Source organism: Natrix helvetica (assembly GCF_964273705.1).
Source record: "Natrix helvetica genome assembly, chromosome: 2".
NCBI lineage: Eukaryota > Metazoa > Chordata > Lepidosauria > Squamata > Natricidae > Natrix > Natrix helvetica.
In genome coordinates, this window is record NC_138552.1 from 106135700 (window position 1) to 106254842 (window position 119143).

General features: G+C 40.7%; 3 protein-coding genes across 4 annotated transcripts; 2 read left to right on the forward strand and 1 right to left on the reverse strand.

Moving 5' to 3' along the window:
* Positions 1–405: 405 nt before the first annotated feature.
* Positions 406–28874, forward strand: NCBP1 (nuclear cap binding protein subunit 1). Its single transcript, XM_081941685.1, has 23 exons — positions 406–678; positions 6045–6118; positions 7773–7873; positions 8600–8756; positions 9716–9823; positions 11005–11126; positions 12994–13063; positions 13318–13533; positions 15208–15305; positions 15988–16051; positions 17246–17356; positions 17477–17541; positions 18411–18473; positions 18750–18824; positions 21373–21476; positions 22146–22268; positions 22797–22899; positions 25008–25101; positions 25352–25455; positions 25834–25948; positions 26474–26596; positions 27361–27474; positions 28451–28874. Exons 1-23 carry the CDS (start codon positions 645–647, stop codon positions 28562–28564), a joined length of 2352 nt encoding a protein of 783 aa, XP_081797811.1. The 5' UTR covers positions 406–644; the 3' UTR covers positions 28565–28874.
* A 4220-nt stretch (positions 28875–33094) lies between these two features.
* On the forward strand, positions 33095–66789 carry LOC309386381 (nuclear cap-binding protein subunit 1-like). The gene is made up of 23 exons (XM_081941684.1): positions 33095–33376; positions 36674–36759; positions 37790–37890; positions 38875–39031; positions 40421–40528; positions 43849–43970; positions 44651–44720; positions 44999–45214; positions 46264–46361; positions 46576–46639; positions 46886–46996; positions 47119–47183; positions 49365–49427; positions 51851–51925; positions 53506–53609; positions 54464–54583; positions 56377–56479; positions 57971–58064; positions 58935–59038; positions 59421–59535; positions 60759–60881; positions 61681–61794; positions 64951–66789. Exons 1-23 carry the CDS (start codon positions 33343–33345, stop codon positions 65062–65064), a joined length of 2361 nt encoding a protein of 786 aa, XP_081797810.1. The 5' UTR covers positions 33095–33342; the 3' UTR covers positions 65065–66789.
* Positions 66790–66927: 138 nt separating this feature from the next.
* Positions 66928–77206, reverse strand: XPA (XPA, DNA damage recognition and repair factor). 2 transcript variants are annotated; one of them, XM_081941696.1, is made up of 7 exons: positions 77123–77206; positions 75877–76043; positions 71585–71704; positions 70888–70993; positions 70108–70273; positions 68828–68945; positions 66928–67298 (listed from the first exon to the last, which is right to left on the reverse strand). In XM_081941696.1, exons 2-7 carry the CDS (start codon positions 76013–76015, stop codon positions 67150–67152), a joined length of 798 nt encoding a protein of 265 aa, XP_081797822.1. In that variant the 5' UTR covers positions 76016–76043; positions 77123–77206; the 3' UTR covers positions 66928–67149. The 2 variants fall into 2 exon arrangements, with proteins under 2 accessions (XP_081797822.1, XP_081797823.1); XM_081941697.1 differs by lacking the exon at positions 77123–77206 and adding an exon at positions 76463–77105.
* Positions 77207–119143: the final 41937 nt, after the last annotated feature.

Here is a 119143-nt window from a genome sequence, read left to right on the forward strand (position 1 = left end):
TACATTATCAGGGGAGTTTTGTTTCTTTTCCCCTAAAAAAGCACAACAGCAAACATTCACTGCATATTACGGAAGTGTGTGTGTGTGTGTGTGTGTGGTTTTTTGTTTCCCCCAAAGGTGCTTTTTCAAGAGGCAACTGGACTTTCTTGATTTTCCTTGAAGACGTTCTCATCCAAGGTGAGAAGCGAAATGTCTTCAAAGCTAAACAAAGAAAGTCCAGTTGCCCCTTGAAAAAGCACCTTTGGGACAACCATGACTTGAATGACAGACAAATGTCCATAGACATTTGTGTGTTTGCGTTTCTCAGGAAGTCTCTCAAGTGGTAGACCGTCCCTTAGCCTTGACCTGACCCGGAACAGTTTCTTTCGTATTTCGTCTCACTCTAGAACTCCTCGCTGGTTCCTCCCCCCCCACGCCACCGGAAGACCCTGCCGGCTGGCCGGAAGCAACCAAGGGCGGAGAGAAGCGGAGCTTCGCGCTCAGTGGCTCGCTCGCTCGCTGTCTTCCTCGTGGGGGCGTTTGCGCGGCGACGGCGACTTCCGGCGAACGCTCCCGAGTGTCGGTTGCTGCTCTCATCCTTTCCGCCCCCGGCCCCCTCGAGAGCGTCCTAAGGTCGTCCGCCGAGCCGTAGGGAGGGTCGAGCCATGTCACGCAGGCGGCACAGGGACGAGAATGACGGTGAGCGGCAGGGAAGGGAAGCGGAGGGCGAAATCCCTGCGAGGCCAATGCCTCGCCGTTGCTGCTCCGGAACACCTGGGCGCTCTCCGGAGGCGCTTCTGGGAAGGAAGCGCGGTAAACCATGGTGGCATCCCCTCGTCTCCCTCCAGGCCGTTTGAAAGACTCAGAAAGCAGCCGAAGTTGCGGTTGGGCCACTTGATCTTCTGTGCTTGGATCGGCCAAGTCGAATTGGGGGGACGGGGGACGGGGACACCCGCTCTGCTCGCTGTGTCTGAGCTCTGAAGTGGAGATGTCCCAGCGCTCTTCAGTCGGGAGTTTTCAGTGTGTGCAAGATTTTGCCATGGGCAAAAATCACCTGTTCTGTTTAGGCTCCTTATGTGGTTACGTTTCCAGGCGGTCCTCGACTAAACTACCAGAATTCCGAAATTGCTAAACGAGACATGTGTTAAGTGAGTTTTGCCCTCATTTCATGACCTTTCTTGCCTGGTGTGCCTGCAGTTGTTAAGTTAGTAACGCGGTTGTTAAGTGAATTTGGCTTCCCCGTTGACTTTGCCTGGCAGTAAGTTGCAAAAAGGGGACCTATCACATGACTTTGGGACACTGCAGCCGTCACAAATATGAGCCAGTTCCCAAGCATCTAGATTTTGATCCTGTGACCATGGGGATTCTGCAAAGGTTGTAAGTGTGAAAAACGGTCATAAGTCAGTTTTTTCAGTGCTGTTGTAACTTCAAACAGTCACTAAAAGAACGGTTGTAAATTGAAGATTATCTGTCCTGAAGAGAAGGAGATTATTTTCACCCAGGGTTCTGTTTTTATGCCGTTTAAAAAAATAGACAGATTAGGCCTTTGACAATATTTGTATTCAGACTAATTCCGTAACATCAGAGACAGAGATGAATGCCAGAATAAAACCAGGGGGCAGCGTCCTGGGTGGATATGGAAGTCTTTTCTCTGAATGGCTTAGAGGCCTTCTTTATTTCTGCGATCTGAAACTTCTACCTTGCAACATTCCAGTTTCAGTTTTCTGTAATGTTTATATGTGCAAATAGATGTCAGTGTTCCAGAGTAGAGAATCCATTGCAGGTTTCCATTTGAGATTAGGAACAAAAACAATTATGGTTAGTCACATAGTCAGAAAGATGCTTAGATTGGATTTGCCATTTTTGTCCTCTTACTGAGTCTTCCCGTTTGTTTTATTATATTAAAGGTATCATCGCAGGACATAAGCTATTCCATGTAAAACTGCTTTTTGTAATTGACTGATGGTGATTTTGTCAATATTGATGGTTTTCAACTGGTGCTCCTGATATTTTAAAATTGCATCCAATGTTCCTATTGTTACTACCCGGACTTTTTTGTCTTATCAACAATTGTTACATCTGGGTTGTTGTATAGCAGTTATGATGGTTGGTCGCACAGTCAGCCAGATGTTTAGATTGGTTGTTATTATTGCAGACTTTTGAGCCTGGGATTAGTAATGTGATATTCTTGAAAAAATTGAACTGGAGAGAAAAATTGCTTAAGAGAAATAAAATTTTATTGCACAATTTTCTAATCAACTATATATAACTTTCTCTCCCAAATGATATGCCCCTTTGGTGGATGTACACAATTATATATTGTTCTAACAATAAGTATGTTAGTATCACAGGTCTAACTGTCCACATCTTAGACAGTCTTTCTAGGCTTGGGAATCAAAGAAAGGAATAACCTTTAGCATTTCATGGCATTCAGAGGCCATATTTCATACAGTGGGTTCTTCCCGGCACTTGGATCATGATTACACTTGATTTTCTGTCATTAGTTATGAAGAGCAGAACATACACTTCCATTTCTGAGCACATTTTAGGATTATATCTAAACTGAGTACAGCCATAATTTGTTGTTTGCCCTTTTTGCAATTGTGTGTTGGTGCTTTGTGCTACCTGTCTTCAATTGTTAGCATTCCCTTCTCCCACACACGCACATACAACCTGATATGGAAATGAATTGAAGGACTTTTTTGTTTGTTCAGTTCCCTCTGGGTAGCTCTGGTGGGTGGCATAGCTGATTTTTCAAAACAAATGAGCTGAGCGAAAGAGTTTGATTTCCCATTCCATTTTATGGTTGAGATCCAGGGAGGCCGTTGTGTACTTGCAAATAATTGCAAAAAAGGTTGGCAAAATCACAAGTTTGGTCAAGTCTTCTCCCACTTAACCAGCCATATAAAAGCAGCAGCTTCTATAAACAGAGCCGACTTTTATATAGATACCTTCAGGTCATCTCATGGATAAACTAATACTGTTCAACTTTATTTGGCCAAAAGTAAGGTACCTCCTTTTATAGGGAGGAAATGCATAATATACAGTATAACATGTAGCTAGATATTCATAGTATATAATGTGGGCATATTACTTATAAATAATGAGATAACCAAGAAACCTAGCTTCTGACCATAGAGCCAGACAGTAAATTATCCCAACTTTTTCAAACTATGGAGACGTTGTCAAAATGAAGAGAAAATATCTTTGTTGCTTTTTGAGAAATTTAAGCTATAGCCCTTGTGCCAACAAGCCTTTTCCTCTATTCATTCTGTTCAACCAAGAGACAGAACTATAAGAAGTTTATAAATCTGTGCATAAAAAATGTTGTTTCCCTTTTATAACAGTAGAGAGATTTGTCTATTGTGTGTGAATGCTTGCTCTGTTGCAAAGAGATGAGCATTCTGTTTGAGAGATTCTTGAGTCTATTGTAATGATTTTAACAATCAGTTTAACAAATATAAATCATATGCTCTTTGGAGGAATAGTGATAGCGTTGAATATGTGAGCTTTCCCAGTACCCAACCTACTGTAAAATTTCCTTCTGAAGAGGTATCTGAAAGTGCTTTGTTAGCCTTAGTAAAGACAAGATCATTTTCTGGACTGTGCTGCTCAAGAGTTCTGCAAATGTAGGACACTTATAATCAGCAATTCCTTATTTATTCAAAATTATATGTGGCTGTAAGAAAGTTATTGTGTTTCCCTTATTCTTTTTAAATAAAAAAATAATGTTTTATAACAACATATTAAATTATTAATATTAGAGCCAATTTAGTATTGTGGTTAGAAACTGGAAAACTATGAATTATACAGTACAGGTAATCTCCGAGTTATGGCAGCTCACTTAGCAGCCGTTCAAAGTTATGACCTAGAGCCCCTCCCAGGCACTTATGATCCAGTCCTGAAGTTATGAATATTGCAGCACTACGGCCGTCGTTCACACGAATGACAGCAGAGGCGCTGCAACATTCGTTCTACCTATTCCCCCCCCCCACCTGATCATCTAGCGAGCCATAGGTTTCTTTGCCTGCTTCTTGGCATTCCCAGAAAACAGGCTTAAATATCACGCTACTAATGTCACGTGATCTCACACCACAGTAATTTAGACCTCTGTTCTCTGCAAACTGAGGCCTGTACCAGTGCTGGCCGAAGAGCACTTGCAAGCTGACAAGACTTTGGGGCAGCGAAATCGCCTTGCTTCAAGCCTCCAATCGCCTTGCAAATGCCTTTCACACTGTTCTAGTCTCAGCGCGAAGAGCGTTTACAAGACAGTGGGATGCTTGAAGCAAGGCGATTTCACTGTCCCAAAATCTTGTTGCAAGCGCTCTTTGTGCCGAGACTGCAAGCAGGCAAGGAAACCGCGAGAGAGAGACTGAGAGAAGACAGATCTTCACAAGGTAAGTGACCTGGCACAGCAGGACAGTAGGGGGGAGCGATTGTGGGGACCCCAGGGGAGGGAGCATGAGGTATCTCAGTGGGTCGGGGGAGGCCTTGGGTGTTCTGAAGCAGGTGGCCTGTTCTGTCCCTAGGCCCCTATGGCCTTCTCCACCTGGAAATATCTCATGGGCACTTAACGACTAGGGCGTTTGATTAGCAAATGCATGGGCGAAGCAAAGTAATCGCGGTCAAGTTATGCGATTCACTCCTAGGAATCCTCGGATTACAAATGTAACTGGAAGGCTCATTAGCCATTATACCTAAGGAAGGACTTTTTGTAGTCCTGCCTTAGATATAAAATCATCTGGGTGAGCTTGGGAAGCACTGGCAAACCATTCTGGAAAAAAATATCTTGCGAAGAAAACTGCAGAGATTAGTCTAGGGCTAGGCAATCTTTGGGAATCATACACAATTGGATGGAAGAAAAAACAATTGGCACTGTTAGACTGTAAATGAAATGTGGATAGAATCCATGGGCGTCCACAGACGTTACACTGATACAGCGTGGAAGACTAAGGGATCTTGGCAGCTAATGTTTTCATTTCCAAATGACTAGATTGATTAAAATTGTACATGCCCTACTTAGCTACTGGACCTTGAAAAGTCATGTGAAGGTTTGCATATTTCCTGATGCTTTCTTGTAAACAGATGACTTTAAAATGTGTTATATAGGTTTAGATCTTCTATTTTCACCTTAGCTTGGTTGGGTTTGAGCTCCTTTTCTCCTAGCATTAAACCAAACGATGAGTAAGTGTGAATGGTTCCTTAGTTTGTATTTCCTTGCTTAATTCCCCCCCCCCCCTCCCCTGGCCACCCAATTTTCCCTCTCTGGAATCCCCGTTTTCTTTGGAGTGTGTTAGTTTATATGACTAGCACAACATGTGTAGCTTTTTACTTTGGATTTACATTTTAATTTTTTTTAGCTTGGCTTGGGATTCCTTTTGGGCTTTTGGGAATCCTTTCCTGTGAATTGCTCATTTGTAAAATGTGGCTTTTTGTTTTCCCACTCCAGGATTTCATTCCCCCTTCAAAAATACAGAATACATAGAATTAGAAGGGGACATCATGGTGGGCACCCTTCTGCCTTCTGCCATTGCATTTTACATAAAATAACAACAACAACAACAACAACAACAATAGTACTTATTTCTTACCTCTTCATTTGAAAGGATTCTAGTGCAGCATATAGGGCAGTTAAAAGAAATAAAGGAACAAGTGGTTCTTGTTTTCAGGTAGTGTAAAAAAAAGATAAAAAGATGGAAGAGGAGGAAAAAACATATTTCTGTTATTAATTAACAAATTATTGTAATTGTATTCCAAATAATAATTCAAAAGGACAAAAACTGGAACTGAACTGTGAATAAAAAAATCTTTTTTAGGTATAAGTATAAACTTTATTGTCATTGTACTTAAATGCAACGAAATTGGTTTTTCTAGGTAAACAATGGGATCATTTCAATGTACCATCATATAATATGTCATTATACTGGAATAAATTGTGGAAATATGTATCAGTACAGGCTGTTTGAATCTTACTACTGTACTATAATTGAGACAGCATCTCACACCTTATTGGCACCTCATTTTTGCTCCTGAAACAGTGTTTCTATTTTGTCTCACTGAAATAGAACAACCATACAAGAAAAGGAAAGTATCTATTGCAGAACGATTGGAATCTCTAATATGCAAAGTGGGAGAAAATGTATGTATTTCATATTTTTGTGGTTTCTTTGTGTAAGCATAATGCAAATATTGAAGTTTTGGATGGATGGATTATGTTCTGTTTCAGCAGCCAATTCCACTCTACTTGATATTTCGGTTTTCTAATTAATAGTAAGAAAACATTATAGTGATACCTCAGTACTCAGCATTAATTGGTTCCGGGAGGCACGATGAGTACTAAAATCAATGAGTACCAAACAGATTTTTCCCATGAGGAAAAACGTGAGTCACAAGGCAACCGACATCGACAAATTGTAGTTTGTCATTGAGTACCAAACAAAGAGTACTGGGACAAAATTTTCACATTAAAATGTATTGAGTACTAAATTTGATGAGTTTCAAAGCAATTGAGTACCAAGGTATCGCTGTATGTGCCTGCTAAGTTGATCAGATGTTCCTGGTGGACTGATTAGAGTTTTTCAATATTTTTATATTAGAAACTCTCAACCATATAGATATTTATTTCTCTGTAGCCTTGTTGGACTGCAGTCCTGGCAATGCTCACTATATCTGAATTTCTGTTAATAATACACTTTATCCATGTAAAATCTCAATAATTATACAGTTTTGCTTCAGTAGAGGAAAAAATAGTGACTTAAAATAGCCCATAAAAAGGAAAAGAAACAGAATATGATGAGCATTGCCAGAATTTACTAGTGAGAGTAAGAAAATGAAAATACTGTCTTACAGTTAGTTACGAAATTTCATTTCCATATTTTTGATACACAGAGGAATTGCTGCTGTTTTTGAAATATACATAATGTATAAGGTTACACTTGTATGAATATTAGGTATTAATTTCATGGCACTGCAGCTATTATTTATCATCACTGTTGTTAAACTCTGTGCTAATTGTATGAATATCTTTACATTCCCTTGGTAAAGGAACTTTATTTTAATGTACAGAATTTAACAAGTTACACTAGTATAATTTTTAACCATGAATAAGGGTAACTTGAGTTCATCAAAGATTGCTGATCAGCTTATCATACAAAAGGAATATTTATTTCTCATCATTCAGAGCCAGCACCTTTATGGGGCGGCCTTTAGAAATATTAAAGATGAAGCCATTTTCTATAAGAACAGAGGGGACCTAACTTTTTGGGTCTGACCAATCTCAGAACATCTATTTCCTCTTAACCATCAGCATTTGAACTAGGAAAGAAATGAACACATTTGCCTATATTAGGCATGAGCAAATTTGTATTTATTCACTGGTCAAATGACATATTTGCTAAGGGGCAATATACCAAGTTGAAGGGTTATGCTTCCTTTTCTTTAATTCACTCCTTGAAAGAAGCTTTTCCAACTGAGGCAATAGCCTCAAAAACTTAAGGTGTGATGGGATGATCCCCAGGGGTCATGCAGACCTACTTCATAGGTTCAGAGTTTTTCCAAGATTAAATTTAATGAGATTCTACTTCATTTTTTAAAAAAAGAAGCATCCCAAGAACTTGATACATTCCTTTTATTAAGAAAACCTTCATCTCTTTAAATGTGGGAGAAGGAGAATTCCAAAACCTTCTAGTGACATGGCAGAATCACTGCCTTACTCACTGCAGTCCACGGAGGGAAAAGAAATCTCTATATAATACGCTTGATAATGATTTTTTAAATATTTCATTCCCTTTCAGAGTCTTTTCTCTTTGGAAAGTAGAATAGAAGGCTTGGCTGGAGTTTTGGAGGCAGATCTACCAAACTACAAAAGCAAAATACTGAAACTCCTTTGCACAGTGTATGTATGCAAAAGATTTATGGATCTAGGTGACAATACACTACTTACAGTAAAGGTTTTTAAATAACTCTTTTTGAAAATTGTCATCTTTCTGAAGCATTTTTTGTATATATTGTATGCCTACATCTTTTATCCTGTTTAAAAAAACTTTGAAACTTGGAAGCAATATGGGATAATTAGGAAGGAGAGCAGAGAGAAGCAGCAACGTCAGGATGGTTCCCTATTGCTGATCATTCAGGCTCAGTAACAGCAATACAATTCTCTTAATTGGTTTCTGCAGCAATACGTTGAGATGCGATTTGCAGTGCCAGCTTACTCTGGAATTTTCATGAGAGTTTAAAGAAAGGATTACGTTTTTGTCTGATTTGTTGCTCATACATCTTCTCCTTTCAACTAATGACCTCTTTCCAAGGACATATTGCCTTCTCAGTCTGAAACTAAATTAAATTTGGGATTGGGGGACAACATCAACAAAATGGAGGACTATGCATAATTACACACAGTTGAGTTTGATTTCCCAGTTGGAATTGCAGTATTAACATTGGATGAAAACTGAATTGGCTCTAGCAGTACCTTTATTTTTAATGTGGTATACTGCTTCTTCTCAAAAGGTATGCATCCCAAATAGCTTGAATTAACTATAAATAGGAGTAATGAGATCACAGCTTTGATCAGAGTTTTTTTTTTTGATACTACTTTCTTTCTCTTTTATGAAAAAAACATCAGTGCACGTCTGTTGCCACAGAAGATGACTATTTACACAACTCTCGTTGGCTTGTTAAATGCCAGAAATTACAATTTTGGTGGAGAGTTTGTAGAAGCGATGATACGTCAACTGAAAGAATGTTTAAAAGCCAACCTGTACAATGAAGCTGTCTGTTTAGTAAGTTGTTTTCATACCTTCGAGCATGTGTGTCAAATTCAATCGCATCATGTGATGTATCGTTTGCCTTTGTGGAGCTGGGGTGGGCGTGTCCTACACATGATGCACCCGGCCCATGAGCCACTACTTTGACATCCCTGCGTTAGAGACTTTGCAGGTTATCTTCGACATACCCACAATCGAGACTTGAATTTCACTCATCACATTCTCAAGTGAATCATTTGCTGTGATGTTTGATTAAGACATTAAGAGAATCATCACATGGCTGAATCTGACTTTATGGTCATTGTTACCATAGCTATTAAGCAAATCACATGCTTATTATGCAAATTATGTGGTTAATTGAATCCAGATTTCCCAATTAATATTGCTTGTCGGAAACTGACTGGTAAGGTTACAACTCGCGATCACATGGACAAAAATGTGAGCTGGTTGTCAAGTGCCCCAATTTTACGTGACCATGTGGATGGTGTGACAGTCATCAGCGTGACGATAAGTGGCAAATCAATTTTTCCAAGGCCATGTAAACCATCATTAAACAATGATAACCTATACCTATATTTAGATTGGTTTTCAGTCAATTTGAAGAGCTCACCATTTTACCTTATGGGCTGTAAAGATAAAAAATGCAATTTTGTATGATCATATAATACTGTACCCCCATCCAAACCTTTTCACTGGCTTATCTCTTCTTTTTCATAGCTTTTTCATAGCAGATCTGTAATGTGTATGGTGCCAGTTTTTGTGACCTCCTGATCTAGACTTCTGGTATTTTGATAATAAATCAGGTTTAAGTGTCTATTTTGTTGGATATTGGTTCTGGGATTTCCGTTATCCCAGTAAGCAGATACAGTCTAAGCTTCTGCTGGGATCTTGCCTGCCCTTATGAGATCTCTTGCTGACCCATGCTTTGAAGGAACACATGATTGAGAAATATCTGAATGCTCTCTTTTCTGCAGGTGCGCTTTCTTTCTGATCTTGTGAATTGTCACGTAATAGCTGCACCCTCAATGGTAGCCATGTTCGAGAATTTCGTTAGTATGACGCAAGAGGAGGATGTTCCTCAGGTAAACAACAATACATTTGTTTCGTAGATAGAGAAACAAACTGCTGAAATTTGTTACTTGATTGTTTTGTTTTTTTTGTAATGTGTCCCAAATCTGTTTTTTTCCCCCTTCAAAAGGCAACTCAATTTCTTTTTCCTTGAAGGTATTGCGCTTCTCATCCAAGAAGCTTCTTCAGTCATAAATGAGTTGCTTTTTTTTGGGGGGGGGGAGGAGAAAGTACCTTTGGGGCAACCATGACCTGGATGACTGAGAATCTCCACAGACATTTTTTGTAATGTCCTTGTACATGTGGTAAAGCCTCTCCTCAACTTTTTATTGCCACAAAAGCCTCGACATTAAGCTGTAACATTTGGCCATGTGCCCTCTGGTGCTGTTGTCACAGTTGTCTGTGGCCTTCAGAGGGAACATAAGTACAACAAAATAAAAATGGTACGTGCCCATGATTTAGACAGGGAAACGGGGTCCTTAACATTGTATCCCATCTCAAATTGAAGTCTGAAGTTCAAAAGATTTGCAATGTGGCTCCTTAAACGTTTCTAAAATCTAGATTTGTAGAAAACGTTTTAATCATATCTATTGGGTTGATGCCTGACGGATGTTTGCCTGGACCTGGCTGATTTCATTTACCCCGGAGAGTAAGTGTACATCTTAAATTCAATGAGAAACAACATGTGAAATAGCTCCTTGAAAATGCTTATGTAAATACTAAAGCGTCAGCACAGTGTTTCTCAAACTTGGCGACTTTAAGTCCTGTGGACTTCAACTCCCAGAATCCCCCAGCCAGCATAGCTGGCTGGGGAATTCTGGGAGTTGAAGTCCACAGGACTTAAAGTCGCCAAGTTTGAGAAACACTGCGTCAGCATAACATAAGAAAAATGGGGGTGGGGGTGGGGTGTTTGTCCTATATTTTTTTCATTACTTTGTGTTGATTCAGTGTGTACTCCCCCGTACACCTTTGCGCAGGATGTTTTAAAATGATCAAAATCAACTATTCATATGCAGAGACTTGTAAACATATGAATCTGGGCCTTTGAAGCTTTGCTCTTGAACAGTCATCATAACATCAAGTTAGAGTTCTGCAGTCATAAATAGTGCTTCCTGTAAGTCTTGGCTTGATTTTCCTTTAATGCAAGAACCAGATGTGATTTCTGATGGTGTTTTGTCCATATTTTTACTAACAGGTGCGGTGTGACTGGTACGTGTATGCGTTTCTGTCATCCTTACCTTGGGTGGGGAAGGAGCTGTATGAGAAAAAGGATACTGAAATGGAGCAGATCTTGTCCACTGTTGAAACCTATCTGAAGTAAGAAAATGAGAGAAAATGTAACTTTGCATCATCATGCCTTAATACAGTGCTTCTCAATTATTTTCTGTCATGCCCCCCCTAGGAAGAAGAAAACATTTCGCGCCCACCGCGCGACTGTAAATAGTATCATTTGTCTATAAAATTGTTATAAGTACACCTCTGCATAACACAGTATCCTTATTAACGTATAAGAGAATAAAAAAAGAAAGAAATGTGGATCAATTTACAACAAAGAATAGCTTTATTAACTGTAGCAGAAAAGATTTAAAGGAGTACAGCTGGAACATATACATACATATATTTATATATAGAGTATCACAGAAGTGAGTACACCCCTTAACATTTTGTAAATATTTAAGTATACTTAAATATTTACAAAATGTTAAGAGGTGTACTCACTTCTGTGATAACACTGAAGAAATGACACTTGTATGTGCATGTATACACACACAAACACATACATATATATCCTGCACGCAGTGATTTCTAGAAACAACACCTGCTCGTCTCAGTGGGAAAGACCCACGCATCCCAGATGCGAAGACTGTCCAAGTGGTCCTTAAGATGACCACCGACTTAGGGAGGGAGGGAGCCGCAGAGGCGGGGCTCAAAGGGAAGGAGAGCGGGATAAAACACCGGAGCGCTCTAAGCTTTGGAAACTCTTGCCTTTTCTTACCACGGAGCCTTGGAAACTCTCCAGACAGAGACGCATCCGGTCGGAAGAAGGAGAAAGAGAAGGGGCGGCTGAGGGAAGAGAGACGCGGGCGGGCTCAGCGATCCTGACGGGCAATCCCTGCTGCCAGGGCGGAACAAAAGCGGGCAGAGGAGACGCACCGGAGCGCCCGCTCCGATCCTCACCTGGCTTCGAGCCCCCCTTTACGGAGCCTCGTGCCCCCCTGGGGGGCGCGCCCCACTATTTGAGAAGCACTGCCTTAATAGAACATGGATACAGAGCTTGTAAACTTCATAAATTTGCAGGGAATGCTATTTCTTGACTTTTAAATACAGAGGTAATAAATAACGTCAGGCTTTTCAGTGGAAACCAAGTTAGTATTGTTCCTTTTTCAAACAAAAGCACATTAAAAATGGTTCTGCATTCTTAGTATGGAGAAAGATGCTCAAGAAGAATAATGGTAAAATCTCCAAATTTGTGAAAAATGTGTGTTCTCTGCAGAAAACATAATTGTTTTCCCTTGACCCTGAAGGCAGAACTAAAACCAATGTGTGGGAATTCCTGGAAAGCAGGTGTTGCCGCTTAAAAAGGAATCTGAAGTGATTACAGGGCTGACATGAGAATTTTTGTAAATCTTGAGCTCTGTGATTATACAAACGTCTTTCTACGTGGTAACTAAACCCAACTCTCCCAAAAACCTACGTTAGTTAGGAACCAGGTAACTGAAAATGCATACAGATTGCCTTCAATATATTACTGATCATTTAGCGACTGTTCAGAGTTACGACAGGTCTCTCTGGGGGAATTTACAATCCAGTTCCAAAGTTTTGATCTCGACTCCACATGGTCATATGTTGGGCATCTGGCAACTTGTTTGCATTTATGGCCATTTGCAGTGACCCATACTCATAGGACCACAGTTTTGCTGAAAACTAGCATCTACTTTTAATGTCCACCACAAAAAAGATCATAATATCAAATCAGTCACACAACTGTTACAGCTTACGTGATGGGTAGACTGCATTGCTGGCATAGGTCAAAGAGTATCTATGCACACTTTTACAGCCAGATGCTTTTCCCAATGCCTCCTGTCAATTGAGCCATACTATCTCTCTCTTTCAGAGTCTTTCTGAGTTGAAATGCAAACCAATTATCAGTAGCCTTAAAATGATTATGTTCTTTTTATGGCAGACGGCGTCAGAAGACTCATGTGCCCATGCTACAAGTTTGGTCCGCTGATAAACCACATCCCCAAGAAGAGGTGAATATGTTTAGGGTTTTGAATTCCTGTACTCGCGTCCATCTGAAGAAATGTTAGGGCAAATGCATAATTCTAGTTTTGGCTACATGAAGTTGATGCTGTTCTAGTGAGAAAGTCTTTCTAATGACTTTCCCTGCATTCTCCTTCTCTTTATACTGAATTTCCCCTCCTGAAATGGTTCCTAAGAAAATTGGATCTGGTTTTGGGAACATCCTTGAATTCCGAATACGAAAATATCTGATGTTGTCTTCCAGTACTTAGATTGCCTTTGGGCTCAGATTCAGAAAATGAAGAAGGACCACTGGCAAGAGAGGCACATCCCAAGGCCATACCTGGCGTTCGACAGCGTGCTCTGTGAAGCACTGCAGCACAACCTGCCTCCTTTTACGCCCCCACCCCACACGGCAGATTCCGTTTACCCGATGCCAAGGGTCACCTTCCGAATGTTTGACTACACTGACGATCCTGAAGTAAGTTGTGGGGCAACATCCTTGTAATGCGTTGTCTGTTGGGAAGTGAAATGTTTTCGTCTTTGGTGGGTTCCACATCATATATCCCTTTGCCTTCTGAGGTTTTGGTTTGGGTTGTTATTTTGTCTCAAAATAGTTGAGAATTTGCTTCTCATTCTTTAGCAGGGTTGATATGATTCGGGGTTTGCTTTGTCTTTCTAATAGCTCCCTTTACGTATCACTGCTTCTTGAGGTTCTGTCCATTTGGTTTCTCAGAGCAGGAAAGGGCTACCTCTAAATGAAAATACTAAGTATCCTTGTGCTTATAGAAGTAGTTTCCAGCTCACTGGCTTTTCTATCAAATAATTTTATTGCATTTTTAAAAAGCATACACATGAAAAACAGCATACGCTAACAATAAAAAAAAAACAAAAGTAAAAGGAGAGTAGGGATAGAACTATGAAAAAGTATAAAGAAAAAAAAGACACAAATATATACAAAGAATTATTTTTTGACTTTTTCCAAGGATATAGAAACACTTTCGACTTTTAGTTTAAAATGATAATAAAAATGTCCATTTTCCCCCCAAAAGAAAAGAGAAAATAATTTTTAAATTTTAACAGATCAAATTTATATGTCAAATTTTGTTTTTTTCTGCATCTCCTGCAAAAAGTCCATAAATGGCTTCCATTACAGATGATTTTCTTCAATGATTTTTCACTCATGACGGCCACTAACTTAGCCATGGTCATCTTTATTGACCATTTCTCTATTGTGGGTATTGCAGGATCTTTCCAATGCTGAGCCTATAGAAGTTGTGCTGCTATTATCATATAGAACAGGAGTCTCCAAACTCAGCAACTTTAAGACTTGTGGACTTCAGCTCCCAGAATTCCCCAACCAGCCATACTGAAGTTGAAGTGCACAAGTCTTAAAGTTGCCAAATTTGGAGACCCTGATATAAAGCAATATAACACTATATGATTCTTCCACTTTTTATCTATGTATCCCAACAAAAAAGTTTCTGGTCTAAATTGTACCTTAATTTTCAAAATGTTTTGAATTATGTTACTAATTTCTCTTCAGTATTGTCTAGCCTTTTACTAGTCCACAAAAGATAATGAAGGGTTCCTATTTGAGTCTTACATTTCCAGCAGCCATTTGGGAATCATTTATACATTTTAGACAATTTCTCTGGGCATAAATACCACCTATAGATCATTTTATAGTAATTCTCCTTGAGATTAGAGCATAAGGTAAATTTCATCCCTTTATCCACATATTTTCCAATTGATAAATTGGTATGTTATATTGAAAATTGTTCACCCAGTTTATATAGTTTTTAACAAGTTCATCTTCTGTTTCCAATTTTAACATTTTAGCAATAGAACGTTTAGGGATAGGATCATTTGTACCCGGTTCTATTTCAGACAGTTTTATCATGTTCGAAATTGTATTGTTCATTGGTTTCTGACCACTTCCTATTCCCTCCTTTCTCTTCTCCTCTCCCCTCTCTTAAGCATACAGAATTAAACTTTCCGTATGCTGAAAAGTACATTATAAAGGTTACATCCCCACAAACTAAACTGTTGGGAAAATGTTATAATGCCAATATGTGATCATGCATCGTGCTTTTTTGGGATGAAGATGGATTTTCAGGCCAATAAATTAACCTCTGTTGTTGTTTTTTGTCAGGGACCAGTCATGCCTGGGAGCCACTCTGTTGAAAGATTTGTGATCGAAGAAAACCTCCACTGCATCATCAGATCATTTTGGAAAGAGAGAAAGACATGGTAGGGCTCTTTGCTTCCATGTATATTTAATTCAGCCTCCTCATTGGATGCCCTCCTTGGGTGAATCATTGTCAACATTTTCAATCAGATTGGATACGGTGGCAAAAATGTTATAATTCAAAATATTTTGCAATACCCTAAAAGTATTTTCATATAAATCAGCTACAGTTTTGTCAAAGCAGAATTGTTGGTAGGACGTCTGCATTCATAACTGACTGTGTTGCACTGTTGTCAGGAAGGGAGGGAGAGATAGAAATTTAATTGGTCTAATTGAACTGCCATGGGCCATCACATATAAAATTTGAGTATTTGGGGGAGGAGAACAGCCTAGAAAAGTGATATTGATCTGTTTTCCCAGATTGAGAAGTGTTCCTTAAAATTGTATGTTAATGCTTTAAAATGCAGATTTACATCATGCTTGTTAACTGTGAATAGTGATTTTGAAGGAGCTCCTTCCCTGGTTATTAATGGCATCTGGAGCTGTCATTATCTGTTTCTGTATCAGTCTATCCAAAGAGGGACTGACACTGCAAGGTGACAGAATCTTTGGCAACTATTTCTAAGTCTTGCTTCCTGCAGGAAAAAAGGAAGGAATGGATCCCAGCACATAGCCCCCAAAATTACGTTTTTGCTTCCTGCTTGCCTTTTTTATTCTAAATTATGCACCTATCTTTTTCTGTAGTGCTGCTCAATTAACAAGCTATCCAGGAAACAACAAGATCCCTCTGAATTACCACATTGTTGAGGTAAACGTTATATTTATCAGATCTTCCTGTCTGCAAATAGTTCCTCATCTCAGAATGGAGCTTGAAATCACCTATCTTGAGTTCAAACCATTTCTGTTTCATCTAGAAAGCCCATTGTGGGAATGGAATGGGGCATTTTAACATTGGAATTTTCTGAGAATGAAATGGTATAATTTTCTACTAGGAGCGGGAGGAAAAATGATCACTAGATTATATAATTTTCTTTTAAAATAGAAAATGGAGGAAGAGACGGTAAAGGAGACAATGATTAGCTGGGGAAGAAATTTTGGCCCAGATAGAGTTAGAAAAGTGGGATAAATTGTGGGAAAGAAATTATAAATTTACGAAGGCAGCAGCTTACAAAGAAAATCTCTATAAAATGTTTTATAGATGGCATTTGCCTCCAGCGAGATTGGCCAAAATGTACCCAAATTTATCCCCTAATTGTTGGAGATGCAATCACAAGCCTGGAACATTTTATCACATGTGGTGGACGTGCCCCATCACAAGGAAGTACTTGTGCAAAATTCGAAAGTGGTTAGAAGAAATTACTGAGCAAAAAATAGAACTCAAACCAGAAACATTCTTATTAGGACTACTGGATCAAAAAATGGACAAACGATCTCAATATATAATCATACATATACTCACTGCAGCCAGGATTGCCCTCGCACAAAATTGAAAAAAAATTAATACACCCTCAGATGAAACTACAATCAGGAAAATACTTGAATGTACAGAAATGGACAAAATGACAATAGAACTAAAAGAAAGAGAAGAATCGGACTTCTATAATGTATGGAATAAAATATACAAGTGGCTAGAAATCAGCAGCCAAAACAGGAAATAGAGAATACAAATAGATGGAGATACAAATAATGAATATTACTATAAGTGTTTATATTATGCTTGTTACATCATAGGACAAGGTTATAGTAATAGGAAGGCAATGCAGAAGGGAGAATTATAAAAGCTAGGCAGGAAAGCCGATATTGAAAACTGTAAAATTACTCTATATCGTTATGTATGTTCCGTGTTTTGTTTTGTTTTATTGTGGTTTTTTTCCCTTGTTGTGTCTTTTTTACTGTTTTTAAAGATTAAAACACTCAATAAAATTTAATTTAAAAAAAAAGAAATGGTATAATTTTATTGTTAAAAATGTGCTTCATCATATTGATTTCATATTTTCCTCAGGTAATTTTTGCTGAGTTGTTTCAGCTTCCTATTCCGCCTCACACAGAAATCATGTACACAACACTTTTTATTGAACTCTGTAAACTTCAACCTGGATCTTTACCTCAAGTTGTATCCTTTCCTCCAAAAGTCTCTTGTAACAGTTAATACCTTATGATAATGGTTTGTTTTCAACCATGTTGCAATTAAACATTATAACAAACAATTTAAACCTTAACTGAAAAATGACAGCTTGCACAAGCCACAGAAATGCTGTATATGCGCTTAGATACAATGAACACTATCTGCGTAGATCGGTAAGTAAGGACATTTTCATCTACATTTTCTGAGGACTTAGTGACTTGGGTTTCTTTAGCACAACAAATTCTATGATCGCTGTAAAATGCCCCTGCTTTTACAGGCTTTCATATTTTAGGTCATTCCTCTCATTGAATTAGTATTGCAATAATTTACGTCCTTCCGAAACCTCCTTACAGTAGATGGCCCAAAGATCTTTTTAAAAGTCAACTGGACTTTGTTTTTCCTTGAAGACGTTTCACATCTCATCCAAGAATCTTCTCCAGTTTTGACTTATATGGCATCCATAATTAATCAGTTAGACTTCACTGCAAAGTTAGATTGCTGATAAAAATTGGACAGTCATATTAAAATCTAGAAGAGGACTACCCAATTATTATTGGATGTAAGGCTAATTATTTGAAAATGATTCAAAAAAGGTATTTTAGAACAGCGGCCCTCAACCTTTTGGGCACCAGGGATGGTTCTGGGGGGAGAGATTTTTCTATGGACAGGGGGCGTGGTTTCCTCTGCTGCCTGCATCCCGCAGATGGAGCTTCGCTTGTTTACGCGGCCCAGTTTCTGACATGCCGAGGCCCAGTGCTGGTCCACGAATTAGGGGTTGAGGACCCTTGCTTTAGAATATGCTGGAACTGCAGCACTATCAAGGCATTTGCAAAGCATGCAGATGCCTCTGAGATAACCCTTTAAAAGACTGTGACTATAAACGATTGGAAATTTTCTATTCTTTGGTTTTTAAGAATTTGCATCTACTCAGACTTGTCCACCAATTATTTTATATATTTTAATATAATGTCAATAATAGCATTGCAAAATAAAAAGGTTTTGATATAATAAATTTACAATTTTTTTTCTCCCTCCCATCAAGGTTCATTAATTGGTTTTCCCATCATCTTAGTAATTTTGAGTTCCGTTGGAGCTGGGAAGATTGGTAAGTGTTTGATTCCATATATTTGTATATGCATGAACATGACTGTAAATATATGTTTGTGTACACTTTCATTTCTGACAGCTATTTGGGTTATGTGTGTTAGGACTATGCTGTGCTTCAGATTCAAACCCAAAATATGTGTTCAGGTATTCTACAGTGCTTATGTAGCAGCAGTTTGTAAGTCTTTAAAGCACTTATACCATACTTATATCAGTTGCTGATTTCCTCCCTTGTGATAGTGAGTGTTTTCTGAATACCATCTTTTTTTATATGTAGGTCAGATTCTGTTTCTGAGGATCTTGACAGACCCAGGCCTAAGTTTGTAAGAGAAGTACTGGAAAAATGCATGAGGTGAGTGACAGATAGCAGCATTTGTATACATATGTATCCCCCATGCTCTAAGTGGGGTCATGCAAGTACTGAAAAGGAGTAAAATAGGATAAGCCAAAGAAATTAAAGACATGGAGGAATAAAGAGAAGGGGAAAGGTTCCTGAACGCATTTACACCAACACTTAGTATGCCCCACTCACTCACACTCACATGTCAGTGTGATTTATGGAGGGTTGGAAGTCTCTTCACCCGGCTTTATAACTGTCCCAAACGAAGCCAGCCATGAGCAAACCCAGATTAATTCCCCAGGCAATGGCCAATTAGTCCATAAGACAAACAGCAAGCTGCTCAAACAGTGAAATCAATAAATGAACAGAACTCACATCTCCAGTAGAGCTGATACAGTGGTGGGTTTCGGATCCCGTTGCAACCGGTACAGACGTCCTTCACATGAATGCACGCTCGCACACACGCGCAGCATGCGCATGCGTCTTACTGTCCAGCGACGCCTCCGCGATGCTCCAGCTTCTTAGTGGAGTGTTGCACAGGCGCTGTATGCGCCGTGCACAGGCACAGAAGCGCCGAAGGGTTTAAAGACGAGGGCGGGCGGGCCCTCTGGACCACCCTACCGGAACGATACCTGGGGCGTACCTCCTGCAACCCACCACTGAGCTGATGGCACGGCATCAAACTGGGCTCTAGAAAAAGCCATCCATAATTGCTTAGTGTTCAATTGTATAAGTATCTCACATTAGAGAGCTTGCATCCGTCTGACAATTAGCAATAGACTTCTGGGGAACAGTGATACCATTTTAGAAATCAGTGTCACATATTCCCTCTTTTACTGTTTGGCGTTTTCCACCATTAATTGACCTAAATATTCAGGGGAGCGGCCAGTACTGCAAAGTTGTGCTAGGCAGGTGCAGTGCCAGTGTAATTGGTAGTTGTTCGACAGCAGCAAAGGCATCCGGCATCTAGGATCAAACATGATTTGAAGACCTGAGATTAGAATCCTGTTCTGTCTAGTCCCATTTGGTAGCACATTCTTTAATTCGGCTCCACAGTAAATTAGTCCTAACCAAAAATGCAATACCTGATTTCCAATAATCACCTCCAAATCTCACCTAGGAAAAAAAAATTTTTTCTTCTCTAGTTAAAATCTGCAGTCCAAAACCAGAATCCTGCGGTCAAAACTATGGAACTTACTTGAGATTTATACAGAAGGAGCATACTGATCCTTTGGCCATTTCTTTCCTATTTTATAGTTTACTGAGAACATGCTTGTTTAGAGTTAATTTCTAGGCACCATCATTGCTTCAAAGTTTGGAAAACATAATTCATTTGAGGACTAACTAAATTAGCAAGAAAATAAAATTAAAATTGCAGAAGACTAAATGCTCTTCAGATTATTAAATAATTTCCGGCATTTTAGAGGTTTGGATAGAGCAGCGATGGCGAGCCTTTTTTGGCTCGCGTGCCACAAGTGGGGCGGTTGTGTGCGGGCGTGCCGCACCCATAATGCAATGCACAACCCCCCCAGGGCGCATGCGTGCACAATGCATGACCCCCCCATTTTTACATGCTTTTTTCGCCCTCCCCAGGCTCCAGAGGTTTTATAGGAGCCTGGGGAGGGCGAAAAGAGCCTCCCCCGCCCCCCCAAAGGTCCTCCGGAGGCTTCAGGGACCATCCGGAGGCTTCCCTGAAGCCTTCGGAACGCTTAAAACCACTCTCCGAGCAAACCGGAAGTGACTTTTGGTTTGCTCAGAGGGTCATTTTAAGCGCTCCGAAGGCTTCAGGGAGGCCTCTGGATGGTCCCTGAAGCCTCCAGAGGGCCTCCGGGGGGGAGCGGGGGAGGCTCTTTTCGCCCTCCCCAGGCTCCTATAAAGCCTCTGGAGCCTGGGAAGAACAAAAAATGGCTTTTAAAAAGGTGAACCCAGCAGGCCAGCACGCGCATGGGCGCTGGCTAGCTGACGGCAGCGCCTCGCGTGCCCTGACAAATGGCTCCGCGTGCCACCTGTGGCACGTGTGCCATAGGTTCGCCATCACTGGGATAGAGGGTTGCATTTCCAGTTAATCAAGTTAATAGCAAGGCAATAGCAGAAAGATTTTTTCCCCTAACTTTTTCTAGCACCCTTGTTTGAGCACCCACGTTTGCAAAATATATTTTGCTCTTAAATCCAAATATATTACCCCTTTAACTGCTAGAAATTCTCTTCCACTTCGGAGAGTTGTTGTCTTTCCCTTTCTAAGCAGAGAGATTGGCAACAAGCTTTCTTCAAACAAACAAAGGGAAAGAAAGTAGCATTAAAATCTTCAAGGAAACTTATAATTTCCCTGTTTCTGACAAATTATACTTCAGGCCCAGTCCTAGTTCTGTGAGGAACTTTTTCTGTGCATTCAGGATCAGGGTGTAGATATTAGCTTTGGGGTGCTTTACCAATGCATGTATCTAAACCAGGTTATGAATGATTGCTTGGGTTATCTCTGTAGTATAACCATAATCATGTGACATAATTGCAGCAAGAACATCATCTTATCAATCTTCTGCAAAATCTTTTTTTTTTCCAGGCTTTCCTACCATCAGCGAATAATAGATATCGTTCCTGCTAGTTTTTCAGTTCTTACTCCTGCAAATCCAGCGTGTATTTATAAATACGGAGACGAAAGTAACAGTATGTAATAGATGATATTTATATAATTTACACTTTACCAAAAAAAAACCTTGCACTGTGACAAGAAACATTTGTTACTGTTGGAGGCAAATAGTATTTTGTCTTATTAAAACAGCTGGGGGATGGGGGAAGGCAATAGGTAACTCCATTTAAAGGAAGTTGCTGTAGCCATGGGCAGGTATGAGATAGCATCATCCAAGGACCATTCAAAGGGCAGTGGTCATGATAACATATGGGGACATTGCATGTGGCTTCTGTTCTGAAAAACATTAAATCCTCTACTATTTTTTTTAATAAGAGCCGAGATGGCGCAGTGGTTAGAATGCAGTACTGCAGGCTACATCTGCTGACAGCCAGCAATTCAGCAGTTCGATTCTGACTCTGGCTCAAGGTTGACTCAGCCTTCCATCCTTCTGAGGTCTGTAAAATGAGAACCCAGATGGTTGGGTACTGACTCTAAACCGCTTAGAAAGGGCTGGAAAGCATTGTGAAGTGGCATATAAGTCTAGGTGCTATTGCTATTCAATCTTACTTATGGTCCTAGTGATTTCTCTGACATGGTTGATTTCCAAGCTAAGTTAACGTGCTTTTACAATGTAAAAGCTCACTTGTAAAAAAATGCCCAATTTTCAAAGATGGTAACTTTGCTTCTTCTATCTTTGGGTGTAGAATCTCTTCCTGGATATAACGTTACACTCTGTTTAAGCATTGCCATTAAAAATAAAGCAAGTAATGATGAAATCTTCACCATTTTGAAGGATGTGCCCAATCTTAATCAGGAAGAAGACGATGGTAAGCCTTCTGATATTTACTGTGTACCATTGCTAATTTCCATTTATGGAAACATTGCAAAACCTCAGGAAAGTTACTTAGGTTTTAGTTAAGTCTAGGATATGGCTCCTGTTCTTATTTTCACACAGCAATTTGTACTAGCTCAGTAGAATTGTATTTACCTGGGACGGTTGTTATCCAGCACCACTCCACACATATAAATAAGCAAATGTGCCTTTGCATTATGTTTTTTAAAAACAGAATGACACAATAGAATCGGCAAGGGAAAATGGAGAAGCTGCAATTCAAATAGGAGGAAGAAAATTGCCATATTTAAGAGTTTCAGTTCAGTTTTATCATCTGTCTTAGTATATGTCTGAAATTCATTCATTGATATATACGATTTTATTTGTCTTAATAAAGCCTATTGTGACATTTCCTCACCAGTTGTTTTTTTTTTAAAAAGAAAATATTCAGTCCTTCTCAGCCTTTGGTGAATGCCCACATTGCTTATAGATATTCAGATGTATTTGTAACTTTGTTTTCCAGATGAAGGCTTCTCATTCAATCCTTTAAAAATAGAGGTCTTTGTCCAGACCCTATTGCACTTAGCCTCAAAGTCATTCAGTCACTCTTTCAGTGCTCTGGGAAAGTAAGTATTTATCATTAAGTGCATTAAATTGTCAGTGTGCCCATGTTGTTGCCATTTTATTTTTATTTGTCTTGTAACTTTATAAAGAAAAGAATAGAAGCAAGAGTGTTCTGTCCTGTTCTTTATTTTTTATTCTTTTAAAAATTAGCTATCTTATCTACTTTTTTTGATCCTATTGTTTCAAATGGATTGTTCCCTGAATAGTCTCTGATCTCTGGGACCTTTAGTTCTACCCAGCCAGATGAGTCTTGCATTCCGCAGCTTTTCCCAATACTACAGCATAGTCAAAAAGTTCATCAGTTCTTTCTCACCTCCTTGTGATCTGTGGCAGAACGCTGTCCCTGTATATATTTAAGCCCAAGATACAGGCTAATAAGAATGTCCAAAGAAGGTCTGCAGGAGGAGTGAAGTGAAAAAAGCTTGCTTGTCCAGAAAAACCCACTTTTTGCATTAGATTGTAGAGTGGTGGGTAGAGCTTGGGCACAAGCAAAATTAAAAACAACCTCTCTGAAGAAAACTGATGACTGGGTCCCATTATACAACAAGAGAATGTCAGCTCCATGATGTAAACCAAGCCAAGAAATTAACTCAATCAGAAGATGAAACTACTTTTCTTAAGGTTGGCAATAATAACAGAATCTTTGAAGTCTGGCTATGCTTTATGCCCTCTGCCTCTTATGGTCCTGTGACTGAGGGAGATGTCTGTCTGAAACATTTTTGCATACTGTAGTCAACTGAGAGGAGAATTTTGAGGGAGAGCTGCAGCCAAGGCAATAGTCAGAGAAGAAAAATCTCAGCTCAGTTCAAGGAATGGAATTTGAGAAAGCATCTCAGACCCTCCCCGGTTCTCTTTAGAAAATGGCAGGAAAAATGGCAGGGAGGTAAGATTCTATTAGTGTAACTTTATTACAAAAGTAGTATTAGCATTCATTTCCTTGGCGTTCAAGTCTCATCTGCTTTAAAGGGTTGGCACATGCCTTCTGCTATGACTTGGATTCAAACCATATTTTTCTCAGATTGCTTTGGCAACAATTTTCTCTTACCTCTGCCTCACCTACCGGGGTATGTGTGTGTTCAATCTTGGCATTGATTTTGGGGAAGGGATGGTTGTATAATTCACTTGCTGAGTATTCAAAGGGTAGTGAAATGTGTAGCTGGCCAAGGTAGCAGGAAGAACTGTGGTGTTACAGAGCTCTTTGTCAACTTGGCAATACTGCTAGTCTCTGAAACTAGAGATCCAGAGTTCAGAATGATCTTGGGAGACTAGACCAGTCCACTTCTCTTCCCAATCAGCTTTGCCATTATACTCTCAGTTGAATCACAGGGGTCCATAAGAATTGATCTGTAAGAATGAGTGACATGTTCTATTCTCATGATGGCGAACCTATAGCATGTGTGCCATAGGTAGTACATGGAGCCATATTTGCCGGCACGTGAGCCGTCAGCTCCAGTGCGCATGTACGCGCCGGCCAGCTGATTTTCAGCCTTCTGGGGGCGGGGGGGGGGGCGTTTTCACTTTAGGAAAGCCTCCAGAGCCTGGGGAGGGTGAAAAACAGGCCCAATGGGACAACTGGACGTTCAACCAGCTGGTTTTTGGCCTTCCAGAGGGCCGGGGGAGGCCGTTTTCGCCCCCCCCCCCAAGCTTCAGGAAAGCCTCCAGAGCCTGGGGAGGGTGAAAATGTCCTCCCCTGAGGACTTCCGGAAGCCGGAAACTGATCATTTCCAAACTTCCAGTCGGCCCATTGGGCCTGTTTTTCGCCCTCCCCAGGATTCAGGAAAGCCTCCAGAGTCCTGGGGGTGGTGAAAAACAGGCCCAATAGGTTGAACTTCCGGTTGGCCCATTGGGCCTGTTTTCCACCCTCCCCAGCCTCCGGAGGCTTTCCTGAAGCCTGGGGAGGGTGAAAACGGCCTCCCCTGTGGAGGGGTAGGGGGTCGTGTGCGCATGCGTGGGGGGGGAGCCCACATGCACAGGTGGGCGGGGTGCATTGCATTGTGGGTGTGGTGGTTGTGCGCGCGCACACAATTTTGGCATACCTTTACAAAAAAGGTTTGCCATCACTGTTCTATTCCTTAATATCCTTAGATTATGTCCTTTCTGTTTTTAAAAGATTTCGAGAAGCCCTCAGAACTCTGGCAGAAAGTGATGAAGGGAAGCTCCACGTCCTTAGAGTGATGTATGAAGTATGGAAGAATCATCCCCAGGTAAGAATGAACATTTATATCCATCCTTCCTTCCTTCCTTCCTTCCTTGCTTCCTTCCTTCCTTCCTTCCTTCCTTCCTTCCTTAATATACATAATTATGATCTGCACAGCTCAGGCACTGGATGTTATAGAAGGGCTGTGCTTTGAGGGATCCTGTGGGATTTCAGTCTGTGAGCTTTGTGTTGAAAATTATGCTCAGATGGCAACACACACTCCTGATGAACTGAGCAAAGTTTCTGCATTTGCATAGATGATTGCTGTACTGGTGGATAAGATGATTCGAACACAGATTGTGGATTGTGCTGCAGTGGCAAACTGGATTTTTTCTCCAGAGCTATCTCATGATTTTACAAGGTAAATACATGTAAGCCAAACATTAAAAAAAAAAATCTTCAGGTTAGGCTTCAAATACTTTTCATAGACGTGTGAGTGATCTTGCTAAGGGAAATTTTGCTTATGTTAAAAATCTTTCCCAAAAGTAAGCAACATTTTGTATACCAGATTGAAAATTTGCATGCTTTTTTTAAACAATCCTACACAATTCTGATACTGAAATTTCTCCTCAGAGGGAAAAGACAGAGAAAGTTACATCATTCTCCTTGTGTTTTCATCCATTTCACTCATTGTTTGAGAAGAGCTTAGCTATACAAGTGTGTATCATACCTTTTTACTGAAAACAATCAAAGGGTTTTCTCCGAACATGAGAGTTGTCTTTGCTTCTTTTATTACTAGATTTTATATTTGGGAGATCTTACACTCTACCATTCGTAAGATGAACAAGCATGTGATGATGATCCAAAAGGAGCTAGAAGAAGCCAAAGAAAGCTTAGCCAAGCAACAAAAAAGAGTAGGTCACTTTTTCCCCAATGCCTGTATGAAGAAATAAGATATTTCATCAGCTATAAAAACTTTAAGATTTGTTTTGCTTTGCTGAGATGGGCAGCAGGATGGGAAGACGGAGATGGCCATCCTGTTGTGCCTGTGGCTCAGGCATTCTTGCCTTTGGATACTTTTAATTGCTGGTTAGCTTTAACTTTTTTGAATCCCTGTGATGGCAAGTTGCTTGATAAAATGTGCTCAACTCCCCTATATCATTGAACATGAATGATAGATCATCACTTTCTACCTCATAGACTTGCAATATTTTAAAACAATAATCAACACAATCTAAAACAGTAGCAGAGACTTCAAACCAATCTAGAACAAATGTGACTGGATTTGCCAGTTCAGTGTTCAGCAGAAAACCGTGTTGCGTGCTTCCAAGCTATTTTTTGACAATATCTGCAACAGTGCCTTTTATTTTTGTTTTGTTTTCCATGGTTATTTATAAAAACATCTTAAAATCATTTCAATTTCAACGCTTTCCCTCCAGCGTGATGATTCTCGAAGGAATGAGAGGGAAAATCGGCCCATTGAAGAACAGATTGAACGCTTGCAAGAAAAAGTTGAATCAGCTCAAAGTGAACAAAAAAACCTTTTCCTTGTAATATTCCAGGTAAAAGCAAACATATTGATGGACCAGTGGAAAAGGCAGACTTGGATTTATTTAGCGTATAGCATCGGCACATCAAAGCCAAAAGTCTACAGTGTTAAGACTGAGTAGTAGTTTGGCTGCCTAAGATTGCTAGTTTTGTCAGTTCACACTTACGGGCTTTCAAGGGTGCACCACAGGGAGCAAACTATCTCTGTAAACAGAGTAGGCAACAGTGTTCTGCAGGAGTGTCAGTGTTATCCCGGTCTTTTTGTCTGTTGGTCTTTGCTTCGCATTTGGACCAAGCCGGCACCAGTTGGTTTCTTGCTTCCTCCGCTACTCCTACCATAGTAGTACCTATTTATCTACTTGCATTTGTATGCTTTCAAATGGCTAGGTTGGCAGGAGCTGAGGCAAGAGACAGGAGCTCACACTGTCATGCAGTGACAGGGCTTAAAATACTGGAATGCGAAGAGTCAGCCTTCTCCAGCTGACAAATACAATGTTTTTAAGCCACTGAGTCCCACTCCTCTTGCAATCTTAGAATCTTAACGTAACTGCAAAAGTCTGAAACAAGTGTTTCAGCTTCATCAATTTCTAAATTAAAATTCTGTATATTTGACAAATTCTGGAAATAGCAACCGGTACCACGGTTACTAATATTGATGTTCTATACTAAACTGTATCCTACTTAATTCAGAGAGTCTGTTTTCCATAAGTCTTCTCAAAAAAAGTTATTTGGTCTACGAATCTAATGCCAACAATTTCACTGTTTTTATTCCTTCCAGCGTTTTATTATGATCCTAACAGAGCATCTAGTACGATGTGAAGCAGGAGGGATTGATGTAATTACACCTTGGTACAAGAACTGTATAGAGAGACTGCAGCAAATCTTCCTACAGGTAAGTCTGATAGATACCAGAATTCATATGGTTATTAAAAGTGAGATTATCCTGATATAGCCTATCTCAGTTTGCATATTCAAATAGAGAAGCCAATGAATACCTTCCTGAGATCTATCAAATATTTTCCAGAGGATAATTATGTATCCATCTGGGTTTGCATAATTTGCATGTGCTAATTAAGTCATAGCACTTCCGAGATTGATACTGGGTACTTAAGATTTTTCCTTTCCCAAAACCATAATGATCTAAGCAGCCATGATTTCTGCCATTAAATTTTGGGCACAAATGTGATCACTGTTGTCTCTAAAGCCTTTAATTATCAGGACTGCCTTTTATTAAATATGCCTCCCAATCTTTGGTCTTTCATTGAAGATTCTAAGTAAGCAATTAAATAATAAGAATAAAATTCAAATCCTCTTATCTAAAATTAGATACATTGTCAATAGAGAATGGTGCTGACATAGTTATGGAAAATCCTTTCAAAAAAAGCTTGCCTGAAATCAAATTTGAATCTTTCTGATTTATTTGTAAAGGTTGTAACTGGAGACGAACTGTTGGAATTAAAAGTTTATGAATCTTATGATTTCTCTTTATTTTATACAGTACTTTTATTGATGGCTTTAATTGTCAAGTGCTCTGGAAATTGCACACTAATAGTTATAAAGGAAATAATATTTTACAATGACCATTAAAGCTTTCGTATCTATGTAAAACAGGTAGCATGATGAAAACTTCCTGCTCCTAATTTCATAATTAAGATTGTCCACCGCCTAGCAGTTCAAATCCTGATGCTGTTTCCAATTTTGTTGGCTTGAGTTGCACATAATATATAGTATAGCTGTAGATATCATAGGTATCAAAGAGGAGAAAATATTAATAAGAGAATATATTTTTTAAAACATATAATATTTTTATTTAAGATGCTACATCATTTCCAAGCTTAACCAAAATGCTTCTTTTTGTGTGTCTGTAGCATCATCAGATCATCCAACAGTATATGGTAACCTTGGAGAATCTTCTATTTACAGCAGAATTGGATCATCACATACTGGCTGTATTTCAGCAGTTCTGTGCCCTCCAGGCCTGAGTAATTTTTTTTTTTTTTGGCATAGGACTTAATTTCGTCTTGTTAAGTTTAAGATGGAATCTTTGATAAGAAAGGAAAAAAATCTAATCTGAAAATACATTAACTGTGCTGTCCTAGATAAACTACACAGTGCTTGAATAGGATGACTTGGGGCAGTAGGGACCTTATGCTAGTTATGATTGCTGGGTGATTGGGATGGAATAATGCGTGGATTTCTAATTTTGAAATGGTTTGAATGGCGACTCTGGCATAGCATCTGCTTTGTTCCCTCTTATTGTTTGTATAAAAATAAAAAAATAGATAAACATAATTGGCTCTTCGCTTGATTTTTTACATATGAACGAATTCTATGATAATGTAAAACAAATGTCAATACATATGAATTCAGATTAACTTTTCCTAATATTCCATATTTTAAAAAAATGTTTAAATGATCAGGTTTATAAAGCAGCCTAGACTTACATTGACCAAAGGGGACTTCACTGATTCTGTCCTTTTTGAGGTCAAATATATCAAGCATTCCACCTGGAATTGAACATCTAATTTATAGTGCTCATTCTATATTTTAGTTGAATTAAGCAATTAAGGTTATTAAAAACTATCCAGGCAAACAGCTGAAGTGGAGAAGGGGTTTCCTAATACAAAGAGGTTGGTGGCTCCAGCTAAACCTATCTCTAGATCATCATTTTGTGAGAAAAGCAGTTGTGACCACGAGGAGCCTCACTCAAGTCTGAATACAGAGGGAATAAACTGGTCTGCCAAGTTTTGCTTTATCAGCTTAACCATTGTTTGTACCTTAGTGCTTACTTGGGAATTTTATAAGTTTAGTCATTAATGAAGGCTGGCTTTGTTAATATTTTTGTCAGCTTCTTAACTTGAGACTGCAATATCACCCAGAGCTCCTCCTTAAGGGTCTATTCTCAACATTGGAAAACATCTGTAGTTTGGATTAAATTGGCTGGGCCCTTGATGCTCTCTGTTCTTGCTTTTCTTTTTGCAAATGTTTCATTCCCAAGTTAGGTGATACGATATGAATGTTCCCTGCCGAAGAGCTGTACCTCTAAGGAGAATAGGGCAGAAAGACTTCCAGCATCAAAGTAGGTTAAGTTGTATAGTCCTCGGTCCTGGTTTCCAGAGCTTTGATGGCGCTGGCCTTCCATTGCTACTACTGAATGCCAGGTTCACTTGTAATAAAGTTACCTCATTCACGTTCTGATTGTATATGAAGGGCTGACCTAGTTTGCATGCCTGATACCTGATTGGGCACTGAAAGGGAGACTCCTGTCTCAGAAATGTGCCCTGGGTTTCAAGCGTGTCATCAATCATGATTCCAGGACAGCAGCAAGAGGAGGCTGGCATTATTTGTCTCTAGTGCTTCCAGGACCCCTGTCCCTGGAATCATGGGGGTGTGAAACCCTTTTTGTGAGGTTGGGCTGTTGGGATCAGTGAGAACTGCTGCTCACTTAACCTGCCTGCAGTATAGCAGTGTCCCTGTCTGGGCTCCTGAACTCTGGAGTTGAAGCTCTCCAGCCTTAATAGTTCTGGATAACTCTACCTCTGGGCCTAAGGCAGTGTTGGCGAACCTTTTCCGCACCGAGTGCCAAAATGGGAGCATGCAGAGCACTGGAAACCAGAAGAACTGTTCCCCGGAAAGCTGAGCATGCGCACCGGTCACCTGGTCTTTCAGTTTCTGGTGTGCATGTGCAAAGATCAGCTGGCCACAGTTTCTCAGTGCACGCATGCACACCAGAGATCTGCTTTTCTGGTTTCTGGCATTCCTACGCGCATGAAGACCAGCACACCGGAACCTAGAGGAGCAACAGGCGACGGCTGGTGTACCTAAAGAGATAGCTCTGCGTGCCATAGGTTCACTGCCTAGGGTCTGAGGTAGTACCATGGCCACCATGGCAGCCAATACCGAGTCCAACTCAATCACAGCCTAACCCATGGGAGATGGGGTCACACAGTAGATCTGTTTGCCTCAGGGCATTTGTGCCTGGATTTGAGGGATATTCATATCAGTCTTTTGCCATGGGCAAATTACTCCTTTTGGCCCTAAAGTTCTCTATAGCAGCCTATTAGAAGGGCCAATTAGATCAGCCCACCCAAAGTGCCTCATGGAACCAGTGCAGTTTCATGTAATTTAGCAGATGTTTTCATTGCTGCTTTCAAGGAGGAAGCAATAGGGATGCTGGACCAAACTGTTCTTGCAGGTTTCTGTGCAGGCAGATCTTGTAGAGCTCTAAATATGAACAGACAGAAGCTGTTTAGAGTGTTGCTTGGGGAAGACAAAGAATGAAGTCAATCAAGCATTGATAAGAGCTTTTGTTAGGATGCATTTTCGTTTGATAAAGAGGCAGTGTTGAAATTCAATTTTTTTTACTACAGGTTCTGTGGGGATGGCTTGGTTGGCAGGGGAAGGATACTGCAAAATCCCCATTCCCTCCCCACTCCTGGGGGAAAGATATTGCAAAATCTCCATTCCCTCCCCACTCTGGGGCCAGCCAAAGGTGGTATTTGCCGGTTCTCCAAAATCCTCAAAATTTCCACTACCGGTTCTCCAGAACCTGTCAGAACCTGCTGAATTTCACCTCTGTAAGGAGGGGAACATTTGCAAATGTTTCATCACCATGCCAGATAATATAATACAAATAATCCCTGCCAAAGACTTGTACCTCAAGAAGAATTGGGCAGAAAGACTTCTAGCACCATAATCAGTTAAACTATACCTCTTTATACCAGGACCTGGTTTCTGGAGATTTGATGGTTCTGGGATGATTAGCAAGGTAATGCCAAGTCAACATATAATAAAGCTCACCTCGTCCGCATTCTGATTATGTATACAAGCACTTTCATTAGATGTACATTGTTTTGATGAGGGTAGCAAAGCATACTTACTTTTCCACTCTTATTAAATCAGGAGATAGTCCCAATGGCCCTGTTTCACCTGATCAGATCCCTCCTGGGTAAAGACGTCCTGAGGAGCTGGTTCTTGTAGGGCAACTTTGAGGAATATTCTCAGTGTTTGTCAGTTAAATTTGCTTGGCTTCTCTCAGAGTTGAACTCTGGCTAGGCAGATATTTGCAAGTGACCCAAGACACATTTGAGTTCTGTCATCTGGGAGGAATTTCAGATGGTTGATCCCGAGGAAGTGGACGGAGTCCTTGTGGCTGTGGACTCTTGGCCACCTGCATTCTGGACCTGTCAACTTTAAAACAAGGTGCATATCCTTTTCAAGAAGCCATTCTTGGACCCAACAGTCATTCCTAGCATATCTTCAGAGCATTAGCCCTCCCAGTAGCATTCTCCATGGCATGCACATGGTTCGGACTGAAATCTTGGAGCTTACAGGTTTATGGCTCTATTGAAACAGCATTATATCCTATAATATATATGTGGATGACATGAAAATTGGAAGGTGTTTTTGTAACCTACAAGCAACTGCAGATACATATGAATGTATCTATGCAATGATATATATGATTGTGTATTATAGAGTTAAATATATTTTTCAATAAATGCTTGATAAAATATTCTTTTTAAACTGATTTTAATGTAGTATTTTACTTCTGGATACTGCAAAAAAAAAATCACAAAGATGACCTCTGCCTATCACTGAAATATCTAGCATCTCAATAATTCGCACATCGTTTATGTATTTTAAATTACAAAGAAGATATTTCAACGTTTATATTCTACGCTTCTTCCAAATCAGAATTCACTGTCCAATGTACATTGAAGCAAGGCTCATAACTATCAGAAGAGTCCTTGTGATTCCCCATGGGAAAAAAATAATGAAATAACCTTACAGGATTTAGTCATTTCCCCATAATAAGAATCTCCCCATAATAAGGAATCTCAGAGCGATGCACCGGGAATTGAGCCACTGGGTTTTGTTCTCGTTTGAATTACTTCAACCGCAATAATACTCGGGCAAACAATAGATACAAACTCAGAGTAAACCGCTCCAAACTTGATTGCAGAAAATACGATCAGCAAGAGTGGTCAATGCCTGGAATGCTCTACTTGACTCCGTTGTTACATCCTCAAACCCCCAAAACTTTAATCTTAAACTGTCTATGGTGGACCTGACCCCATTCCTAAGAGGTCCGTGCATAAGCCCAGCATCGTGCCTAACATCCCTGTCCTAATGTTCCCTTTTATTTGTACCCATTTCTTATGTATATACTTATACCTGCTTATACTTATATGTTTATATGTTATATTCATGCTTATATTTGTTTTCTCATGCTTGACAAACCAAATAAAATAATAAAATAAAATAATAGCTCATCCCCTCGTTCTTTCTTTTCAAAACATCAGGAACCTGCGTTATCGGAGGAGCTCTGCTTCCAGCACCACCCTTCCACCCACCCAAGAAGCACAATAACAAAGATGCACGAAGCCTCCTGCCTGATAGACCGTCACTGAGCCTTGACTTGCCCCGGAACAGCTCCATTCTCATCCTGTCCCACTCGCAGAGCTCCTCTATGGTCTTTCCCCTCCCACCCACCAGAGCCCACCGGAAGGACCAGCCGCCGGGCCGGAAGGTAACGAAGAGCCGAGAGGAGTAGACACGCGTCTTTTGCCGCTCGTTCGCTCGCCTGCCCGCCTCTCTGTGTGTCCCTCGGCAGCGTCTGAGCCGGCGGCTTCCGGCGAGCGCCTCTCCGAGCATCGGTGGCTGCTTGTCATCTGTGCGTAGCACCGGTTGCCCCTTTCCGCCCCGAGAGAGAGAGAGAGAGAGAGACCTTCGGTCGGTCCGCCGAGAGAATCGAGCCATGTCGCGCAGGCGGCACCGGGACGAGAATGACGGTGAGAGCGGGCGGGAAGCGGAGGGTGAGATCGTCGCCAGGCCGCCTTCACCACCTCCACCCTTGCGCCTCCTCGTTAGAGATGCCGGAGCTCTTTGGATGGGCGTTTTTTTTAAATCAGATCCCGATTTCTCTCCCGGGTGATGGGGAGAATCGACTGAAAACATTCGTTTCAGGTTGACTAGCCAGCACTAAATATATTTGCAGGGGGCATCTGTAGATTAAGCCTAATAGTGTAGCCACGGCGCCCCCACCCCTGTTCCAGGTCTTTTGTCTTCTGCTGAAAGTTGAGCTGTGCCTTGTAGTTACAGAGTTTGACAGGTTCCCAACCTGTAACAAGGTTTAAAATTGACATTTTTTTACATGATCTTGCGCACATGCAGGAATTTTGTACGGTTCTTCGCAATCAGTCCGGATCTGTTTAGAGAGTGGTTTGCAACCTTTTTTTGGCCATGCCCCACCTAAGCATCTCTAAAATCCTGGTGCCCTGTGACATATAATTCTTACTTTACTCAAAAAGTGAATTCTACTCACACAGATGAATCCTAAAAAGCCATTAACTTGGTTTAAACAAGGTTCAAATTGCCCCCATTAAAAATCAAATTGCCCCCCCTGTGGGGCGTGGGCCCCACGGTGGAAACCACTGATTTAGATGAATGGGAAGAAAGAACACATTTTTCTGAAAGACGCTTCGCCTTTGATAGATGATGTACATTGTTATATATTGTTCTAACAAAACACTTTTAGCATCGCAGGTGTAACTGTCCACAGTTTAATTTTGCCTATTTTAAAAACTCTGAACACAGTGACACTCTTTCTAGGTTTGAGAATTGAAGAAGGAAATAACTTTGAGCATGTGTCTATGTAAAACAGGCTCTGTTTTAGGCCCAGTACTCTTCAACATCTTCATCAATGATTTGGATGAGGGAATAAATGGGGAACTCATCAAATTTGCAGATGACACCCAGCTGGCAGGAATAGCCAACACTCCAGAAGATAGGCTTAAGATACAGAAGGATCTTGACAAACTTGAACATTGGGCACTATCTAATAAAATGAAATTCAATGGTGAAAAGAGTAAGGTTCTACATTTAGGCAACAAAAACGGAATGCACAGGTACAGTATAGATGGTGCCTTGCTCAGTAGTAGTAACTGTGAAAGGGATCTTGGAGTCCTAGTGGAAAACCATTTAAATATGAGCCAGCAGTGTGCAGCAGCTGCCAAAAAAGCCAACACAGTTCTAGGCTGCATCAACAGAGGGATAGAATCAAGATCACGTGAAGTGTTAATACCACTTTATAATGCCTTGGTAAGGCCACACTTGGAATACTGCATTCAGTTCTGGTCGCCATGATGTAAAAAAGATGTGGAGACTCTAGAAAGAGTGCAGAGAAGAGCAACAAAGATGATTAGGGGACTGGAGACTAAAACATATGAAGAACGGTTGCAGGAACTAGGTATGTCTAGCTTAAGAGAAAGAAGGACTAGGGGAGACATGATAGCAGTGTTCCAATATCTCATGGGTTGCCACAAAGAAGAGGGAGTCAAGCTATTCTCCAAGGCACCTGAGGACAGAACAAGAAGCAATGGGTGGAAACTAATCAAGGAGAGAAGCAACTTAGAACTGAGGAGAAACTTCCTGACAGTGAGAATAATTAATCAGTGGAACAGCTTGCCTCCAGAAGTTGTGAATGCCCCAACACTGGAAGTCTTTAAGAAGATGTTGGATAGCCATTTGTCTGGAACGGTATAGGGTTTCCTGCCTAGGCAGGGGGTTGGACTAGAAGACCTCCAAGGTCCCTTCCAACTCTACTATTGTATTGTATTGTATATGTATTTGGGCATTTGGAGTTTCATACAGTGGGCTCTCCCCAGCATTTGAACTGTGATTTCACATTTCCTTCTCTACAATTGGTTTTCTGGCATTGGTTGGGAAGAGGGGAAACTTCCACTTCTCAGGGACGTTGTAGCATTATATCTGAATTAAATTTTATTCTCAGGTAAATTTTATTGTCAGTGATCAACCTGTGGTTAGCAATCTGCCCCCTCCGCATACATACAACCTGATATAGAAACAAATTGCAGGACTGGAAAAAGAATGAAATTATTCCTGTAATGGTGAAGCTCAGCTTTTTGTTTTGTTCAGCTTTTTTGTTGATGTGCTGGCACAGCTGATTTTTTTTAAAAAACAACAACCAAAAGGAGCTGAGTAAAAGAGTTGGTTTATCATCCCCCATTTAATGGTTGAGATTCAGGTGGGCCTCCGTATACTTGCAGCATAAATGTATCCCCGACACCTTCCTCCTCTTTTTCCCCTGAGGGGAAACCCTGAGGGGAAACAACAACCCTGAGGGGTGAATTGGGCTGATAGAGAGTGACTGGCCCAAAGTCACTCAGCTGGCTTTCATGGCCAAGGCAGGAGATGAAGTCACTGTCTTTATTGCTCTTTGGAAGCTATGTTACATTATAGCCCTTGAGCAGACGAGTCTTTTCCCCTATTGATTCTATGTAACCAAGAAGAAAAAAATATAGAAATATTTATAAATCTTTATAAATCTGTATAGTTCTTTTCTTTTTATATTAGGAAAAGTGAAGCAGAGATATTGGTCTATTGATTATCTGTGAACTCTTGGTCAGTGAACACCAGACCAGTGTAAAGAGATGAACGTTCATACAGACATCTTTTTAATTTCTGCCACTGGATTCTGCCCAAGTAACAACATTAGATTATAAAACGGACATAAGATGTATTGGTTTTGTCTTTGGTATATTTCTTCGTAAAATTTTGATTCTGCTTCGGCCCAGTCCAGAAACTGAGCTCCCATTTCAGATATGTGGGAAGAGAAGCGAAGATCATGATCGGCATCTTTTTACTTTCTGCCACCGGATTCAGCCAAAATAATAATATGCCTTGTGCTTTTATTTTTTTAACCTTTCTAACCTCTTTAATTGAGGGGATTGTGGTTTAGTCTCTTAGGTCATCATAAAAAAAAGAAGACGAAGGGGGCCCTTGTCTTCAAAAGGATGAAAGGGAAGGATGGTTACAATCAACTTATTTTAGCCACGTTCGAAATAAACAGAATGTGAGGGGGAATTTTGTTATGAGTAAATAGATATTTTTTCTAAAATCAATATCATAAAATGTCAGTGCAGTATTTTATGGTATTTTCCCGGAATGAGTGGTGAAAATGTACATATAGATGTCACGTTTTTGATATTTAATATTACAATTCCACAATGTCTCCAACCATATTGGATTTTTATTTTGGCATCTGATGTTTTGTCTCTCTAAAATAGAACAACAGCACAAGAGAAGAAGAACATCTGAAACAGAAGAAGTTGCAGAGATGTTGGAAGACTTAATAAGCACATTGGGAGAAGAGGTAAAATGACTAGCAGCTTCATTTTGAGATCTTTCAGGTTTCCCTGTCTGAGAATAACATAAACACTCAAATACAAATGAGGTATCACAAATATATATATATATATATATATATATATATATATATATATATATATATATATATATATATATATATATATATATATATATATATATATATATATATATATATATATATATATATATATATATATATATATATATGGGATAAAGTTGCTGTGTACTGTGTCATTTTTGGTATTTTTTAAAAAGGAGTTTTCTCCTTTAGATACGATCGAGAGAGTACCTGCCTTAATAATTTCAAGAACCATAAACAAATACTACTTAGCAGTTATGTGGAATGTTTGCACCATCATCCTATAATGGGACCTTAACATTTTACATGGTCAATTATAAGTGGAACCTGCAATAAACTATTACACTATGTTTAAGTTTCTAATAATATTGTGCTAACCAACTTTCCATGCAGGGTTTCAGCATACCATTCCACTTACTTAATAGTAAGAAATGTTTTATGACTGCTGATCTGATCAAGTCATCCTCATTGATTTGATTGAAAACTCTCAAAAGATCAGGATTATGGATTTTTATTATTCAGTGGCCTTGTTTACTTGCAATCCTGTCACTGCTGACCCTATCTGAACCCCTGCTTAGTCTCCCTTTATCTAAGTAAAGACTAAATTATCATGAAGGTTTGTTTCATTGAGGAAATAAAACCAGTTTGCAGATGAGGCTGTTATTGAACAGTGTTGTAGGATGATCAAGAAAATACATTTATTTTTAATTTTCTTACATTTCCCTTTGTGTGTGTGTGTGTGTGTGTGTGTTTCAATAACGCAATTAGGTAAGGAGGGAAAGAGAATAGCAGTAGAGTATCCTTTCATTGATAGCTTTTGGAGCTACTGTAGCTGACATACTGAAAGGACATTTTAATGAGAAGTGTCTTTGTAACATATATATATATATATATAACAATAAGATAATGACTTTCTAATATCTTATCCCCTCAGAGTTCTTCTCCTTTGGAAAGTAACGTAGATAATGTGACTAAGGTGTTGGAGGCACATCTGCCAAACTTCAAAAGCAAAATACTGAGACTCCTTTGTACAGTGTATGTATGCAAAAGATTTATGGATCTAGGTGATGATGCATTAATTGTCAAGTGCAGGAAATCAAGAGTCCAGGCAGTTCAACAGAATATAAGTTTATTATATACTAAAGCTCCCCAAGAAAATCTGAAGTACTAATGGTCAAAGCCAATAGGTGGTAGATAAGAGTCAAAAGAATTCAAGATGGGCTGGAGATAGATCTCTTATGGGCGAGAAGGCCCTCGAGACTGATGACGCATTTGACCCCTCCCTCAGTCTCAGCCTGGTCATCTCCTACATTAGCTATAGTAAAAGCTTTTAAGTAATTACTTTGTAAAAGGTTTCTTTTCAAAGTTCTTTGTTGAATATATTGTATGGCTACATATTTTTCCCATTTAAAGAATGGGAAACCTGGAGACAATACGGGATGATTAGCAAGGTAATTAATTAGGAGAGTGGAGAGGAGGGCAGTGTCAAAATAGGTCTCTCTTGCTGCTTGTTCAGGCTTGGTAACTGCAGTTTAACCTGCTTTCTGTAGCTGTGTGTTGAGAGGCTTATTCGCAAGTGCCAGCTTCCTCTGGAATTTTCATAAGAGCTCAAAGAAAGAATTAGGTTTTTCCCCTAGCTGTTGCTCATCAGACCTTCTCCTTTCAACTTTTCAAAGCACATACTGACACCTGAATCTGAAGCAATGTAAACGCTATGATCGAAACATTGGAAGATACATTGTTACGTACACAGCAGAATGCTTCCCATAATGATAACATTTCTGTGTGATTTCCCACTGGGATTTGCAGTACCTAAAACAGTTAAATGAAGACTGAAATGACTCTCATGTTATCTTTTTTCCAATATATAGTAGACTTCTTGTCAAAGAAGACACTGCTTTTCAAAATTTAGGCATTCTAGGTCATTTGAAAATCACACATGGGGTAATGAGATGACGCATTTGATTTGAATTAATAAGTGATGCTGTTTTTTCTCTACTTTATGAAAAAAAAAATCAGTGCACGTGTGCTACCACAAAGGATGACCCTTTACACAACTCTTGTTGGCTTGCTGAATGCCGGGAACTACAATTTTGGTGGAGAGTTTGTAGAAGCCATGATACGTCAGCTGAAAGAATGTTTGAAAGTCAACCTGTACAATGAAGCTGTCTATTTAGTAAGTTGTTTTCATACTTTAGAGACTTCACTTGGTTTGATTTTCAGTGTAATTTGAAGAGCTCACATTTTGCCTCACAGATTGTGACGATTAAAAAATGTAATTCCGTGTGATCATTTCATACCGCCATCCAAGCCTTTTCACCGGCTTATTTCTTCTGACTTTGTCATAATTGCTCTGCAGTGTGAGTGGTGGGTCAGGTTTTGTGATCTAAATTTGATGGCAATCGCAATAGCATTTAGGTTTGTATACTGCCCCATATCAATTACAGCACCCTGAGTGATTTACAATGTAAGATTATTTGCATACTGCAATCTGGTTCCTCATTTTATCGACCTCAGAAGTCTGGAAGATGGTCAACCTTGAGCCCCATCAGGATCGAACTCCAGGCTGATGGCAGAGTGCTGCAGTCCAGTACTTTAACCGCTGCGCCATCATAGCTTCTAATAAACGAGGTTTTAAGCAGTTTATATCGGCCCTGGGATTCCTGTTACCCTCGTAAAAACTGCTGAAGCAGATGCATCCTAGGCTTCTGCAGGGTGTCAGTCCTGGAATCTATCTTTTTCATTGGAGCTTCAGGGCTGCCACATTTAGTGCCGGGGAAAATGGGAAGGGGGATCTCAAGGAGCCGGTGGAGGATTAGCCATAACAACATGCCCAACCCTCTGGAACGACCTTCCCCCCAATATTAGAACTACCGTTGATCTCCGCTCCTTCCGCAAGAAACTCAAGACCCACCTGTTCCGACTAGCCAGCCTGGCCCAATTGTAATCATAAGTAACATCTATTACTGACCTTCCTGGATGGCTTTTTAAATTTTAAATTTTGGGGTTTTAATTGGTTTTAGATTGTTTTTAACTATTAATTAGTTTGGGCTAATATACAGACTGTATGTTTACGTTGTTTGTCTGGGTTTTCGTGTTGTGCTTTGTTGCTTTTATATATGTGATGTCTGTACACCGCCCCGAGTCCCTGCGGGGAGAGGGGGCGGTTTATAAATTTAATAAACTCAAACTCAAATTCAAACATTCTTTTCTACGGGAGTCAAGGACACTCATCCTGCATCTGGATGGGAGTGACTGGGGTCCGTCTCCAGTTGGGACATTGAAATGATTGGACATGTGATGGACCTGTGGGTGCAGGGGATGGATCTTTGACTTTCTTTTGGGTGGAGAAAACCGGGAACTCTCAGATTCGGGTTTTCCCAGGTGTGCCAATATGACATCTGTAATAAAATGGAACTTTGAGGAATCGCTAGCCGTCTTTGGTTGGGGGAGTTACTTGGAACCCTGACACATGGATCTTGCCTGGCCTTATGAGATCTCTTGCTGATCCATGCTTTGAAGAAACACATGATTGAGAGATATCTGAATGCTCTCTTTTCTGTAGGTGCGCTTTCTTTCTGATCTTGTGAATTGTCACGTAATAGCTGCACCCTCAATGGTAGCCATGTTCGAGAATTTCGTTGGTGTGACGCAAGAGGAGGATGTTCCTCAGGTAAACAACAATACATTTGTTTCGTAGATAGAGAAACAAATTGCTGAAGTTTGTTACTTGATTGTTTTATTTTGAGTGTGTTGTATTTGTAAATGTGATTAGCCTCTCCTCAACTAGTATTCTAACAAAAGCCTAAACAGTTAGCTATAAGATTTGGCTAGATGCCCTCTGGTGCCCTTGTCACAGTCTCTTGTAGTTTTCAGATGGAACATAAGTACAGCAAAACAAGCTGGTATCTAAATAATGATTTAGATGGGTAAACGAGGCCCTTACCGTTATATCCTATCTCAAGTTGCAAGTCTACAGTCCAAAAGATCCAGTGTCGCTCCTTAAACATTTCTAAAACCTAAATTTGTAGAAAATATGCCAATTGTTGTTGATGATTTACAGACGTTTACCAGACCCTGGCTGATTTCATTTACACCAGAGAGTAAGTGTACATCTTAAATGCAATCAAAAGGAGCATGTGAAATAGCTCCTTGGAGAGAAAATGTAAATAATAGAGCATCAACACAACATAAGTAACATTTTCCTGTTATCATAGAGACAGCAGCCATACTGGGTACGCTCCGTCCATTAACCAATCGGACTGAATCTACACTTATGATGTCATCGGGCCCTTGTGGCTCCTCCCCAGTTTCAGACTCAGTCCAACCTGGACTGGCTGTGAGAATTGATCTCGCCTCCAAATTATATCTTTAATTGGTGAATTTTTCCAAAACATTTTTGTTGTTCCTTTAAATTGGTTCCTTAAATAATCCTTTATTCTACAAATTGGAGGGAAATTCGAAACTGATCTCTGGCTGCCTCTCTTCAGCCGTCTGATTGCCTGCGGCCATGAGTTCGCTCAAGAAACCTGCCTTGCAATCAGATTGGCCAGCTCACGAGCTACGGCTCCAGAGCTGTTTCCCCATGGCGCTCCTTGATTCTGGGCACTCGGAGGGACGCATGACTGGCCGTTTCGCATGCAGCGGTTCTAGGCGAGTCCTGTGGCCATTCTGCAGATTGCCTGGCCACACTTAGTATCGGTGGCCATTTTGCGGCTCAGAAAAGCCTGCGAAGATAGCTGTGGCCATTTTGAGGCTCGGAAAAGCCTCAGAGGAAAAAAAGTCGGCCATTTTGGACGCTTTAAAAAAGGCGCGAACTCTACAGCAGCCGTTTGGAGTGCCCAGCAATGCGGGATCACCCAGGTGGACCGGATCAGGAATGCCTGGCCAGCAAACGGGTGAGACCGTTGCCTATCTTATTGAGGTGTTGATTTATGTTTGGGGAAATGGCTGATCCAGCTATGGATACGAATGCAGGATTAGAGGAGGCAGGGCCAGCAGGGGCAAAGAGCAGCAGGAAGAGGCAAGCCAAAGAGGCCCCTTCCTCAGGAGTAAACCCCAAGGTCTCTAAAGCGACTACCAGGGAAGAAGAGCGCAGGCAGAAGGCCCTTGAGAAAGAATTTCAGAGGGCCCAAAAACAACATCATATTCTAACTGCTAGCCCTCCCTCTCTCCCTCCGAGGATCACCAAGTGGCATCCCCAGCTCCACCTGTCTTGCCTCCCATGGGCCCTGACACCCCACCCCACCCGGCCTATTCAGAAGGGGAATTGTCTTCTTCAGAGTCCTCGTCTTCGATGGAACCTGACAACAGAGGCAAATTCTTTGATGTCCCTCTCAATAGGGAGTGCATCTTTGAACAGGCTTCCCTCCTGGTTACACATGGCTCTGGACCCCCCACACACCCTAACCCTAACCCATGGTGGAAAAAGAGGTGATCCCTGTTCCCAAGATATTCCTGAACATCATCCAGAAGCAGTGGGAGTCTCCAGGCATGAGCCCACAGCCGACCAACTTGACAAACATCTTTACAACGTTGCACCAGACCTCACCAAGTTCTTAGAGACTCCCCCAGTGGAGGTACCGGTTGCAGCCCTGTCTTCACCTACTGTGGTCTCTGGAGCCTCTGAGGAGGTTCTCAAGCCTGAGGAGAAAAGGTCAGATCAAACCTTAGTCAAAAACTATCAGGCTGGGGCCTGGGCTGTTAGGACCTCTATGGCCACTTCCTTTTTTTCCAGGGCGGCCTAGGTTTGGGTTGAACAGCTTCAGGAGCTCATTGCTCCTACTGACACTAGATCACATAGGGATCTCAACAAGATCTCAACAATGACTATCTGGACTGTGGTCCCTAGAAGAGAGCCAAAACAACATAAATTGGCTAGAATTGAGGGAGTGCAGGGGGCACACTCTTGACATATGTCGTGCCCTCAAGATCTACATCGACCGCACCGTCTTGTTCCGCCACTCGGAAGCTCTCTTCATCTCCTTTCTCCAGGCCTCCTTGGGTACCAAGGCTTCATCGTCTAGTCTGGGGCGCTGGATTAGAGCCTGTATTAAACTGTCTTATGAACACTACAGCTCACTCTACACGCAGCGCTGCGACATCTATGGCTTGGTCCACTCAAGCCACCTTGGAAGGAGTCTGCTGGGCGGCCACCTGGGCGTCTCCCACAGTCTTCATATGTCATTACAAGTTGGACAGGTGCTACAACAAGTGCTTGTGCCCTAACGGACCTTTTTTACAATTTTCCACCCTAGTGGACAGCCCAGGCTTTGGTACCTCCCAGTCTGGCTACTGTCTCTACGATAACAGGAAAATGGGCGTTGGTTCTTACCTGATATGCTCATTTTCTGGTAGAGTAGAGACGGCAGCCAGCCCCGCCCTGGTATGGGTCACGCAAGGGAATTCCTTATGCGGAGGAGAGAGATACAGTGACTATAGTCTTTCACTTTTTGCTCGCAATTCTCGCTTGAGTCTACAGCAGTGTTTCTCAAACTTGGCGACTTTAAGTCCTGTGGACTTCAACTCCTAGAATTCCCTAGCCAGCTACACTGGTCTACAGTTTTCCTTCATCTGAAACTGGGGAGGAGCCACAAGGGCTCGATGACATCATAAGTGTAGACTCAGTCCGATTGGTTAATGGACGGAGCATATCCAGTTTGGCTGCTGTCTCTACTCTACCAGAAAATGAGCGTATCAGGTAAGGACCAACTCCCATTTTGGCTTTTTTGTCATATATTTTTTTCATTAGTTTGTGCAGATTTAGTAAGTACTCTCCTTTGTTTTGGAAGTATCAAAATCAACCATTCATGCACACAAATGAACCTGGCTGGGCCCTTGAAAGTTTGCACCTGAAGCATTGTAACGTAGAGTTAGAGTTGTGGAATCAAAACAGTCCTTCCTGTGAGACGCCATTGTTTGACCTGATTTAGCTTTTATGGCAAGAACCAAAACTATTTTCTGAATGCTATTGTCCATATTTTGACTTAATAGGTTCGATGTGACTGGTATGTGTATGCATTTCTGTCATCTTTACCTTGGGTGGGAAAGGAACTCTATGAGAAAAAGGATACTGAAATGGAGCACATCTTGTCTACTGTTGAAAACTATCTGAAGTAAGAAAATGAGAAAAAAAATGTTACTTTGCATCGTTAAATCTTAATAGAGCATGAACATAGAACATGCAGACATCATAAATTTGCAGAAAAGCATGGACTGTTAAATGTAGAGGTAATAAATAACTTCAGGCTTTTAGGCTTAAACCAAGTTAATTTTGTTCCTTTTTTCCATCATCACCACCTGACATTATAGCATTGAAAGACTTAACAACATTCTTAGTATGGACAGAGATGCTGCAGAAGAATAATGATAAAAGTCCCCAAATTTGGTTGAAAGGCACATGCTCATAATTGTTTTACACTGACTCTGAAGACAGGATTAGAATAAACGAGTGCAAATTCCTGGAAAGCAGTAGGCAAGCTTGGTGTTTAAAAAGGGATCTGAAATGATTACGGGGCAGATGAGAGAATGTTCTCAAGACTTGGGCTGGATGATTCTAGAAACTTTTTCTACATGGTAGCTGAGCCAATTGTTCCCACAAACTAAGGTAGTTAAGAATCAGGTGATTGAAAGGACATAACTTTACAGCCAAATGTTTACTTTCTCCCAAAGCCTCCTGCCAATTGAGATGTACTATCTGGTTTGACTAAAGTACTGTTTCTTTCAGAGTCTTTCTGAATTGAAATGCAAACCAATTATCAGTAGACTTAAAATGTTTATGTTCTTTTTATGGCAGACGGCGTCAGAAGACTCATGTGTCCATGCTTCAAGTTTGGTCTGTTGATAAACCACATCCCCAAGAAGAGGTGACTATGTTTAGGGTTTTGAATTCCTGTACTCGCGTCCATCTGAAGAAACATTAGGGCAAATACGCAATGCCAGTTTTGGCTGCATGAAGTTAACACTGTTCTAATGAAAAAGACTTCCCGGTGGCTTTTCGTGGCTTTTCTTTATTCGGAATTTCCCCTCCTGAAATGGTTCCTAAGAAAATTGGGTCGGGTGGTTTCCTATAGCACGGAAATCAGCCTGGGTTTGGAATCGTCCTTGAATTCCGAATACGAAAATATCTGATGTTGTCTTCCAGTACTTAGATTGCCTTTGGGCTCAGATTCAGAAAATGAAGAAGGACCACTGGCAAGAGAGGCACATCCCAAGGCCATACCTGGCGTTTGACAGCGTGCTCTGTGAAGCACTGCAGCACAACCTGCCTCCTTTTACGCCCCCACCCCACACGGCAGATTCCGTTTACCCGATGCCAAGGGTCACCTTCCGAATGTTTGACTACACTGACGATCCTGAAGTAAGTTGTGGGGCAACATCCTTGTAATGCGTTGTCTGTTGGGAAGTGAAATGTTTTCGTCTTTGGTAGGTTCCACATAATATGCCCCTTTGCCTTCTGATCTTTCGGCTTGGGTCGTTACTTGGCCTGAAAATTGTTGTGAATTTGCTTCACATTCTGTAGCAGGGTTAATATAGTTCAGGGTTTGCTTTGTCTGTCTAATAGCTCCATCTGCCCTGTGCACCACTGCTATTTTTTTTTCCAGAGCCAAAAAAGCTGCTTCTAAAAGAAAACATTTCTGGGGCAGCTGAACTTTGTTCTGAAATCTATGTTATAAACCAGCGATGGTGAACCTTTTTTGGCTCGCGGGCCATAAGTGGGGGGAGCGCAGGGGGGAGGTCGGGTGCAGGCGTGCCGTACTCATAATGCAATGCGCGACCCCCCCCCGTGCACATGCGCACACTACAGGTACAACCCCCCCATTTTTTGCATGCTTTTTTATGCCCTCCCCAGGCTCCAGAGGCTTTAGAGGAGCCTGGGGAGGGCGAAAACAGCCTCCTCCACCCCTCCGGAAGCCCTCCGGAGGCTTCAGGGACCTTCAGGACGCTTCCCTGAAGCCTCCGGAGCAGTCAAAATGAACCTCCGAGCAAACTGGAAGTCCATTCCGAACTTCCAGTTTGCCAGTAGGGCTGGTTTTTTGCACTCATGAAGCCTCTGGAGAGCTTCCGGGGGGGCGGGGGAGGCTCTTTTCCCCCTCCCCAGGCTCCTATAAAGTCTCTGGAGCCCGGGAAGGGTGAAAAATGGCTTTAAAAAAGGGTGAACTCAGCTGGCCAGCGCATGCATGTACGCTGGTCAGCTGACAGGGCAGTGCCTCGCGTGCCCTGACAAATGGCTCCGTGTGCCACCTGTGGCACACATACCATAGGTTCGCCATCACTTTTATAAACATTAAATACCTACAAACCACTCTATTAAAACTGTTGGGAAATGCTATGATGCCAGAGATGTAATTCCATTTTTGGGATGAAGATGGAGTTTTGGACTGTAATCTCTGTTGCTTGTTTTGTCAGGGTCCAATTATGCCCGGGAGCCACTCTGTTGAAAGATTTGTGATCGAAGAAAACCTCCACTGCATCATCAGTTCCTTTTGGAAAGAGAGAATGACATGGTAGGGATATATCAATTTCTATGTCAATCTATCCAAAGATTGCATGGTGATAGAGCCTTGGGCAGCTACTTCCAAGACTTGCTCTCAGCAGGGAAAGAGGCTTTTTGAAGGAACGGATCCTGGCACATATCACAAGAAATATGGGTGGGTGGGTGGGTTTGCACTTCCCGCATGCCCTTTTAATTCTAAATCACAGGCCTTTCTTTTTCTGCAGTGCTGTCCAGTTAACAAGCTATCCAGGAAACCACAAGATCCCTCTGAATTACCACATTGTTGAGGTAAGCGCTGCATTTATCGTGTCATCTTTCCTTTTTTAGTGCCAGGGATCTTCCTCTCTGCTAATACCGTAGTTCTTCATCTCAGAATGGAGCTAATGACCCATTTTGAATTTGAACCATTTTTGGTATACCTCTGTGGGACTGGGATCGGCCATTTTAACACTGGAATTTCCTGACAATGAAATATTTTGTGCTCCTCTGCTTTTGCAAATATTCTTCATCATATTGCTTTCATATTTTCCCCAGGTGATGTTTGCTGAGTTGTTTCAGCTTCCTGTTCCGCCTCACCTGGAAATCATGTACACAACGCTTTTTATTGAACTCTGTAAACTTCAGCCTGGATCCTTACCTCAAGTTGTATCTTTTCCTCCAAAAGTCTCTTGTAACAGTTAATACCTTTTGATAATGGTCTGTTTTCAACCATGTTGCAATTAAACACTATAACATAAACAATTTAAACCTTAACTAAAAAATGACAGCTTGCACAAGCTACGGAAATGCTGTACATGCGCTTAGATACAATGAATACCATCTGCATAGATCGGTGAGTAAAGACATTCTCATCTAAATTTTCAGAGGACTTAGTGACTTGAGAAGTTTCCACACAACAGAATCTATGATGGTTATAAATAGACTTGCTTTTACATGCCTTCATATTTTAGGTCACTCCTCTCATTTAATTAGTATAGGAATAAATGATTTCTTGTGTTAGACCTTTCTAGATCTTTCTTACATGGCATTCATAATCAACCAGTGAGTGCTGACTGCAGTGTTAGATTGTTAATTAAAAAAAATATGATTTTCATATTAAAATCTAAAAGAGAGCTGCTCAATTACAGGTAGTCCTCAATTTACGGCCACAACTGAGCCCAAAATTTCTGTTGTTAAGCGAGACATTTGTTAAGTGAGTTTCCCCCATTTTACTACATTTCTTGCCCCTGTTGTTAAGTGAATCACTGCAGTTGATAGGTTAGTAACCTGGCTGTTAAATGAATCTGGTTTCCCCATTGACTTTGCTTGTTAGAAGGTTGCAAAAGGGGATCACATGACCCCAGGTTGCTGCAACGGTCATAAATATGAACCATTTGGCAAAAATCTGAATTGTGATCGCATTATCATGGGGACGCTGCAAAGGTCATAACTGTGAAAAACGGTCATGTCCCTTTTTTTCACTGCCATTGTAACTTAAAACTGTCACTAAAAGAACTCTTGTAAGTCGAGAATTACCTGCATTGGATGCAAGGCTGTGAATTGTTCAAAAATGTTTCAAAAATGCTCCTTTAAAATCTGCTGAGTCTCAGTTCAGCAATCCTTTAATCAGCCACACCAGAGGTGACATTCAGCAGGTTCTAACCAATTCTGGAGAACCTGTAGTGGAAATTTTTGTGTAGTTTGGAGAACCGGTAAATGCCACCTCTGGCTGGCCCCGCCCCTATCTATTCTCTGCCTCCCGAGTCCCAGCTGATCGGGAGGGAAATGGGGATTTTGCAGTATCCTTCCCCTGCCATGCCCACCAAGCTACACCCACAGAACTGGTAGTAAAAAAATTTGAATCCCACCACTGAGCCACACCACTGTTAGGTCCCAGATTTTTTACAGCATCTAGGGCAGGGGTGGCGAACAAAATAAATGAGGCTCTTTGCCTCTTACCATTATTTAGTATACTGTGGCTCGGATCGCGCGCTAAACCCGGAAGTACGGTCGACGCTTGCCTGCACTCCACTAGCTCTGAGCTGGTCGTCGCGTCGACCGTACTTCCAGGTTTATCTCAACAGCGCCCTCTGCTGTTGAGATAAACCAAAAAAATAATGCTTCAAAGTCTAGCACAGTTGCTGCAGGATTCCGGTGAGGTTCTAATGATTGCTCAAATTAATAATAATGGTTGCATATTGAAGCTCTGGGTTCAGGAGCAGCAGAGTTTTAAATAGGAGAAAACATTTAATTGAATTTCCATGGTTAGTATATTTCCCAAAATTCTACGAGTGTTTTTCTCACAGCCTGTAATTGTAATAGATATCAAAGATAATCCAAACTCATATATATATTATAATACATATATTAGGTTAAAGGAAGATAATATTAGGACCAGGCTTTACCCATGTATAGGTTGTACTCGATTTACAATCACAATCTCGTCACTGAGCAAAGCAGTCATTAAGCGAGATATGTGACTGCTTTGTTTAATGACTGCAAGTGTGGCATTCCTGGTTGTGGTCATCAAGTAATCTTGTAGGTTGTTAGGTGGACAGAGATTCCACTTATTTATGGATTTAAAAGTTATACAGCAGCTCTAATGGGTTTATAAAAATTTATAACAAAAAACACCTGACTGAGCATGTTATATTATGTGTTTAATATATTATTGTTAAAATTATATGCTTTTGTGTGAGTGTTTGTCTGTTTTGGCAGGTCACTGCGTGGTGTGGCTCTCTGACTCTCACAGTTTAAAATTTTGGCTCTTTTTGTCGAACTTGTTCGCCACCCCTGATCTAGGGTGTGTCAAAGCTTTTGCAAAGTATGCAGTTACCTCTGGAAGTGTCTCTTCAAAAGATTGAATTACTACAGAATAATTGCACATTTTCTGTCCTCCAGTTTTAAAGAGTTTACAACTCCGCTATATCGTACTTTATGTTTCTGTCTATTTGTATATAACGTCAGTTGTAGCAGTGCAAAATAAAATGTTTTAGATATAAAAAAACTTACAGATTTTTTTTCCCCCATCCAGGTTCATTAATTGGTTTTCCCACCATCTTAGTAATTTTGAGTTCCGTTGGAGCTGGGAAGATTGGTAAGTATTTGATTCTCCGTGCAGGTAGTCTGTCTGCACTTATATTAGGACTATGCAGTGGAGTATTCTGCAGTGTTTATGTAATAGCACTCTGTAAGTCTCTAAAGCACTTGTGTTTGCTGTCCTGGATGGCTTAGCTTCTGATTTTAACCCTCGTGATAATCAGTGCTATATGCCATCACAATTCGCATTAAGGTCTCCTTAATTCCTGATTTTGTGTATGTGTCTTTTTCCTGCTTTATTTTGCTGTTGATAAGCACTTTCACTTTGTATAGATGTCAATGGGCATTTTCTGGGTACTGAGGTGATTGACATTTACGGTTGGATTTTCACTACAGGGATTTCGCATCGTATTAATTTTTAAAAGCTCTGATCTTATTCTTTTTTTAAAAAAATTCTGATGGAATCTTTCCTTTCCCTTCCATTTATTTGTGTTATGGGGGAAACACTATCGCAGGGTTCTCTGCGGTTATTCTGGTATGCTATATCTAATTCCCCCATCAGTGAGAAAAATTGTTTATGCTTCGCTGTGAAAGCTCAGTTACAGGCTGTCCTGGACTATACCAAAAAATGCAAACAGTGCATTAATTTAAAAACAAAGTCCTTTGGGAAGCCTTGGAGAAAAATGCTTTTCAACTTATAAGTTCAAATGGACATTTTTTTAAAAAATAAAATAGCAATGGTTTTAAAACAAGCCAGAGTTGATACTCAAGTGTAAGTAACAGGAGCTAAACCTGATTTGCAATTAAATCCAACCATATTGCTGGTGGATTTGAAGGAGAAGCAGTTTGGCTTGAAAAGGCTTTTTTTTTTAAAGACATGCATTTTCAAGGCTTAAAATGGACAGAACCAATGAGGAATGAATCAGACTTTCTCAATAAGATGGAGACTGGGGAATAGATTCATTTATATATAACGGGAAACGTGTTTTTTTTTTTTGAACAACAAAAGCTGTGGCAATATTTATAATAGAGACTTAAAATTTTGGTGAATGAGACTCAATTGTTGGGAAAGATCCTGGTTAAAATTAATTTTTGAAGGAAAAGTTTTATCATCAAGAATCAGTCAAGGACACTTGATCCTTATGGACCAGACACAACAACTGTGGTGGTAGATTAGAAGCCATTGCAAGTGATATACAATAATAGATGGTTAACAGGACTGTGAAGTTTAACCTTGCTGTTGGTTTGCCTACTAAGAGCTGAGGTGGCATAGTGGTTAGAATGCAGTAGTGCAAGTTACTTCTGCTGACTGCTGACTGCCTGCAATTTGGCAGTTCAAATCTCACCAGGCTCAAGGTTGACTCAGCCTTCCATCCTTCCGAGGTGGGTAAAATGAGGAGCCAGATTTTTGGGGGCAATAGGCTGACTCTGTAAACCGCTTAGAGAGGGCTGTAAAGCACTGTGAAGTGGTACATATAACTAAGTGCTATTGCTATTAAATATCTTGTTAAAATAAAATAAACATTTGTTGAATGGGGAAAAAAATCCCTGACTGATCTCAGGAAGCTATGAAGGTGTCATCCCCCCCCCCCACAAGCACTATTTGGTAAGACAGACCATATCTTGCTATCTAATACTGCCCCCCCAGCTTTCTCCCTGACTGAGCTGCCAATAATTATGCTCTCAGGTTTAGGGTTGGAAAAACCCAGAAGTCTTCCACGTTCAACTAGCTATAGATGTTCATGCTCTGGGAATCTCATATGTAAAGTCCTCTGATTGTGCTGTATGTGGGGCTACTCTTGCAGCTGATCTGGTTGCCGCCATTGATCTAAAGGCAGCTGACAGATTGCTATGTGGGACATCTGACCATACACATCCTACTCCTTTGCTGAAGCTACACTGGTTCCAGTTAGCTTCTGTGAAAGGCTTTGTTGTGATCTCTTAAGGCCCTCAGCAATTTGACTTCTGTTGTGGTAGAAAAAGGCAAGTCTCTATGCGGTCGTTCACTGAGATCATCAGGAAGGTCCTGCTGCTTGTATCGAGGGCTGTAGAGTGCCATCAGACAACTGTTCATGGGTGCCCTTCAATATTGCTGTCCATCCTCCAGAGTCTCCTATTTTAGGCACATTTTGGAAATTCGCTTCTGAACCCAGGCTTGTCCTGTATTAAATCCTGACATACGATGGTCAGATCTGTAGCTGGATAAATGATTAGAGGAACTGATGAATGAACAGAAAAAGAAATAGTCTGGCAGACAGAAAGAATAGTGACATCAAAAATGGTGAAAACTCTTGCAGAATCTGACCCATTTAAATAGTTGAAGATGCCTTTCAAAAGCAATTATTGTGAATTAAATCAAACGCCAGTCATACACATTTCCTTAATATCCTAGTATTGTAGAAACCGGTGCTATAAAAATTTGAAGAACCATCTTGATGAATATGAAGGATATTGGTTATGGTAACAATCTCTTTTTTATAGGTCAGATTGTGTTTCTGAGGATCTTGACAGAGCCAGGCCTAGGTTTGTAAGGGAAGTACTGGAAAAATGCATGAGGTGAGTGCGATCCATCAGAATTTGTATACATGTGTATCCACCATGCTTTGCCCATTGGGATAAGCAGGAACCAAAAAAAAGCATTAAAAAATTGAGTAAGCAAAAGAATAAAGACATGGAGGAATAAACAGGAAGGGGAAAGGTTCCTAAACTTATTTACACCAATACTCACTATGCTGAAGAGACCACTTTCAATCTATCAGCTTGCACTGTCTCACCAGTTGCAGTCTGTTCCTGTTGACACATTCACTTTTCTGTCTTATGTTGTTTTGCAGTTCAGGCCTCATTCATTAATTCCATTTGTCCAAACCCTCTCCACACATTTATTTTGCAATCGCTAGTTTTGTGTTCATTCTGTCTTGTAGTCAGTCTGCATTCCTTCAGTGGACAGCCTATTCTTGTTTTGTGACGTACACACTTCTTGTACAATCAATTTCCACTGCATTCAACTTATTTTTATGCTTCTCCTGAATGGGCCAGAGCCATTGAAACAGGTTTTGCTATTATCTGACACAAATGTAGTCTTATTTTACAAATGTGTGGGTCATGATAACTAAGATAGTGGTAATTAAGGAGAACGTATGCTGAAATAGTTAAAAAAAACAAAGGAGTGTATTAAACACAGGAAACAATGTCTGTGAAAAATGCTCAGACTAATTCCACTCTAATTCACTGGCATGTAAGAAGGAAGAGAAAACATACTCTATTTTTTGCTACTATAGCTTATATCACTGTTTTTCAACGTTGGCATTAGCTCCCCATTCCCCAGCCAGCATAGAATCCCCAGAGTTCCCTCACCAGCATAGCTTCCCATAGCGGACTGGGGAATTCTGGAATTGAAGTCTGCTTGTTTTCAAGCAGCCAACAAGGTTCAGAATTATTGGCATATACTGTATCAATAAATCAATCATACTTCTGAAGCGGCTTCCTGACCTGGTTTAATTCAAAGAACATCAGCTTGAAAACTTCCTTCTCTTTATAAAGAGAACAGAGTTCTGCCTAGGATTCTAGTAATGGCATCCAACTCTCAGGGCATCCCACTGTCCACGGCTTTGTTGAAATATCACCAAACGAATTTGTAATGAACTGAACTGCACAATACCACAATACAACTAATCTAGAATTTAGGACAAGAGTAGCCTCAGCCAGCCATAGCATAGCAGCTGGCAGCTCAGATAATATTTATGCTTTCTCTTGGGATTTTAAGAGAGATTTGGAGGAGGCCAGGTGTAGTTCCTGACTTTGAAAAGTCAGTGTGAATTGTTTCTGGTAGATTGGCCAGTGGGATTTGAGTTTGCCAAAAGAAGGGGTTGCCAAAATGCAGTAGCCATATTGAAGCCCATAACCCAATACTGAGCAATTGCAAGAATTATAAAGTCAACTTGTAGCATGGGCATGGCCCTTGTTCTTCTGAGGAACTTTTTCTGAACGCTGTTCAGGTTCAGTGAACAGACATCGGCTTTGGAGTACTTTATCGGGACGTGTATCTTTTACTGAACAATGAGTTAAGAATGATTGGTTGGTTATGTCTGTAGCAACCTTCTTTCATGTTCATTTTCTTTTTTTCCCCTTTTTTTCAGGCTTTCCTACCACCAGCGAATAATAGATATTGTTCCTGCTAGTTTTTCAGTCTTGACTCCTGCAAATCCAGCCTGTATTTATAAATATGGAGAAGAAAGTAACAGTATGTTGAGAGTATATAATTTACATTTTAAAATATAAAAGAAGCATTTGCTGCTGTTGGTGGGAAATGGTGTGTGTGTGTGTGTGGGGGGAGACAATAATAAATCCCTTTAAAGAAAATTGCTATAAACCTGTGTGGTTTTGAGAAACATGGTGTCAGCCAAGGACCATTCAAAGCCCTAGTGGGCAAGATGACACAAGGGGACATTGCTTCAAGATGTGGCCTCTTATCTTCTGAAACGTTCCTCGGGATCGCATCCTCCCACATACATCCCTGCGGCCAATTCGCTCTCACAGGGAGGGCCTTCTCCTGGTGCCGTCCACGAGGCAATGCCAACGGGCGACACCGAGGAGTAGGGCCTTCTCTGTGATGGGCCCAACCCTCTGGAATGACCTCCCCCCCGACATTAGAACCACTACTGACCTCCGCTCCTTCCGACAGAAACTGAAGACACACCTGTTCCGACTGGCTGGTTTGGCATAATTTATAACGTCTACCTCCTGGCATACACATTCTTACTGGTTTTTAGAGGGATATTTTTTAAATTTAACCTGATATGACATTGGGATTTTAAATTTTGTACATTTCGATTTATTTATTTAGCTGTACAGTTTGGCATATTTTATCCTCCTCTCATATACGTATTTATGTAGTTATTACTATGTTTTAATTTGTTGTATTTTTGATACGGACTGTACACCGCCCCGAGTCCCTTTCGGGAGAGGGGGCGGTATATAAACGCTAATAAATAAATAAATTCCTCAAATATGTAAAACCCTCTACTGTGTTGCATGCAGTCTTTTATATAACGGTGTCTTCAAAGATGGTAACTCTGCTTCTTCCTATCTTTCTAGACTCTCTTCCTGGATACAACGTTGCACTCTGCTTAAACATCGCCATCAAAAATAAAGTGAGTAATGATGAAATTTTCACCATTCTGAAGGATGTGCCCAATCCTAATCAGGATAATGATGGTAAGCCCGTCCAATATTTACTGTCTCCCATTCCTAATTTTCATTTACGGAAACATTGCAAAACCTCAGAGAAATTAGCTATGTTTAAGCATATCTGGTACATGGTTTTGATTGTTATGCACACACATGGAATATGTACTAGCTCAGTGGAATTTCTTTTGTCCCTGATTTTTGGCATCTAACTCTATCCCATATATGCCAATAAGCAAATATTCTTTTAGTTTAAAAATTGGATATAGTATGCCTAAGTTGTAAGCATATGTGAGATGGATTATTGTTGATATTGTTAATATAAAATTTAGTCAAAACATCATACTTATAGACAGACTTTCTGTAAGATGGTTTACTACTGGTTATTATTATTATTATTAAAGCCTCTATATAATTCTATATATATAATGTTTGGAGTAAAATGTGATATGAATATTATTTTATTAGTATTAATTATATCAACATATTATATTAAAAATAATAATAATTGCTATTATTCCATACTTAATTGCTAAAACAGGGGATATAATGGCTCAGCAGTTAAAGACTCTGAGCTTGTCAGCTGGAGAACTGACAGCCTGGGTTTGACACCCAAGCTCCGCACAATGGGTGAGCTCCTGTTACTTGTCCCAGCGCCTGTCTACCTAAGAGTTCGAAAGCATGCAAATGTGAATAGATAAAAGTAGGTACCACTTCGGTGGGAAAGTAGCAGCATTCTGTGCGCCTTTGGCATATAACTATGCAGGCCACGTGACTATGGAAAATGTCTTCGGACAACACTGGCTACCTCGTCTAGAAACGGAGATGAGCACCGTGCCCTAGACTTATAGGGAAACCTTTATCTTTTTTTTTAAATTGCTAAAATGAGTAATTCTTTTTTAAAAGACTGCTGGAAAGTAATGAACAGATTGGATCACTTTTTAATATCTTGGAAAAAATTTAAAACATAACAATTCTGTGAAATGGTTTATAATAGCACAGAACATCTTTTGAAAGTCATAATTCGACTTAATTTTAAATTGAACTAAACTACATCTTTTCAAAAAAAATATTGAATCAGCATTGAGTATGTGAACAGCTGAATGGGTCTGATACGTTTTTATTGGAAAAGATCAGAAGTGCCGCTAAATAAATTATGAGGGTATCCTTGATGTCCAGAATAATCTCATATTTGAAAAGTAAATCTTATGTAGAATTGATGTAGAATTTAATTATAGTTGGGAACCATTCTTGGATTATAGTTTTATACATGGATTTGTTCCATATCCAAGCTTTTCATATGCATAGAATTTATATCTTACTCTGATTTTTTGTTATGGGGCATCAGGTCAGTATGGCCTTAATGACCACATACTATAGAGATATTTTATTCAGGATGATCTGTCCCTATGAGTGTTCAAATGGTGCATCCATCACGATTATAATTGAGTCCATCCATGTTATTTCTGTTCATCTCTTTCCTTCCATCTTTCCTTAGCCTTGGAGTCTTAACTAGAAGACTAGATCTTTTCTTTAATAGATCCAAAATATGGATATGATCTTTAATCAGTATTGATTAATGTGCTTATTGTTTCATCAGTTATTAGTACTGTGCTAACCAAACATTTTTAGCTTAAAACTTAATAGGGGATATTTGGATTTTGTTTAGAAAATGGATATGATAAGAAAATTCATGAAATTTCTTTGCCACTTTACTTTTTTCCCCAGAAAAGTCAAGTAAAAATTCTCAAGTCTTTCTCGGCATTCAATAAGTGTCCATATTGCTTACAGAATTCAAACTTATTTGTAACTTTGTTTTCCAGATGAAGGCTTCTCATTCAATCCTTTAAAAATAGAAGTTTTTGTCCAGGCCCTATTACACTTAGCCTCAAAGTCATTCAGTCACTCTTTCAGTGCTCTGGGAAAGTAAGTATTTATCGTTAAGTATATTAATCCGTTAATGCATTCATATTGTTGCCATTTTATTTTTATTTCTTTTGTAATGTTAACAAAAAAAGAAGCCAGAAGCAAATATGATTTTTATTTAATGACTGTGTTTTAAAAATTAGATATATTGTCTACTTCTCTTTAAATGTCTATGAAGATTCTTAGTCAGCCAGATCATGGTTGTCCCAAAAGTGCTTTTTCAAAAGGCAAGTGGACTTTCTTGATTTTTTTCCCCTGAAGACATTTTGCTTTTCATCCAAGAAACTTCTTCAGTTCTGACTGGTTCAGTCAAAGCTGAAGAGGTTTCTTGAATGAGAAGCGAAATGTCTTTAAGGAAAAACAAAGAAAGTTTAGTTGCCTTTTGAAAAAGCACCTTTGGGGCTACTTCTCTTTAACTTGCAATTTTAAATGGGCAGATTCCAGTATAATCTCTGATCCTTGGGTACTTCTGCCTAGTTTTGCATGTCAGGAGCTTCCTCCTAAACTTCAGCATCAACAGAAAGTTCATCAGTCCTTTCTCACCCCCTTGTGATCTGCAGCACAACATTGTCCCTGTATACATTTAAGTCTCAAGACACAGCCTAACAAGAATGACCAATGGTAGTCCAGGGGAAATCCAAAACTTTACTGCTGGAGAAGAAGAACCCTTTGTGCATTAGATTTTTGCAGTGGCCTAGTGAACCTGGATATTGGCAAAATCAAAAACAACCTCTCTGAAGAAAAACCTAATAACCGGTCGAATTGTACAAGGAGAGAATGTCAGCCCCATGTAAACCAGGCCAAGAAATCAACTCAACCAGAAGACCAAACTACTTTTGTTAAGGTATGTTACAGTAACAGAACCTTGGAAGTCTGATTGTGCTTTACCTCCTCTGCCTCTTAGCCGCCTGTGACTAAGGGAGGTGTCTCAAGACTTGACTGTGTCTAGCTCTCTTTAGGATAAAGGCAGGGAGGGAGGGAAGACACATTCAGAGGTACAAGATTCTGTTACTTTAACCCTATAACAAAAGTCGTATTAACATTCATGACTTTGCATTCAAATCTTGACTACCTCAAAGGGCTGGGACAAACCTTTTGTGAGACTTGGGCTTAAGCCAGATTTTTTTCACCTCATTGCTTTGGAAACACATTTCTCTTATCCCTAACTCAGCTACAGTGAGGGGGAGAGAGGGGTTTAACAGTGGAATTGATTTTGTTGACGAGGTGGGTTCCATAAAACACTTATCCCCACTAAATGTGTACCTAGTCACAGTAGCAGGAAGAACGGCTGGGTTGATACTGCTCATTTCTCAGTCTAAAAATCCAGAGTTCGGCATGATCTTGGGAGACTAGACCAATCTACTTCTCTTTCGCTCACTTTTTGCCATTTCAATCCATGTTGCATTATGAGGTTACGTAAGAACTGATCTGTAAGAATGAATGACATGTATTCCTTAACATCCTTGGGTTATTCATTTCTGTTCTAATAAGATTTCGAGAAATCCTCAAAACTCTGGCTGAAAGTGATGAAGGGAAACTTCATATTCTCAGAGTTATGTATGAAGTATGGAAAAATCATCCTCAGGTAAAAATGAATATGAGTCCCTTCCTTCCTTCCTTCCTTCCTTCCTTCCTTCCTTCCTTCCTTCCTTCCTTCCTTCCTTCCTTCCTTCCTTCCTTCCTTCCTTCCTTCCTTCCCTCCTTCCTTCCCTCCCTCCCTCCTTCCTTCCTTCCCTCCCTCCCTCCCAAAGCAATTCCTGCTTTAAGTAGGAGAAAGGCATGTTCCCTCATTTTAATTTAAACCTCCTTTATTGAGTTAGATTTAGTTTATGTTGTTGAACAAGGCCTGACACTTTTTTCTTTTTCTTATCTATTGTTTCATAAGATTAAAACCAGAGAAATTGTTTACATCTATCTATATGGCAGTTCTTAATCTCCTCCCAAAGCTAGCTCAGTCACGACCAGTCATTCTCTGGGCTCAGTCAAGGGAAGAGTGGACAGAACCATTGACAGAAATCTCTGTGCCTTTTAGCAGGAATGGAGGTTGCTTTCCAATGTTCCAGAGTGTCCTTTGTGTCTTTAGGAATGGTCTTCCTGCTCATGTGTTGGTAGAGAGATGCAGTCCTGAGCTGATGGTTTCCTGTTCACCTCTTCTCTGCTTTGCCATGAGAAAAAAGTTAAAAAGTAAATTATTTAAAGGTCCTCCGTTGTTCAGATTTCCGCAGAAAATGTGAATGTGATGGAATCTGTAATTCCTGATGGGGAGTTATGATAAGTGGCCCTCCTAACATAAATAATTATGGTCTGCACAGCTCACACGCTGAATCTTATAGAGAGACTGTGCTTTGAGGGATCCTGTGTAATTTCAATTAACTGGGATTTCAATCTGTGAGTTTGTGTTGAAAGGACAACGCACACTCCTGGTGAACTGAGCAAAGTTTCTGCATTTGCACAGATGATTGCTGTACTGGTGGATAAGATGATTCGAACACAGATTGTGGATTGTGCTGCAGTGGCTAACTGGATTTTTTCTTCAGAGCTATCTCATGATTTTACAAGGTAAATAAATGTCAACCATCGCATAACTTTTTTTAAAGTATATATATCCAGATCATGCTTTGAATATCTGTCATAATGAGTGATCTTGATAAGGGGGATTTTGCTTCAGCTAAAAATGTTTGCTGAAAGTAAACACACTTATGTGCCTTATTGAATTTTGCATCTTATTGATATTTTGCAGACCTAGAGAATTATGATTCTGAAATTTCTATTCAGAGGGAAGATTAGGAGGTGCAAGTTGTACGGCTGTGTTTTATGTTTTGGGCCACTTCAGTTCTCTGAGAAAAGCTCAGGTTTACAAGTGTATATCAGCCTTCTTGCTGACAACAATCAGAATGTTTTCTCCCAACGTGAGAGTTGTCTTTGCTTCTTTTATTGCTAGATTTTACATTTGGGAGATCTTACACTCTACCATTCGTAAGATGAACAAGCATGTGATGATGATCCAAAAGGAGCTAGAAGAAGCCAAAGAAAAATTAGCCAAGCAACACAAAAGAGTAAGTATCTTTTTTCATGCCAGTAGGAAGAAATAGAGCTTGAAACATATTTCATCCGCTACAAGGACATAAGATTTGCTTTGCTCTACTGAGTAAGGCAGAGATGGGAGGCAGGATGGAAAAACTGGGGAGGGTCATCATTCTGCTTGTGTTCATGGCTCAGGCGTTCTTAATTTTCAATACTTTTCATTGGATAGTTTACATTTTTTGCATCCCCATGCTGTGATAAAACCACAGTGATAAGAGCTGTGGTGGCGCAGTGGTTTAGAATGCAGTACTGCAGGCTATTTCGGCTGACTCCTGTCTGCCTGCAGTTTGGCAGTTCGAGTCTCTCATCCTTCCACCCTTCCGAGGTCGTTAAAATGAGGACCCAGATTATTGGGGGCAATCTGCTGACTCTGTAAACCATTTAGATGTGGATGTAAAGGAGTTTCAAGCGGTGTATGTCTAAGTGCTACGGCTGTTAATTCCCCCATATAATTGAGTGTTCTGACCCCCCCACCAACACACACACACACTCCGAGCCACAGATAAGGTACCTGATTTATTTACAGACAGAACAGGTCCTTGGCAGCAATCCAACACAAATAAGCCTTCATAACAACTTGGCACTGATAGCACTGGCAGCAATCCAGCCTGCCACGCTCACAAGACTGTTCTCCCACATTAGTTCATGCGTTGACTTCTGCAAAGGGTGTGTGCACAAGCAGTCCTTTTATAGTCTGGAGAGGAGTCTAATTATCAGCAGCTGAGAGCAATTACCTCCTGTAACTGCGCAATTGCTCCTTACGCCTGTTAGCACGCCGGTAACGAGCATCTAATAACTCACTTCTGATGTCTGACTCACTGTCCAATGACTCCTCCCCACTGCTCCAAGGCCTGACATCAGGAGCCCCCTTCCTTTGGTTTTCATCACTGCTCCATGCCTCAGGCACCTCCTGGTGGCCGACCAGCCTCTCTGATTCCTGCTCGGAGTCAGAACCCTGCCCAGGGTCCTCCACATCCTCCAGAGCCGACTCATAGGGACCCTTGCTGTCGGAGTCTGGTGGCAGCTCCAACGGCTCCTGCTGGGCCACAACAATTGAGTATGATTGATTTATATTTCTTTAAAGTCCTACCCTTGGTTTTATTTATTTATTTATTTATTTATTTATTTATTTATTTATTTATTTGCTTTCTCTACCTTTGTGCTCACTATTGACGTTTCAATCCTTTCCCTTCAGCGTGACGATGTCCGGAGCAATGAGAGGGGAAATTGGCCCCTTGAAGAACAGATTGAACGTTTGCAAGAAAAAGTTGAATCGGCTCAAAGTGAACAAAAAAACCTTTTCCTTGTAATATTTCAGGTAAAAGCAAACATATTGATGGACCCGTGAAGAAAGCAATCTTAAAACGTTAGCGTGGCTGCAGAATTCTAAAATGAGGGTTTCAGCTTCATAAGGTTCTAAATCAGTGTTTCTCAACCTTGGCGACTTTAAGTCCTGTGGACTTCAACTCCCAGAATTCCCCAGCCAGCGTGGAGTTGAAGTCCACAGGACTTAAAGTCGCCAAGGTTGAGAAACACTGTTCTAAATTAAAATTCTGTACATTTGAGAGCAAGTTCTTAAAAACATCACAGGTAGTCAACCTCAAGCAGGTAGTCCTTGACTTATAGCAGTTCATTGAGTGACCGAAGTTACAATATGACTGAAAAAAGTGACGTGTGACCATTTTTCATGCTTACAACCATTGCAGCATCTCCATGGTCCCGTGATCAAAACTTGGTTGCCTTGCAATTGTTTCATATTTATGACGGTTGCGGTGTCCCGAGGATCATGTGATCACCTTTTGCAACCTTCCAAGAAGCAAAATCAATGGGGAAGCCAGGTTGATTTAACAACCCTATTATTAACTTTAACAATTGCAGTGATTCACTTTACAACTGTGGCAAGAAATGTCATAAATGGGGCAAAATTCACTTAATAAATGTTGGGCTTAATTGTGGTTGTAAGTCGAGGGCCATCTATACTGAATCCATGTTTGCTGTTGTTCTGTACTAAACCATTCCTTACTTAATTCAGAGATGCTTTTAAACCCTACTCAAAAGAAAAGTAATCTTGCCCATGAATCCAAAGCCAATAACTTCACCTTGTTTATTCCTTCCAGCGTTTCATTATGATCCTAACAGAGCATTTAGTACGAAGTGAAGGAAGAGGCATTGATGTAATTACACCTTGGTACAAGAACTGTATACAGAGGCTGCAGCAAATCTTCTTACAGGTAAGTCTTATCTATGTCAGAATGCATGTGGTTATTGAAAGGGAGATTATCTGGGAATCAGTCCTTGCACTGTTGATTAGCAATTTACTCATAGCAGCTTGATTCAAGAGCCCGAACAGGTTATTGTCATGTTGTAATGTTCATTATTGGCCCAAATTGAGCTTGGGTTTTAGCTGTATTATTTTAGGTAAAGCTGTGTGCACATGTTAAATCATTTGTAGACTTATTTGCTGCACACAGATACAGAGGAAAAGCCAGTGAATGCCTCTCTGAGATGAATGTGTCAAAATATATTGTATAATTATGAGTCCAGCTGGTTTTGCATCATTGAAACGTCATAGCACTTTCAATATTGGTACTTAAGATCAGCCTTTTCCTGCATTAGAAACTCAGTCAACACAAAATATATCTGTTATTTGGGACATTTTAATTATCTCATTCTGCTGATATTGATTTATTTAATCAATTTATAGGGCTACCCACCTCATAGATGTGACTCTATGCAGCTAACACATTTAAAAGAATACAAAGAACACATACATCAGAATACAAAGAACAAAATATCAGAAACCTATGATAGTAGCCAAGAGCAAACCCAATAGAGGGAGTCTTTAACTTACGACCATTCATTCAGTAACCATTTGAAATTACACTGACGCTGGACCAAGGGAGCTAAGTCCTGTCCTTGAATAATGGCTATTATAGTGTCCCCTCAAATCACATGATAAACATTGGGACACTTGGCAAGGACACTGCAACTGCCTCCATCTGCTTATCTTCCCTCCCCAATCCAGCCTCACCGGGTTTCAGAGGCTTAGGAACCCTCCTCCCTGCCCTCGCGCCTTGCTCCACTTACCTCTTCCAGAAATTGCTTTTCTGAAAGAGCAGCAATAACAACAGCACTTAGGCTTATATACGGCTTCACAGTGCTTTACAGCATTCTCTAAGTCTGTGATGGCGAACCTATGGCACGCATGCCACAGGTGACACGCAGAGCCTTCTCTGTGGGCATGCCAGCGTTGCCCCAGCCAAGCTCCACCACGCATGTGCACATGCCTCCCGCTGGCCAGCTGGTCTCCAGGTTTCTGCCATACATATGCATGCGCATGAATGGGGGGCCCTACATGCATGGGGGGTGCTTGATTGCAATTTGGGGGTTTGTGTGCATGTGTGCACGCCCACCTGTACCCCGTTTTGGACCTGGAAGGCACCGGCAACAACCTGGAAGCCAGAAATGGGTGGAGGGGGTGGGGTACATGTGGGGGGAACCACTTGCATGCGCGGGGAAGCTTGCATTGCATTTTGGGGGAGGTGCGCGCTTTGGCCACTCAGCACCAAAAAGGTTCGCCATCACTGCTCTAAGTGCATATTGCCCCCAATAATTTGCGTCCTCATTTTACTAACTACAGAAGGATGGAAGGTTGAATTAACCTTGAGCCAGTGAGAATTGAACTGCTGGCAGTCGGCAGAATTAGCCTGTAATACTGCATTCTAACCACTGCGCGATAAATATCCAGCTGATACATGTCATGTTCTAGAAGCGGGTTCCCCTCTCAATCTCTCAGAAGGATACTATTTTCCAAAATTATTTAAGTTCTGGGAAACAAAGTAGTATGTAGAAGCAGCTCAGGAGACTCTTCCCTGATTCATTGGGAGGGCCCAAGAGGAAGAGAAGGTAAAGCACAATCAGACTTGCAAGATTCAGTTTATAGTGTATTTTTGCCTAGTTCTAATTTTCATGCAGAGTCTGTTTCTTGATATGGTCCTGATCCAAGGAGTCCTAAGACTCACAGGCACTTACAGGGTTGAGCCAAATCCTATGCTTCCCTGACCACAGCATCCAGATCTCTGATAGAACCACCAGTGACATTATTTGGTTGGCCAACAACAGAGGTGTAGAGCTGAGTATTATTAGCACAGTTTGATACCCTGCACTGTGCTATCAAATGACCTCACCCAGCAGCTTCACGTAGATATTAAACAGAAATGGGGAGGGTGCCAAATCCTGAGGAACCCTGCATATACAATGTTACAGGTTAGATCTCTTCCCCCCCCCCGGACTGAAACCAACCTTAGAGGAAGGTGGATGATCAAGGCATAGCTGCCTTCCATTTCTAGTCCCTGGAGTGGTATCTAGAAGCATACTGTGATCAAAGGTATCTATGCAGCTGCAGTAGAACTACTTTCTCAACAAACTTCCCCAAGAAGAGAACATTGGAAATAAGATTAAAGTTACCCAAAAGAATTCAGCAATGGCTTCTTGAGGCAACATTTCCTTTTTTAATCAGTGGTTCCACCACTTTCCTTTAAGAATGGATTCATCATTGCCAGGATCCAACCACGTATCATCTTCTGAGAAACCTTAACTAGGAGCACACAGGTAGCCCTAACGTAACAGTTCCATTTAATCAGCCAAACTTTCTGTCAGTCAAATGCTGGGCCCAACTGTGATTATTTTTTGTCTCTAAAACCTTTACTTACCAGAATTGGCTTTCATTAGATATGCTTCCCAAACTCTCACTTCAGATTCTAAACAACTAAATAAATGCAAGGTTCAAGTCTTTCATCTAAAATTAGATGATTATTCCATAACCATTAGACAGTGGTAATGGCATGGTTACGGAGAGCTGTCTCAGATAAAGTTTTACATGGGATTAAATTAAGGCTTTTTGTTTTATTTGTAGAGTTTTGTAGCTGGAGATGGATTTCTGAAGTTAAACGTTTATAAATCTTATGATTTATAAATTTCTGTTTATACAGTTTTTATTGCCTTCATTTTACAGTGTTCTGGAAGTGGTAGGCTGATGTTAAGTCAATAATATTTTACAATGAATATGTAATCTTTTACTTCTGCATAAAAGCAGTTAGCATGTTATAAACCTACTGCTTCATATGACACTGGATTTCATAATTAAGATTGTCCACTCTGGTTTTTCTGATTGTTCCAGACCAGGTTCTTTTTTGAGTTGTGTTGACTTGAGTTGCACATAGTGTGTAATATAGTTGTGCTGTGTCTATCATACAAATCAAACTTGCAATATTAAGTCCCAGCTGGCAAGTACAAACAAGGTACTAAACTTTTAAAAAGATGGCTTATTTAACATGCTACATCATTTCCAAGCTTAACCGAAATGCTTTTTTTGTGTGTGTCTGTAGCATCATCAGATCATCCATCAGTACATGGTGACCTTGGAGAATCTTTTATTTACAGCAGAATTGGATCATCACATACTGGCTGTATTTCAGCAGTTCTGTGCCCTCCAGGCTTAAATTACTTTTTTTTTTTTTTTTGCATAGGACTTAATTTCATCTTGTGAAACGTTAAGACTTTGATGGGAAAGAAAATAATAATAATAATAACCTGAAAGTGTGCTGTGCTAGATAAGCTACACAGAGCTCACATTTTCAGCAGTAGGGACCTTATGCTAGTTGTGATTCCGGGATGTTTGGGATGGAATAATGTGTGGATTTCTACATTTGAAATGGATTGAATATTGGCTCTGCCATCGCATCCCTTTTGTGCCCTCTTATTGTTGGTATAAAAGTTAAAAATAGAAGACAATAAATAGACGTGGCTCTTTGTTTACCTCTTGCATACCATGCAAAGGGTTCTATAATAATGTGAAACAAGTCTCAAAACATAGGAATGTATCTGAGGATAGACTTTCTGGTGATAATGCTCAAAGCTCCGTAAGAAACTGAAGCCTCAAATATATGAATATTTAAATGGCTAAGTCTGCAAAGAACTTTGGGGTATGTTTGCTATCAAAATGAATGATCATGGTTGTGTTAAGTATAAGTGAAATTCCAACACTTTTTAAAATAATTGGTCTAATGTGCTTATTTTGGGTCACACAGAATAGAAACAAGCTGAGTTACTGAAGCAACAATCTGGGCTGCTCATTTGCAATGCAGATAGAAGTTGCATTACAAGCTATCAACTAATCTGATCTGCCTTCCATAACTCAATGTTGTCTGATTACTCTGGAGAAAGCGTATTTTTGTTTCATAGGCCTAGACCAAGAAGACAGCCAGGACTGTTGTGCTTCTTTTTATTTATTTGTCCTGACTCATACATTTGATAAGCCAAGTCATTAGATTAAGGCTGGCTTTGCCAATATGGTTATCAACGTCTTGCAAGTAAGAAACTTACTTAAGTTACTTAAGGGCCTATTCTTAATAGTAGAAAATATATATAGCTCAGCGTTGAATTGCTGGGCTCTTAGTATTTCCATTTATCGTTACTAGGCCAAACAGCACAATGAACAGCTAATGTCTTCCAGCCAGTTAATGAAAAGCAAGTTCATAGACTGCTAAGGTCTACTCATTTACCAACATATGCAAGGCCCAGATGTTTTCCCTCAAAATAATGTGTTCCTTTAAGAACAACTGGATAGAGAGACTTCCATTGTCTCCAGGGGTGGGTTGCAGGCGGTACGCCCAAGTATGGACGTACCGGAGCCAGCCCGGAGCACCGGATACCATTCCGGTACAGTGCTCCGGAGGGCCTGCCCGCCCGAGCTCCTTACCTGTGTTTTAAAGCTTCTGTGCTGCCGCACATGGCACATACAGCGCCTGTGTGATGCTCCACAGAGCAACTGGAGCGTCACGGAGGTGCTAAGATGCATGCACGCTTGTGTGCGTGTGTGCGTGCGCACGTTGCGTGCGTCCATGAGGATGCCGCCGGCCCCGTTCTAACCGTACCTGTTGGAACGGGATTTGAAACCCACCACTGATTGTCTCCCTACCTAGTAATAGTAATAGTTTAAACTATATACTGCTCTAGCCTACAGGGCCTCAAATTAACTTGGTCAGCAAATCTTCAACCCTCCCAGTAGCATTCTCCATGGCAATCCATAGCTCAGTCTGAAGTTTTGGGGCTTACAGGTCTCTGACTGTGTGGAAATAACACTAAATCAAAACCACAAACCACACACTTTGGTATATTACGTTCTCTGATGCAGCCTCCATCTCCACAGCGATAAAAATTGCTAGAACCAAGTGCAAGGGTGTGTTTCCTCTTCTCTATAGTCTACGATGTATATGTGCATGACCTTCAAAATTGGAAAGTGTTTTTTCTAACCCACCAACTACTGTAGATATATGTGAAAAATGCTAAGATGCATGCAGTGATACAGATAAGCATTTAACTGTGTAAGAATTATACAGTTAAATATTTTTATTACTCAATAAATGTAACATTTTTAATAAAAGGATGCTTAGTATGCTTCTCTTCTGTCAGATTTTCAGTTATTTCTGGATAATGGTTAGGGTATGCAAAATAGGTCACAAAGAATGTGATCCATTACATAAAACCTGAATACAAAAATGCACCGAATGTAAATCCAAGCCGTACTACATCTTTTCATAGGTTAATTCATGACCACACGTGCTGCAGATCTTTCTGTACGTATCATCGCCTATCATTTCTTCAGCTCCATACTCATGTTGATGGATGCTTGTGTCTTTCTTCCATAAGCTACTTCTTACAGCTCGCCGTAATTCTAATACAAATAGAAAAGAGCACAATGATGAAAACACAGTCACACACAAAATCAACCTCCATGACAGTCTGCATATGCTCTGAATGAGAGTTTAAATCCTAATGTTTTCATTAATGTTCTGTTTTTGAAAGAGATTTGTGAATGGAATTGGAATGAATCTAGAGTGAATTTTGAAGTCCATTAGAAGAAGGTGATCATAAAAAGCAGACCCAAAGAATGTAACTTTCCCTAGTTTCCTTAGATCAGTAATGGCTAACCTTTTTCTCCTCATGTGTCAAAATCACATGGCCACACCCAATGCAACGTGCCATGGCCCCCTGTGCATGTGCGCATGGCCCCCTGCCCTCCCTGCATGCGTGTAACCCCTGCCTCCCCCTCTGCTCCCCCCGCGCAGGTGTGCGACCCCCCCCCCGTAGGCCATTTTGGGCCTAGCAAAATCCCTGAAGCCTGGAACCAAAAATGGGGTGCGGGAGGGGTCGCACTCCCCCTCCCCACACATGCGCACATGACCCTCCCGCACATATGCCTGCATCTCCCACATGCGCTGCAATGACATGAAAATCGGCTGGCAGGAGGGCGTGCACATGCGCAGTGGAGCTGAGCTGGGTGATGGCTCGCAGAGAGAGCTTACCACAGGTTCACCATCACAGCTATAGATTTAAGTCCCTAATCTTTCAGCCAGTGAGGCATCAGTCACCAAGAGTGTGATTGGTGTAATAAAACTAGCTATCAGTAGAGGTTGCGACTGGTAGAATTCCAATTTACCTGACAGTTCTGCTATCCTTCCTATTCCCCCCCCCCCAGCCCAAGTTAGCTTTCTTTTTTTGTGGGGGAGGGGAGGTAACTACTGATAAGAGACTGATTTCTAGTTTGATTTAGGCACAAAGTGAGCTGGATCACTCTCATTCAGCCAAGGGAAACAGATAATGGCAAACTACTTCTGAAGTATTTGAGTCAAGATTGACTCAAAGGCACTTTAAAAAGCTCTACTATAAATAATTGTATCAACCCATCATTTTTACTTTAGAGTCAAATATACTGGGTCTAAGTGGAATCCAATAATGTTTTTTGAATTAAAGCTAATCTGTGTAGGCTAGTACATTGCCCTACAGACTTTTAGCTATACAATTTGGGATGGAAACCCTTTGAATGGTGTGGGAGTAGGAATGGATTTCCAGTGGAAAAACTGCGGAGTACAGGAACCAGGAGCACTTCTCAGGTGACTCTGAGGACACAGATAAACTTCCAAGTGCTTCAATGACCCTCAAAGGATGCAGATTACCAGCTGTCTGCAAGGAATATAAATCCTTCCATTCCCCACTATCCTGTCAGAGCTGAAGGGGCTTCTTGGATGAGAAGCGAAACGTCTTCAAAGACAAAAACAAAGTCCAGTTTCTTCCTGAAAAAACACCTTTGGGATAACCATGACCTAGATGACTGAGAATTTCAACAGACTACTGTCTTTCAATCTTAAAAGTAGAGGGACAGGGAGGTTTACTGGTATCCCTCAAATACTACTTGCAACCTACCTTTAACTTTTTTGTCAAACTTTTTCTGTTTCATCTTCTCTCTGTTATCTTGGCGGTTCTCTTTAGCTTCTTCTAATGCTTCCTCACTACCCCAAACTTCAAGGGAGCGCTTAATTACCTGTAAATGCCAAGCATCATTTGAGTAAAATTTAGGGGACTGGAAACAAATTATTTACACAAAGTAAAGTCCCAGCTCCCATCTTTATGGTGGCTGCTGTACCAACAAACAAGGGCTCTTGTTCTCAGCTAGCTCTCTTTAGCAAAGAATATAGTGCTATCTTCACTTAGCACTGTTTTCATTCAGTATCTTTGGGAAATGGGTTGTTTTATTTAAGAAGCCGTTCTTTTCATGGAAGAATGGCAATTCATACAAAGAAGTGGTCCCATTTACACCTCCTGACAATATTACAATAGAAATCAATGCTTGTGGGAAACAGCACGGCAATCGTGCAACAAATTCAGGAAATCTCTGGATGTAGCAACGAGATTAGTTCCACAGATGCTGAAGCTTTTTTTTTTTTTTTAAGGAAATGAATCCCTCCCTAGTATATATTAAACTCTACTGGTAGTTTAATGGTAAATAAGTAATTACAATATATATAATGATAATATATAATAAGTAATTATAAGGGACACGGTGGCTCAGTGGCTAAGAGCTTGTCGATCAGAAAGGTCGGCAGTTCGGTGGTTCGAATCCCTAGCGCTGCATAACAGAGTGAGCTCCCGTTACTTGTCCCAGCTTCTGCCAACCTAGCATGTAAAAATGCAAGTAGAAAAATAGGAACAACCGTCTATGCACCTTCAGCGTTTAGTCATGCCAGCCACATGAACACAAAGACATCTTCGGACAGCACTGGCTCTTCAGCTTTGAAATGGAGCACCGCCCCCTAGAGTCAGGAATGACTAGCACATATGTGCGAGGGGAACCTTTACTTTTAAGTAATTACAGAGGATTAACTATAATGATGTCTCTCAACTGGCACCATTTGCTACAGTGTTCCCTAAATTTTTAGAATAGATTTTGCAGGTTACAAAAAGATCTTATCTTCCCTTCCCTTCCCTTCCTTTTTGGTAGAAAACTACACTGAATCAAAAAGTCTTCCCTCAGTAGAAAGGCACATTCTGATATAATCCAGCTCCCACATAACTACCCACCACCAAAAAGAATCGAGACAGTTCGATCAAAGAGTTAAACGTTCACCATGAGAAAAACTGAAATGTTAGAATGCAAAGAAGTCATATCTTTGGAAGAAAAATATTGAGAGGACAAATTCAATTACCTGTAGTTTTAAATAAAGTTTCATGTCACCCCAGTGTGAATTATGAGGATTTTTCTTCAGAATGAATCTAAGCACTGGCTCTCTCTTGTCTAAATCACAGTCTTTGAGAAGATACTCTTGCTTTGCTTCAGTCCTTGTTAAGAGTTTGTGTTTGTTTTCAACATCTCTGAAATGAGATCCCAATTCAACCTGAAAATGCATTCTATGTACTTGCATATATCAAATAATATACATATTGCACCACTAACTAAGCTAATTCTTAACTTTGTATTTTTATGTTCATTGGTACATATTATAAGATAAGCACACCGAATATCAAGTTGGTCTATGCAAAAAAAAAAAAAGCCTTGAAAATGATTTGGAAAAAGAGCTTCAAACATTATAAAAACACAATTTCCCCCCCACTTCCACATGAACCTGAAGAAAAAAAGAACTTTAATGAACAGAATATTTAAATCAACTCTTAAATCACATCTTTTTTCAAGCTGGTGTGGAAGCCTGTAAAAAGGGGTGCATTAAATGAACATTAAAAAGTATGCTCGGGTGAGGTTGAACACTTCTTCCAAATCATTTTTTAAGCATGCACAGTATTAATACTAAGTTTCAATGCAACCATAATATAACCTGAAATAAAAAATTTTATGCTGAGCTAGAAATTTTTGCAATACAAACAAAATGAAACCATTTGTTAAACACTAAATCCACTTATTTAGTCATTCTTAAACCACAGTTGCCAGGAGTCAGAACTGATTTGAAAGTACAAAAATAAAATTGCTGTACCTGCAATTATCACATGTTGCCAGGTCAAAATGGTTCATGAGATAAGAGTCCATGAATTCCTTTCCACATTCTTCACAGATCAGATAATCAAATTCTAATACTGGACCTATTAAAATAAGAACAGAAGCACAATAATAACAATTCTCTTAAATTTATCCCAAATAGTAAAGTGACAAAAACAAGAAATACACACACAAGAAAAAATTAAGCTTTGGAATCTTGGAAATGATATTTCATTGAGTTTTATCGTCTGTAAACCTTGAGAAAAAATAAACACTAATTATTAGAACTAATAAGTTCTAATTAACTTGCTTTTCCAGGTTAGGCAAGCTGGGTTGTTGATGTGGTTTTATGATACCCTTTATCTTGGATAACATGGGTTATTGTTCTTTAACTTTGATTTCAACTTTGTATGCTGCCCAGAATCATTTGAAGCAAATTATTGACTCAATAGTGCAATTTTTTCCATTTCTGGTGATCTCTAGATGTGTTGTCTCCATCCGCACTCACATTAATTCTCAGTCAATTTTGGATTAAATTAGCAAATTTATATTCTTATTTAACCAATGTTGAACCTAGAATACTGCCTACATCAGTATGGACACACAGCTATTCAGCAAGAACATATGGCTCTTTTCAATCAAAATTTCCTATGTCTTGCTTATTCAGGCAATTATCAAAATAAAGCACAAATTACCAGGGGGATGCACAATTTTCTCAGTTTGGTGTCGATTTGTCTCTTTTTCCTCTTCCTCCTCCAGAAAAAACCCTCCTCCTGTATCTATTGTCTTTGATGGTGCTTTAACTTTTGAACTGCCTGGAAAGATAAGGTAACAATTTAATTGTGCACCTGTACAAATAAAATTTATTTATTTATTTATTTATTTTATTGAACTTATTAGTCGCCCCCTCTCCCCACAGGGACTCGGGGCGACGTACAGAGCAATAATCAAGATAGCACCATATATCGTGCAGAGGAGGTAAAAACAAGTCCATAAATAAGCATACTTACAAAGTTTAAAACCAAAAAATATTAAAAACAAAATTTCCCATTATAAAATGACCTGGGGTGGCAAGATTGTAACGTTTATGCCAGGCCGGCTTGACAAAACAGGTAGGTCTTCAGCTTCATGCGGAAGGAGCGAAGATCGGTTGTTGTCCGGATGTCTGGGGGGAGGTCATTCCAAAGGGTAGGGCCCACCACAGAGAAGGCCCTACTCCTGGGCACCGCCCCCTGGCACTCTCTAGAGGACGGCACCCGGAGCAGCCCCTCCCTGTGTGAGCGAGTGGGTCGCAGGGATGTATGGGGCAGGACGCGATCCCGCAGGTAACTAGGCCCTGTGCCATGGAGCGCTTTGAAGATGGTGACCAATACCTTGAAGCGCACCCGGTAGGCCACAGGAAGCCAGTGCAGCTCGCGCAGGATAGGTGTTATATGGGAGAATCTCGATCTCCCCATAATAACCCGCGCGGCTGCATTCTGGACCAACTGCAGTCTCCGGGCGCACCTCAAGGGGAGCCCCATGTAGAGAGCGTTACAGTAGTCCAGGCGGGACGTCACCAGCGCGTGAGTGACTGTGCGCAAGACCTCCCGGTCCAAAAGGGGCCGCAACTGACGCACGAGGCGAACCTGGTGGAACGCCCCCCTTGCTACGGCCGCCACGTGATCTTCTAAGGTCAGCCGATCGTCAAGGAGGACGCCTAAGTTGCGCGCCCCTTCCACAGGGGCTAATTGCTCATCCCCGATGGTCAGCGATGGAGTATGCTGATTGAATCGGGAAGCCGGGAACCACAGCCACTCTGTCTTGGAGGGGTTGAGCCTGAGCCTGCTGTCATCCATCCAGACCCGTACGGCTTCCAGACATCGGGTCATCACTTCGACAGCCTCGTTGGGGTGGTTTGGGGTGGAAATGTACAACTGAGTATCATCAGCGTACAGATGGTAACTCACCCCAAAACCACGGATGATCTCGCCCAGCGGCTTCATATATATGTTGAATAGGAGAGGCGAGAGGATCGACCCCTGTGGGACCCCACAATTGAGGGGCCTTGCGGTCGACCTCTGTTCCCCCGTCAACACACATTGCGTCCGGCCAGAGAGGTAGGAGTGGAACCACCGTAGCACGGTGCCTCCAACCCCCAACCCCTCCAGCCGGCGCAATAGGATACCATGGTCGATGGTATCGAAGGCCGCCGAGAGATCTAATAGGACAAGGATGGAGGAACAACCCCCATCCTTTGCCCTCCAGAGATCATCCACCAACGTGACCAAGGCCGTCTCCGTGCTGTGACCGGGTCGGAAGCCGGACTGGCGCGGGTCTAGATAATCAGCTTCCTCCAGGTGACGCGAAAACTGCTGAGCCACCACACTCTCAACAACCTTTGCTAAAAAAGGAAGGTTGGAGACAGGACGATAATTTGCTAGTTCCTTTGGGTCCAGAGAAGGCTTCTTGAGCAGGGGCCTGACCACCGCCTCTTTCAAGGCGGCCGGCATCCGGCCCTCCCCCAACGAAGCGTTCACCAGTCCCAGTAGCCAGCCTCGTGAGCCCTCCCAGGAGGCCAGCACCAACCAGGAGGGACACGGGTCCAGTAAACATGTGGTGGCCCGCAGTCGCCCGCGCAACCTGTCCAAATCTTCGATGACAACAGGGTCAAACTCCTCCCAGCATGGTCTCTCAAGACTAGTCTCGGACGTCCCCACTGGAGCACTGGAGTGGATCCAACCTCTCCGGATATGATCGATTTTATCCTGCAGGAACTCTCCAAATTCCTCTGCCCTGCCCTGCAAAGGGAGGTCCCGCTGCTCCTGTGACAGAAGGGAGCGGGTCACCCGAAACAGGGCAGCAGGGCGGTTCTCTGCGGACGCTATAAGAGTGGCACAATACTGACGTTTGGCCATTCTTATTGCCACAAGGTAGGTCCTTATGTAGGCTCTTACCTGTGTTCGGTCAGCTTCGGAGCGGGAGGATCTCCACTTACTCTCCAGGCGTCTCCTAAGGCGTTTCATCGCCCTTAGCTCCCCGTTAAACCAGGGGGCCCGGGTCGATCGTGGCCGTCGGAGAGGTCGCAAAGGCGCCACCCGGTCCAAGGCACCGGCAGCCGCACTATTCCATGCGGCTACCAGGTCCTCAGCCCGGGGGCGGGACAGGTCAGCAGGAAATGGCCCAAGCTCCGCCTGGAATCTATCCGGTTCCATCAGGCGCCTGGGGCGGAACCATCTGGGATAATCTGGTTCCGCCTCCCCGCGGTGGGGAGTAGCGCCAGGGAAGTCCAGCTGGAGAAGTGAGTGATCTGACCATGACAGGGGCGTGATGACTAAATGCCCTCTTCCCAGATCACTCGTCCACTGGTCGGAGACAAACACAAGATCCAGAATGTGGCCTCGCTCGTGAGTGGGGTCCTGAATTATTTGAGTCAGACCCATGGCTGTCATGGAAGCCATGAATTCCCGGGCTACCTCGGATGCCTTACCCGTTGACGGCAAGTTGAAATCCCCCATCACTAGTAGTTTGGGGGTCTCAACCGCCATCTCCGCGATCCGCTCGAGGAGCTCGGGCAGGGCCGTTGATGTATGGCGGGGAGCCAGGTATACTATCAACAGGCCCAGCTGACTCCCTGGGCCCCACTTTATGCCCAGAGACTCACAACCAGATGTCTGCGACACAGTGAATTCTCTCGGTGCCAGATCGTCCCGGATGATAATTGCTACCCCCCCACCCCTACCTTGGGCCCGTGGCTGGTGGAATACACGGTAACCTGGAGGGCACATTTCTCTGAGGGGCAACCCCCCCTCCGGGCCCAACCAGGTTTCCGCTATTCCTGCGAGGTCCGGCTCCCCCTCTGTGATCAAGTCACTGATGAGGGGGGCCTTGTTAACCACGGACCTCGCGTTACATAACATCAGCCTAAGGCCCAGGCTCTGCTGATCCTGTCCACCTAGTCTGCGGGGGTTGGTACAAGTGACCGGGCGTATCCAGTGGCCCCGGTCTCCCAACCGACTATACGTTCTTCTGGTGTCCTCGCGCCTGCCCCTCCCTACGACCGTCGTGATTGGAATTCCCCTTATAGGAATGTTATTTCCTCCCACCCGCTCCGCTTCGCTTCCTTCCGTCTTGACCCTCCCTTCCGTCTTGACCCTACCTGTTGGCCTGGTTGTATCCATACCCCAGGGCCAAACCAACCCTCCCCGCTCCCTGGAACCCCTTAAAAGGTTTAAAAAACATTTTACTAAAAAACCCCTAATCCCCCGCTTCCTCCACCTCTCTTGGTTAATAAACCCCTCATTGACTTTGTTTTGAAAAGACTCCATAACATTCATTATATAAACTACTTTCAGTCACTGAAGGGACTTCAACAACACTTTTGGACTACAACTGCTTCAACACTTTTAGACCACAGTCTAAAAATATATACATTTACAATGTATCCACCTCAAACTGTGATGCAACAGATCTAATTTATAAAACAAGCTGGGAAGATATGAGTGAGTGAATCCATGTATTCACTAAGCCACTGTTTACATAATTACACTTCACTGAACGAAGCACAGTTGGCTGGGTTGGCCCATCCTGCTAATAATGTAATACAGAATGACACTGGCTTGGTATTACCTAGCATTAAGCCAATAATGTCAATGCACATTTTGTCTTCAGATTTGAATAAAGTATCCTTCACCATAGTTTATTCCACAAACATTCTTCCTTATTATTACGGATGAATGCAGGCAGTGAATGTAAGTCCAATGAAAGGCCTAGTAAGGCAGAGAATATTATGGGAACCCATCTTAGCTTCTCTGCACACTCACCGCAAAATAAGTTGGTGACCTTTTTTACAATACACTTGTTTAATTTCCCAGAATGTACAACTTATTAGGGAAAGTCTTAAGAGCTTCCCTACATTATCTTTTTCATCTGACTTCCTTATAAAGTACACTAACAGAAGCTCTGTCGTGTTGCCCCAGATATGACACAATAACAGGATACGGCAAACCTTCGCCAGGAGAAGGGTAGGGCCAGTTCGCCAGTCTAGCTTGCCTGAGCATCAAAGCCCGTTGACGGTTCCTCTCAATTTTGGCCTTCATGGTCTCGGAGAGTGTGTTCTTTTCTCCTTGGGCAGCACTTGCATCCATGGCCAAATTCAGAATCAGAATCACTCATCTAAAAAAGGGGAGAGGATAGACAGAGGTAATTGGTTTAAAAAAATAGCCAAAGGACTACTAAATACCAATTTGAGCATATTTAATGAAACGTGGAGTGAGGTGCGATGGCATTAAGAGAAAAAGTAGAGAGAAGAGCAACAAAGATGATTAGGGAACTGGAGACTAAAACATATGAAGAACGGTTGCAGGAACTAGGTATGTCTAGTTTAATAGAAAGAAGGACTAGGGGAGACATACAATATAAACATGATAGCAGTGTTCCAATATCTCAGGGGTTGCCACAAAGAAGAGGGAGTCAAGATTCTCCAAAGCACCTGAAGGCAGGACAAGAAGCAATGGATGGAAACTAATCAAGGAGAGACACAACAAGGAGAAATTTCCTGACAGTTACAACAATTAATCCATAGAACAACTTGCCTCCAGAAATTATGAATGCTACAACACTGGAAGTTTTTAAGAAGATGTTGGATAACCATTTGTCTGAAGTGACGTAGGGTTTCCTGTCTAAGCAGGGGGTTGGACTTGAAGAACTCCGACGTCCCTTCCAACTCTCCTGTTTTGTTCTGTTCTGTTTTGTTCTGTTCTTACTTGGATGGGTGATTCTTGGGCTTTTTTTATTGGAAGTCGAACCCCCACCCCCTCCATCAATTTTGCAACACTGCCCCCCCCAAAATTGCAGAGACGTTTCCCCTCCAGGAGGCGACATGAGTGATAAAGTGGGCTTCAGTGCACAAAGGTTTGCACCCAATCAATCTCCCGAGATTTGGAAATGTCATATCTCTTTGTTGTTTTTCCTCGCTGGCATCAGCAAGGGAGATTTTAGCAACTCGCCTCCCCGCAAAGGTTAACCCGTGCCGCCTGTCAAACAGGGTGACGGACGAAAGCAGGGACAGATATCGGCTCCCATTCGGCACAACCCTCCTCTGTGACCACCATCATCACCATCCGCCAGTTATACACGCCACGGGGCTCCCTGCCCCGCGTAAGTTTGGTCTTCACTTCCCGGGTCCCGCCTTGGAAAAGCAGGAAAATCCGAGAAGACGCTCCGGCGCCACGACCACCGGCTGCAGTACTCACCCGCAGCATAGATAGGGCTTCTTGGACAGAGTGCGCATGTGCTGGTAAAGGCTCCCTCTCACCCACCCACCGAGCGAAGAATGGGGAGCTTTTGACCATAGACTTAAAAATGAAGAAAAGACAATCCTTCCGTAGATAGCGAGATTTAAAATAGCTTTTTCAAGGCGACGGGATTTTTTTTTTAATTATTCCCATTTAAAAAAAAATAGTCCTGTACAATTATCTTTATAGTGTGAAATATGAAGTTGGGATGAGAAAGATAAGTTTGGTGTTGTATGTGCAAATCGTAGCTGCCCTAAGAGAGTAGCTTGATACTATTGATTCAGGTTGTAACCGAGATCAAAGCCAATCTCTTAGGTCTCAGTAGAAGACACTTTCTCCGCGGACGCATATGCATGCCTTCAAAAATTGAGGCAATTTCAAATGTGCAAAAAACAGAAGGACGATTTCGAAAGAGCAAGAACTCCAAATGTTCTGCTATACAATATGTGTTTGGCGGCCAGCCGCCTGGAATGCTGGGAGTTGTAGTTTGGCCACATCAGGTGTATAAATTGCCCAACCCAGAAAGTAAAGTAAGCACGTGGGGTTTTGACAACCGACAGCAGAGTGCGCTGAAACCTTTGCAAATTAATACCTTCTACTTTTATACGAATTGCTTAGTTGGCATAAACATACAGACTTAGGGTGGTATAAGCATTACAGAAATATAACCTTCAGTCTTTTGATTTTATTTTAAAATTGAAATAATTAATTACATGCCATCAAGGCCAATAGATTTCCCCCATTAATTTAGCCTTTCAGATCTTCCATTGAGAGGTGGTCTTCAGCAGGTTCTAACCAGTTCTGAGAACCGGTAGCGGAAATTCTGAGTAGTTCGGGGAACCGGTAAATACCACCCCTAACTGGCCTCGCCCCCATCTATTCTCTGCCTTCCGAGTCCCAGCTGATCGGGAGGAAATGAGGTTTTTGGACTATCCTTCCTCTGCTCCGCCCACCAAACCATGCCCACCGAGCCACATCTACAGAACCGGCAGCAAAATTTTTTGAATCCCACCCCTTACATTGTAACTGAATCCTTTCAGCTCCTCGATGACCCTTTTTGTTCAATACTCTGAACTTAGTGTGGGTGCCAGAATGACTGAGGCTCAGGCGGAATAAAGGCTAACAAATTTATCCCTTAACGGTAACAGCTAACAGTAAAACTGGCTTACTGACAGGCAACAGCTGAAGTTGCCGACAGCTCGCTTTTATATGAGCTGTCAGATGGCTCCACCAATCAGCTGTTAGCTGTGTTCCCACTGAAACTAGAATGTACTGAGCATTCTCAGAACACAACACTCCTTTCCACGATGTTCGCGCAAGTGTAGTCCTGTAGATAGGCTGGTCTGCGCCTGACACGGCCTGATCGACACAATTCTGGCGTAGTCTCCAGCGCAGATGGACAGGCCTCTGAGGACTCTGCATCGCAGGACACTGATGGCGGATCAGGATTAAGACGGAGTCGGCCCAGCTCCCCAGATAGGTTGTCATTGTTTCCCTCGGGGTGGACCTCAGAATCTGCTGCTGGTGCATTGGCCAAACCCATGACTCTGTCTTCGATGCCTGGCTGAATTTGCTCTGGTGCATTTCTTAACTGCTGCCCCTGCCTTGCGCGCAACTGGTTGCAATTCGGCCATCGTCCAGCTTCACACTGTAAGAACAGGGCTCAGTCTGGTCAGTGACAGTGCCCGGCAACCACAACGGATGGCCTATGTAATTTCTTGCGTGGATTGCCTCGCCTGGGCTGAACTCCTGGAACCCCCCCTCCCCTATTGAATCTAAGTGCTTGTCTGATGAGTAGCATGGGTGCAATCTGTCTAGGCACGTTCTACCCATGAATAATTCTGCAGGGCGCCTGTTTGTTTGGGGATATGGTGTTAAATGGTGTGATAGCAGGAATGCGTCAATCCACTCCTGCCAGTCAGCTGGACCCATCTTAGCCAGCGCCTCTTTGGCAGAGCGCACCATCTGCTCAGCCAGGCCATTACTGGCCAGGTGAAAAGGGGAGATGAGTGCGTGCCGAATTCCCTTAGTTGCCAGGAACCCCTCGAAAGTGGCTGAAGTCAGCTGGGGCCCATTATTGGACACCAGCAAATCAGGCAGGTCATGTGGCAAACAGTTGCCTGAGGGCCCCAATCACTGCCCCAGAGGTGGTGGATGCCATTCTTACTAGCTCCAGCCACTTTGAGAACGCATCCACCACAACTAGGAAAACCTGCCCATGGAACGGTCTGGCAAAATCTATGTGTATTCGAACCCACGGGGCGCTGGGGCATTCCCACTCCCTAGCAGGTGTTGCTTTCAAAGGCATTGGGCGTGATTGCTGACATTGGGGGCAGGTAGAGACCCAAGCAGCTATGTCCTGGTCCAGTTTAGGCCACCAAAGGTAGCTTCTCCCTAATGCTTTCATACGGACAATGCCTGGATGGCCATAATGGAGTTTCTTTAATACTGCCGTTCGGAGTGGGGGTGGAACTATTACTCTGTGTTCCCACAAAAGGCAGCCGTTCTGAGCGGACAGCTCCAATTTGGTGATTTTTAAAAGGCCTAAACTCCGCAGCTAAGGAACCCTGTGGCCAACTCTCTGAACCCAATCTAGCACCTGGGAAATTACCTTGTCCTTAACTGATTGCTGGGCAATGTCCGCAGAGGTGACCAGAAAATCGCTGTCGTCAATCAGGATCCCTGCTGATGCTGGGGCAGGGTCTTCGAGCACCTCAAAAAGGGTGCAACGATTTAACGCGTTGGCATGGGCAATTTGCTTCCCTGGGCGGTGCAGCAAGATGTAATTGTAGGCCGCCAAGAAGACCGTCCAGTGGGTCATTGACGGGAACATCACTTGCGGCGTTTGTTTGTCCCCGGCCAACAGGCCCAGCAACTGCTTGCGGTCAGTGACGATCTGGAACTGGTGGCCGTAGACGTAGTGGTGAAAATGTTTCACCCCAGCGACAATTGCCAATGCCTCCTTGTCTAATTGTCCATAGTTTCTTTCGGCGCCTGACAGAGTTCTGGAGACGAAGGCCACTGGCACTTCTGTGCCATTAGGTAGTTAGTGACACAGCACAGCACCCACCCCATAGGGAGAGGCATCGCAGGCAAGTAACACAGGCAACTGTTCGTTGTATTGCGAGAGGACGGCGTTGGAAGTTAGCAGTTGTTTAATAGCTTGGAAAGCCGCAATCTCCTGTTTGCCCCAAGTCCAGGTGGCTGACTTCTCAAGGAGGTGATGTAGTGGCTCAGCCAAAGAAGCCTTGTGCGGCAGGAATAGTACGTAAAAATTAAGAAGTCCAAGGAAGGCTTGGATTTCAGGTTTGGTAGTAGGAACAGGAGCCTCCAAAATCGCTTTGGTCTTTGCAGCCGTGGGGTGCAGACCCGCCGCATCGACGAGGTACCCCAGAAAGTCGACCTGGGGTACAGCAATCTGGCACTTTTCATGTTTCACCCTCAGACTGGCCTGATTGAAACGTTGGAGCACTGCACGCAGTCTGGCCTTAAGTTTGGGATGGCTGGTCGCCGAAATGAGGACATCATCGAAATAAGGGACAACGCCCTTGAGTCCATGGAGCAGCTGTTCCATTAAACTTTGAAATAAGCCTGGGGCAATACTAACCCCGAACTGCAGTCGCCGACATTTGAAAGCCCCGTGATGCGTGATGATGGTCTGGGCTTCTGCTGCGTCATCATCTACCAGCAGTTACTGGTAGGCCTGGGCCAAGTCCAATTTTGTGAAGATGGTGCCTTCCCCTAAGGTGCACAGCAGGTGGTGAACGACTGGCACTGGGTAGGCATTGGATGACAAGGTGCGGTTCAAAGAGCATTTATAGTCAGCGCAGATTCTTACGCTGCCATCTGGCTTAACTGGCACCACAATAGGGGTCTCCCACATCGCGTTGTCCACTGGCTCAAGAATCCCTTGGGCAATGAGTCTATCTAGTTCAATGTCGACTTTCGGCTTGAGTGCAAAGGGCAGTTGTGCGCCTTCTGTTCAGCTGGCTGCATGTAATTGATGCCATTGATCTGGAGGCCCAGGGCGTCGAACCAATCAAGTCCAAGGAGACTGGGCAAGGCTCCTTCAACCACTATCAAAGGCAATCGCCCCTTGAAACCCTTGAACTGTACTTGTACAGTTCTCGTACCTATTATGGGAATAATATTCCCTTGATAGTCCCATAAATTTAAGCGGCAACGTGCTCCAGGACACAATAGAAGTTGCTGAGCCTGTGTCCACTTCCATTATTGCTGAGCCTGTGTCCACTCTCGACTTGGACTGTTAGGTTGATTTTCTTCCTCAGAGAATTGCAGATCTGGAACACTCGCACTTCTGACCATGAGGGGTTGCGAACAATGGCATGACAGTCATCGTCTACCGTGGAGTCTTTCGCTGAGATTCTTTTGCAGCTGGGCAGCTTGATGAGTGGAGCATTGAGAGGTTGGAAGGGGCAGCAAACTTTGGCTATATAGCCTTTCCGCCCGCAGCGCTGGCAAATAGCCTGCCTGAATTTACATTCAGCTCTGGAATGGTTGCCGCCGCAACCAGGCAAGCTAATTTACCAGCGCTCCGGCCACCAGGCCAGCTCTTTTTCTTTCTCACTCATTGAGGCGGTTAACATCCTCCTCCTCCTCCTCAGGCTCTGAATCTGTAGTTGCATCACCTTGACGGACAGTTGCTGTGGGTAGCGCAGTAGCTCTTGCTTCAGACCTCCACAGAAAAGCCTGGATCGCAGCAAGAGGTTGATTTGACAGTTCTGCTGCGTGCGCTTCAACCAGCGTGGTTTCAAAAATGACTTCAGTTTTGGCCAACAGCTGCCGCTGTCATTTTAAATCATGCACACCGCATACCAGGCAATCCAGCGGGACGTCTTCCAGGTCTTTAAAGTCGCAATGTAGTGCTGCCGCTCTTAACACCGTCATATATTGGTTCATGGATTCTCCTTCAGCTTGGTTCCTGTGGTGAAACGCGTGTCAGCGGGCTATTTTTTTAAAAATATATTTTTTAATTATTTTTACATTTACTGTAAAACAATGAAATACCGCAAAGTCGGAGTGATCATACATTCACATTATATACAGCTAGTCTCAACCATTAACAATTAATCTACTTAATACATTGTCTGTCCTTCTGTCCAATCACAATGTATACATTTTGTTCCAGTCTTGTCACCTTGTCTTATACCAATCATAAAATCTGTTCCAAACTTCAAAATATTCTGATTTCCCTTTATTTTTAAGTTCAAGAGTGAGCCTATCTGCTTCCACACAGGCCAACACTTTTCTGATTATATCTAGCTCTGATGGTGTATTTTCTTTTTTCCAATATTTTGCATAAGTTATGCGCGCCGCAGTTAGTACATGTATAATTAAAGAAAGTGTATCTTTACACTTTACACTGCAGGCTATTTTTGATGGCGACGGTGCATAGTGATTCTTGAGCTTCGCCATTAACTGCTCCCAAGGCACAGATTTGATGGCCAGCTGTGTGTGCCTTCGCAGTTTCGAACATATCTGTTCCGCAAACAAACAGAAAATAAGCGCATTTTTGTTCGTCTGTCAGATCCGTGAAGTTGTGCGCCACTAAGAAACACTCGAACCACGTAATGTATGATTTCCAAGACTCGGTGCCCTGGGCGAAAGGCGGAAACATTGCAGTAGCCATTCCTGTCACCAGCGGGGGTCTCAGACCACAGGAACTCATATGAAGAGTTTTTGAACATTAGTCTTGCAGAGTGCAGCAAGTCAACTAAATATTCAAAATCAGAAGATGATGTCTTATGCCTTAATGTTGCAACACCGCGGTATCTGTTACTTTCACAATCAGAAATATTTTTTATTATTTATTTTTGTTACTTCTTAATAATAAAAAGAAAAAAGAGCAAAATATGAAAATAATAGCAATAGTAATACACGTGTTGTCATATGTAAACATGCTATGGCAACACTATAGGTCTGTTGGATAAGAACATAAATGTGCATATGTCTTTTTGTATGCACATGGTGCCGTTTTATTGTTTCAGAACTTGATTTGTAGAAAATATTAAACAGATTGTATGATAATATATGAAGTATAGATTTGAAAACGAATATATCAAAGACAAAATAATTGCACATAGTATGGAAAGTGGGATGTATTATATATAAATGGCAATAAAATAAGCAGGTGAATGAATTTGCATATGTTGATTGAAAGGTACTTAAAAATGGAAAACAAATGGAAAATATTTAGGACTGTAAATGCTTGTAGAAAGAGTATGTTGTTGGTTAAAAGAAGTCAAAACGCTTGTTTGTAATAGCTTGTTTTGGCCCACTATAAAGAAGCCTGAAAGTCAGATGTAATATGAGTGGATTATTTGTGTGGAAAATGAGAGTGAAACTAATGAATGGGTGATGAATGAATCTGGACAGTAGAAAATGAGTGACCATTACATATGGTTTAGGCATGTAGATGTCAGTTGAGGTGGTTGATTAAGAATCAAATTGCAAAACAAATACAGGTATTCTTCGACTTACAACAGTTTGTTTAGTGACTGTTTGAAGTTACAATGGCACTGAAAAAGTGGCTTATGACCATTTTTCACACTTAGGACATTTGCACCATCTCCAGGGTCCATGATTTACATTCAGGTGCTTGGCAACTGGCTCATATTTATGATAGTTGTAGTGTCCCTGGATCATGGGATCCCCCTTTTGCGACCTTCTGACCAGCAAAGTCAATGGGGAAACCGGATTCATTTAACAACCGTGCAACTAATTTAAGAGATGTAGTGATTCATTTAACATTTGTGGCAAGAAAAGTTGTAAAATGAGGCAAAACTCACTGAATAAATCTCAGTTAGCAAAAGAAATTTTGGGTTTAATTGTGGTCATAAGTCAAGGACTGCTTGTATATGAAGGAAGAATAACCACCTCAAGGGGAAGGAGAAGATTGAGAAAAGCATGGTAGGATGGAATATATGACACCCTTTTAAAAAAGTGAGGTAAAATGTTTAAAGAGAAAGTTGAAAGAGAAAAGGTCAGGTGTGCATTTGGTGGAAGTCAGGGTTATTTGTCAAGAAAGAAACGAATAGAGGACTGTAATGAATGGTATTGGGAACAACTAGATTTAATTTGAGTTCCTTTCCTCTTTCTCTTATCTCCTGCCTTTTATTTATTCTGCCCACTACTTCTCACTTTTTGCATTTTACGTAATGCTGCTTTCCCCAGAAGGCAGTCATGTGTGATGGAATTATATTTATGTTTGTATAAGTGGGCTAAGCACAAAAGATTTAAGTCTTCATCCACAACTGAAACCAAGCCAAAGTAGTATTATTTTTATCAGTTAATTGCATCATCCTTTCCCAAGAAATGGTGCAACGGTGCTCTGTCGGTTTTCTTTTTAAGAGGGGTTGCAATATTTCTACCCCTTTGAATAATATAGTATTTGTTTTGTTTATAAATGTATTGTGTGTGTGTGTGTGTGCGCGTGCGTGCGCCTGTGTGTGTACATGCCTCTGTGTGTGCGTGTCGGTGTTGGTGTGTGTGTGTTGGATATACAGGATGTACCAAACACCAGGTCTCAAGACAATTTTGTCTGGGGGAAAAAAAAAGAAATTAATAAAACATGTTGTAACTGGCCTATGGAACCTGATCTTTGATCCTCTCTGTTTACACACATGAAGACATTTTGGAGATCTTCTCTTCAGAGGGGCCAATTAGTCTGTATCAGCTCCTAACTATCTAGCGCAGTGTTTCTGAAACTTTTCTCAAAGGACCCTTTCCCACTTCTAAAAATTATGGAGAACCGCAAAAGAGCTTTGGTTTGTATACATGAAAGTATTTGCCCATATTTACCTATTGAAAATTGAAATTGACGCATTCACTACTGCTGCTGCTCACAATTGTTTGATGGGATTTTAACATTGTATTATTTTTCATCATAGGCTGGTAAATAATTGTGATTTCATGGAACTCTGAGAGGGTCTTCTTGGGAGATCTTTCACACAGGTCGTAGAACCACACTTGAAGAAAAAGTCTTAAAGGCAGGAACATAAGAGGAGCGAAGAGCTTAAGTCTTCTCCTCATTTCTTCTAGTGTGTAGTGAGAGCACTCTAAGTATATTAGGGGCTGAAGAACGCACACTGCACAGTGATGTTTCAATAAATAATTTTGCCAAGATCCACCTTCCTTTTGCAAATTATTATGATAATAAATTGAAAACAAGATATTAACTGACGAGTATAGCTAGGTAAACAATTATATATGGTCCAATAAAAGATCAAGTAATAAAGTCAAGATTTTTGCAGGATTTGAGAGAGTAGCGGTTCCAAACATTAAATTCTACTCCCATGTGACTTAGTTAATATAGATTTCAGAATCCATCACATTTCCTTATATTTCTGCTTCTAAGGAATGTCAGGAATGTCAGATCATTTGATAAATACCTCTGGCCTTTGGTAAAAAATAGAAATAAACAATTTATAAGAGACCATGCAATAATGAGTAATGTAACAAAGTGTACAGGGAAAATATAGCAAAAGTCTAAATCCAGGATTTTCACTTTTAGCTTTGCTATTAAATGTATATTTTTATGAAGAAAAGGATACCAAAAAATGTACAATGGAAAGGCATTGTTACATTCAGGTTTCAAGAGGATGCAAGATTGTTAAGATATTTAGGTTCCTTCAAATAAATAATTCAACAGGAAGAAAATGGCAGAAACAAGGGGGAATTCAATATTCTTAGATGTGACAAAATTCAAAAACCGTAGGCAGCTAGTCCTCAACTTATAACCATTTGTTCAGTGATCGTTCTAAGCAGTGGTGGGTTTTCAATTTTTATACTACCGGTTCGCTTGCGCACACGTGATGCTTCTGCGCATGCACAGGCGCATCCGGGCAGGTGGGCGGAGCCTCCTGCCACCGCCACTACCAGTTTTCCTAATCCGGGCCGAACCTGCTGAAACCCACCTCTGGTTCTAAGTTATGAGAGTGCTAAACAAATGGTGGTTATGACAGGTCTCCTTGCTGTCCCAGCATTCCAATGGTCCACAATTATGATCTAAGTCAGCGATGGCGAACCTTTTTTGGCTCACGTGCCACAAGTGGGGGGAGCACGGGGGGGGGTCGTGTGCGGGCGTGCCACACCCATAATGCAATGCGCAATCCCCAGTGCGCATGCGCGCACAACGCGCCCCCCCCCATTTGTACATGTTTTTTTTGCCCTCCCCAGGCTCCAGAGGCTTTATAGGAGCCTGGGGAGGGCGAAAAGAGCCTCCCCTGCCCCCCCGGAGGCTTCAGGGACTGTCCGGAGGCTTTCCTGAAGCCTTCAGAGCGCTTAAAACCACCCTCACTTCCGGTTTGCTCGGAGGGTGGTTTTAAGCGCTCCGAAGGCGTCAGGGAAGCCTCCGGATGGTCCCTGAAGCCTTCGGAACGCTTAAAACAACTTTGTGGCACGCGTGCCATAGGTTCGCCATCACTGATCTAAGTGCTTACCTGGATGCTAGTCCCCACCTGAGATTGGTAACTTCCTGCCAGCTTCTCTTCTGACTTGGTTGTGGGAAGCTGACAGAGAATTGCTTTACCTAACAACAATGGGACTCGGTTAACAGTGGCAACCAGGATTGCAGGGATTGCTTAACAAAGGCATCACTCCCTTATTCTGGTCTCAATTGCCATTATAAGTTGAAGATTACCTGTAATAGATTATTTTGCAGATGTATTTGGTTTATAATTTATAAATTATTAGAATTTATACATTCAGAATAAATTATTCTGAAATTTAATACAGAACAGGTTTAGAACTGTGTGATTAAATGGACGCAGAATTTGAGTATGGTAAAAGAGGTGCAACAAGGAGGATTTCAATGGAAGAAAAATATTACATTTACTCCATATATACTATATTCAGAGAAAATTGGTATTAGATGTTCTATCACTGGTATGTTATTCCAATCTTGATTGCTAAAAGTTATAATCCACTATACTATTGCTACTACATTGCTACTATAATGAGCAAATCATTTTTCCCCATTGGTGGCAATGCAATAAAACTCAACAATTTGGAAAAAGATTCATACTAGAATAAAACACATTTTGAAGTTGAATTCTCTTTACATTTGGAGATATTTTAATTAATTTTTGTTAAAGCACACATTTCTTCAAAAAACTCTGTATATGTTAACTTCACCATGGATACTATATACCAGTACTTCTTGAAAGCTATGTCTGATTCCTTTTTTGGATGAATGGCTAATCAAGGTATGGGACTATGCTCAGTATTCAAATTAAACATATTTAAAAAGTAAATCTAATGTAAACGTCAATTCTAAAGTAATACATGACATAATTTTATAAATACTGTAACTAAGGGTATATTGGAAAATTGTAACGTCCACAACATTTTAGGTTTCATGTTTACTGTATTTCAATTGTTGTATTTTAGTGTTTTATTTTTTTTTCATATAACTTCCCTGTTTTATGTTTTCTATTCTTTTCCAAAATGCTTAATTTAAGAAACCTTATTTTTAAAAAAGATATGGCAATTCATAGAGGACGGTCTGGCACCCTGAGAGAAGCAATTTCATCTCAGCTTTCAGTTGTGCTTAAGGCCTTCTGGAGAAATAAAGATAGTGTTTAGAATAGCCTCTCATATCCTACTGGAGCATCAGGGTGTTAAAGAAAAGGAAGATGTTAAAAACCAATGTTTCTAACTAGCCTCTACAAACACCAGCCTACACACACACACACACACACACACACACGTGCGTGTGTGTGTCAACCTACAGATTTAAAAAGAGAAAAATAAAGTATTTCACAGGTTTGCAGTCGCAATCTGTAGAAATAGGACACGATGTGGGATTTCATTGATTGAGTTCCATATTTTCAGTATAACATCTAAATTGTGTCAATGCACATCTTTTATGTGGTGGACATTTTCTGTGGCTAAATTCTAGTGGTTTAGCAACTCTGAGGCAACTTTCTGGGAGAGTGTGTTAAAAATTGTGTTTTTTGAAAATAAAAAAACTACTGTTATTAATGATAATAATAAAACTAATAGTCTTTCTTTAAAAAAAAACCTATATAGACTACCAAATGCATTAAACTGATGTTAGCCATTTTTATACTGGCTTGCCAGCTAGTGAGAGACACATTTTTGGTACTTTATGCTGTCTTTCTGCTTCATTTGTTGCCTCCTATTGTCTGAGATAGACTATTAAGAAAGCATATAAGTGTTGAAAGCTGCTGTCCTAAACCTGAAAAGTACAGGTATGTGAACAGATCTGAAATGCAAATATATAAGGGAAAATTGGCACCCTTCCCTAAAAGGCAATCTTAATGCACGTTTGTTATTTTTGTTATTCTCACAAAAGACAGAGGGAGGATAGGACAGGATGTGAATTGTGGGGGGGGTATTGTTCTTGGTTGTTCTTTTTCTTTTAAAAAGCAATACTTGCCTGGTTTTCATAGCAGTTATTCAACATAATTTTACAACACAGTGCAGTCACTTTCCAATATCAGGAAATTCATAAGATATCTTTTAGACAAGAAATTGGCAGAAGGTAAAAACTTGACCCATCTTCTTTTTTGCTTCATACATATTTTTGTTGTCTGCCACTCTCCTCCCTTTTTTCCTTCCTCACTTTTCCTTCCTTCCTTCCTTTACTTTCTTTCCTTCCTTCCCCTCTCCCTCCCCTTTCTTTCTTTCTTTCTTTCTTTTTTCTTTCTTTCTTTCTTTTTTCTTTCTTTCTTTCTTTCTTTTTTCTTTCTTTCTCCTTCCTTCCTTCCTTCCTTCCTTCCTTCCTTCCTTCTTCCTTTCTTTCTTGTCAGTTTAAAATCCAGAAAGTTAAAAAGCTATAATTTACTAGTCAAACCCTTTTTCTGCTGCCAAAGATCATTTTTCAGGCTCCCTATACCCAGTATCTTTGGGCATGATGACAAAACACCACACATTCACCATTTAAAAAAAAACATTCCACATTTTAACCATTTAAAAGCACAGTTTTTGAATAGGAACTTACAAAAACATTTGCCTATAATTCCTGCAGCAGAGGCCCTGCTTATTTGGACATCCTCTAGTTTAGCCATTTCAAGTAAGTAAGTAAGTAAATCTTTATTACGGTCAAAGACCAGCAATACACATTAGTTTTTACAATATGCTAAAAAGTACTGACATTAATATATAATTTAAAAGTATTGACATTAAAAGTGGAAAATAACATACATGTTCTCAGATTGTTGGGGTCACTCCCTGGTTTACCTGGGTGCAACGCTGTTAAGTATAGGAGTAAATACAATGGTCCAAAGATTGTTAGAGATATGTCCAGATAATTGGTACAAGATGACAACTATACTTCTGTAGCCAATTTTTTTCTTATGGACATTGCAGCAGCACAGAACTTTGCCACTGCATACGTGGTAACCGGGTTAGTGTCCTGGAGGAGAAAGCCTACATAAAAATTGTCTGCCCTCCCTGGCAGTCTCTCTAATAAGGGGAGAATATGTGCAGACCTACAAGCTCTGTATAGCTCGCAGTGTAATACAACATGGAAATTATCTTCCACTTCTCCTTTACCACATATACATTTCAAGACATTGTAAACTGAAAATTCCTTAGTGGTGTTTTTTTAAAAAAAATATCTGTATGTAACCCATTTAATTATCTTTTAAACCTTACTTACATCCTGTCCTAATCAGCATTCTGTGGATGGCTTATTATCAGTAAAGATAATTAAAACAATCCTTACAACTCAGAATCTAATAGCAAGGGTTTTAGATAAACATGCTAAAATAAACAAACAAAGAAAAATAAATACCATAATAAGATCAACATAAATTTAGTGACAACAACAGAGCAGCCCAGTAAATATCCGCTCACACATAAAATGAAAGTGTCATTATATCTTCCTGAAAGGACTATGGGCGAGCTGGTCTCTTGGAGCAAACTTTTAGTAGGCATTTTATTTATTTATATGGACACATTACTTCCTTTGGTACACTGCTTTGATTACTCCATAACTAACCTTCAGTCTATAGTAGCACAAAACAGTCCACAATTCAGAGTATTCCTTTAATTATATGTTTCCTCTAAATCAACATCAATTATCAATTATCAATCAATCAATTATCTTTCCTCTTTCATACATTTCTCAGTGACTTCCTAAACAGCAATAATCTTGAGTCGCCTTGAACCGCAACATAAGTGGCAAATATTCATTCAGGAAAAAGCTGTATTGCACTTCCCAAATTCTGTTTATTGTTACCTCTTGTGCTCTTTCAATCAGACGTATAAAATAGCTTTCCAGAAATACTCTTCATGTCATGCTTAACAAACTGAGCCATCACCTGTAGTCTTTGCATACTTGCTTATTATTATTCTTTTGTGCAAAGGAATAATGGAATTCTTCCAAACATCAGGATGAATCTTTGCCCACTTTAACCAACTCCATGAGTTTTCAAATTTTAAAATTTCTCATAACTACATGGGCAACCTTGCCCTTTTTAACATTCTTTCAGCATTGATAATTCCCTTTTCATTATTATTTTTTTCTTGGACAACAGCTTTTATTTTAATTCCACTTCTTGAAACATTGCTATCATCCCCACATAAATCTCTGCAAAGCTCCTTCCAACATTTTAAAATTTCACCCCAAATAATTTTGTTGTTTTTATTCTTAATCCCATTCAAGACTACTTGTTTAATACTCTTCACCCCTTTCTTAAACCCTTTTTTAGCTCTATTAAAATCATTCCTTATTGTCTATGACTATATTATTTGCAACTATCATTTTTCTTTATCTATATAATATACACTATCTTTCTTGCATCTTTATTTTGGCTGCAGTCACTCTCTTAGAAGCATTTTCCTCTCATCCACAGCCTTCTTCATTCCATTCCATTAAGCATTCTTTTCCATGCTTCTCATTAGCATAACATTACACTTCTGTGACTCTCTGCAGTCTAATTTCTCTTTCTCTCCTTTGAAACTGGAGTGTTCCATGCAGTGACGTGCGGTGAGGTTTATGGCTGGTGAGACACTGACCCAGTGGTGGGTTTCAAATTTTTTTAGACTTGTGGACTTCAACTCCCACAATTCCACAGCCAGGCATGCCCAGTTCCGATTTAAAGCGACAGCATTTGTTTTTCTCCTTTGCGAAAGAAGATTCCTTCTTTCTTTTTCTTTTTCTTCTCCCTTCCCCTCCTTCCTCCCTTCCTCCCTCTTTCCCCCCTCTGTCAAACACACACACACACACACACAGACATTGGATTGGACTACACACACTTTCCCTCAGCCCCGGAAGGATCCAGCCCAGCTTCACTGATTACAGGTTTGAAAAGGCAACGTGGCTCTGCCTGCAATCAAACTACACTTTGAAGTTTGAAGTTTGAATTCCTCCCCCTCCCTCCAACTCACATGTACCTTTTCCACCTGTTTCAGAGAGGATTTCAACTCTGCTCTTGCCTCGGGTCCTCTGAAGAAGCCCCGCCCAAACGAGCACCCTCTACTATGAGGCAGGAGAACTGCGTGCCTCACCTACGTCAGGAATTTTTAGGCTTTTAACCCTTGCCTAACTCTGCTCGAGTGATCATAAAACATCAGACTAGATAAGGCATGCAGTTGTCCTGCCTCATAGTAGAGGGTGCTTTTTTAGAGGCTTTTTAAAACAGTTAAGCAGAGTCATCCACAGTGAGGCAGCAACTAGCTCAGCCTGACCTCAACTCTCGCCTTTTTCCTTTTCCTTTTCCTTTCCTTTTCATTTTTCCTTTGGTTCTGCTTCATCAATAAACTTTCTTTCCAATCAGCCTCCAGCCTCCATTTTGTTTCCAGCACCTCTCTCCTGGCTTGGAACTGAACCAGATGGTTTTTCATTCCAACATCATCCAAGAAGCTCCTCCAGTTCAGACATTTTTCACTCTTCCCCCAATTTTAGCTAGAAGGGCATCATTCCCTGTTGTAGTTTAAGACACAATTGATGCAAACCTGGCGTCAGGATGTCAACTGTTGAGGAGCATCAACCAACCCCCATGATATTGTAAAAACTGAGCCTGAAAGACAAGGAGGGAGAGAGAAGTTTTACATGGATTGAGAAGGGTGGCAGAGTCACATCTTCTTGACAATTTGTGGGCCTCTCTGACATATCTATCATTGTCAAGAGCAGACCTCTCATTCCTTGCATTGGCTGAAGTGTGGCCTTTGTTTGCTCTTCTGAAGAGGACAGCTGTGGACTGCTTTCAGAAAATAAATTAGTCACTAGCTAATCTCATCCCATTCACGGATGCCATGCAAAAGATGCCCCTCCCCTAATCTTGATGTACGTTTTTTTTTGTCAGGTGGTAGGATTTTTCTTTTCTGTCTTCCTTTCTTTTTCACTCTTTTTTTTGTCAACAGCATGAATAAGCAGAAAAGTGAACTTTGCCACTAGTACCTGAGAGCTATTGTTTTCTGAATGACAGATTGAAAGGAAGGTGAAAAAGAAAAAAAAAACCCAACCCCAGAGACTGTCAGCTGGGTGAAAGCATTCCTTCTTCTGCCTCTGGGTGGTCCCCTCTGAGGCTCCCATCGTTTTCAGCACCATTCATCCCAAAAGAGGGAGCAGCTTGGGCGTACAAAAGCAGGCCAACTTAATTACCTGACTTTTAAAAGATCAGGTTATTGACTACATATTTGTTCTGAGCATTGTATGCATTTGATTTGCAATCTTTTAAAAGCAATAGAAGCACCTCAAGAAAAGGCAAGATAGCAAGAATCGTTTCCAAATTTATTTAAAATAGTCTTATCCTACTGGGGGGTTTTCTTACTACAACAAACACTCCTAATTTAAATCTGATGAACTTTATATATCTTCTTTCACTTTGTCTTCCATTTGCTCTTCCATATTATCCAGATCTCTGCAATTGTTAGTGTTTTGCTCCCAAAATCTGGTTCTTACTTGTCTTGGACCTCAAGTTCAATTCCCCATTCTATGGGAAAGGTTAGACTAGAGCAGGGGTGTCCAAACTTGGGAACTTTAAGACTTGTGGACTTCAACTCCCAGAATTCCCCAGCCAGCCATGCTGGCTGGGGAATTCTGGAAGTTGAAGTCCACAAGTCTTAAAGTTCCCAAGTTTGGACACCCCTGGACTAGAGCATTACTGTAATGGCGGCCTCTCCAAAGGGTTTTCCTTTCAGATTATTGACCAAATAAAAATAGAGAAAGGGAACCATGGGAGGATTTCTTGGGAGGAAAAGCTGAATATAAATAGAATTAATAAATAGTGCTGACTTGAACTAAGGATCCTATTGATTAATTAATTGATTTGTATCCCACCTTTATTATATTTTACAAATAACTCAAGGCGGTGAACATATCCAACATACCTCTTATTTTCTCCACAACACCCTTTACGATGAGTTGGGCTGAGGGAGCAACTGGCTCAACTTTCTCTCTTGCTTCTTTCCGAGACTATTTTTTAATTCTTTTCTGTAAAAAACAAATGGGAAGCATGCCAGCCTCTAGCATCATTTCACAGGCAGTCCTTGAGTTACAACCATAATTGGGACCAGACTTTCCATCGTTAAGCAGGACAGTTGCCAAGCGAATCACTGTAGTTGCTAAGTGAATCACATAGTCCTTAAGTGATCCAGCTTCTTTGTGACTTTCCTTGCCAGAGGTTGGCTGGTAAGGTTGCAAATGTTGATCATGTGACTTCAGGATGCTGCCACCATCGTAAATGCATGCCGGTTGCTGGCACCCAAATTTTGATCATGCGACCGTGGGGATGCTGCGATGGTTGTAAATGGGAGCACAAGTCATAAGACACTTTTTCAGTCCCCTTGTAATTTTGAACAGTCACTAAATGAATGGTTAAGTCAAGGACTACCTGTGTGCTTAACCATGTATCTGGGCATATGCCCACAGGCATTCTTATGATTTCAAAATTATGGTTGGTTAATAACTCTGAGCTTTAACTGAGAATGTATGCACTTGTCCAGAAGAAAGCTAAAAGTAAACTGAATGGGTAGAGAAGATTCTACAGAGTTAGAGTGGCCATAGTTCTGTCGGACTTTTATTATACTGAAGTGCCCTCTTCCAAACAGCTGTTTTGTGGCTGACTCTGTCTGCCTCAGCAATTTTTTTCTGTAAGCAGACTCATGTATATTCTCTCATAAGTCCAGATGTGCTCTTGGAAGACTTGCCCAAACCTTTTCCCACTGTTGAAATACAGAAGATATTTTCCCTGAGACAAGAACATTTCTTTTGCTAATGTTAGAGACTGAAGATGTTCTTCCCAAATCTGAATTAAACCTAACTGAGATTGTGGAGATTGTCTTCATTGTTGATTTATTTTGGCATTATAGTAAGCACTTTGGGCTTGGTCGGTTCTATTTGTTTCTGAGTCTAGAACTTGCTGAATCTCAGGGTTAGGGGTATAGAGAAGCTTTATTGCAGCTGCTGAATAATGACTGTCTTGAGATGGGAGGCAAGGCAAGGCAAAAACTCCCTCCTGTTGGAAAACTGAGCACCTCTCTGATCAGCAGAACTGCAGCAAGACCTCCTTAATAAACCTGGTAACATCATTCAAGAGAAAGTCTGCTTCTATCCTCCCCTCCTCCACCCAGACAAAAGTAATGGGAGAGACATATCAATCAATTTTCAATGGAGCCCCTTTGACATTCCGAGAATAACTAATAAGTACTCTTTCTTGGAAGATGAATGTGAGTATGTAGATGTGGCTCTTTTTATGAGATAAAATTTCCTTTTTCTCTTGCAAGGAGTTTGTCGTGAAATTGAGAAGTAAAGGATGTAACAAATGGGCCAAAGCCCTTTAAGAATGAGCTCAATGTTGCACCCATCTCTATATAAGTTGGGTAACCTTGGCCTAGTCATTCTCTCAGTCTAACCTCACAAGATTGTTATTGTGGAGAAAATAAGAGGTGTGTTGAATATGTTCACTGCCTTGAGTTATTTATTTGATAGATAGATAGATAGATAGATAGATAGATAGATAGATAGATAGATAGATAGATAATAGATAGATAATAGATAGATAATAGATAGATAATAGATATAGATATATAGATTATAGATATAGACATATCCCTTTCTATTTTTATTTGGTCAATAATCTGAAAGGCAAACCCTTTTGAGAAGCAGCTATTGCTGTAATGCTTTATCTCACTAAGCTTCCATGTTGAATGGGGAATTGAACTTGAGGTCCAAGACAGACAAGTGGGAAACAGCTTTATCAAGGATCGGGAACAAAATACTAATAAATAGGCATCACAGGTAGTCTCGATTTGTTTTAATGATCATCCAAAGTTACAATGGCACTGAAAAAAATAACTTTTTGAGAAATTTTGGACTCAGTTGTGGTTGTAAGTTGAGGACTACCTGTATTGGAGGATATGAAGAAAAATCTGAATTTCCTTCTCTGAAGGAAAGCCCCATCATTCCAACCAACTTGACGGGATTTGTAATTCAACATATTTGGAGTGGAACAGACAAATTACCTGTATGTACTATTTGTATTCCTACATTCAAATACAACACATTCAAAACACAACCACATCCATTTCACTGGATGTAGAATGCTGGTGTGTTTATTGAGCATGATTATAGAACAAATAAGAGTATTCATGGAGATCACTTCCGGTTCCTGCTGGCAACGGATGTGCTGTCTGCTGCTCGTCTCCTCGGTTGGCTCCATAAGGAGCACAGGGGGCCTTGGAGGGGTCTCCTGCCGAAGGGCGGCTTGCTGAAACCTCCCAGAAGCAGCGGCAGCCAGCGGGGGTGTTTTCAGCCTCGCCTAGGAGCCGGGGAGCAGAGGGAGGGTTGGGACAGCTTCGGGCTGTCCACCCTTTCACCGAATGGGCTCTGGGAGGAAGGAGTTTATCCAAGGAAGAGCGGCTGAATGCTGGTGGTGGGGGAGCCATCCTGATCTCCTTAATTGTCATTTAAGGATAAGCAGCAGACTACTATAAGTTCGTGTTCAACTTATTTGAAACTGAAGATTAGAGGGGGGTGTTTCTTCTTTTTACCCCCCCTCGGATTAAGTGGCATTTGAACTCTCTCTCTCTACATTGGAATGGAGAGAGAACAAAGGCTGACTTGACAGTTGAACTAACTATGTGAGAAAGATCGCTATCACAATTGCAAGAGATGATTGCTGAGCTGTCTTTTAAAAAAAAAACTCTATGGGGATCTCCGTTCTTCTCCCTGTGAAAGGAGGAGCCAAGATGGCTCCCTTCCATCTTTGTTTTTGCACTTACAAATGAAGTCTGCCTTTTGAAACTACCTTCGGAAAAAAAACCCTCTGGTATTGTTTCATTACCCTCTCCGAGGAAGACCGGGACCCTCCCTGTTACGTGGTCTTTCTGGACTTTGATTATTCGACTTTCCCCTTTCTGGTGTGCCTCGGTGCCTTGGAACTGTGAAGGAGAATTAACTCTTCGCTTTCGGATTTGCCTGCCTCCTTGGACTGGCACAGCTGTGCAATCCACTGATGCCATTTTCTTTGTAAAAACTTATATACATCTCTGAACTTAGACAAATGGGGCCTAAGAAACCACCAACAGGCAAGTCATTTTTGGCTCCTGCGTCTGCCACCTCCAGTCCAAGCATGCAGCAAACAAAAATTACTTCATTGTTACAACAAGAAGGGTCTGGAGAGAGCCCAAAAGAGCTATCTGTTACCCAAATGTTTCAAGAAATTATGAGGGGTCAAAATGAGTTGAAAAAAGAGGTGACAGATCTCAAAGATGAACTCAGAGATGTTAAACATCATATTTCAGAAAACAAACAGGGAATTGTGGTGTTGGAGGAAGGAGCTGCTGGGCTGGGGGAGGAGGTTAAGGCAATCCGGAAGGGAAATGTAGACCTGGAAAACTTTATGGCAAAAATAGAATTTGAAAGAATGTCCTTTTTTCTCAGATTCCAGAACCTACCAGAGACAGAAAATGAAGACCTTAAGAATATTGTGAGTACAATTTTAGCAGAATACATTTAGAGAGACAAAGAACAGCTGTGGTGGGATATGGATCTGGTTTACAGGATTAATTCAGTCATAATGTTCCAAGGGAGGTACGTGTTAAATTTCTCAGGAGGACCACAAGGGATGAGGTGCTTGGGGCCCAAAGGGAGGGACCACTAAAATATAAAGATGAAGAAATCACCATTCTTAAGCAAATTCCGAAAAAGATAAGAGAAAGAAGGAGGAAGTATTCCTCCTTATCAAAGAAATTCTGCAATAAAGGAGTTTGGTTTAGATGGTTATTGCCAGAGGGAATATTGATCTTTTGGGAGGGAAATAGAATTAGAATTAATACAGTGCAGGAGGCTCAAGACTTCATTAAAAAACATTTCTCTCTCCTAGAAGACGAACACAAGGAAAGTAGTGAAAAGGGTAGCAAGGTACAAGATATGAAGGAGGGGTGTGTGTGTGTGGCTTCACCTGAGGACAGGGAGGAAGGAGCAATATCGAAAAGGCTCAGGTCACAAAAATAAAAGTATTTGAAATATTTGTAAGTGTTGATATACTAGAAAGTGACAAAGGAAAAATGATTGAACACATGGTTGACAACAATGTAGAATAAGATTCTGTTTTTTGCTTATCTTTTATACGTTGTTTTTAATATTGTAAAAATTGTGAGATTTGGAGGGATTTCTACCACTAGCATGGGAGCTGCCAAAATTTACTATGTACCCCTTTACCTTTTCCCATAAATGTTTAAAAACCAATAAAATTCTTTTTTAAAAAAAAGAGTATTCATGAAGGGGTGTGTGTCTAAAAATCAAATTGCAGCTGCAACCACACAACCAGTGATGGGATTCAACTTTTTTTACTACCGGTTCTGTGAGTGTGGCTTGGTGGGCATGGCAGGAGAAGATTACTGCAAAATCCCCATTTCCTCCCGATCAGCTGGGACTCAGGAGTCAGAGAATAGACGGGGTGGGGCCAGCCGGAGGTGGTATTTACTGCTTCTCCAAACTACTCAAAATTTCCACTACCGGTCCTCCAGAACTGGTCAGAACCTGCTGAATACCACCTCTGCACATAACCCTCCATAATAATGGCTGCTGTCTCTTTCATTTTTGACTCCACTTTTCCCCTTGAGCAATGAATACACATCCTTGCTGTCCAAAAAACCAATGAGAGACTTTCTGTATGAGATGTGCCCCAAAGAATCAGCAATGCTATTCAAAGGTTTATACTTAATTCTAGATGTTTTTGTACTATTGTCACGAAACACTTTGAAATTTTTTTTTTAATGAGCTTTTAAAAAGCGATGGGGCTGGGAGGTTATAAGATAGTGGGAAAGATGTCAACAATTATGCTGGTCTATTAGTCATTCTTTGCTTTCAAAAAATGACTTACTTCTTAAATGCAATACCTTCAAACGATGAGGTTATTTAATCCATTGTGGTTCTTCCTGAATCGGCAATTCATTTAACTGAACACAATTACTACATGAGTAGAAAAAGAGGAGTGTGAAAATGGCAATTCACCAGATTCTAAGTTCCCAGTACACATGTAGTGACTGGTAGAAGAAAGCTTCAGGTTTTTTTTCCTAAGACCTTTTTAGGTGGAGGGGAAAGAAAATATTTAATTAGAGGGAACTGTGGACAAAATGGCTGCACTTACATGTTTTTGTAGTCAATACTTTTCAGCTGCTGAAATGTAGGATACACATTTCTGTGTACTTAGTAAAGTCTCCAAACAAGTGCACTGGTTCGGAACGCTGCCTTCTGTTGCAAGTATTTGATCAAACTGGTTTTATTTCTTAATCCCCGGAATGTAATTTCAGCTTGCCAACTCTTCATCCAAAAGACCGAAAGCTTAGTGTGCTGTATTAATTATGAAGATGCTGCTCCAATAATGTGAAGTAATATTTTGCTTTGAGTATTAAAAATACATTGGTGGATGGAGGACAGGATTCTAGGAAACAGTAGCCCATTTTCCTCCAAAAATTGAGCATCGTTCAGGACCACGAATCCCTGAAATCAACAGACAGCAAGGCACTGACTGGGAATTCTAGCCTAGGGAAATTTGTGGTTTTATTTGGTGGACAGTGATTGACTGGTATTTTATGTGTACTTTTCTCTCCAATGCTTTGAGTTTGTGTATTGGGTTTTAAAACGGTATTTATACAACATTTGTTACGCTGCTTTGTGTCTTGATTTGGCAGCCTTCTATGTCCAAGAAGATATATAAAATGTAAATATACAGTATCATGATGAGGCCAGGATTTGGGGATATTTGAGAAGCAGAGAAAGAAAGATTGTGTGTGTGTGTGTGTGTGTGTGTGTGTGTGTGTGTGTGTGTGTGTGTGTGTGTGTGTCTGTGTGTGTTTCAACATTGACACTCAATTCCTCCTATACATTGTAAAGCTATCTTGAACAGGACAGACCTTTTCTAAAACATGGGCTTGTGGCTCTTCAGAGTGTTTCACCATGGAGGTCTATAGGTACTGGCAATTAGAAGGAAATTCAAAATGTCAGGAGCATCCAAGCTCAAAATTTCAAACAAAACGAAACTTCAAAACTCTCCAAGCCTTGATGAGCTCTTGGTTCAAGCCATATACGAGAATGGAGCAGTGAATGCAGAGCTTATGGTGCACAGCTGTTCTTGACTTACAACCGTTCTTTTAGTGACTGTTCAGAGTTATGACGGCACCGAAAAAAGTGACTTATGTAAGTTTCCGCACTTACAACTGTTGCAGCATCCCCATGGTCACACGATTCAAATTTGGGTGCTTGACAACTGGCATGTATTTATGAAGGTGTCATGTGATCATGCGATCACCTTTTTGTGCTCTTCTGCCAAGCAAAATCAATGGGGAAAGCAAATTCACTTAACCACCGTGTTATTAGCTTAACAAGTTCAGTGATTTGCTTAACCACTGTGGCAAGAAAGGTCGTGAAATGGGGCAAAAATCCACTTAGAACTGTCTTGCTTAGCCATGGAAATTTAAGTCTCAGTTGTGGTTGTAAGCCGAGGACTACCCGTATGAAAGACAATTTTACTAGACGGAACATTTTCCATCAATGAAACAGTTATAAAATATGCATACCAATGAGGTTACCTAATTCAGTGTTTTTCAATCTTGGCAACTTTAAGATGTGTGGACTGCAAGCTGGGAATTCTGGGAGATGAAGTCCACAGGTCTTACAGATCTTGCCATGGTTGAGAAATACTCACCTAACTTTCCACGTTGAGGAAGGGAGCAATTATCATTCAGTTCTAATCATTAAAGAAATAATCACTAGATCCATGGGACAAGTCTATTCACAAGAATGATGAATTCTTCTCAAAATTTTGTCGCACTGAAGTTTCCCCGTTCATCTAAAATTCATTTGTTTGGAACTACCCACAGTAAGCCATGAAAATAAGGAAAACATTGCCAGAGCCAATGAAATACATGTAGTCCCTGATTTATGACCACAACTGAGGCCAAAATGTTTGTTGCTAAGCAAGGCAGTTGTTAAGTGAATTTTGCCCTATTTTGTAACCTTTCTTGTCACCGTTGTTAAGTGAATCACTGCAGTAGTTATGTTAGTAACATGGTTGTTAAATGAACAATGGCTTCCCCATTGGCTTGTCAGAAGTTCGCAAAGTGGGTCACATGACCCTGGGACATTGCAACCCTCACAAATGTGAGCCAATGGCCAAGCATCTGAATTTGGGGATGTTGCAACAATAGTAAATGTGAAAAATGTTCATAAGTCCTTTTTTCAGTGCCATTGTAACTTCAAACCATCACTAAACAAACTGTTGTAAGTCAAGAACCTGTATACAGTGTGTATCAAAAGTCATTAAAATGTTTGAATTGGTGACCATTTTCTTCTAAATACTTCTTTACTCGTTTGACACATGACCATTGAACCTTCCTAAGCCCAGCAACATTTTCTCCCAAAAAAGTATTAATTGTAAAATATACTGTGAGTGGCTTTTTCCAACGATGGGAAGTACAATAGCTTTGAAACCAGGGGTGAAATGCTACCGGTTCGGACCAATTCACCCGAACCGGTAGTAAAAAAATGCTATCGGTTCAGGCGAAACGGTATTTTTCAATGAGTAGCTGTGACTCTCAATTCATATTAGCTAGAAAGCAGGATTTCCTGTTTTCTAGCTAAACAAAATTGTGTGGTACAGTGGATTCCCCCCCCCCTGCTGTTCTAATTACCTTTCAGGCACGCTCAGTAGTAGGCTCCACCCACCGGTCTGGACATCATCACGTCCATTTTTGATGCTCTGCGCATGCACGGAAGGTCCTGCACATGCGCAGAGGTGGCGGGTGCACTCACATTTGCGAACTGGGTAGCGAAGGTAAATGGATTTCACCCCGATTGGAAACTGCGATAGAAGAAATGGTGAGAATGTTTAGTGTCTATCAACTCCAGTAATGCGCTTTCCTTTGATTCACATGACATTTCTGTGTTAACATGCAGAAAGAAATCCTAAAGAAGAGAGCTTCCCAAAGAGGGCATTTCATTTTGTAATGAGTCTATCAGGAATGTCTCAAGCACACTGCAACTTGATCGCCCAGGCGGTTTTGCATATTTGAAAGGGCCCCAAATGCCTTTGAATGCTTTTAAAATACAGCAGGTGGCAGCATATAGTTGACCTTGGCTGATCTTGAGAAAAGAGTACTGTAAGCAGTATTGGAATGGTTAGTTCTTATGAATACGTAGGAAACTCAGGGCTTGAAACTAGACTAAGAAGCTTACTAAGAAAGCTAAATGGTCACTAAGAAAGCTAAACGATCTGTGTCCACAATCTCACTAGGTGTCAAAGGCAGCTCAAGGAAGCCTTTACCACGAACTTTTTCTACTCACCTAGCACCGTGACAGAAGAGGGATAGAAACACTATCTGCCATCCTGTCGTGTGATTTCTAAGATATACAAACTGTATTTGTGATTGTAAGCTGAGACTTGGAAAGAGGTGGGAGATTACCCCATGAGACTTGATACATTCACTACGCCTTCTATGGGGTGGGGGAAGATGAAATGGGTTAAGGAGCTGGTTAAGTGAGAAGGCAATAGTGTTGCAGAAGGAAATAGGTAGCAAGCGAAGATGGAATTGGGCAGTTTTGGACTGCTGAAGAAATTGTGGTTCCAGCATGATTCAAGAGCAGTGAATCAGCATAGAAATTTGTATGCAGGGGAGGCTATGACATGTCATGGGATTTATCTGTCCAGTGTAGATGCCCAGAAGGTGATTATGACTTGAAGGCACTGAAAATATGAAGCTGCAGGAGTTTCAATGGAAGAGAATATTTGTAGTTCAGGATTGAACTATGGGTTCCTTGATGCTTTCTGAACTTGAGAAATTTAGTAATAGCTACACACCTACATATAGTTTAAGATAATTGGATTTCAGATAAGGACATAGTGAGCTGGACATTTCTGAAGGAGTAGGAATGGCATTACAGTGGAGATCGGTGGTCAATGGATGAATCTGACTGACGAAATCTCTCTGGAGGAAGGAGAGATCATGGGATCACCCACACATAGTCTGGACATTTGCTCTTTGCAAGTAGACTGCAGGAACTGAGATTTGCATTTGACTTACCAAGAACTGAAAGTTGAGGAATTCCACGGAACCTCACAGTTGTAATGTATGAACATACAGTTGAGTCAAGCAGTTTGGAGAAAGCAGAAGTTATTTCTTCAAATACTGTATATCTTTTTTCTTTATTATATTCTTATTTTTCTTTCCTTTTTATTTTATTTTTCTATTCCTTTTCCTTTTGTGCACTTTCTATTTTTTCTTCTTCCTCTTTTTACGTTTCTATTAGCTTTATCTTTTTAATTGCAACATTTAATAAAAATATTTTAAAGATAATATTAGGTATTTTGTTGTAGCAATGAGACAGTTGATCAGAACGGTAGTAAAAATCAAGCTATGAACCAATTTAGTATATTCCTTTGGTGGGAGAAACCAGAAAAGGAACCAGACCTAAAGCTCTGGTATGTTTCAGCTGATTGTTCTCTTGTTTCATTACTTAATTGAAAAACTCAATCAGATAAATTATCTATATTTTAATATACAAAAAATGTTGCAAAAAATAAAACTAAGATGAAAAACAGAAAAATTACAGTCGGATCATAAGATGTTTAGTGTGAAATTAGAAATAATATCTGTGTGAAAATGGTCTCCAAATTCAATACATTCAACTGTACTAAATGATCATTAGTACTTGGTCTAATTCACAGAGCAAATGGTGCTACTTGTAGATATTTGCAAGCAAGGAAATAAGCTTCTAAGAATCCAGCTAAATAATAAATTGCAAGTTCTCCTCAATTTGGTCTTACTCATTCTTTGGACTTATTTATTGATTTGGGTTTATGGAAGACAGCTCTTACGTTGCTTTATCCCCAGTAAGCTCTCATTCAGCATTACACACACTGTGCATTGTGAGAAGCATATGGATATACAGTCAACTATTGGAGTAGGTTGCCACATAAAGTGGTAAGTTGTTTGCTGCAGCATTAAGGTTAGGCTGTTTAGATACCTATAAGACATGCTCTAAGGCAGGGGTATCAAACTCGATTTCATTGAGGGCTGCATTAGGGTTGTGTTTGACCTTGGGGGGCTGGGGTGGGCATGGCAAGTGTGGGCATGGCCAGCTTGACATCATTCGTGTTGGGGGCACCTGTGGTCAGAGGTGGGTTGCTCCTGGTTCGGCCCAGTTCGGGCCGGTGGTGGTTTTTTGGCTTGGGTGGCAGAACCGGCAGCAATCCCGGCTGTCCATGCCCCCGAACCAGTTCCTTGGTCCATGCTGCCATTGCTGGCATGTTGTTTTGTAGTGCGTGCACATGCACAGTTCAGTGTAAATTGTTTTGCGCATTCTTTCTTTCTTTTCAATGGTTGTAAGTGTGAAAAAGTCACTTTTTTCAGTGCCATTGTAACTTCAAATGGTCACTGAACAAACTGTTGTAAGTCAAGGCCTACCTGTACTTTGCATTTCAACTAATTAGGAGGAAAATGTAATACTGCATGCAAAGAGCAGTATTCACTAAGGATACTGAGAAGGCAGATACATTTGGAAAGAATTTTTGAGTTGCTTTTCCTTTCTACATTCCTTATTTCGGCCAATCTTGTCCTTGAGAAGAGAATTCTCAAGGACAAGCAACCTCTTGTCTAAGAGGTAACTCCCCCATAAAGGATACTACAAATAATATGAACAAAATTAAATAACCATCATTTAAAAACTTCTTCGAAAAGAGCCTTCTGAATTCTCAAGAGCCAAACCCTGACTAATATTTATTAATTATTTATGTGCTCAGCATAATTTACAAATAAATAAGAGAGACGTTGATTATGCGAATATTATTTATTTAGAGGTTGGTGTTTCACTTCAGACATTTTGTTGATTGTTGATAGTTTGCCAGATCCAATTTATGATTGTTAAAATGTATTGGGACAGTGTCCCTGCTTTTCATTTGAAATTAAACCTCTGGAGAATTTATCAATGCATTTAAGAGCCATCAATATCTTTCATCCACAGTTCTCAACTCACTGTCACATTTTAAATAGGTTGATTTCTCCAACCATTCTGCCCTTCATTCGGAATAGAAATTCAGCCAAATACAGGCACTATCCAGGTAGTATAAAGAATGACTAAGGAGACGCCTTGTGAACTTAAAAACTATTTAAGCATTAAATTATGCAAGTGCTGAGAATCAATCTTTTTTACACTGAAATCATTCTCAAACAAGCACTTAACAAATATGTTACCTTTTTTTTGAGAAAATGCACTAAGAATATTTTGCAAAGTTTTTGCACTTATAAAAATGTTTTACCTTAATGTTTCAATTTAAAATAATTTAATGGATTACTACAGATAGGTCTTGATCAGTGCAGTTAATACAGCCCACAAAATGATCACATTATTCAAATTTGTACTATCCAAAGTGATATTTCTATGGAAAATATGGTAATTGGTTCCAGCTTGACAAAATGAAACTTTTAAATATATTTTGTATTTTTATTAATGAAATATAACTGCAAACTATTGAAAGATAAAACATACTTCAAAATTAATTTTATTTTTAACAAGGCTAGTAGAGAGCAAAATAAACAAAAACATTCTAAATATCATTCCTATCATGGAGATAAATAGATCTCATACTTAAGTAATGAAAAAGGACAGGCTTAAGGATAAAACTATATCCAAAGCATATGGCTATTTCTATATTCTTTGGCAGTTCTTTAAAATGACCTCCTCCTTTTTGAATTTTTGTCCAATGGAATCCCTTTTCTCTCCATTTTGAACACACAACAACTGGCTTTTAAAACTACAACAACTGCACACTCACTAGCCTCAAATGCACACGTGCTGGCCTCCCATTGACTGAGTTTTGGCTCACGTTAAACGTGACCTGGTATCAATTTATAATTTGTACTAAATTGAGTATTGAACTATTCATATTTGCACAAATTGTGAACTTCTGGTACACAAATATTTTAAAACCCCAGTGCGCTGTCCTGTTTTATGAGCTTCTGTAGTAGTATGGGAATGATCTGCCAGGCCTAGCTGAATTATACTGATGCACTGATTCTAAATGTCACTATTTGCCCTTTTCCATATTGTCCCAGACAGCCCATTTGGTGTAGAGGTTAAGGCATCAGGCTAGAAACTGGGAAATGGTAAATTCTAGTTCCACCTGTTGAAAGAAATGTCTTTCTGGGTTTGGCTCCAAGTGGGGAAAAAGACACTGGAGACATGGAGGCTGCTTGGGAAGATGGTTTTAATGGTGGACAGGACCACATGGCTTGAGTCCTGAACAGAAAAGGTGATCACATGCTTCAATGTTGGTGGAGAAAAAGAGAAGGAAGACTGAGATGCTGAGTCCCTGGTTTTATGCCCTCTCTGGCTTTGATCTTGATCTTGTATTCTGATTGGTTGTCAAACTTCCATGGGCCCATGCAGAGGCAACTCTCTAGGCTGCGTTTTGAATCCAGGTTTGGTTGAGTTCTCAGATGCCATGTGGTGAGTTGGGTAAAGGGCCAATATTATCATGCCTTAATCCCATCCCCCTGGAGCTGAAGGGGAGAACTCTATTATGTAAAGGAACTGGCTTGGCCACCTTAATGGCCCATTGACAAAGTGGGTGGGGGCAGGAAGCTACAGGGAGCTATTCTCTCTTTATAAAACATGTTTCTTCCTTTTCACATCCAGGGAAATATAATATTCTGCCTTTTCAATATTTCCTAGGATATTTCCTTTTTTTCTGGGAGCTGGGTGATAACTTTCCACACACCTTATGCACAAAGCTAACTGGGTGGCCTTGGGCCAGACCCTCTCTCTCAGCCCTAGGAAGCAGGCAATGGCAAAACTGAAAACCTTGCCAAGAAAACTGCAGGAACTTGTCCAGGCAGTCACTAGGAGTCAACACTGAAAGCACATCTTCCAAAAATAATAATAATTGTCCTAACCCTGCAGTTGGTTGGCCTGATCCCAAAACACTGAATGGCTAAAGACCTGAAAAGAAAAAAAGCAGAATCCACCAGCAACCTAGAAGGAAAATTTAAAGGGGGTGGGGGGAAAGAGAGCCAAAAAAAAGAGGAGTTTTACAGGTGAAGGCAAAGGTAGAAATAAACTTTTATAAGGATCTCTTAGAGGTAGGGAAAGTTGAAATGTATACGCAGAGTTGAAAAAAAAAAAGCTATAGCCAGACAATCCTGAAACTCATAAACTCAGAACCACACGATGAGGCCTCAGGTAAGAATGAAGACAAGAGCATCTCCCAGCTGATGTTCACTTGACAGGGAATTCAGTTTTTATACTTAAGGTATCCTTACGTGTTGTGGAGTGACCTTGATCAGATTTCACCATGTGCCAAAGCCGAGAGGAGCTATGGATGGCTAGTACAGCCACACCTTGCTCTCAAGTTCCTGGCAACAAGTAGGGACTGGAGACTGTGCAGTACATAACGGATTAAGCAAAGGCCTTGAAACCAACCCAGCCCATTCAAAGCCATAGGCATTATGCATCTGCCACAGGCATTTTAGGAGGATTATTCACTGCAGCATTTTGTCACGACCTCACGGAAAAGAACACCAGGGCTACCCAAGGGGGAAAAAAATCAGGTTGTTTTTGCTATAGACCTCTGATGCTCCATGAGTTTTCCTCTTTGTTTGTAGATAAAGGAGAGTGTTGTCCTGCCTCTTTTCTGGATCGGCCTGCCCTTGTCAGTGCATTTTCTCCAATCCAGGTACACCTTTTATCTGATCGACAATAGGTGACCTTTTCTGACTTGGAGGGAAACAATGGAGTGGATTTCACTGCCGAATTTCTATACAATGCAAGATTCACTTTTCGTCTGCTGGAAAGGAGTTTTAAACATGGATGGATGAAAGAATGAATGAATGTGGTTTTTCTCGTTGTGCGTTGCAACAGGTGTGGCAAGTTCATTAGAGTCCTTACGTGCCTAAGGTGGTTCCCCCTCCCCCTCCTCCAAATGCTCTGATTTGTAGTTAAGCACTTGTGTAGGCCCTTTGGGATAATCAAGGTTTTTCGTGTTGGAGCTGGGAGGAGATGGTGGGCTCACTGGATGAACCCCATCAGAAGACACAGCACTGAGGCTGAATCAAGCCTTTTCAATGCCATTCCATTAAATTTCCAACCGGTGAAAGAAATTCAGATATTCCTTCAGCACTTCTGACAGTTGTTTGCCTAAATCCAAGAAGCTTTTCCTCATGCTTCTACTGCAGACTACATGAACAATATTCATCTCAGTTTGGGGTTATTTAAGAACTGTAACATTAAACTGTTTGTTTGTTTTTGTTTTACCATCACCCTCATTTAGCCTTTTTCATATTTCAGGGGGGGAAAGCAATGTATACAATAGACATAACAAATAAATAAATTGGGAGTGCATTGGATTGTAAACCCTGAAGGCAGCAAATTTTTAAATTTGTTTTTTTTTTACTGAGTTCCTTTGAGTAGGTTTTCTTGAAAAGGCACTGTTAAGCTTTTTAAAGACCTCTGTTTCACTTGGTGTGTGTGTGTGTTTGTGTGTGTGTCTGTGTGTGTGTGTGTGTATTTGAGGTATATGTTCATGGTATTAGCCTAAAGTCAAATATTGTCTTTACTTAATTGGATTTGTAATGTCACATTGATCCAGAGATGATTGACTATATAACAACATTGTGAAATAATCATGCGAACTATGTGGTTTATGACTGACTCCATGCTTGTATAAAAGAGAGAAAAAGTCAGTAAACCATTAAATAAATAAAGAAATTATAATGTGATTTAACTTCAGTTCTAACATACTTACAGCAGAGGGCTGGATGTAAATAGTTGATAGCCTAGTCAATTAACTTCAAGAAATTTATTTTGTTTGAAAATGCCTTTTACTCTTTCACCAGCCTTCCAGCATTGGAGGAAAATACTAAAAATAGTGAACATTTGTTTATATAACAGGCCTTCCCTGGGCTGAGCTAGCTGCTTCAAATATAGTGGTACCTCGGTACTCAATTACTTTGAAACTCATTGAATTTGGTACTCAATGAATTTTGATGCGAAACTTTTGTCCTGCTACTCATCATTTGTTTGGTACTCAACACACAAGTTAGAACGTGTCAGTCCCAGGTGCATTGTGACTCACTACATTATTCCTTATGGGAAAATTTTGGTACTCATCGCACCTTAACAATGAGTACTGAGATACCACTGTACCTTATATCAGTTTTAAAGAGTTATGTGTGTTTTTTTAGCATAGTATTAATAAGACGCAAGGCATAAAATACAGCAGCCGTACCAAATAATCATACATACACAGACAGATAGAACAGACACAAGTACACACACATACTATTTAGTAGGGATCATCCACCACATTTTTTTTCTGGAGAGGAGATCCCCAGATCACAAATAAAATGTGTAAATGTTTCTATAACAATAAAAGAGGCCTATTTGCATTTGCATATTTATTTATTTGCTGCACATACTGCCACAGAATAATTCTGTACAGAGTTATATACAGTAAGAGCATGCAAAAGGCCAGAAGCAAACACCTTTGATTGTTCTTCAGAATGTCAGAAGGGGTCTTGTCAACTCTTATGTCAACAAAAGTTGTTCAGGTAAAAGACTCACTTGTCTATTTTCAATTGCGACACTAATTTCAAGTATCTTTCCCTTAGTGCAATCCTTCCTGTCACATTTTCCTCCCGATTACAGGTGGCTTTGTGTGTTTCCAAGAGAAAAAATCAAAGCACAGCTTTACTTAAAAAAAGAAAGTACACATCATCTCCAGCAGTTCTACACCTTGGTTTGGCTTGTGAGCAAAACTGCTCCCACCTCCATCCCACTTATCAACAAGAGATTTTGAGAACCTTTGCAGCAACATGAATCACTGACCACGTTCAGCATGACTGAAAACCACTGGTTTCCCCACAGAAAACAACAACATTTATTCCTCCATCATTCCTGTTTAATCCAACTATGGTGCAAATACAACATAAGCTAAGGAAAGGTGTAGGAATCACTGATAGACATGTATGGACAGTGTATAAGAGCTGCTGTGTCTTACAAATGTAACACCAATAGGGAATTATTTCCTGATATAAATTCCAGCTTCAAAGGAGGGAATTTCCTGTGATTCCCATGTAATTTTCATTCCTGCTACGATCCAGAAAATTATCAACTATAATTATCCCTCTTTTATTGATTTTTTTGACACTGTTTTTAAAAACTTGCAATTCTGCAAGTGAACTTAACCATAGGTGAGCATAATTGAGCAATGAAAGGTATGCATTTGTAAACAAAAATAAAAATGGGAAGATGAAAGAAAATAAAAGGTGGCAGTGAACGCAAATAACTGGCTATCAGTATTGATCAATAAATCGACATCTATTTTTCAGTACATTTAGAACGGTTTTAATTTCATGTGATAGAGTCCTAACAACTCAGGTTTACTCTCCCTAAGTGTGAAAAGGAAATTTTGAAGCAAAAATAGAGTGGCTATTTGTTGAGAAGAGTCATGAGTGTCCCTGATCCCATATGCCTGGTTGAACATTTTGTTCATAATCACCCAGGGTCTTTACATTACATTGGTAAGGATTTGTGTGAAAGGAAGTTGCCATGAACCTGAAGCCCCATTTGGTAGTCTTCTTATGACAAATATGTCCCATGCCATCTGTGTCACTTTTATAGACTTGGGCTCTCATTGATAAACATGAAAGCTAACAAAACAAAGGTGATTTCAGAAGCTGCCCATTCATCTCTTACTGTGACTTGGAGATGAGCAATGAGATCAAGAAATGCATTCCACCAGGTTAACAATTCCACTGCAAAACTCCGATGTTGCAAATGTTAGAAATGTAAGAAATCTTGCCTTTGCAGCTGTGGCACAGCCAGCCAGAAGAAAGTTGTTAGTTCCTCAAACTCCCATATCTTTAACCTTAAACTGTCCACCGTGGACCTCACATGTTTCCTAAGAGGTCCCTAAGGGGGCGTGCATAAGCACACCAACGTGCCTACCATCCCTGTCCTACTGTCCCCATTGATACGTACTCATTTTATGTGTTCATGGCCATGTTATACTTATTTATATCCATTTGTTTGTACCAATCTCATGCGAAAATGTCCATGTCTATACTAATACCTGTTACCTTGTACATGTTGACAAATAAATAAATAAATATGGCTGCCCAAGGAGGAAAGGTCTTGAGAACATAGCAGCACACCATTCATGGTAGATCAGTGTCCTACCACACACCATCATGCAGAAGCAGCTTTTTTGGTGGCTACTGCTTGCTTATTAAATTTAATAAAGCCACCCACTTCAGAGGACTCTGGACAGCTGTTAATACCAGAACGAGGCCTCACAACTGCATGACTTAGGAATTATGGTGATTACTTGACAACTTGGAAATTACTCATTTTTTTCACTTTTATTAAATGTCGACTTTCTCCTTTTGTAACACTTAAGGCAATTTACAATGTTTAAAACAAAATGACAAATCTAAAGCATGACAGATCTATGCCATTAAAATTAGCTAGCGGTAACATGTTGGGAAAAGGAGATGCATGCTTGCTCGTTTCCTAAGGCCTGCAGGATTTTGGGACAAGAAAGTATTTAAACCTTGCCCTTTTAAGATTTTGAGGCTGACAGAAGCAAAGATTCCAATGGATCATCTTAAACCTCTTTTGCAGAATTAGGAAATGGGAAAGATGAAAACACATGCCCAATGGCTTTGTTGCCCAGAAGTATGCTTCCTTAATTAACATCTGTGGCTGACCTCAACCCCTGATGACTTAGGTACCAGGCTTATGGCTAGACAGAAAGAGCTGTTGGAATGAACTTCAGTCACATTTTACTTTCCTCCTCACATTTTTTAACAACCTTGCCTCAGGAAGTTCTTGGAAAGTCTGAGCTTGTATTATTTTGTAAACCTTCAGCTGATCTGACAACGGAAGTGCTTCGGGAAGGAAGTTGGGTTCCATTTTGATGATTAGTGAGGCTGCTTTTAACAGCACCACAAGAATAACCAAAGCGGATTCTTTGCAGATGGCAGGCAACAAATAGTTGGGGTGGATGGAAGGGACTCTCCAAGGATCTTCTGTTTGTTTTGAAGAGTAGCAGCTCTTTTTCATCTCCCTAGGCATGGCCTCTTCTTGCTGCAGCTGCTTGTACATATGTAAATAAAAAGATAACTCAAAAAATACTGTACTCAATACTCTGCCCACAAAGGGATCCGAATCATTAAATTGGTGCTTCTTGGTCTTCCTTTTGTTTGGGGGAAATGTGATGTCTCGTATGAAACAGGTTCATTTCAAAATGAATGAAATAGCAAAATACGAAGACCAGAATAAGTGTGCCATTGCATTTTCTGCAGATCCAGCTGTAACCCATAACTCCCCTCTCGGGATGTATATAACCAACAGCCTTCCTCGTCTCCTGAAGTGTTCCAGTTAGGTAAACAAATGGTACTTAACTGCTTAAAAGCTGAACATAACTCAGACAGGTATGCAGAGATGACGGATGAGAAGCAACAGCTGCCCAGAAGCAAAGTCAAGCTTGCTTACAATACTTGCTGCAAGTGTGGTAGACCATGATAGTGTTGTTACAGCTAAGGACTCTGAGGGACAGGCTAGATGCAAAAAATAATAATGACAGAAAGAAATAAAATCCGAAAAATTAAACAGTCCTTTATATCATACTGGTGGATTCTTCAAAAGCAAGGAAAGAGAATAGATTTCAAATATGAATGTATGTATGTATATATGTATGGATGTGTATGTCTATATGTATATGTTTAAAACACACACACACACACACACACACACACACACACACACTTGATAGGACTGTTTGGACAAAATAAAATTAGTTTTGGGACAGTTCTCCTTGCTCAATATTGTTATCCTTGTTCAATATTGATATTGAGTCAACTCTAATTTTGGTGTTGTATCTGCATTTAGATGACATGTCAACTCCGATGCTTATGGAAGTTGAGTCACTCAAGATAGAAGAATATACTCTTTACACTTATTTAATTCAAAGCACATAGTAATAAGACTCCAGAGAACCAGTCTCCCTGTGCAGAATTCAAAGTGGTTAAATTTTGAATCACCCCTTGTTGCCATGGTCTACATATTGAACAACTAATAAAAGCACTGGTGTAGAAATAGAATACCAGTGGAAACATTTTATGTGGAAGAAAAGCTAGCAAGCTATTGTCATCATGATATGATATGTTTTTCTCCAGCCTGTTTTGGGCACCCAGTCTCAGTTGACCATGTTGGTGGGAATTCTGTGAATTACCATCCCAATACATTTGGAGAACATCATCTTGGGAAGGCAGTTAAATGTACAGATTGTAGCCAATATACTAGATTGAATAAGACATTCTATCTTACGGGAATGAAAACAAATATTTGACCTCAGACAACCTATGATCCTAATACTTTTATTCCACCAGTTAAAAGCAAACATCAGGAATATTTATTTTAGAAATTCTGTATGTACCTAAACATTTGAACATGCTCTGTGGAATTCTTAACGCTATTATTTAAACATTAGAGTCCCATTAAACTGTAAAAAAAATTTGATTGAAAAGGAACTTGTCTTATGGTATAATCATAACTTGTTGGCTTATCTAAAAATAAGAATCACTGTTTCTAAGACACATAAGCAAATCTTTAAACTAAAAAAAAGTGGTTAACTCTTTGGATTTTAACTAGCATTTCACATTAGAGTTTCAAATCCAAAAATTCACATTTAAAAGTTGAGAGAGGAAACAAATAAAACAGTAATAATCCAAAGTATATGATTATTCTATTTATGTTCTTCTCATATAAATGGTGTGTATGTATTTCATATATGCTTTCATAAGACATCTGCTTGGTGGATTGGCAGTTCAAGGCCACAGAAAGTGACAGTCCTCAGAAATACATGTGGAAAAAAAGCCAAATAAAGCATGTTTAAAAACAAACAGTACATGCATCTGAAATAGAGTTTTCCTTGCATCTCTTCTAATATCCTTGAACACCTTCTCCAATTGTAATGTATTTATGTTACCTTATGCATCTGTTCAATACCTCTTGTTGAATCATCATGTTTCCATTTCGTTATTATCAGCAATCACTTAGAAGTCGCAAATCCAGCACGAGGATGTGTGAAATCACCAGTCTATCACATTCAACAATATGGTGGCAATAGGAAATAAATTCAGAGTAAAATCTTAATTCTGAGGAAGCATTGTGACAAAAAAGATGCAAACACTTGTATACACAGTCATAGCTGTTGCCACCTCTCTTAAAGATTAATGTAAAGAATAATATAGTGGCAGAGGTATCTGTGAGCATTGTTAACATTCAGTTGACATAAAATATAAAAAGATGGCATGCGGAGCCATTTGTTAGGGTGCGCAAGGCATTGCTCTGTTAGCTCCGGCCAGGTGGCTTTGGCCTTCATTTTCGGCTGTTTTTCGCCCTCCAGAGGCTTCCCTGAAGTGGGGGGACGAAAAGCAGGGGGAGGGTGGGGGTCTCGTGCGCATGCACCGGGGGGTCACACACATAGAATTATGGATGTGGGCATGCCTGTGCTCCCCCCATTTTTGGCACGTGATGACAAAAAGGTTAGCCATCACTGATATATATATATACAATTGTACATAATTTGTAATTGTACAATTACAACATATATATATATATATATATATATATATATATATATATATATATATATATATATATATATATACATACACATACAATTGTATGTATGTATGTTTATATATATATATATGTTGTAATTGTACAATTAGGCATACCAGGGGTTGTAACACTAATACATATATATATATATATATTTATATATATTTATATATATATTTATATATATTTATATTATATATATATATATATATATATATATATATATATATATATATATATATATATATATATATATATATATATGTGTGTGTGTGTGTGTGTGTGTGTGTGTGTGTGTGTGTGTGTGTGTGTGTGTGTCTGTGTGTCTGTGTGTGTGTGTCTGTGTGTGTGTGTTATATTTGTACTGATAAATAAATAAAGGGAGACTAGGATAGATCTATTTCGAGCTAATTAGCTCTCATCAGCTAGCCATACCCTTACTGGGATTAGAACCCGGGCTGTATATATCTTAGGCAGGAGTCTTAACCACTAAGCCATGGGTTCTCTTCCTTATCAGTTGAGCCAGGGAAATAAGTATGATGAGAGCTAATTAGCTCGAAATAGATCTATCCTAGTCTCCCTTTATTTATTTATCAGTACAAATATAACACAAATGGTCTTCTGTGATGAAGCCGAAGGACAGAAAGAGGGAGTGTGACCTTCCTCCCATATTTAGGCATACCAGGGGTTGTAACACAAATATTATATATATATATATATATATATATATATATATATATATATATATATATATATATATATATATATATATATATATATATATATATATATATATATATATATATATATATATATATATATATATATATATATATATATATATATATATATATATATATATATATATATATATATATATATATATATATATATATATGCTGGTTTTGTTGTATTCGGGTCTTTTCCCGTGTAAGGTTGAGATTGTCTTTGCAACGTTTCGGCAGGATCTCACCCGCCATCTTCAAGCAATGTGGCCTTAAAATGTGATCGGAGCTGCCGTCTTTCTGTAAGTCTTGGTGGGAGGGGATGGGGTGCTGGCTTTGTTTCAGTAAGTGGAATGATTGGTTGTGTGGTTGTGTCATGATTGGTAGATTGGTGCTGATTGGTGCAGGCTGTGTGTGCATTGTTGTTTTGTATTTTAACAGCTTGGGTGGTGGGTGGTGTTCGTTTGTTGGCTAGGGCTGGTTTCCAGATGTTTGGTAGGCGGGAGGTATCATCACGTTTGTTCATGTTGTGGGGGTGTTTCTCTATTTCGATGGCTTCCATGATTATTCTCTTGTGGAGGTGTTCTGTTTTGGAGATTAACCTGGCTCCTTCAAAGTTGATTTCATGTCCTGTAGCTTTAAGGTGCTGGAAAAGGGAGGAAGTTTTTTCTTTTTTTCTTACTGCGTTCTTGTGTTCTGTGATGCGTGCATTTATCCTTCTGTTTGTTTGTCCTATGTATATTGCTGGGCAGATTTTGCATGGTATTTTGTAGACTCCTTGGTTTTCTAGCTGGATTTTGTCTTTGGGGTTTCTTAAGATGTTGGCTATTTTTTGATCAGTGGTGAAGGCTGTCCTGATATTGTGCTTGTGGAGAATTTTGCTGATTTTATCTGTGGTGCCTTTGATATAAGGGAGGAGGGCGATGCCATTGTCCTGTTCTGTGTCTTGGTTTTTTGGGGTAGTCTCCTTTTGGATTAGGTTGGTGATTGTTTTTCTTTGGAATCCATTGGAGATTAATACATTTGTGAGTTTGTGTAATTCAGTTTCCAGGTGGTCTTTGTCGGCTAGGCATTTGGTTCTGGAGATGAGGGTCTTGGCTACAGAGTTGATCTGTGCAGGGTGGTGATGGGATTGTGCATTTAAGTAGCGGTTGGTGTGTGTTTTTTTCTGGTAGATGGTGTGTCCTAGGGAGCTGCGGGTTTGCCCCCCCGCAATTAATGGGCTGCTCATAATGAAGACAACACAAAGGTTTCTTGATACACGAGTGGCCCAGAACGTTATCTGGACCCCCCTTTTATTAAGAGCGTATAAGGAAATAAAAGCATCGTAATTTATTATTGGTTAAACTACAGCGTTATGCCTAATATGGTTATTTTTAGTTATACCTGCTTAAGCGCTTTTACCACGTGTTTCCTATGCAGCTAGCAACTTCCTCAGTTTGAAAGTTCCTGTTAAGATCTAAGCATTGCTATTGTCATTGCAAACACAGCTTTCTAATTTGGGTCCTCCCAGTGGGCATCCATCTCAACCCGCATTTACTACTCAATTTATTCCAGTCCCAAATTCCATATATGTGTTCCAATCAGGAAAACTGATCTGCACATATACCATGGTGACCTTGTTCCCACATCTCCTCTGTTTTTGTTTTATTAGAAGCGATCCTCTTGTTCAGAGTCACTACCTGAAATACAAGGATGTTTGAAGGAAGAGATGTTGCCAGAGGCTTGGTCAGTGGTGTCTTTGTTCTCATCCTCACTGTCTAAGGTGAGGGGAACTTTTGCAGACACCTCATCTTCCTGAGGCAGGGGTTGATAGGAGCCACGAGTGTGTAGCAATGCATAAACTCGTGCTGTTACCCTTTTTTCAGCTAATAATGACAAACTATTAGAGATAGTACGAACAAAAATTGGCAAAACACAGGGTAATATTATGCAGCCTAAAGCAATCATTCCAATAAGCACAACTACAGTTTGCAAGCCAGGCAATTTTGACCACCATCCACTAAAGGCATCAGAGAGGTCCATCCCCTTCCATGTTTGCACAGGATTGTTGGAGACCATGGTTCCTCAGGGCAGGTGCCAGGCAGTGGAAGGATTTTTGTGCAGGGTCTGTAATGTCCGAGAGCTTCCTTGTGGCAGAATTATTCCGTTTGATGCACAATTCTGCAGGAAATGAGATAAAAAGTGTCACTGAGTAAGTTTTGTTCATAGTGTGATGGTTTGTAAAGTCATCTTCTTACAAAGGGCTAGAAAAGGACTATGATCAGGAGAGGGATATCCCTGCAGTTGTCTATACAAAGCATAAACCTGACCCTGGGGCAACGTGAGATGTGGTTTTGGAATTAAACATGTAGAAAGCAAATTTTCCATATATACATTTCAGACAAACAAAAGGCATCAGTTTTGTGTGATGTATGCAAGCTGTACCCATAAGTCTTGTTTCATGTGTTGTTCAAGCGAATGTCTGGGTGATATGACAGCTCAAAATACAGTTATTATCAATCAAGCACAAAAATTGCAGCACACAAATTCTCGGGTGCGCTTTGGTGGTTAAATTCTTCACATCTCCCCATGTCACTGGATGACTGGCATGACAGGATCGGGTTGGTGTAGAGTCACCGTTGCCATCTCTGGGATAGGAGTCAGGGGTTGGTGGCACGACATCTTTGGCTGGACCCTGTAGATGTAAACACAGCAGCCTAGCCCCACCCCCAAGTAATTAAAGTAATCGGTCCTGAGGCAAACTTGTTTTTTGTTGAAAATGCCTCTGATAAGCGGTCGAATTAGAAATTGAAAAATTCAATTGATTCAAAGTAAATAAACAAGGATTGAGTTTTGTTTTGCATGGCTGGGAGGCCGAGGCATTTTTCCTCTTTTGATTTTTTCAGGGCATGTTTGTGAGTCTAATTAGCTCGCTCTGCAATTCCCTGGCCATGAGAACCGCAGGGCAAGCCAATTGTGTGTGTGTTGGACAATTGGGCGTCCCAACGTTGCAAAGGTACAAATGCAGTGGTTGATCATGAATAAATATCCATGGAAATGTGCAAATATTTCCATGGGGCAAAGGAAAGGTATAGAATCATCCATTTGCCAAATTTCACAAGTCCTCACATATTCATCTTCATGTTCCATCCTCAAATATCTCTGACTTCCTCTCACTATCTGAAATCCTCTCTTCCAATGACCAGTTACTGTACAAAATGCACATTGATTTGGTCCCAAAACAACCTCCAACTGCCAACGTTAACATCTCGTTCTTCTACTGTCCTTTGCAACCTGCTTTTTTCTTCCTCTGTCTCATTCCTTTTCCCACTTCTATTCTGACTTTCCATTTCCTTCCAATAAACAAAGCACATATCATTCCTTTTCCCATCTATAAACAAAATAACCCTTTTCAACACCAATATCTGATCGTCCTTCTAAGTGTCCTTGTAAACTGAGCTGGATTCAAACAAAAAATGTTACTCACTCTCTTTAACTACATCTCTGTTAGAATATTGTAATTTCTAAGTCATCTCTGTAAAAATTCTTAAAAAGGCAGCAACTAAGCGCTGCCGACAGACAGATAAACAAACAAACAAACAAACAACAGATCAATAAACAAATAAACAAACAAACGTGCCATCTGTTAAGTATGCAAAGTGCACGCAAACATAAAAACATAAAAGAAAAAACAGCTTCAAAAATAAAACAAACAATCTAAATAAGGTAATTTGAGTCAATACTCTGAAATATAATTGGTTATGAGAATAACAAAATTTCCAGAAGGCAAAGTTGCATTCCTGAGCCAAAATAGTAAACCTGCAAATGCAGGCATCTAATATCACCCTTTACCCCGCCTTTCTCAGGCTGAGACGTCAGGGAGAGAAAAGAAAAAAAAATGGTAAAAAGAACACAGCCCCCCCCCCCTCCTGCCTTCTCACCAGAGAAAAAGAGGGGGGTGAGAGGAAAGAAAAAAAAGTTTGTTTTTTTACACTCTCTTTTAAAATAACGCTTTTCTTGAGGTTTCCTGTCTAGTAATAAAGCAGTTACTAGGAGCGCAAGCCATTACAGAATCGTACAGGGGAGGTATTGCTTCTGCAGGCACCTGATTATCAAATTTATAATGAATCATTCTATGACTACGCGCCACGT

What these genes read in the sequence shown, in the direction of transcription:
- LOC309386381 (XM_081941684.1), top strand. Translation starts at nt 33,343, where the DNA reads ATGTCGCGCAGGCGGCACCGGGACGAGAATGACG. An exon ending in GTACTGGAAAAATGCATGAG is followed by an intron (nt 51,926 to 53,505) that starts GTGAGTGCGATC and finishes CCTTTTTTTCAG; the next exon opens with GCTTTCCTACCACCAGCGAA. An exon ending in TAGCCAAGCAACACAAAAGA is followed by an intron (nt 59,536 to 60,758) that starts GTAAGTATCTTT and finishes CTTTCCCTTCAG; the next exon opens with CGTGACGATGTCCGGAGCAA.
- XPA (XM_081941696.1), bottom strand. Translation starts at nt 76,015, where the DNA reads ATGGATGCAAGTGCTGCCCAAGGAGAAAAGAACACACTCTCCGAGACC. An exon ending in GCAACATGTGATAATTGCAG is followed by an intron (nt 70,274 to 70,887) that starts GTACAGCAATTT and finishes ATCTCATTTCAG; the next exon opens with AGATGTTGAAAACAAACACA. An exon ending in AACTTTATTTAAAACTACAG is followed by an intron (nt 68,946 to 70,107) that starts GTAATTGAATTT and finishes TGGCATTTACAG; the next exon opens with GTAATTAAGCGCTCCCTTGA.
- NCBP1 (XM_081941685.1), top strand. Translation starts at nt 645, where the DNA reads ATGTCACGCAGGCGGCACAGGGACGAGAATGACG. An exon ending in GCACAGGGACGAGAATGACG is followed by an intron (nt 679 to 6,044) that starts GTGAGCGGCAGG and finishes TCACTGAAATAG; the next exon opens with AACAACCATACAAGAAAAGG. An exon ending in ACAATGAAGCTGTCTGTTTA is followed by an intron (nt 8,757 to 9,715) that starts GTAAGTTGTTTT and finishes TCTTTTCTGCAG; the next exon opens with GTGCGCTTTCTTTCTGATCT.